The sequence below is a fragment of the Marmota flaviventris genome, chromosome 20, assembly GCF_047511675.1.
Source record: "Marmota flaviventris isolate mMarFla1 chromosome 20, mMarFla1.hap1, whole genome shotgun sequence".
Lineage (NCBI taxonomy): Eukaryota > Metazoa > Chordata > Mammalia > Rodentia > Sciuridae > Marmota > Marmota flaviventris.
In genome coordinates this window covers 3,391,047-3,532,913 of record NC_092517.1, presented here as the reverse complement: position 1 = coordinate 3,532,913, position 141,867 = coordinate 3,391,047, and the positions used below count along the sequence as shown (strand labels likewise).

Genomic DNA, 141,867 nt, shown 5'->3' with positions numbered 1-141,867 from the left:
AGAGGCATGAGATATAAGAATTGCAAGTAGAGCCAACATAGAACAAAGGGTGGTGGGCAGGATGTGCTGACCAGAAAGGGGCAGAGGCCGAGGACACAACTCAGGCCACACAAAGACCAGGATGATTAGGTTACCAGGGGAAAGCCGCAGTGAACGCACACTCTGGCTTTGGTATGGTAGGGAGGAGCACATCTGTCACCAGCATCGGAGCAGGAGCACACAGCTGGGTGGGGACTCTGGAGGTCCCCAGCATGACTGGCCCCGGGTGCCCAAGTCTGTCCCATCATTGGCTTCCTTCCCTTTCCACCTCCCTGCCTGTCCTGTTCCTGACGCCATCTCCCAGATCTGCCGCCGGACCTGACTTCTGGCCGCAGGGGTCTGCTGCTGCGAGAAAAGACCCTGAGACAGGAGAGGGTGGGGGTGGGACACGCGTACACTGTCACATCTCCAGCAGACCCCAAGCTTGGGCATCCTTCTGTGCCATGGTAGTTGAACTCCATGCTGGCTAACTCGCTTTAGAGGGGGAAAGGGGCTCCGATGTTGGGGGGCAGAGGAAGACAAGCCGAGTGGGCTGAGAGGATGTCCTCGTGGGACAGAGGGTCTGGCTGTGGAGCCTTCAGTACAGAGACCTCCCCAAAGGGCTGCTCAGACACGTGGAAGCATATTTCCACCTTTGAGAAAGTTGTGGAGGAACAGCTCACGTGACACTTGAAAACCATCTGGGTTTCTGTAATTCTGTGTCATTGTCCTGTGTAGTAATGGAGTGACTTCAGCAAGAGGTTGGGCAATGCGGCTCACCCAGCAGGTTCAAAGTCCCTGCCTGGCGTGCGTCTGAGGCTGCTTCTGGGTGCAGTGCCAGCACTTCTGGTGGACTTCACCAAGGCACTGAGGACAGGGTACTGCTCACCGGCCTCGAGCGGGTTGGGTGCCCAGACGTGCAGAACTGTTGGCACGACTTTAGCCCTACTGAACATTAAATGGGGTTGCATTATTGTTGTTATCTTCAGGATGAGGAAGTTGACACAGGAGCAAAGTGACCTGCCTGATTTCTGGTTGCGTCCACCTCTGATGGTAAATCCGAGGTGGACACCCAGGCTGCTGCTCCTCTGGCGTTTCCCTGGCGTGAATTGAATTAGAAATGAGCAGAATCCGTAGGTTTGTCCCCGGTTGGTGTTTCCTGGTTGACAAGGAAGTGCTACTGGAACAGAAGGATGTTTCTGGGAAGTTCTGCTCTATCCCGGGAGCCGTGGAACTCCACAGTTCCACGGGTTTATGACAGAGGTTTGTCATTTCTTGTGGTTCACAAGACTCAGAGGAGGGGAAGGGACAGAAGATGCAGGTCTCCCCCAACCCACAGGATCATGGGACACAACAAGGGACACCATTCTAAGGAAATCTGGTGTAGGCCAGGTGCAGGGGCGCACGCCTGTCATCCCAGCAGCTCGGGAGGCTGAGGCAGGAGGACCGCAAGTTCACAGGTTTTGTGGAATGTCATCAAGCAACTTAGACCCAGTCTCTCAATTAAAAACAAAAGGACTAGGGAGGTGGCTCAGTGGTTAAGTGCCCCTGGGTTCAATCCCCAGTACCAAAAAAAAAAAAAAGGGAAAGTCTGGGACAACAAAATCCATTCTTCTTTTCTTTTCTTTTTTTAATTTTTAAATTAATTAATGTATCACTAAGCCACATCCTCAGCCTCTTTTATTCTTTATTCTGAGACAGAATAAGTTTCTTAGGCTATTGCTAAGTTGCTGAGGTTGGCTTTGAACCTTTGATCCTCTTGCCTTAGCCTCTGGAGCTACTGGAATTATAGGTTTGTTTTGTTTTTTAATTTTTGAAGCAGGATTTCCCCAAGTTGCTCAGGCTGGCCTCAAACTCCTGGCCTCAAGCTGTCCTCCAGGTGATAGGTACCTGGAGGACAGCTCCATTTTTTGTATTTTTGAAGATCTTATCAGATCCAAATCATTAAATCTAAGAAATGAATGCTTTCCCTTTTTATTTCTCTTTTCATTTTAAGCAGATACTTTTCTCTCCCACTGACACATGCTCTTGAATGCTGATCTTCAGAGACTACACTGGTCTGACTGGCCATCAGAACAAAGCCCCAACTGGTTGGATTTAGCCACAGGTTGGCTTCTCACAGCGCCGGGGCTGAGCCCAGGGTCAAGCTGCTGTGGGTCTGGTGCTCCTGAGCCTCTCCCTGGGCTTGCAGGTGGCCGCCTGGCCCCGTGTCCTCCCACGGCCTTTCTGTGCTCAGCTGCCCTGCGGTCTGCGAGTCCAGATTTCCTGTTCTCATGAGCACACAGGTCACGTTGGAATCAGCCCCCTCCCCAGGGACCCTAATCCAATCCCAACCTAATCACCTAATCATTTTAACTTAATTACCTTTTTGAAAGCTCTCTCTGCAAACCCTTCTTAGTCTCCAGGGTCGGGGTCAGCGACGTGACCTCTCTTAACCTTCCTGACCAGTTTAAAGACCAGTCTGCCCCGTCCTGCAGGGAGGCGGACTTCAACCTGCGCTCCTCCAGGTGGCAAGGATTCGCCCTGAACAAGCTCTGGCCAGGAGACTTTGGGCTGTTTTTTTCTGAACTCATCCTAAACCTTGAGCTGAGTGTTCTTGCTTGCGGACTCCAGTTTCAGCAGGAATCCTGGCCAGTCAGTTGGAGGAGAGTTCCCCCTCAAATCCCCCACCTCCCACCCTTGGTGTCCGGTCACCCTGGCGCACCCTCAGCCAGAACCCTCTGGAGCGGGCCAAGCCAGAACCCCCCTCAGCCCTGAGGTTTCCTCCTGGTGATTCCCACCCTGCGCCCGCCCTGCCCGGCTGCTGTGTGTCCACGGGGGCTTGTCCGTGCTCCCTTCCCAGTCGGCCCGGCTCTATGCTGAGGTCTCTCCCCCGCTACCCTATCTGTGTTTTTGGAATAGCATTTATTTTCATCTCTTTGCTTCCGTGCAGGACATACTCAGCCCACAGCAGAGAAGAGGAAGAGGACACACCTGCAGACCCCTCTGAAGTCAGGAGAGGATCCTCTTGGTCCTCCAACCTTCTCAGGGCAGACCTTGACCTTTCCCATCAAGGTGAGTGACCACCTGCCCTTCACCTGCGGGGCAGCCGTCCAGACAGGCTCCTTAGCCCCCTGCTGGCCGAGTCCCTCCAGCCCAGCGTGGCTCGTGCAGTTGGGCAGAAGCAGAGGTACAACTTGGGCTCTTGAGTCATCAGACATGCATTGAATTCTGCCCTGCCGTCACATTGCAGGTAAGGGACTTCTGCTCTCTCAGACTCGGTTTCCCCACGTATAAAATGGGGATAGTTCATCATGAGGACAAAAGAGTAAGTGCAAGCCAAGTACCTGACACATAGCTGGCACTCGGGCACAGTTATCTGCTATCACTGCTGAAGATCATCAAGCTGGTACCTGAAACTGATAGGTGAGAAATCCACAGCTTGGTGTCCTGCTTGGACAGCTGGCCCTCTCTATAAATCCCTTCTTTGTTTCAGCAGCCTGTGAGTTGTGTGAAAAACTGCCTAAAGATTCACCTTCAGGTTATAATGTGTAGTTGAAGGGCTCTTCCACTTAAAATCTGTACTGGAATCAGGTTTGTGTTGCTATAACAAAATACCTGAGGCTGAGTACTTACAGAGAAAAGAGGTGTTTAGGTGTGTATGAGTGTGGGTGGGGGATTCTGGGGATTTAACCCAGGGACACTGTGCTGCTGAGCTGCATCCCCAGCTCTTTTCTCTTTCTGAGACAGGGCCTCCCTGATTTGTGAGGCTGGCCTGGAGCTTGCGATTCTCCTGCCTCGGTCTCCTGCCTCACTGGGGTTACAGGCGGGCCCCACCATGCCTGGTCTGAAAAGAGGTTTCAGAGGTGGAAGAGCAAGGTCTGGTGGCCCCATGAGTTTGGACTCTGTTGCCATCCTCATGCTCAATGGCATGGTGGTGGAGTCAGCGGGAGAGGCAGAGAGCCCCTGGTGAGAGAGGAGGCCAGACACCAGGGCGTGTCTTGCCCTTAGGACCACCCTCCTGCCAAGAGGAGTCCTTAATGCCGAGGGCAGCTCCCCCCAGGCCCCACCTCTTCAGCAGCCACCACCTCTCCACATGGCCACCGTGGGGGCCAGGTCTCCAGCACAGGAACTTTTAGGGGTCAGACCACCTCCAAACCCTAACCGGGTCTGCCTGACTTTGTCTCCGAGAAAGTTTGGGGCAGGGAAATTAAAAGGAAGACTGCTCCCAGTTCCCCTCCTTTACTGAAGATGTGATCAGGCGGACGCCAGCCCCACCCACACTGAGCGCGAGTGACAGTCACTTAAAACCAAATCAGAACTCACTGCCAGACGGGGGCCGTGGCTTGGGCTGGGTGCCCACCAACACAGGGCTGCTTTTCTCTTTCAAACTTGAAGCCGTTGCTTTGTTCCCCTGGGGGTTCATTTAGAAACGAGTGGCTCCTTAATTATCTTCTTGACTGCAGAAGAGATGACGTTTCGTTCCCTTTTCGCGATGGATGAGTCAACTAGAAGAGGCCTCATTGTTGAAAAGCAAGGGTCAGACTTTCTTCTTTGTTTCTCTGTTAGGAAAGCATACTAATTTCCCCAGTGCGTTAATCCTGTTTATTAATTCTCCTGGGCTTGGTGCTGTATTGTGAGAGGTTTGGAAGTCATTTCATGAGAAATGTCATCTCTGAGCCGGATGTAGTGGTGCATGCCTATAATCCAGCCACCTGGGAGGCTGAGGCAGGAGGACTGCAAGATGAAGGCCAGCCTGGGCAACTTTGCGAGACCCCATCTCAAATAACAAAGGCCTGGGGATGTGGCTCAGTGGTAAAGCACCCTTGGGTTCCACCCTCAATTCCAAATAACAAACACAGTAAACACGAAATGTTGTCCCTCCCCTGTGCCATAGCAGCATGCCTGCTCAATTGTACATCAGAATCCACCAAATAACCAGGTTTAGGGAAAGCACTGTATGCTAGACGTTTGCTGCTGTGACAAAATACCCAAGAGAACAGTTTGAAGGTGGGAAGATTTACTTTGGCCCTTGGTTCCAGGGGTTTCAGTCCCTGATTGGCTGGTCCACTGCTGTTGGGCCTGTGGCGAGGCAGAACATCATGGCGGAGAGGGTGTGGTAGAGAGAACGGGTCACCTCCTGACAACCAGAGAGGAGGGAGGAGGCGGCCAGCAGGGGACAGGATATAGCCCCGAGGCTCTATTACCACCAAGACTTGCTCCCTTCAGCTGGGTGCCACCTCCCACCGTTCTGCTCCTCCTTGAGTCCATTCAGCTGAGAACCCGGCTGAGGATTCATCCTCAGGACCAGTCACCTCCGGCCAGTGCTGCACTGGGGACCCAGCCTTCAGCACAAGAGCCTTTGGGGACCTCTGAGAACCAAACCCTAGCACCCTGATTCCTTTTCCCACCATGATATATTTGCAATTGGAAGCCCCTTGCCAAGTGACATCTGCCCTTACGTCTGGGTGTCGGAGCTGGTGGGTATTCTCTGGATGAACAGGGTGTCAGGCTCAGTCGCTTGAAGTGCAGATTCAACTGACCTCAGCTTCGTCCTGTTTCCTTCGCTTTCAGGCTTCCAGAAGCTGATTCATAGAGTTATTTTTAAGAGTCTCGCTAATTAGCAGGACGGCCTCTATGAATGCCACCCAACAAAGGGAGAGAGCCCAGCCGCTGGGCTCCTCCTTACAAAGCACGTCAGGGTTTTCTTTGACTTCTAGTACCTTCTTTTCAGTGAGGAGTGACGCATTCCGGGTCGGAGGCATGATGATTTACTGTTTGTTTCATTTCTCCCTAAAATGCCCTGCTCCCTTTTGTGCTCTCGGGGATCTCAAAGGTCTTTTCAGAACGTCGCTGGCACCACCTTTCTCCTCCTGTTAACAAAAGCCTCCTCCCCTGCTTGCTTTTGCTGCCCCCCCTTCAATAGAACCGGTCAAACGGAAGCCACCAAGAGGGAATAATTTATTTATAGGAGACACACCTCAGGATGGATTACCACCAAATCCCACGCACTCGTAAGACAGAAGCTCTGAAATGAACCTGATCCAATAAAACAAAGTGAACCCATCAAAAAGGGTGCTCACCTGTGGGAGCAGGCCGACCTTCTCAAGGAAGGACCAGGAAACCCATGTCTGAGTAGCCTGTGGCCTTGGACAGGGTCAAGTGAGGGGTCCAGGCAAGCATTTTGTTGCCATGGTAGATAATTTTTTCAATGGAGAATACGTTTGAGAATATTTTTTCTTTCTTTCTTTTTTTTTTTTTATTATAAGGGAGCATCTCTTAAATCGGTGTGAAATCCTCCACAGTAGGAACAGCTCTAGGGAAAACAGTCTGAGTGGATGTGACATCAAGGCAGTATTGTCACTGGTCACTGTAGGCTGGATAACCAGGGACAGGAGCAGAGGGCAAGGTGAAGCAGGTAATGGGTCCATCCAGGGGAGCCAAGCGTCCTTGCCCTGACATCCGGTTGTGTAGGGAAGGGACAGAAGGGGAGCAAGAAGAATGCGGAGTGACGTAGTCCTGGTCAAAGGGTGCTCGGTGGGTGACCGTGTCAGGAGCCCACGGAGCCCTGTGAGCCACACGAAAGTCGCTACTGCCGGGGGAGGTTTGCATTCCCTGACGGCGTTTCTGTCCATCAGGCCCAAGATCCTGGAGTCCGAGGTGCCTGCTGGAAGCCAGGCTCAGAGGAGCCAGTGTTCTTGATTGTTTCTTCTGTTGTGAAGAAGCTTTTGAGTTGGATGTCATTCGTTTATCGACTCTCGATTTTACTTCTTGTACTTTAAGACTCTGGTTGAGGAAGTCTGTTTCTGTGCCGATAGGATAAGGAGTTGGGCCTAGTGTTTCTTCTAGTGAGCAGGGCCTCTGGTCTAATGCCGAGGTCCTGGACCCACTCTGAGCTGAGTTCTGTGCAGTGTGAGATATTGGCATTCGATTTCAATCTATTACATATGGACTCTCAGTTTTCCCGACATTTGTTGAAGAGACTGTCTTTTCTTCAGTGTATGTTTATGGCACCTTTGTCCAATGTGAGATAACTGTATTTATGCAGGTGTGTCTCTGTGTCTTCTATTCTGTTCCATTGATCTTCAAGTGTATTTTGGTGCCAGTTTTTCTGTAGCATAATTTAAGGTCTGGCATTGTGACGCCTCCTGCGTTACTTGACGCCCGAACCAGGTAACTGAAGGTAAGCCCCCTCGGCATTTGCCCCCTTGTTTTCGGAGTGGATAGGCCATTACCCGTGGGTTTTGCGAGCCCCCTGTTGGCAGAACAGGTAAGAGTAGGTAATTAGGTAAAGGAAAAAATGGGAAATACAGAATCTAAGGAACGAGGATCATTCATTGATATTGTTAAACATATGCTTAGAAAAAAAGGAATTCAGGTTTCCACTTCACAATTACAGAGGTTTTTTTCATTTTATTCAGGAATGTTGTCCTTGGTTCCCAGAAGAGGGAACCTTAGATCTAAAAACATGGGTAAAAATAGGAGAAGCTTTAAGAGCATATTACTCTAATTATGGACCAGAAAATGTGCCTGTAGATGCTATAGCATTATGGAATCTTTTAAAAGATATGTTAGATCCAGCTCAAGAAGCTGAAATCTTAAATAGGATTAACTCAACTGCCCCTACTGAAGAAACTCCCCTAAGAAAGGACTCTAGGAGCGAAACTTATGTCCTAAAAAAAAGATGAGGAGAAGGATCCGTCTTGTTTAGAAAATGAAGATAATTTAGAAGAAGCAGCTACTGAATATCATAATGAAGAATTCTTTGCCCCTATAAGTACACATTCTTGTGGACCTCTTATAAAATCTTCTACCAAAAATAAATTAGGTTCCAAAATAAAAAATACCCTATCTCCTCCTTCACGGAATGTAGGATTCAAAGGAGCCATGAGAGAGGCTCTACAATCTAGAGATCTAGGTTTCACTCTCCCTATCACTTTTGATTCACATGATGAACACTATATGCCTCAATGGGAGCCCCTTCCTTTAAAACTTTTAAAAGAATTAAAACAGTCTGTTCGTGATTATGGGCCCACTTCTCCTTATACTTTACAGATGGTAGAAACTATTGCCACTAGATGGATGACTCCATATGATTGGTCTGCTACTGCAAAATCTCGTCTCCCTAGAGGGACATTCTTATTATGGAAAACAGATTATGAAGATAGAACTAAAGAATGCTCTCGATATAATAAATCTATAAATAGTGAAGTCACTTTTGATACGTTAATGGGAGAAAATGACTGGGCTCAGCCAAGTGATCAATGACATCTGCCTCAGCCTGCCTTGATCCAGTGCTCAGATACAGCACTTAATGCTTGGAGACAATTGGAAAATAAAGGAGTTAAAACTTCTGGCTTAAGTACTATAAAACAAAAACCTGAAGACCTTTTGAGGAATTTTTGTCTAGATTAAAAGAATCAGTGGAAAAAATTATAACTAATAATGAAGCTGCACAAATTATAATTAAACAATTAGCTTTTGAAAATGCAAATACTGCATGTCAGACACTCCTAAGACCTATTAGAAAGACAGGAAATTTATCTGATTTTGTTAAGGTTTGTGCTGATGTATCACCCTCATATTTGCAAGATGTAGCCATAGCTACAGCATTATGGGGACAAACAAATGCTCAGTTTCTTAAAAGGCTTCAAAACAGAGAACAAAATAAAGGAAATCAAAGCTGTTTTCTTGCGGACAGACAGGTCATTTTAGTAAAGTTTGTCCTAATAAAAACTTTCAAAATAAAGGAAACATAGTTCCTAATCAGATATCTAGACCCAAAAATTTTTGCCCACATTGCAATAAGGGATTTCACTGGGCAAAGGAGTGTCGCTCTGAATTTCATAAAGATGGGAGACTTTTAGAAGGTGGACCAATGCCTCAAAAATTTCCACAAATGACTGCCAATCCATTACCAGGAAACTATAAAGGGGCCCTCCTCGGGCCCCTTAAATAATGGAGGTCATCAACAATCTTTTTCAACAGGATATACTATAAGGGCTTTATTAACAGCCACACCAGATTCAGCAGGATTAGATTTGGCATCTTCAGAATCAGTAGTTATTCCCTCAGACTCTTCTGTTCTAGCTATACCTACTAAAATTTATGGACCTTTACCTAAAGGAACTTTTGGTCTTATTCTAGGAAGAAGCTCTGCTTCCCTACAGGGAATCAAAGTTATTCCTGAAGTTGTTGATTCTGATTTTACTGGAGAAATTAAGATTTTAATAGAACCCTCATCTCAAAAGACTTTGATTATTCATTAAGGGCAAAGAATTGCTCAAATCTTGCTACTCCCCTATTTATCTATCGGAAACCGAGCTATTTCAAATGAACAAAGACAAATTTGGTTCTAGTGATATGGCATTCTGGGTTCAAAAAATTCAAAATTCTCGTCCTATGAAAAAACTAGAGATTCAGGGAAAAATAATTGATGGATTATTAGATACAGGAGCAGATGTCACTTGTATAGCTGGAAAAGATTGGCCTTCAACCTGGCCTACAACAGTAACTCCCTCAACACTTATGGGACTTGGAACTGCCACTAGTCTAGCAAAAAGCACTCAAATACTTAAATGGGCTGATGACAAAAATTCAGGAACTTTTCAGCCATATGTTATTCCTTCTCTTCCTTTTACTTTATGGGGCCGAGATATAATGTTTAAAATGGGAGTTTCTCTCTGTACTGCTCTTGTAGAAGAGGCTCAACAGGAATTTTAATTGGGGCCATTGTTGAAACAGCAGATAAAATGACTTGGAAAAATGATGAGCCTGTGTGGGTAGAACAATGGCCCTTAACAACAGAAAAATCACAGGCTTCAGACTTGTTGGTTAAGGAACAACTTAATTTAAAACACATAGAACCTTCTAATAGTCCATGGAATACTCCTGTATTTGTTATTAAAAAGAAATCAGGTAAATGGAGATTAATACAAGATTTAAGAGCTATAAATGCTACCATGGAGGATATGGGTTCCTTACAACCAGGACTCCCCTCTACAGTAGCTGTCCCTAAAGGATTTCATGTTATGGTAATAGACTTACAAGATTGCTTTTTTACCATTCCATTACATCCTGATGATCGTAAAAGGTTTGCTTTTAGCCTTCCCTCTGTGAATTTAAAACGGCCATATCAACGTTTTCAATGGAAGGTGTTGCCTCAAGGTATGAAAAACAGTCCTACTCTCTCTCAAAAATATGTTGCATCAGAAATACAACCAATAAGAGATAAATATAAAGATGCCTATATTATTCATTATATGGATGACATATTAATTGCTCATAAAGATGTCCAGTTGCATCATCATATATTATTAATGTTGACACAGTCCTTACAAAATTTTGGTTTAATCATTGCCCCAGATAAAATTCAGCAATCACCTCCTTATAATTATTTGGGTAGAATTATAAATACTCAAACTGTTTCCCATCAAAATTTAAAATTACGGATTGATCATTTACAAACTTTAAATGATTTTCAAAAACTTTTAGGAGATATTAATTGGATTCGTCCTTTTTTGAAACTTACTACTGCAGATCTTAAACCCTTATTTGATATTTTGAAAGGAGACTCTAACCCACGCTCTTCTCGTATTTTGACAGAAGAAGCTAAATTGGCTTTAAATAAGGTAGAAGAAGCTATTAATAAACAACAATTGCAAAGAGTTGATTATACTCAAACTTGGGATCTTCTTATTTTACCTACTCCTCATACACCCACAGGAGTATTATGGCAGTCAGGTCCTTTAGAGTGGATACATATGCCGGTTACTTCTAAAAAGGTTATTTGCTCATACCCTACTGTGATCGCTTTATTAATAATAAAAGGAAGACATAGAAGTAGAGAGTTATTTGGGAAAGAAATGCATAATTTGGTGATTCCTTATTCTAGAGATCAATTAAATACACTTATGGAACATTCTGAAGATTGGCAAATAGCTTTACAGGGATATTGTGGTCATATTAAGTTTCATTTGCCATCTCACCCTTTGTTATATTCAGTTAAGAATCACCCTGTTACTTTTCCAAAATTGTTTTCTTCTGAACCTCTACCTCAACCAGCAGCTTTAGTTTTCACTGATGGCTCCTCAAATGGACGAGCATCTTTAGTTATTAATGATGAAACCTATGTTCAACAGACAGAGGAAACCTCTGCTCAGAGGGCAGAAATAATAGCTGTAATTATGGCTTTTACCCATTTAAAAGATCAAATGTTTAACTTATATACTGATTCTCAGTATATTGTGGAAATTTTTCCTCATATAGAGACAGCTTCTCTTCCTCAGCATAAGACTACAATTTTTCATCATTTAAATTCTTTACAGAAGTTTATTTCAGATAGACAACATCCTTATTTTATAGGGCATATTCGAGGACATTCTAACTTACCAGGAGAATTGTCACAAAGCAATGCATTGGCAGATTCATTAACCAGACCCCAAATTCTTACTGTTCAGGAAGCTACAGCTAGTCATGCTTTACATCATCAAAATGCTTCTGCCCTTCGACAGCAATTTGATATCCCTAGGGAATCAGCTAGAACTATTGTCAGAAATTGTCAAACGTGTCCATCATTACTGCCAACCTTACCCATGGGGGTTAATCCTCGTGGTTTAAGACCTGATGATCTATGGCAAATGGATGTTACTCATATTCCTTCATTTGGAAAATTAAGTTATGTTCATGTTGTTGTTGATACTTTTTCTCATGTGATTATTGCCTCAGCAAGAACCAGGGAAGCATATAAAGACGTAGTGCAACACTTGTTCATTTGTTTCTCATATTTGGCAATGCCTAAAGCATTAAAAACAGATAATGCACCAGCTTATACTTCAAATGCTTTTTAAAAATTTTGTGATACGTTTAAAATTTCTCATTCTACAGGAATCCCTTATAATCCTCAAGGACAAGCTAGAGTTGAAAGAGCTCATCAAACATTGAAAGCTCAAATTACTAAACTTCAAGAAGGAGAATATAAATATAGTTCTCCTCATCATGTTTTACAACATGCTTTGTTTGTGATCAGTCATCTTAATTGTGATTATAAAGGAGTAACTCCTATGTTAAGACATTGGGAAAATGAAAAAATATCAGCAAAACCCTTAGTAAAATGGAAAGATCTTTTGACAGGTAAATGGAAAGGACCTGATGTACTACTAACTTGTGGGCGAGGATATGCTTGTGTCTTCCCACAGGACGCAGATTCCCCCATTTGGATTCCTGACAGACTGATTCGACCCTATGTCCAGCCTCCGGACCAGAAAGCGGAACAGATCGTGCCCTCCGAGTCTCCGATACTCCTCACCATTGACCACGGTGCCTGAGGAAGATTTGATGACTACCTTGATTCCATCTTTCTCCCGAATGAACTTTGATGGTCCTCAGTCCTTATTCAGACGATCATCTTCTACAAGATCTGCAGAACTACCAACTTGGGGACAATTAGAACAATTGACTCATCAAGCTCGAGAACTTACTTCTACTCAGTCAAACCCCTGCACTCCTGAGAAAAGGTTTGTTGCTTGCTAGCTATTCTTGCCTGTCAGGTAACCAATGTGTCTTCTGAATATTATCGGGCATATTATCCTGATCCACCTTTATTTCATCTCACTACTGGGGGAAAAGGAGATATTAAGGTATTTGCCAATAATACTAATCTCCTGGGGGGTGAATCTAATTCTTTTATTACTCCTATATCAACTCATAATTTTAGTTTTAAGGGTCATAGTCATTTACCTCCTCTGTGTTTCAGTTATAATGTTATTCAAATTGTGGGCTACATACCACTTAATTATAGAACTTTTATAACAAATTCTCTAAATGAGGAAAGTGATATAAAGGATCTTTGGACACTTTCTATTTTAACTTTAAATTTTCCTGATTTTAAAGAAAATTTGCCTTCAGAAAAGCCCCCCTCCTATGTTTCAAGATTGTGAAAAAGCTGAGTCCCATCTTGATCATTCATGGGTAGGAATAGATAGACAATTTGGATTTCCAATCTGGCATACATGTATGTTTATTGAAAGAGGATTTAAAATCTTTCCAAAAAATTCTTCTTTTCCAATATATGATTTTTCTATTTCTAAACCTGATTATGATGCTCGTAAAATTTCATCATCACCTTTATGGAATACTCCTCGAAAACGAACTATTAGGAGCGTTCCCCTTAAACCCATGAATGAATGGTTCTCAGCTGGATGGGTTGACAACATTATCAGGTTTATACGGAACTTTATAGGTCATTGGCTTCTTTAGACATAAGACATATGATTGGGCCTTCTTCAGTACATGAAAGTCATTTTGTTATGGCTTGTGTAGGATCCCCTTATACAATATTACTTAAAAATCAAGGAACACTAAAGATTTCAAAATTAGAGGATGAAACTTATGATGATGTTTGTGAAGGTTGTACATTAACAAATTGTATTAGCACCCAATCATATTTTAATTGTACATCAACCTTCTTATATTATGTTGCCTGTTAAATTAAATTCTATTTGGTATGATGATCCTGGGTTACAAGCATTAGACTTAGTTAATCAAGCCTTAATTAGACCTAAACGTTTTGTAGCTACCTTAATTTTAGGAATTTCAGCATTAATTGGTATAATAAGGTCCATAGTTGCTTCCACTACTGCATTAGTTAAAGAAGTTCATACTGCTCACCCCGTAAATCAGTTGTCAAAAAATATTTCTACTGCACTTATGATTCAAGAACATATAGATAGGAATGTTAGAAGCTAGAGTTAATGCTTTAGAAGAGGCTGTCCTTTACATTGGTAATCAAATTCAAAACATAAAAACTCGAATGACAACTAGATGTCATTCTCAATTTAAATGGATTTGTGTTACTCCTCACACATATAACTATTCTGAAAAAACATGGTCCCAGATACAATGTCATTTACGAGGATTATGGAAAAACACTAATTTAACCCTAGATATAGAGGAATTACAGGAAAAAATTAAAGACATTAGCCAGGCACATATTTCAGAAACAACCATTCCAGAATTAGCTGACACTTTTGTTTCCCAATTAAATTCTTTAGTCTCCAGCAAAACCTTATTTTCTATTTTAATCAATAGTGGTGTAAGTATTTTAATTTTTCTTGTCCTTATTTTTGTCCTTCCAGTCCTGTTCAGATTGCTGAGTCGTGGAATTCGGTCAGCCCATCTGGAACTAAAGTTACTTCATTTAAAAAATAAAAAAGGGGGAATTGGTGAAGGCAATCCCCCATTCACTGTCTTGACAGGGTCACAGTGAGGATGAATGCTGGCAAAGCCACGCTGGTTGGTGGGAAACCGAAACCATGAGACCCTTTTTTATGTAATTGGGACTTTTCATTTTCATGCTTATGTTTCTGACAGGAGACATGAGTATGTTAAATGCCAAACAAATTAAATTTCAGATGGCTAGAACATAACAGGTAGTTCATGCCTTGAAGGCTGTTCTACTACCCCTCAGCATATCAAGGACAAAGTAGAAGGCTGTTCTTCTATCTCAGTACATTGTGGACAAACCTGATAATGGACAACAATCATCCTTTGAAAGGTCATGAGAATTTTAGGCACCACATTGATTATATCAACTAGAACCCAAACCCATATTTCCGGCCTCTTAGAAAACCTAATCATTATGCTTATTTTACAAAGCTCACCCCATGCAGTCTCATTTTTTATTAAGGAAAGTTATATTATACACTTAGGAAAGTTAAAACATATAAAGATATATTCTTCTCTTTTTATAAACCCTTTTTTACTTTACATAGGGATATATGATGAGCATAGTTAATATTGGTGGAAAGTGGATTGATGTTTAGAACTTACTTTCTATTGAGAAAGATTATAAAGATATGAGAACTAGTGCACCTTGACTGAGAAACAAAGAAACTCGTTGAGAAAGCAGCTCAACCAGTTTTATGAGAATAAATTTAGGAATTAATTAAAATAGCTTTATAAGACACAGTTTTAGAATAATGTTAGAAATATTATTTTATTTAGATTCTTAAGTTTAGAAATTCTTAAGTTTTTAGTTGTATAGGTTTCTGATATGTTTTGAGAATGATTTATAAACTTTAGGATGTTTTAAGCATAAGATTTAAGGGGACTTTTTTAGATGGGAATTTTAGATTAGAAATAAAGTACAAGTGTACTTTAGGTTAATGATTGGTTAGGAGACTTAGAGTCTGGTTACGTAGTTTGGCATTAGTTAATAAGAAAATAGCATATCTTAGGGGAAAATAGTAAATCTTGGGAAAATCTGAAAAATGTAAATTAGTGACGTATTTTATTAATGATTCTGTACTTTTAATAATTAAATAACTGAAGGTCATATCCTGGAAAAATGTAAATTAATGTTACATTTTTTTGTACCCCCCAATCATGGTTAAGGAAATGTCATGTCTTGGCAAAATTTTAAATTATATAATCAATGACATATTTTGAATCTATAATGATGAGAAAAATTGTAATAAAAGATGACCCAGAGAAAGCTGCATTAGCTCTCTCTCTCTCTGGAGATTGCTCCAACAGAACGACTCCTGTCTCATCTTTTCGCCAACGCCACTCATCCTTCAGGACTCCCTGGACCCCGCTAGGGCAGGACCCTTGCAGCTAAGGATTATTTTGGCTATTCTGGGCCTCTTATTTTTCCAAATGAATTTCATGATTGCTTTTTCTATTTCTATGAAGAACATAATTGGAATTTTAATGGGAATCATTAAATCTGTATAGCACTTTTAGTAGTATGGCCACGTTGACAATATTAATTCTGCCCATCTAGGAGCATGGGAGATCTTTCCATGTTCTAAGGTTTCCTTCAGTTTCTTTCTTCAGTGTTCTGTAGTTTTCATCGTAGAGGTCATTCACCTCTTTCAATACATTGGTTCCCAAGTATTTTGGTGTTTTTTTGAGGCTATTATGAATGGAATGGTTTTCCCGATTTCTCTTTCAGCTGATACATCATTGGTGTAGACATGCAGTTGAATTACTGGTGTTGACTTTTTATCCTGCTACTTTGCTCAATTTGTTTATGAGTTAAGAAACTTTTGGTGGAGTCTTTGAGGTGTTCTAAATATAGAATCATGTCATCAGAATATAGGGATAGTTTGAGCTCTTCTTTTCCTGTTCTTATCTCTTTAATTTTTTTCTCCTGTCTGATTGCTCTGGCTACAGTTTTAAGGACTATGTGGAATAGAAGTGGTGAAAGAGGGCATCCCTATCTTGTTCCAGGTTTTAGAGGGATGATTTCTGTTTTTCTCCATTTAACGTGATGCTGGCCTTGGGCTTAGCAGCTCTGACAATGTTGAGGTATGTTCCTACTATCCCTAGTTTTTCTAGTTGTTTTGAACATGAGTGGATGCTGAATTCTGTCAGATGCATTTGTGTATCTGTTGAGATAAGCATGTGGTTCTTGTCTGTAAGTCTGTGACGTGATGAATTACACTTATTGATTTCCATACATGAATCCACCTTCCCTCCCTGGAATGAACCCCACTTGATCAGGATGCACTGTTTTTAATATGTTTTGGTATGTGATTTGCCAGGATTTTATTGAGAATCTTTGCATCTATGTTCACAAGGGATGTTGGTCTGAAGTTTTCTTACCTTGATGTGTCTTTGTCTGGTTTTGGTGTCAGGGTGACACTAGCCTCATAGAATACGTTTGGAAGGGTTCCCTCCTTAATGACCATCTGGGACCAAGTTTTTGTTGTTGTTGTTGTTGTTATTTTAATTATAGAGGACCACAGTCCAATCTAGGTTGAATTTTTACATTGATACTAAAGGAAATTTCTCACTACTTGGAAGTTCTGTTTGCTGTTGTATTTAGTTGCAGGTTTTGCTTTAGGATGAATTTTTGGTTCCCCAACAACTGACAGAATAATACCATCACCTAAAACTAATCCCTCCTGGAAGAGTGCTCATGTTTAGCAAATAAAATACAAGATGCCCAATTCAACTTGAACATCAGTTCAACAGTGACTGGTATTTTAGCATAAGTATGTCTCCAAAACTTCATGGACATACTTATGCTGATGCTGTATCATAAGCTGAAAATATCACAAGTTAGAACAGCACTAAAGGCACCTAGCCCAGCCAAAGGCCTAGCTTAGCCTCTCCTGACTCGAATGTGTGAAGAACATTAGCTACAGTGGGGCCATGTTGTCTGGCATGAAGCCTGTTTTGTGGTAAAGGGTTCGATATCTCATGTGCACACACGGAGGGAATTCCACAGACACAATGGGTTAGAAAACACAAACACAACGCCCCAAACATGCTGCATCTCAGTGTCCCCTAGAGGATGTGACGTGTAGCAGCTACAGCTTGCTCTCACTGTCTGGCATCTCAAGAGTGGGGTACCTCTTGTCACTAGTCCCTGAAAAGATGCAAAATCAAAATTCCAAGTACAGGTTCCACTGAATGAGTATGACTTTCAAACCTTCATCAACTTAAAAAACTCCTAAGTTGAGAATCATTGTACGTTGGAGACTGTCCATACTTAAGTTTATCAATTCAAAATTCAGATTTCAGTGAGTGACCTGGATTTGGCCTGGCAGTCCCATCTCAGGCACTGGGCCAGGCTTAGATAGAGGACCTTTCTGCATCCTCTGAGAAGCTCCAGAGCTCCTTGCCCAGGAGAGGCCATAAGTAACCTCGGAACCTGACAGAACTGGGCTGTCTCAGGCATGAGCGGGCTGGTCAGGTGGGACCCTGGAGCGGCCCTCTTTGTAAGGCGCCATCAGAGCCTGCTTGCCCTTCATCAGTGTACAACACAGACTGGCCAGAGGAAGCCAGGAGCCAGCACCCATGTACCAACTTGCAGGCTTAGCCACGGGGTCGACAGCCAGTGGTCACCGGGGCCTCCTTCTTGGTGAGCTCAGCAAGATCATAACAATTCAAGTTCAGAACTCAACACTCACTAATCACATCTCAAAGTTCTTTGCAATCCATTGAAACATATGCTTAAGTCAGCCGAGCATGCTCTTTTACCTGTACTCTTCCCTGGGTTCCTGTCTACACCAGCCATTGATTTTGATTCTCTGTTGTCTTTTGGATGAGAACTGATCAGCGCGGTGTAGCTCACAAGCATACAGATTCTGTTCAGTGTTTTTTAGGTGAGTCTGTCTGAATCCTTGCTGTCAGAATAATACTTGTTACTTTCATCACGATTTGCTCCTAAGATCTTTGGATTTGGGTTCCATAAATATGAATATTCCGTTGGAAATTGTGTCTGTGATGTTGTTTTTTAAATGCCATTTCAGAGATGGATTATTAAATGCTATATGGGGAAATGTTTTGAGTGGATTATCAGTTTACTCCATTTGCCAAATATCAGTTCAGGGTCATAAAGATGATGAGGCAGAGAGACGGATTTCAGGAACCCTCGGTTATCTGACACATAGCAGAGCCACCACAGAGCAGAGCGCATGTGAGAAAATCACAGAGGTTATTGGTTATTAAGCAGGACTAATTTCATTGTCTTATAAAATGTGGGTAGGGCAAAACGGTGTCATTTTATTGTCACAGATGCTATGTAAAAGTTGTCGTGTAACATGCGAACATAACCAAGGGGTAACTTCACATTTATCTCCAGCTCTATTTAAATGTTTTAAATAAAATTGTAGATGTTTAATGTCATAGACATATTACATAGAAATGTGTGGTATTATAATAGTGAAAGGGCACCTTACATACATCCCTCCTGTAACTCTCAGCCGTCTTAGAAGGTAAGGTCCCTGCTTCATTTTATAGATGAGGAGAGACTCAGAGATACTGACCGGTGTGCCCAGGGGCTCGCTGATGGTTTAGGACAGAGTGCAGCTCCGGTCTGGCTGGTGGGGTTTCATATATTCTCCCACTCGTTATCTAAAGGAGCATCAGGGTGATGTGATGACATAATATGTATAAACTTCTTTTCAAAAAGGGATGAGAAGTAGCATCACCTAATATAAAACAAACCCAGGGAAAAACACAGAAGCCAAGAGAGCTTAGGAGTTGATATCACACGGCAGTGGGAAATTACTTTAGGTGAGTCCAGGTACAGCTCTGAGTTTCCTAGCAGCCAAATAAAAAGGGAACAGCCAATTGAATTCCATATTTCTTTTTGTCTTAAGAATGCAATGGTGTGCCAGGTACAGTGGCATAAGCCTGTGATTCCAGTGATTCGGAAGGCTGAGGCAGGAGGATTGCAAGTTTGAGGCCAATTTTAGCAACTTAGGGAGACCCTCTCACAACCGAAAAAATAAAAACAGGCTGGGGATGTGGCTCGGTGAAAGAGCACCTGCCTAGTGTACACAGGGCCTGGGTTCCATCTCAGTACCACCAAAAAGAAAAATGCAGTTGCAGGCAGGGTGGGGTGGCAAATAGACAAACTTAGCTGCAAAGGTGTCCTTTTCCTTCAAGAATCTGATGGAGGAATTTGTGGCCTAGTTTTTTTTGTTGTTGTTGTTGTTTTATTTACAGAGAAACGAGTTAGTCCAATAAATATTTCCGTACTTCACATTTGGTTTCCTAGATATACAATGAGTTTCATGGAGAGAAATTCTGACTGAGGCTGAGCTGCATTTGAGATAACAAATTATCATTTTTCAGCAATGTATTTTTGCGTATATAAGTGCAAAAATGGGTTTGCATGGACTTTGTAACATGAGCCATCTTTATATGCTGAGACATGAACACTAAATTGCAACTCGTTGAGGCCCTTTACGCAAAAGGCTGACAGTCTGGTCCAGGAAGCACCAGTCTCGGGCAGGAGTCGGCCAACGTGCTTCTGAAGAGCCAGGTAGAAAAGATTTGAATGTTCGTGAGCTGGAGGTCTGGCAGTGGTCGACCTCTGTCTGTAGCACGATAGGCCGTAGGGCATCCGTGGAGGAGTGTGGCTTGGTGCCAAAGAAAATTTGTTTACAAAGCAGGCCGGAGGCCAGATCTGGCTTGCTGGCCCTTGTCTGCTGAGCCCCCTCTAATGTAAGATGGAGCGTGGGGATTAGGGCCTCCAAGCTTCGTCTGGAGAACGCCGCGGGCAGGCGAGCCCTCCCAGACGCTGGGCAGCGCAGACACGGCCCTCCACGATTACTAAAGCTTCATTCTTTAACCAGACAGAAGGGAGTGTATGCTGCCAAGATGTGCCCACGGTGCAGAGAGACCCGCGCTGGGCCCTCGACAGGGCCTCCACCCGGGAGCTGGGGGCAGGAGAGCCGCAGCTGAGAAGCTCCGCGTCCCCCCAGAGGAAGCCGTGCCTTTCCCCACTCCTCCCATCAAAGGAGGCACCTTTTTCTAATTTGTCCTACAGGAGGGAGGTCTTTTTCTAATTCCTGTGAGGGTATGGTGTGGGCTTGTGGAGACCCAAGAACCTGACTCATATCCTTCCCATCTCTGCCGGCTGCGGCCCAAAGAGCAACATTTGCATGGCCCTTTTTTAAAAATTAATTGGAAGCCATTGGGTTTGGCGCCATGTTTGTGGGAGCAGACAGCTTCAGGCCTGAACTGGATTAAGGGTGGCTGCTAACGATTGACGGTGGCACCCAGAACACCAGAAGGTCACGCTTACCCCTCTGATTGATGATGGCTTTAATAAACCGCCGCAGGCATCTTTGAATCCCAGCCCTCCAAAATGCCCAGGGAAACTACATAATGTGGACAGTGGGTCATGATTCTCAAGGGGGCTTAGGGCTGCCCTTTGGATGTCCATACTTGTTTTCTGATAAGATTTGCCATTCAACTCTGATCAGTTGTGCAAAAGTAATGCCTATACCATGCTCAGTCTCCATACGGGATCCATGAAGGCTGTGTTGCAGTTGGTTAACAAGACCCCCACAGATTTGTTTTGTTTGCAGGGTTAGTTTTATTATTTCTATTATTTTTAAAATCTTCCTTGACATTGAAATAATCCTGAACCACACAGAGGAAAACCTGCCGCTCCTGTGTGTCCTGGCCTCCGTGCATACTGAGAAAGAACTGTCACCAGTCAGGGTTCTAAAAATACACCCTTCTGCATTTTATTCTAGTATTGTTTTGTTTTATTTTTATTTAACTCTTTAGTTTGCCCAGAATACAGTTTTGAATAGATTGTGAGGTAGGGGTTTGACTTCTCTATCAAAATGGTTGACCAGTTTTCTCTCATGTATGCCCTGTCCCATCGTATCTCAGAATGCAGGAGAGGCACTTCATGGGTCCTTGACAGTGTGGCATGCAGATGTGCTAAAAAGATGTTGATCCCAAGCAGTGTGGAGGTGCACACCTGAAATCACAGCTACTCGGGAGGCTGAGGCAGGAGGATGGCAAGATGGAGGCCAGCCTGAGCAATTTATCAAGACCCTGTCTCAAAATGTTAAAGATGCCTGGGGCTGTAGCCCAGTGAGCAGAGTGCCCACCTAGCAAGTGCAAGGCCCTGGGTTCCATGCCCAGTACTGAAAAAAAGAAGTGTTCATCTCAGATTTAATTTAATTTTCACTGTTTCAACAGATTCATTCAGAAGTGAAGCTGAGGTTTTCCACAGTGAAATGTCTGACGAGAGAGCAGCACCCTCCTCGATGACTTCATCGGTCCCGCAGACATGCCCACCACCGTCCTCACGTCGTCCACGTGAGCAGTGACGTGGTAAAGAAGGAGAAAAGGCAAGTCACCTTTTAGTATCGTTTTCAAGATGATTCTGACCTTGCAGACCTTAAGGTTCTCGGGGACAGTGAGAACACCAGGTTTCGTCACAGTAACATAACAGTGCCGTGCTTAGCATTGTGTCCCTGGTACCCAGCACAAAGTCAGACCTCAGCTCAGATTTATGGAGTGAGTATTTGTTCCTGGCTCAGGAAGACGCTCCCGTGGCAATGACGCTGCCCCAGGTGGCCGTGGGACCTCAGCAGAGCTGTAAGTTAGCATTTTCCACCCCCCCACATCTGCGAGTTCCCCGGGTCCTGCTGCTGGTGGAGGTGGGGGTTCTGGCTCCAGGTCTCTGTCAGCCGACCCAGTGTCTCTCCTTTGCCCTGGGCCAGTACACTAGCCAGTGTCGAGTGCAGGCCCTTCCATGGGCCCTCGGAGACGCTGGGACAGACTCTCTGCTACTTCCCTCCAGGTGTTTTTGCCAACACAAGTCAGATGGCCATGCCCCAGGTCAGGGGGCTGGGAGGCCCACATGGCCACTGTGAGGTCCCTGCAGAGATGTGGATGCAGGGATGTGGGGGTGCAGGGTTGAGGCCACATGCTCACAGGGGGACCAGAGTCTTCCTGCTGTGAGAACTGAAAGTCCCACATCCCCTCTGTCCCTGGCAAATTGGAATCATTGGTGCTGTAGCTTGGATCTTAAGTGACCCCAAAGGCCTATGTGGTAGAGGCTTGGCCTCCATTGTGGCATCAGAAAGTGGTGGGCCCTTTAAAAGGCGGGGCCTAGTGGGAGATCTTCAGGTTGTTGGGTGAGCCCTGGAAGAGAGCAGTGGGACCCCAGTCCCTTCCTCTTCTGTTTTCTCGTCTTGGCCATGAGATGAAGGCCTTTGCCCTGCCATATGAGCTTGCCATGATGTGCTGCCTCACCAAAGGCTCAAAGCAGCAGTCAGTAGGCCACAGACTGGAACCTCCAAAACTGTGAGCCGAGATGAACCTTTTATCATTGTAAATTGATTGTCTCAGGTGTTTTGTTGTAGTGACAAAAAACTGTTTAACACAAGTGATCACCTTAACCAGTCTGCAGTACACTTCAATTTGTAAGCAAGTAGAGAATGTTATAATATAAGAACTGGTCTCACTTTAACATTTTTCTTCTCTTTTGAGCACTTGGGACTTTAGATCAAAACATCGAGAGTTGTCTAGTCTGGGAGAGAGGTAGATATTAAGTATCCCAGGCCGCCTCAGATGAAAATATTCAATGCAAAACCTTTGCTTATAATGGATAGGATGTCTCAAAATACATCTTTCGTCATTATCTTGACTCTCCATTTACAAAACACATACTCCACATGTATAGAATCATCAGATCACATGTGAATATCATGCATTTTGCTCTAAGAGATTTTTAAACCGTGTATTAAGAAAATCCAATTTTAAATATATGCATACTGTATCATGTACATGTGATAAACTATGGTAGGAATCCCTTAGATTTTGCAACTATCTTTTACCATTTTCTTCAATTTGGCTCATTTGGACCCTTCATCATACAACTATAAAAACAAGATGATATTGTCACTGGCGCTATGTAACTGGCATCTCACTGGGCCAGGAAGAGCCATCTCAAGGTGTGGCATAAGCGAGGGATGTTTGTGGGGTACTAATGACCTTGGGCATTGAAGCTGAAAGACGGAACAAATTCATGGGGCTCCACTGTCTTTAGCAGTTACAACGCAAGGGGTAAATGATAAGTCAGCTGGAGCATGCTCCAAGAATTGAGCCCTGCATGGGGAGACAGCAGAACCACCCGGGAGTCTAGAGCCACCTGCCTGTTTCTAGGAGTGGGGATGAGAATGACCAACATGAACGGCCCTGCATTGTCCTTGAGATATGGGACCTGTTGTTCAGAGAGGCACTTCCCATTGGTGGTTTTCCCATCACACAGTACATCTCTCTGCATCCTTCTTCAGGGAAATTATTTGTAACGCATCAGACCTGTTCTATAATTCAGGTGGTAAATGACAGTGTTGCACGAGTTCAAGAGAGACTTCAAAAAAGCCACTGGTGCTTAAAAAGAGGCCCTATTAAAAAATGTAGAAGCCGGTGCATCTGCTCTCACCCTCCAACCAAGATGAAGATTTATTCCAAAGACAGAAACAGGCTTCAATGGAAATTTATCAAAAATGAAATAATTAGACATACACTGGGCTTTGAGCCTGTTGTCATTCACTGTCACTCTGGGCACGAGTGATTGACTATTCAGGCAGAAGAATAAAACCTCACCATCCCAACACCACCGAGATCTCTGTGTAACTGAGGTTGCCTGCCCCGGTCCCGATTATTTAGAGCAACCTGAAGAGGAGCTTGGAGCCGGCAAAGGCTTGTGGGTGGGTATATTTAAACATCATCTCAGCCCTGGAAGTTAGTGAAATGCTTGTTCTCATTTCACAGATGAGCAAGTGGCTCAGAGTGCCTAGGTGATTTGGCCAACGTAACATAGCATCCGTGTTGGGATCGATACCGTGACCTTGGATACAGGTCTCTGTCTGAGCTTTCAATAGGGTAGAAAGTCTGCCCCCGTCAGAGGCTTCCTCCGAGGTCCTTTGACAGCTCCTCCTGCAAACTTCCATCGTGTGATTCACATCTGTCTCTCTCACCCAGCTTCTAGATGGTACGTTCCATGACTGCTGGGCGTTGGCCATTTTGGGTCATTGTGTGAGATCCAGGGAGAACCTGGCCCACAGAAGGTGCCCTAGGAATGTTCACTGGATCCATGAAGAACAGGAGGAAGGGCCTTCAGAAGATGGACCTGGCTCCCATTAAATCACCTCGTAGTGGGCAGGGGGTCCCTCCCCTTCTCAGGCCCCTCTCCCCCATCTCACCCCGTCTCCTCCAGGCCCTGCCCCCTCCAGGTTCCTGCTCCCTCTTGCGTGCACAGGAGGAGGCCCCGCCACTCGGACCTCGGAGCAAGGCCCCCGGAGCACTCTGCTGCCTCCCTGGCACTGGACGCCTCTCCAGACTCAGCCTCCTCCGTGGCCATTGCCCGTCACCTCCTGTCTCTCTTCTGTTGTCTCCAAGACCACGTTCCATAAAGAAATGTTCCATAAAGCACAAGAGAAGAGAGCTCTAAGGGCCTCAGTTTTACACACACAGACGCAGCTACACCAGGCTGCAAGGCAGGGACGGAGGGTTTCAGGAGTGAAGTGTCCCCAGAAAAGGGACATTCAGTGTCTTTGATAGCTACCCATAGTAAGCAGACCACTTGCCATTGAGATCTGGCTCACCTCTCCTCTCTCTCTCTCACTGTCTCTGACACACACACACTGGTATTTCTGAAACAAACATTGATGAAACAATAGCGGTCGATATCTGCAGGGTTGCCTTCTGGCATTTTCTGTTCTATTCTATGTGAGTTTTTAAAATGTCAGTCAAGCCCAGTATAAGGGTGCACACCTGTATCCCAGCTACTGGGGAGGCTCAGTCAGGAGGATCCCAAGTTGAAGGCCAGCCTGGGCCAACAGTGAGACTCCACCTACCTACATAAAGGGATAGATAGGGTGGTATCTTCCTTGCGTACCTCCTCCTCCAGGACACAGCCCGCAGCGGAATCCCAGGCCTCACACAAGCCCCCAAGCTAGAGTATCACACATGCTTCCCCAGCCCACCGTCTGGGTGTGGAACACCACGTCGTCATAGGCTGGCACTTCCCTGCTTCGTGAACACAGGGCGGTTTACTAAACAGCAGTGTGTAGGGAGGATGGACTGTTTTGCCCTGCATGCTATTGATGTCTTCATTAGGAGAATTGAAACTCATGACTGTAGCAGGAAAAAGGTTGAACATAGTCCCTACTCTTTCTCCATCGAAGAACGAGGCCTGCACTCTGGTGAGCACGGAAACGACTTGTCTGCAAAGTGAGTTTACAGAGTGGCCCCCACACCTGTGGACCCCAGCCCTCAATCCAGGTTCCGCAAGATACAGCACTTTGGAACTAAATGCCAGTCCCTGAAAGGGGTATCCTCTGCCCAAACAGGGTTATGCCCACTGAAGGGGTGCCCCAGAGCAGGGCAGCCCATGACAGTGTGCAGGTTTTAGATCAGACTGCAAATAGCACAAGGGGCTCTCAACGGCTGGAGCTGAGCTTATACAGGATGTGGGGCGAGGGCCCTCCTGATTCCAGACCCACCACGTCATCGTCATGGGCTGGCTTGGCAGTCCTTACAGGCACAGGTGAAGGGAGTGCAACAGGTGTTGTGACTCTCAGGATGCAAATATGGAACCCGAGCTCAGAGGGCTGGTCCACCCAGACAAAGCAGCCCTGCTTCCCATGCCCACTTGCAAGAGGGGCTCCGGCCCCAGTGCTGTGGGTTCTGGGGCGTCGACTCCCCATAGTGTAGTGTGCATTACCAAAGGGCCGGAAGCAACGTGGCGTCCTTTGGAAGAGAAACGGTTGGACAGATCTCCTGTGTCCACCTGTGAAAGACCATGCAGTTATCTGAAATAAGAACTTAACATCTATAGATACTCAGAAAAGCAAGTTGGAGAAAAATTGTATCACATGATCCCATTTTTTTTTAATTTAAAATAAAGGAAGATGGTGCATTTGGGTAAAATTACTTGCAGGTGTCCACAGGAGGTTGGCAAAAGATAGAGATGATAGATACTAAATTATTAATATTGCTTATTTGATGACAGATGTGCTACAGTGACAGTCAAGAGAGATAGAAGGGTAGATAATTGGATTTTTTCATTATAGGATTTCATTTGTTTCCAAAAACAATATCTTGCCATTTAAAAGTTATGAAAATATTGAAACAACACTAGAAAATTATTTTTTTTCTTCTAGTTCTGTTTTAAGTGTAGTGATCCTCCCAAGGTCACCTCAGTCGGGAGACTGGTTCACATTTTGACCCCAGGGTATGTCATTGCAGAGACGCCACCAGTGTCTCTTCTGCGTCGAGCATGTGTATAATTTTGCATCCAGAAAACCAGTGTTGGGTGAACACACATAGCAAAGAACAGAATAATGACATGCAAAAATACACGGCCCAAAGTATTGTTGCTTCCTCAGTGTTTAATGCAAATTTAAGCATGCGAATCAAAGACTGCAATGTTGAGGAACACAGTGCCGGTGGTATTTGGCAATAAAATAATAATCACCGTGTGTATCTCTGATGAAATGAGATTTAATCCATTTGTGTTCCTAATTGTCTGCCACACTACATTAGAGATGGATACCTCTATTGTCTCCACCACTTGGAAATATGAAATTCAAAGCAATATGCCCAATGTCGCGAAATAAGCCAGCTTAATGAACCAGCAAATTAGACCTTTCTATCTCTTTATTTAACATCCAGTTCCATGAATGTATCTGAGTTCATTACAAAGGTACAAAATTTAAAGAAATGTGGCTAAATTCATTTGTGATTAGAACGAATGACTTTGAAAAGGATTTTTAGAGAGAGCCTATTATTTATTATTGAATTTATATGAAGTAGGGTGATAAACGTTTATCTTTTTTCAATTCTGTTTTATAGTTTGGCTTTCGTAATGCAGTCACCAAAAAAAAAAAAATCATTGCAAGTAAAGAAATCAACTCCCCCCCCCCCCCAACAATGACAGTCAGAAAAACATTGGCAAATATTCCTTTGTGACCTGCTGTCAATGGTTCTGAATGGGAGGCGGAGGACTTTGGTTAGCCCCAGAGGTCATTTGGCAAGGGCACACTCACTCCTGGGGCAGTGGGTACTGCTTATATCCTGTGGTGCAGACCAGGGATGCTGATAGACCCCCTGCAATGCCCAGCACAGCCCTGAAGCACAGGGTCATCCCGCCTGTAGGGTCCATGGGGCTGGACCCGGAAACCTGAGCTCAGGGAACGTGTCTCACTCAACGAATGTTCCGCCTCCTTCAGTGTCTTCTAAAATGAAATCGTTCCACAGGGATGAGAGGTGGGAGGGAAAGGGAGAGAGAAGGGAAAATGCATGGAAATGGAAGGAGACCCTCAGAGGTATACAAAAGTACATACAAGAGGAAGTGAGGGGAAGGGGAAAAATAATACAAGGGGGACAAACGAATGTCAGTAAAGGGGGCAGAGAGAGAAGAGGGGAGGGGAGGGGAGGGGAGGGGAGGGGGGATAGTAGAGGATAGGAAAGACAGCAGAATACAACAGACACTAGTATGGCAATATGTAAATCAATGGATGTGTAACTGACGTGATTCTGCAATCTGTATATGGGGTAAAAATGGGAGCTCATAACCCACTTGAATCAAATTGTGAAATATGATATATCAAGAAATATGTAATGTTTTGAACAGCCAACAATAAAAAATTAAAAAAAAAAAAATAAATAAATATTAAAAAAAAAATAAAAAAAAAAAAATAAAATGAAATCGTTTTCCACCTTGTCACAGAGGCTGAGAGCAAGGCCAACTAAAGCATGGATCTGGTTCAAATTACTTTTTTCCCCCCAATAATTACAGTCATGATGACTTTAGCATGTGCAGTAAAGATGATAGATCTCAGTGCCACAGTGCAGCCCTTGAATCTGAATTAGGGAAGTGACTTTAATTGGCCTGAACATTTGTATTATCTTCAAAGAGAGATCTTCCCCATTGTAAACCCAAAGCATCTGATGATCTAATGGGCTTCACAATATTAGCATATTGGTTCAAGGTGTTTCAAAGAAGTCTATTTGGTTTTCTGATGCAGATGACAGAAGTCAGTAATCAGAGGGTTTCTGAGTCTAAGGCTGAAGTAAAAATTCGTGGAATTGCTGGTTCACTTGAGCCTGCATCTGCTTGGGACTTATGGTCTTCGGTCACCTCAAGGTAGAAATTCCACACTTTCCACGGAGGTAAGTTTGATTTCAGTATTGCGGAATTTCCCTTTTAATATTGTGGACTTAGTTGAGCTCTTGTTTTACTCTCTCTCATAGGTCTCTGCGAGGAATCTAGTTAATCTGATAGAATTCAACCCATGGTGACAAATGATCACACTTTTTGTAGGCCTTATTTATTTAAGGAAAAGCTCATCAACATGACGTAGCATAAAGAAGAAGAAGAAAAGAATACGGAAATCATCCTCATCCAAAAGAAAATAACGTTAAGTATCACAAATAAGAAAATATGAGGATCTTAATCTGCTAAACTTCCTAGGAACTAGGTTGTTCTGAAGGAAACCTGGTTATGAATACTGACATGTGTTGGTGTGTTCTTCTGTCTCTTAGCTAGAACAAATATGATGGAAACATTCGTGACGTCAGGGCTGTGTAAGGCCGTATCTCCCATCACGGGAGGTAAGGCTTAATGGTTATATGCTTAATGTCATGTATTTTAGGAAAATAAATGTTAGTAGCATGTCAACAAATGGCTTCACCAGTATTACTACACTCAAAAGTGACAAAGTTGGGCTGGGGCTGGGGCTCAGCGGTAGAGTGCTTGCCTTGAACATGTGAGTACAGGGTTTGATCCTCAGCACCACATAAAAACAAATAGAAATGTTTTTTTTTAAAGTAATGAATTCAACCTTAATCTTAGACCCAATTCTGTCTAAAATATTAAGTGAATAGGACAAGTGGTGCTCAGATGTAGCAAAAACTGCAGCTGGCACCCAAATGAATGAGATCCTGAGGCCATCATTCTGAACGTTCTCCCTGCATAAAATCAGAGATGAGCAAATAAGGACCCAGGTGAGGGAACTCAGCACATGTCCTCACAGTAGATTTGACAATTACAGCAAGAATTTATTGGCCCCTTGTGATGAGCTCAACGACATCTATGGAGTGGGTGCTCCAGGGTATTGCAGGGATTTGGCTTGTCTGTAATTTCTTTAATCCATGCAACAGCCCCACTTAACACATCCCAAGCCAGTGCTTGGTGAAGTCACTTACGGGCTTTAGGGTTTCCTCTCAACATTACTCAGTCCTGCATCTCTTGTGATAAAAACAAGTGTCGCACCCTATAGCAGGCCATTTCATGTATTATCTCACTTAACTCTGCTATGCTCTAACCCTGACGTCAATGGGCAGACCAGGTCAGTTCTCTATAAGTTGTAAAGAAGGAAGAAATCCCAGTGAAGTTCATCCCAGTGACGTTGACTAGGCCATGGTCCCCAGATGTTTGCTCAAACACTGTTCTTTGATATTCCAGCATATATTTCTGTGGAGGTATTTTTTTTTAAGATGAATTTTACATTTAAGAAAGTAAATTTCGAGGAAAGCAGTTGCCCCTTCACAGAGTGGGTGGGCCTCGCCCAACTCATCAAAGATCTTGAGAGAGAAAAGACTGGCTTCCCTGGGAGGGGGAGCAGGGCCTCTGCTGCAGGTGCACCCGGCCTGGAACGGCAACCCCACTTCTCTTCTGGGGCCCAGCCTGCTGGCCCGCACTGCAGACTGGATGTGCCAGTTTCCTCCAGCACCCAGACCAACTCACGTCTCTGTTCTTCGTGTGGGTCAGAGCTGTTAGCTGATGTATGCAGAGCTGTTTCTCTCTCCCACATGTGTGCATGACACGTGGACATGCATGTGTCTGTGCGTGTATCTGTACACAGCTCCCCACTGCCTCTGTTTCTCAGAGACCCAGCCTTGTGCCCTGTAGGATGGCCGTGGCAGTGTCTGTTTTGCATAGTATTCAGCACTTCAAACAGGATCTCACCCACGCTTCAGAAGAGCTTCTTCCAGTGCTCACAGCTCACCTTTTTTACAAAGACAAAGCTGAGCCAAGGCCGGCCAGTTGTTTGCCCCTCCCCCACTCACACCCTCCCCCAGGGGATCCCCATCCTGGTCTGATTTAGTATAAAAATACTGGGACCGCTGACCCTATGCCAGGTAACATAGAAGGATTTATGTGACTGAGTTCTGTTTATTTTTAAAGAAGTTTTGATTGACAGATAATTGTCTACATTTACAATGTCATATGTTTTAAAAATTCACTTATTTTAATTGGCACATAAGGAGTGCATATCTTTATGGGGTGAAGTGCTGTCTTGATACATGTGTACATTGTGTAATGTTCAAATTCGGGGTGAACATATCTATTGCTTCAGACGTTTATCAGTTCTTTATAGTGAGAGCATTCAAAATCCTCTCTCTGGCTTTTCTGAAGTACACACAACACTGACATTCTCTTGCCACGTGGCTTTGCAGTAGCACCTGGAACTTCCTGTTGCGGTGTAGCTCTCTGAGCACCCACCGGCCAGCCTTCTCCATCTCTCCGGCCCCAGCCCCTCTGACCACCTGCCCTCAGCTTGTATGAGATCAACGCTCGGGTTCCACGTGTGCGCGGCACCACGTAGCATTTGTCTGTCTGCCCTGGGCTTACTTCACTTGACGTGATCTCCAGTTCTATATATGCCGTTCCAAATGACAGGACATCATAAAACGGCCAAGTCATTGTCCACTGTGGGCACGTGGCACATTTTCTCTCTGTCCATCCGGCGATGGGCTCTTCGACGATCCAGCCTGGCTTCTTCCAGTAAGTAACTGCTTAGTGAATGGAGCTCACCCGACAGTTCACCGGGGCAGTTAAACCAGTCCTGTGCCGTCAGGCCAGCACGATCCAGCCGCCATCCCCAGTGTCCTCTGTGCAGAGCGGCTTCTAAAATAACGTGGGTTCAAAGAGCTTCCAGGGAATATTTTTACAATCTGTTCCACTGGATGACAGAGGGAAAGGGGCCTCAGCTGGTGATGTCTGTCTCCTTAATCATCAGCAATAACACTTGAAATTGGTACGGTGCCTCCAACTTCGCAGAGCACGGCCGGCTCATTTCTCAGCTGATGTACTTGGTGTCTTGTGCTATGATTTCCAACGGACTGTCCAGAACAACGGGCAGGCGTGTTTTAAAGAAGGGAGTGCTGAGCGGTGCTAGGAAGGGCTCTGGGTGGTGATGATGAGATCCACGGAAAATTTTAGTATCCAAGATACTATTTAATCTGCCTGGTGGTAAATGAAGGAAGAACACGATGGATAACGTGAGTTTTTAAAAATTTGTGTCCAAGTGTAAAAATGAAGACTAAAGCCCAGTGGGAATGACCCGGGAACCTTGCTGTGTGTCTCCCTGTGAACCCGGGTAATTGAGAGCTCATTAAAACCCTTCCAGAAAACACGGAAAGGGGGTTGAGAACGAGCAGAGGGCTTTACTTGGCCTTTGAAAGTTCCACGCCGTGTCTGGCTAAAGAAGCATCTTTCTTTGGATTATAAAAAGAAAAAAAAAATTCTTCTACTCCTCCTCATAAGAAACCAATAGCTGTGTCGGCAAACCCTTCCACTATAAAACTTGCTAAATGGTGTTTAAAGCAGCAGGAGAGCATTTGTCTCCCCACTCTCTGTGGCTGTTTGGAATTGTGTGAGATAAGATCATATGGCACATTTTACCATTATGTGACAAAGGAAGGCCCAAACTCTTACAATATATGAGACTCTGAGCCTATATTTAGATATTTCACTATACAAAAAGGCAAGTTTGCAAGATGAAATTAATGGGGTGGGGGGATGTGCTTAGGCAATTCTGGAAGGTCAATCAGAGAAGTCGGGCCATTCCGTACGGCATTCCCAGCCAGGTCAGAGACGTGGAGGTGCCTTAGTCAGTGAAAGACCCACGTGGACGTAAAACATCCACTGAGTCCTATGCTCACGTTGGAAAAGAGAAGGACCGTGCTGGAACCGCGCGCTGCCCCGTCAGGGTGCTGTCCTGCAGCCCCGATTCTGATCAGTACAGAGGATCCTGTCTGGACTCAATCAAAGGTCACCATTTGTTTTTCTTGGTGGGTTGCATTTCCACGGTTCCAGCCACTCCTGGTTCAATCTGTTGTCGCACAGACCCGCACACCAGATCAGAAGTCTGTTCTTTTTCCATCTGCTCAGCAGAATTACTGTTGTCGCAGCCCAGTGCCCCGAGAATGACATGTCTGTGCCTCTCTCCTCCGTGTGTGTCTCCAGTCTGCCATAGCAGCGACACGGCACTGCCCAGCTCCAGAAGCCACACGCACACGGTAGTCTCAGCGACACGCTGTGAACCAGCCCTTGAGTGGTGTCTCGGGAGGGATAGGCATCCTCTGGAATTAGCTTGGGCGGTGGAGCTCAGTGCATGGAGCAGTGCCGCCCAGGAGTGTGCAAGTGTTTGTCCACGCTGGGCTCTCCCCCTCCACCTCTATGAGGCCACTTCTACCTCGACCCTGGCCCTGCAGGGCCTCCCCATCCAGGCATCCCATGGGATCCATCAGATTGGACATTCTGAATGGCCCAGCGTGGGTCCCCTGCCCGCTTCCTGGTCCAGCCGGCTGTGGCTACATAAGTGGTTTTGTGTAAGACACTCTGGGGAGCGTGCACCTGGGATCAGGTGGGGAGCTGGATCCCCCAGGGGCTCTGAGACTCCCAAACACCTGCTCTTCCTAACAGTGGCCCTGCCTTCATGCACGAGGTCTCATTATTCATTTTTAAATCTGTCAATTTTCCTCCCCGAGAACAAACTCCAGCTTCCTGATCCCTTAGAGTCAGGCGTGGCCCTGTGACTCCCCTCAGCCAGTGCAGAGCTGGGGACAGCTGTCACCTGTGAGCGGAAGTTGTGGGAGCTCTTGAGCTCTTGCCCTTTGCTCCTTTCTTCTGACAAAAGGAAGAGATGCTAATGCTCACTGCCATTGTCAATCTGGTGTCATCGAGGTTTGTCATTTCGTATGACACCTTCTCCTTCTCTGTGGTTATGCCGTGGCGACTCTTGATTCCGCGGTGTTCTTACAAAGAGTGTTGACGCTTCTGTCTTAGCGGGTGGTTCACTTGGGCCAGCAGCCCAGATCTCTCCCTTCTCCTGCTTTCCCTGCAAGCCGCCAGCTCTGCTCATGTGAGCGCCGTCCGGGAGTCTGATGGCCCTCTGATCTGGCTGCCTCCTCTCTGGGACTCTTGTCACTTTCTAGCAGCACTGGTTGTCTTGATGGGTTGGGTCCTTCAGGCCAGAAAGGTGGCCGCTGTTTCGTGGAATTTCAGTCCATCCATACTGTGACCTGGAGCTGTTCTCTGCAGAAGGGCAGTCTAGTAGGACCTACAGAGCCACAGTGGAGAGGGAGCAGGCTCTGTCCAGGCTGAGAGGGCCCACAAGGAGGGCTGGAAGTAGACTTCTGGGTAGAAAGCCATTGAGGCATGTTTGTCTCTTCACTATAACGTACCCTCATACTGACTGATCAGCCCACTAGAACAATCCAGAATATGACTGTTTAATCATTTCCCACTACGCTTATGAAACCTGCTCAAGGACTAACAAATTTCCACAAATCTTTTTGATTCCATGAGATTTGCTTTTCCTACTTTGCCTGTTCAGATCCTGCACATGGTATTCTTTCCTTCTCCATTTTCTCTGCAATCATAAAAAAAGTAATGTTTCTTAAATTTGAAACATATTCTTGATTGCACGGTGCATATTCCTGCAGAAGGACACAAATCAGAGGACAGACTCGGTGTGCATGTGCCTTGGCTAAGTCATTTCTTGCTGTCCACACAGTCCCCACATCTCTAAATGAAAAAATCTTATGCGACATAGCTCAGATGTTTCTTTCTCCTTTAAAATTAAAATTAGTCCATGATTCATCGAAAAATTTTTGTGTCACTCTGGAACCCTAAATGATGATTCAATTTACAAAAATGTGATCTATATGCAAATTTGAGGGAAATGGGTCCCTGGATAGGGTCATGGCGTGTTTTCCCTTCCAAAGATCCTGTTGAAGAATATAATTAAAGTAAAAAAAAAATTGATATAATCTCATGTATATTTTAAATTCTAAAAGTAATTGCACTATCATTGCTTCAAGGTCAGGTTATCTTCTAAAAGTGCTCATTATCAGGTTCTTAGCCTTCTTTCAAAACCAACACGGGCCCAGTCTAAGAACATGTCAAGAAAGGTCAGTAGATGCCGAGGTAAATCAATTTGCATAGGCGGCAAAAATGAGGGGAGTTGTTCCCACGGCTTCTAATAAAAGCATAGAGATATGTAAAAAATGAGAGCTCGTTGGCAGAGGCAAACACAACACAGTGATCTATAAATATTTCATAATCCCAGCCCCACGAGTGCTCATTGTTTGGTGGTTCTCTCTATTATGAGTAATCATGGGTTGCTTTCTGTTTGCTTCTGGCTTTTCCTGCTCATCATCTCTGGAACGGCACCCACTCAGTTCTTCCTTGTTCACCTCCTCCTGGTGCGTGGAGGGTCCACGCAGTCGTCAGATGCATGCAGAGCTGAACGTTGAACACCCAGGGTGCCTCTCTAGAGTCGAAGCACATGGTCCCTGAGACCTGGAAACCAGAGGTGAAGTCCTCAGTAAGGTCCCTGTGCAATAGCGTAGCTCCTGTCCAGGTGGTTGGGACGCCCCTCCGATGGGTAGTGCTACGGACTGGACCTGGTCTGTCCCCCTCCACCACTCCTGTTGAAGTGTCCTTCTGGACTGAGAGGTGGGCCAGAAGACGTGATCGGATCATTAAGAGGGTTGGGTGACTGGATTAGTTACTCAGAGCAGTTTGTGATAAACCAAGGCAAGTCCCCGGGTGTTGTCTCTTCCATGAATGCCCACTGGTCCTTCAACTTCCCTCCGTGATTCAAAGTAGCTTTAGGTTCCCACCAGAAGCCAAGCAGATGTTGGCACCGTGTTCTCAGACTTCCCAGCCTCCAGAATGGGAACGCTAAAACAAACCTCTTTTCTTGATAAATTACCCAGTCTCGTGGATTCTGTTATAGCAACAGAAGACAGACTAAGACAGTCTTGAGTGGTGGGAAAGCGTGAATGACTCACCAAGAATTGGTGGATATGTACAACGTGACCCTGCTTTGCTCAGAAGGGGGGCCCACAGCTGCTCTCTTTGTACAACATCCTCTCCTCTGTTCTTGTTAACAGCACATTCACTTTCCCTGGAAGAACCTTGCTCTCTATGCTAAATTCGGGGATCTGGGTGAAGCCACCCAGTTGTGGATCACCATTGCAACGCTCCAAGTTCCACCCTGTGGCCCTAAAGATAGACTCAGAGATTGAATCCTGGGGCAGCTACTGGAATCACTAGGTGGAAGGAGAGGATTTTGGAGTCCCCCTCTTCACCACACACACAGGAGGAATGACGGTGTGTCCCTTGAGTCCATATGGCTGCCTCACAAAGGGGACTGACAGAGAGGCCCAGCCCAACACGAGGCATAACTGAAGGCCAGCCTGCACTTTCCCAGGTCCTCAGTTTCTAGAATAATGACCCCTTGGTATCTGGGGGGACTAGTTCCAGGACCCCTGCAGACACCAAGTCCAGAGATGCTCCGCACCCTCTCCTGAGTGGAGTGACATTCACACATGGCATATGCTCTCTTCCTGTGGACTTAGGTCATCTCTAGACCTGTAAGACCCAGCAGGGTGTGAGTGCTGTGCAGCTAGCTGTGCTCTGTTGGTGACTGTGCCTGCTGTGCTCAGAACAGGGCACTTTTCTAAGACGCAGTGTTGAGCAGAGGTGGATGGGCTCTGTGGAGGCGGAGCCCGCAGGACCCCAGGGCCAGCCACACACCCTCTTCCCTTTGCTCTAGTTGGATGGAGTTGGGCTTCCTCTTCCTGGTCAATGAAAGAAAGTCCTGAGGAATCCAAAAAGGCAAAACCACATACTTCAGAATGCAGAGAAAAAGAAGGGCGCAGAGTCGTTGGTGGAATGGAGGGAAGGGAGAAAGAGCTGTGGTTTTGAGGGGGGGGTCTGAATGTCACTGGCAAAACAATGGAAGTCAAATTAGGAGATGGTTAATACAGAAAAAAAAAAACAGGAATGTGTTCTGATCTCAGGGGAAGGTGCAGTATGTTTTAGGGAGGGCGCGGATGGGCTTCGGCATCCTGGCGGTGTCTGATGCTAACGCTGGGCTTGGCCACGTGGTGCTGATGTTGTTCTGATCACTGTTATTTCTTTACATGTGCACATGTGTGTGAGAAATGGAAATTCCAGCGGCCCATTTCAGAGTACAGCGGTTAGCCTTATGTGTGAAACTGAGATGTCGGGGAGGCAGCTGGAGGGGAAATGGAGCAGAGTAGAAAGTGACAGGCAGTTGACCTGTACAACAGCACCACAGTCTACAGATGTGGCAGACCCAAAGTCCATGCACCTGACCAGCCCTCAACAAACAGGAGGTGGGGCAGGGGTCGACCTGACCGAGAGAGAGTCTCTGTGCTGAGAGACAGTAACTTAGGTAAAGAAGAACTGCACGTGTGTCAGAAGGCATTCACCCAGGAAGTCTGTCTTGCCACAAGGGAACAAAGGGAGGTGGGAACAACTAAAGGTATGCTTCCTTAAATAGCCCAACAGGAGACAGGACCACCTAGGCGACGTCCAGGAAGACTGTGCACCCCACAGCACTCAGCCAGCGAGGAGCCAGGTGACGAAACTTGCTGCTCATCACGCCCTGGGAGTCCCTGGCCACTAGTCACCTGGTCTCACAGATGTCATTAAAGCCTTGCTTTCCCTGTACCTTGGTCTCTCAGTCCATTCTTCGGGTTGGGACAGGTGAGCATGTTTCTCATATGTCTTATTCTTTTAGGCATAGATCATACATTTCAGTTTTCCTAATGCTAAGAAATTTGCACAGGGGATGGGAGGGGGAGGGCCAGGTGGGTTACAGGTACCACACTGAGCTATGCGGGAGGGACACGTCCCAGCCGTGGGCAGCTCGGCAGCCTGAGGCCTATTTCAAGGTAGGTAGTCGAGCCCATTTGGAATGTTTCCAACACAATGAGATGATCAAGTTGGAGAGATGGAGATGCTGATGACCCTGATTCGATCATGACACTTGTAAGTCTCTCTACCAAAAAAGTCACACCTGTAAGTGTGGCCATGTGTATGTGTCAATTAGAAATGCTTTTCAGACCTTGCTCAAAGTCCCAAAGCTGACAGATGGGCAGTATTATTACTGACGTCACAAGGTCTCGAGGACTCAGTGAAGCAGACCCCTAGGAGTCTCGCATCAGGCCTGGGACATGGCAGGAGCTCTACGCCTGTTCACTGTGGTCATGATCATGGCCCAGGGGGTGGGAGGATCATATGAGATGAAGCGTGTTCAACACTCTGCTCCAATCCTGGCAATCAGCAAGTGCTTATTTTGATGTTTCCTATCATCATTTTATCAGAACTGCTTAATATGCTTTGAGGCCAACACATCTCCTTGGGAGCAGGTCACCCTTTATTTGTGGGCTCAGCTCGCTGTCTCCTGCCCTTCAGGCTGTTCACCAGCCCCAAGTTTCGAGCCTCTCCATAGGAGTGTGCAAGAGTTTTAACTGTGAACGGTGCTGGTCGCTGTGCACACGCAACTAAAGTGCAATGTCGAATCCCACTCTTTGATGGCACTCCAGCCACACGCCCGGGCTCCTTGGTCTTCTGGAGCAAGTCACACTGGTGTGGGCTGCGTGGTGAGGACATGCCCATTCTCAGGCCGGGCCTCTAAAGGTGGCCTCCTCTTGATCCACTGATGGCTGTCCGAGGTCCCCCGCAGCTGGTACACTTACTCAGAGCCCCTGAGGGGAAGCGAAGAGCCTGTGACAAGTCTCACAGTTTGGGTCATGAAATCAGAGTGGCAGAGCGTTGGTCAGATGAACGTCCTCCCTGGGCTCCCCGGCCTCTGCTCCGGGGCCTCTTCCTCAGCAAGGCCCTTGGGGTACCTCATCACAGGGCTGCAGGAACCAGCAGCAGTGGCTGTGTGTTCTGAATGTCCCGCTCCCCAGGGTCAAGGGGGACCCGCTTGGAGGAACTTCCTCCCACCAGGACCCCTCAGGCTGGCCACCATTCTCCTGGGACTGCCCTCTGTGGTTCTTGTTCCTCCTCCTCCTCTTCCTCCTCCTCCTCCTCCTCCTCCTCTTCCTCCTCCTCCTTCTCTTTCTCTCTCCCTCCCTCCCTCTCTCTCCCTCTCTGTCTCTGTCTCTCCCTCTGTCTGTCTCTCCCTCTCTCTCCCTCTCTCCTCCCCTCCCTCTCCCTCTCTGTCTCTCCCTCTCTCTCCCCCTCTCTCCCTCCCTGTCTCTCCCTCTCCCTCTCTCTCCCTCTCTGTCTCTGTCTCTCCTTCTCTCTTCTCTCTCCTGCTCTCTCTCTCTCCCCCCTCCCTCCCTCTCTCTCTCTCTCCCTCTCTCTATATATCTCTGTCACACAATTCAGTACTCCTCTAAGAAGAAGCCCTTGTTTGCAGATGCTGTGCTGGAGTCCTCAGCCCAGGGTCCGCCTTCCTCTGCTGACCTGGAAACCTAGACAGGCCACTGACCTTGAGAGAGATGGAACCCAGGCCCCTCTAGAAGCCTGACAATGGCCACGCCCAGCAGGAGCTCTGCTGGCCCCACCCCCTCCCACCGAAGCAGCTCCACCAGCCTGTTTCTCAGGGGGTCTCTCTGGGGAATAAAGATCCCCAAACAAAAACTCTCCTTTATAGAAGTCTGCCATTTGTCCCTTGGCCTTGGCCTCCAGTTGTTGGGGGCGGGTTCAGTTTGAGGTGGGGGGAGACGCACACAACAGGCGTTGACTGGCTACCTTGAGGTTTCACAATCCGTTTGAGGATAGTTAACTATGGAGCAGGCTAGCCCAGTGGGGGCCAGCGCCACTTCTTAGTCCTCATTGTGATTCCGCATTAAACAGCCGATCTCTCCAAATCTCACGTTCCTCTGGGAAACAGGGATTAGGAGAGTGGCTACCCACGGGGTGCAGGGTGCATGGGGGTGAGCGAAGGCTCACACTGCGAAAGCGAAAAGGAGCTTGTATCCTTGTTTTGTACCCTAAGGTTTTTTATGCCCATCATTTCCTACACCCAGTTGTCTTCTTGTTCCTTCCAAGTGCTTCCCCTCTCTAAGACATCGGCGTCCTTCAAACCTAAGGGAGGAAACCAAATTGCTAAGTGGAGCTTAGTTGCGTGAGACAGCTGGTCCGCTTGGACCTGAAATAACAGAGGTCATTACCTGGCCCTGGTTCTTAAGAAAACTCTTTTCTATGAGACTTTCTCTTTCTGTCTGGAAAGTCCCCAAATATGCTACAGATTTGCATAACAATCTTCCTTTGAATAAACTACATGATGCATAAGCTTTGGCCTGAAGGCCCATCTTCAATGGTAAAAATGAATATTAAATACATTCAGCATCCTAATGAATAAAACCCAGAGCTCTTAGAACCAGATGCTCATCCTGACCCCTCATGCATCTTGTGCTAATTGTTTTATGAAAACGCTCTCTCCTGGATTAATATTTCAACTATTTAAAAATAGATAAACTTTACTGTACATTATCACTTGAATAGACCAAATAATTTTTAGTGCCTCCATAGACAATTGGCTTTCAAATTGAATCTTGGTGATTTATTTTTTTTAAATAAAGAGAGATCATCAGCATTGAACTCGGTTTTAAAATAGATGGCTTATTTAGAATTATAAAAGCAATTCATATGTCACATTTAAAGCACAGTTATTATTTGAAAAAGATAATTCAGACAGATTTTATGGGTTCGTTAACAAGAGAAGCCATGGTACCGTGATAAAGGATAAAAGGTGAAGAAACAAGGAGAAAAGCTCTTCTACTTTTTTTTGGAACCCATGTAAATGAAACATCATTTACACAAAGACCAACAGGATCCAGTTATGAAATCACCAGGCCCACCTATTATGCTGTAATTATCAGAAGTCGAACAAACAGCAACCACAAGAGAGACACGTACAAAGTAAGTCCTCAAGCAAGCTGAAGTCACTTTTTTAAAAATAGAGCTTCACCTAAAAGAATAATAAAAGTTCTCTTTACTGAGGCCATGGAGAAGTTTCCCACAAGTGTTTATTGAGCGTCTACTGCATGACTGGCGACTGAAGCAGGTGTGCACAGGATAAGGTGACTGCGACCCACTGACCAGCCACAACTTTGGGCGACTCCCCAGAACTCGAGAAGAAGGTGACTTCCCTGAGTAACAGAGAGAGCCCCAGCGTAGACCTCACAAGAGAACCAAGAGAAGGAGGGGTAAGACATTTGCCCTGAGGACAATTAGACAAAAAACGGGATTCAGCAAACTGTCTGTGAAGGGCCAAGCCGTAATCGTAATCGTTTTGCTTTCTCAGTCCCAGCAATGGCACTCACCAGTCCTCAACCAACGCAGTACTCAGTGCCACCGTTGTAGTGTCAAAGCTGCTGAGGACTCTACAGGGCAGATGTGACTGTCCAGGTGAAGCCTTATTTACGAAAATAGACTGAGGTCACATTTTTCCAGCCCCTGTTCTAGATTTTTACCATTGTGGCTATATTATGTGAAAAGAGTTAATTAAAACAAAACAGAAAATCTAAGGGGAACCTCTCGGCCTGAACCTTATCTTTAGCTCAGCCTTGTCTCTGCAGCCCAGGGCTGTGTGCCTGCCCTTCTCCAGGCCCAGGTTTAGCTCCAGCATTCCCCAGTGAGGTCTTCAAGGCCCGTGGACATTGCCTTGTTCACCCTTTATCTTCACCAACAGCAAACGCCACTCATTTTTATTCTTGGGTGAATCAGTTACATCTCTTCCTCTTGACTCCTGACTGGACGCGCAGGAGCCACCCATCAGCCCTGTTCCATATTTTTAGTCATTTGGTCAGTGAGCATTGATTGAATACCTCCCATCATGCTGTGCTCAATATCTGGCATATAATTATGTGCTTAGGAAATAAATCCTCCTTGAATGAATGAATGAATGAACAAATGGTGGTTTACTACCTGCCTAGATGAAAATATCCCCAGCTCATACATTCGTTCTTCTTTCAGAGTCTCTGTGTGATTCTGGTGTAAGGAGCACTGAACTAGGAAGAATGGGAAGGCGGCAGCAACAAGTTACCATTTGTAACAATATCTCCTAAGATCATTCCAGCTGGCTCAGGAGGACCCTCCTCCTCAGGGTGCAGTGCTGCTCAGAAGATTGTGGTTCTCTTCACAAACCTGAGAAACCTGCAGATCTGCCTGGCCTGTCTCCTTCAAGACAGGCTGTCACATGACCTGTGTCGGTCACTGATATGTGAGCAACAGTGACAGACATCAATTCCAGGCAGTGCCGCTGAAAGCAGAAGTGCCTTCCAGCTCTGCCTACCTGTGGGAGCTTCCTGGAGCTGCCGGAGAATTTACCAGAACTGGGTGCTCTCAGAAGTGTATTCTTTCATGATCCTAGGGGCTACAAGTCCAGCAACAGGGCCACATTCCTCACCAAGACACTGGGGACAAGTCCGTCCTTGCCTCTTCCAGGATCTGATAGTAGCTGGCAATGCCGGTGCTCCTGGCTTTGTAGATGTGTCCCTCTGATGTCTGCCTCCAATTTCAGGTGGCCTTCCCTTCTGTGGGTCTCCCCTGCAACTCCACCCAAACCTCCTTTTCCTCTAATGATGACACCCGAGTCACTGGACCACACACTGAAACCCAGTCCCACCCTCACCTTCATCTTTGATCACATCTACCTCCTTCCACATCAGGTTACATTCACAGGTGACAAGGGCTAGGAGTTGAAAATAGTTTCGTGGGGGACACAGCTTAACCTCCTATACCACCTACGTTGTCCATCATGTTAAAATGCAGTCTTCACCAACCAGGGCCGCTGAGTGGCTGGCTGAGACGGGTTTGTCTGCCGGCTCAGCTCGTTTCAGTCATACGTCCTCTGAACAGAGTGGCGGGCAGTTCACCTGCACCAGGTCCACGACATTTAGTGGATTTGTGTGAATTAAATATCTACACTGTGCATTGTCTGCTTGCAACCTGTCTCCAGACTTCCCTCTGCAGAATAATATATTCCTATGGACCACCAGTTATTTCCTGAGGGCTGGCTGTATGTGTATCTCTAAGCTGTGTGCAAGAGGCTTTCGCAGGAAATTAGACACGAGTCCTAATCAGGAGTGCGCATCTAATTGGGTGAGCAAACTAGAAAAGACCTATATCAGTGTTGGTTAAAATTTCCAGCAGAGACCTAGGTAGTAAAATTCACTAAGAGGTAACCCTAACAGGGCTCCCCGTCTAGTCCAGGTACTGTGCTTAGTATTTTACAGGTGTTGTTCCCTTAAACCCCCAATGAAGGTTGTTCCCTTAAACCCCCATGACTATAACCCATGAGACTAGTATTTTTGTCCTTTTACAGGGGAGAAAACAGAGGCTGAAAGAGGTCAAGGGGCTTGCCCAGTGGTCACAAAGGTTTCCTGTCCAGGTCCACCTGACTCATGAGCACATAACCCGGCTGGATCACGCCTTCAGTTCAGCAAAGCCTCGGCCGCCGTGGGGATGCAGGTCTATACTCCCAAACACACAGGTTTGGTTCTCCTGCAGGCTCTCCTGGGCTCCATGATCGGGGGGCAGTATCAACCATTCGAGGTAATAGAACAGAACAGAAAGCGACTCTTCAATTTTGATTTCATTGTTGGTAGGTCTGTCTTCCTAGGTTATTATATGGACTAATCCAAACTCGTTCTTTCATCTTTCCATTTGTAAGAATTGAAGTCAGACTCAATTTTCTGACTCGGCCACCAATTCAAAGCATTGTATCAAGAGCCTTCACTGCTTCTGTACAGCAATAAAACAATTAAAAGTCCCAGAGGGTGGCTGGGGATGTGGCGCAGTGTGAGGGCCCTGGCCTAGCATGTGCAGAGCCCTGGGTTTGATCCCCAGCACAGAAAGGGAAGAGGGCAGAGAAGAGTCCACAAAGAAGCAACATTAAAACAAACCAACCCTGTTTTTAAGTATTTCCAAACTTATTTCAAAAAAGCCTTATGAAGATGGTTTTCCCAACAGCCCTGTAAGAAACCAGCCACTTTGAAATCGGTTTTTTCCTATGTAGACAGAGCCTATTTTCTAGGCTTGGAGAAGCAGGGAATACCCAACCTGGCATTTAATTTAATAGTAGAAAATATGAAATAGACCATTATTTAAAAAAAAAAATGCAGGAATGTTGAAGTCTCCGTGGACTGGTTTTTGCATTTACCCGGCAGTGCTCCATGCTCCCGTTGGCATGGAGACAGGAAGGAAACTTTCCACCAGTCTGCCACTTGCTACTGTTTCCACTTATTTTACTGTGAATCCAATTTTAACAGTTTTTTAAAAGTTAAAAAAAAAGGGGGGGGGGGGGGAAGGTTGATTCCTTTTGTGTTTTCTGTTCCAGGATGTTTCTCAAACATGAAAACATGTGTTTAAAAAAAGGCTTTAGAAGTCCCTCAAAGATTTGGTTTTCTAAATATTCAGCTGCTTGACATTCGGATAATTGCCTCATCTTTTCTAATTTTTTTTCCCCTACAGTTTGTCTGAATGCTTTGGCATGAGGGAGCCCCACAGTCTGAAACTTTGTCCCAGCTCTCCTTACTGCATTTATTAAAGAGGCTGAAAGACACATCTGCTTTTCAACAACTTGTGGTCCTTAAGGGACAGGGGAAAGCAGAGATCCTGGCCATTGGGGAAAATCTGGGCATCCCAAAACCAGGGAGCCAGCAGGTCTGGTGTGGCAATGCCTACTTTGTCAAGGTGAACAGGGGGCTGGGGGACCCTAGGGTCGGAGATGGGGTGCACTTTGTGGCTGGTCCTCTCCGTGGAAGTCTAGAACCCAGTAGACAGTTCTTGTTGGCCTGAGTAAAAGTATCACAGTCATGCCATATGGCATCCTGAAAAACTGAAGAGTGATTTTCCTAGCCTGGAAAATTCAAGAGCAAGCGAGCTGCCTACCTGGGGCTAAGGGGGCCCCAGACTGGCACAGGAAGCCAGGCATTCTCATTTCCCCTTGGCATCGGTCTGCATTGTTCTGCCTGGGACTGGCGCGAAGCTGCAGAGAGAGAGAGAGTGCAGTGAGGAGATCAGGGAGGAGAGGGCTGGGTACAGATGTGAGCAGGAGGGAAGGCATTCCAAAGGAAAGACCTAAGGCTGCACAGCTGTTAAGGACCAACCCCTCGGCATGCCGGTCGTCGGGGTGTGAGATCAGGGGTGCTTTGCGCTCCCTTTGTTCTCCCCCAACCCACCCCCGCCCCGCCCTCCACGTTCCCAGGGCGTTTGTTGGTTGTCTGTCTTTCTGCTAAGTTGCTCTGCCGTGGGACAGAGCGGGTGCAGTACCTGGCAGGCAGTGGGCGCCTGGAGCACACTTGCTGAACGCGGGAACAGTTTTGGGGCCTCGGTGTGTCCCAGCCCGCGCGCCCTGTGTCCTGGGCGCCTGGCACATACTAGGCGCTCCCTAACATCTGCAGAGCAAATGATCTGCAAGTTGCGGGCGCTGGCACGTGGGGTTTGGGAAACAGGGCAGCCACCGAGCGTCTCCGAGACCCCAGGAGCGCAGCTCTGGGCGCGTGTGGGGGGCGCTGCCAGCGTGGCACCCGAGGGCGCGCGGGGCGCCGGCACGTGCGCGGCCGGGGCGCGGGCCGCGGGGTGGGCGCGGGGCGAGCGGGGCGTGTGGCGCGCCGTGCCCGCGTGCTGCCGGGCGGGCGTGAGTCACGGCGGGCTCGCCTTTATAACCGCCGGAGGCTCGCGGGAGCCGCCGCTGCTCCTCTCCTCGCCGCAACCGCCCCAACCGCCGCGCGGCCCGGGGCGCCATGAGGAGCCCGCGCTGCGTCCCGCTGCTGCTGCTGCTGCTGCTGCCGCCGCTGCTACTCACGCCCCCCGCCGGGGACGCCGCCGTCATCACCGGGGTAAGCCGCCCGCCGGCACCTGTCGCCTGGGCATGCCGGGGCTCGCCCAGGGAGGCGCGGGACGGGAGCCCAGGGCGCGCGGGCAGCGTGGCCCGAGCGGGACACCTGCCCGGGACACCTGCTCGGGACGGCCTTTGGCGCACGGGGGAAAGTGCCCTGCCCAGCCATGGGGGTCACCCGCCACCTCCGCCACCAGCTGCTCCCAGCGACCTCACCCCGCTCCCCCGCAAACCTGCTCTGTGCTCCTCTGTCAGGCGCGTCTGTCTGTCTGGCAGAAAGAAGTCTCTTTCTCAGCCTTCTCAGGTACTCTTCTCAGAGTTGCCTCTCGAACCTTGCATTTTAATGACCGCCCCTCCCTGAGTTGCAAAGCAGCAAGAGGGAAAGAGGAATACCCCAGGTCCCCGGGTCCTAGTCCAGCATGGAAGGACTTTGCTCCCCGGGTGTCCTCCACAAGAGCCCTTGGAAATCACTTGGGTCAGGGCTGTGTCTGTGCAATCGCAGGCTCTTCTCCTGGATTCTTGAGGTTCTCCCTGTAAAGTGTCCCGTTGATGATGGAGTCTGGGCCACTAGATGTGTCAACTTCCAGAGGGCGTCCCGAGTGGCTTTGGAAGCAGCCACTAGTTCAGTCCTCTCCTACTGGCAGCTGTGGTCCGTAGGCGAATCTGAAGAATGAGTTTACAGCACACAGTTTTTAAAAGCCTCTTGTAGTTCACCATCATCACTGCAAAACCGCTGCTGTTTGCTGGTTGTGCCTGTGTTCCACTCTTTTCCTAAGTGTTAAAGTATTTTGCTTCATTGCGTTAAATTCATTTATTTCGTTAAGTTACTTGAAACATCAAAGTGCATTTTGTGTGTTTAAATAACACATGTATTTGAAATGATGTATTGGGAAATGCAGTAAGGCTTAACTCTCTGTTCTAATTGGTCACAGTGCTGACAGCATTTGGTCAGACCCAAAAGATATTTAATTATAAACTTGTGGTTTTATTAGAGTATTTTTAAAACAAATTATCTGTATAGATTGTCAGTGGCCAGTCTGTGTGGCTGAACAAAAGGACTTAGGGGGTTTTTTGACACATGAGAATTGAAACATTGTGGAGTCTTTCTCCTCCCTCTTCCCTGCTGGCTCATTTTAAATGTCTACTAATCCTGTGTCCAAGGTTCCTTTGCTATATAAGTATCTTTTTGTTCTATTCACAGGACAGCACTATTTGAATGGGTCTGCATGGGTTAGGGATGAAGGGCATTAGGAAACAGATAATTAAAAATAGATAAACTTATCTACTTCTTCCTAAGTTTTGTCCAAGAGCTGAACCTTTTATTACAAAAGAACATTTTCTCACCTTGGTTGTCTGTTACAGAGATTTAGACTTGGCTTGATACATAGTCCTATGCTTGCTATTGTTATTGTTTTAATTCAGTGCTACAAAAAGTTAAAAAAAAAAAAAAAAAACACAACTTCTCTAAAGCCATGTGGCAATAAAGTGTCATTTTTGTCTCCCTGACAGGAACCACCTAGATTCAACTGAAAAACTTAGTGACTTCTCTAGATGTGTTACATATATAGAGAATGTTAAACACCAGAGTGATTGATTGAGGTTTAAAAGATTCTGGCTAGATTTTTTATTGTGCTCTAAAAAGAGTGGGTGGGGCTTCAGAATTCAGGCTATCACCCATCTGTTGAAATAAAATACTGGCTGAGATTTCTACCCGAAGTATTTATTTTAGCAATATATGTAGGTATTTTGAAATTGATTCATATGTCCATAAAGATTTCTTAAAACATATTGGAAAAGTTTGTTGACTGGACATCTCACTTACGGAATGTGAAAGTCATGTACACGGGATTTCTGACACACGTACAAATGTTTGGATATTGTCCCATGAAATCCAAACCATCCAGAGTGAAAACTGTAGTTTTCAATGTACATACTCGATTTAAATAGAGAGAAAATTCTAAAGGAGGAAGTAAATAAACTTTAAAGCAAGATATTTCACTTTTAATGAAAAATAATGCTAAGAACATGTCCGTATATTTGTTTTGAGAAGTCATGGTTGGCCTCAAAACTGAGATCTTAGAAGGACTGTTTTAGTTGTTTACAATAAATGCACATTTAACTTTGTGCCTAAATTATAGCCTTTGTAGGCTCTTACATGTATAGCATGAGATGCTTTTACCTTATCACAAGTAAAACCCATTATTGCACACCATTTAGACAAAGCATCCCACTTTTTATTGGTTTTAGGAAAAAATAATCACTCTTTGGATCCATTTTATTAAAGACTTCATTGTCTCTGTTCAGCAGAGGATGGAAATTCCTCCATAGCTGAGTCCTTGTATTTATCTTGGGTTTTTATATTGGGAGCATGTGCTTGGAGTTACTGCCATGGACACTGCATTTGTTACTTGCACCTCTTAATCCTTTGAAACTATAGGATGCGCTGACTGTGAGATACAGAGTCACACCCTAAGCCACTCATTTCCACTTGACAAGCTGCTCATCTGAAAGAGGAGGCGCACAAGGCAAGAGTCTTGACCTGTCCATTCTCGACCTATGAGATCTTTTCATTTAAGGAGGAGATGGTGGCGGTCACGACAGTGGTGTGAGAAACACCAAGCCTCATGAACCAAAATGCAAACATTTGAAAGGGAAAAACGAACACGTCTAAAATTTACATTGGTGCCTTTATGGGTCTGGAGTGCTTCGTGCCAGATTTAGAAACCATTTAAATCTCTTTTCAAAACTAGGCCCAATGTATTCTGTAGTTAATAGTCACAAAATCTTGCAATTCGATTTATGTAGTTCCTAATGGCCACGTACCGTCTAAGACTAATATAGACTCACTCTTCAAGTTTAAAGCCAATTCAGCCATCAAGCTCTGGAAGAAGAGAGCTGATTTTATTTTTTAAAAAATCTTCTATTTAAAGGGTTCATAATGTGTAGGCCATTATTTAGTCTACTCTTGAAAAATCTATGCTGATCAGATTTTATTGTGGATATGTGCTAGCAGATGAAGCTTTTTAAATATATATATGTATATGTGTGTGTGTGTGGTTATTTAAAATCATAACATTTGGATATTTAAGGAGCATTTCCCTTCTAATTTTAGATTCCCCCACCCTGAGTCTCTCCCGCCGTCTGTATTTATCTGTTTGTTCCTTGAATTTCAGGCCTGCGACAAGGACCCCCAGTGTGGTGGAGGCATGTGCTGCGCTGTGAGCATCTGGGTTAAGAGCATCCGGATCTGCACACCGATGGGCAAAGTGGGAGACAGCTGCCACCCGCTGACGCGGAAGGTCAGTTGGCCTCATAAGGGTTCTCTTATGTTGCCCAGCCACCCCGAGAAAGACCTGTATGACGGGAACTGGGGACAGTTTGCTTGAAATTGGACGTCTGGAGAGATGACAATGGGAAGACAACTCTCTTTTCTCTCCCCTTTCGTTTCAAAGAACCAGGCTTCTCCCATCCACATCCTAGAGTTAGAGGCACTTCATCAGAATAACTTCTCCCATGCAAATTCACTTAGAAATTATTTAGGACAAAATATATAGGATACTCTACTATGCATCTTTATAGAAACCATAGTATAGAAGTTCTTGAAAAGACTTGTAATATCCAATCTGCTGATAAGGCACAAGAGAATAACCTTTGTGGTGGAGGAGGGGTTGTTATTATTTCAGAAATCATGGGTAATACCATTATCCTTATATCTTAAAAGCTCTAAATTTTACCTCTGTATCTATGGGATGCATTGTCCATGATTTTAGAGATTATTGTTATGTACATTTCCAACTTCCTTGCTCATGTAGCATCTCGCTCATAGTAATCTAAATGATGCTTTGGGAAAGTTATTGACAATGTGTAGGGTAGCCATGGGATTGTAGGAGTGTTTGCACAAAGCTTTAGGGGTGGGGTCCCCAGGCTGCAGCCTTGCCCCTCTGGAGGGGCCAGCAGGTTTGCATCACATCAGGAAGCAGAAGGGAGCAGAGAAGCTCGTGGAGCTGGAGGGGCCTTGCCTTCAGACTGATGGGTCAGCAGTGCCCTCCAGGGATGCAGGCTGCAGTGACTTCCTCTGGTTCCCCTCCTGGTTCCGCCGGTCAGTGAAATGCAGTCCAGGGGAATTGAGATGAGCCCCCAGCCAGGTAGCCTGATGGAGACAGAACTCTGGACACTCTCATTTGAAAACAGGTTGAGTGTCTTCAAATCAGATAGAATTGCACATTCTCTCTTACTTTTTACCAGGCGAGTTAGGGTTTCAAACTGCAATAGAATGAGACCTCTTTCCTCTAATCCATCTTGGAGTGAACACCGTGAAATAACCTACAGCCTGTTGGCAGAAGGGTCAGCTCTGTGAGCTGTGAGATGGATTCCCATTGACAGGGCCTCTCTGAAGGCTGCATTAGCCACTGGCTTTCCGGTGGCTGCCTTGTGAAATGTTTCCTGTTACGTTGGGGCCATTCCTGCCTGTGGTTTCACCATGCAAGACAGTACTGTCATTTCAAGGCATGACATGCACCTTTTATTCTTAGTCATTTCAAGACAGAAAAGGTTGCAAACGATTAGCTGTCCATGTCAATGCCAGACTCCCCATGGGCAGCTGAAGCTGGCCCTGTGCCCTGGGCATCGATCCCCATTTTTTTTTATCACATGTACTGAATGTGAGTCGTCCTTGGTGCACTTAAGTCGTTGGCCATGAAACGGTTGCTCTCGCCCTGTGCCTTGAAGGATCCTTGTTTCATGCAGTGTTGGAATAACTCCACTTGCCCTAGACCCTAAAATCTCGTGTCCTTTCCGAAAAGGACACCGTGTGTGATCTGTGTGCTAGTACCACTGATGGTTGCCGCTTGTCGAGGGCTGTGACGTGCCAGGTACTCCACACTGAGTACTGTGTGTGTGTGTTTCTTCACACTCACTGACTCCTGAGAAGCAGGTTTACTTTGGTCACAATGGAGCCTCCACAGGGCTCAGGAGCTAGTTGAGACTGCAGTCTACACTCGGGGACACACGTTGACCTTGGCTTCCTCCCGACTGACCACATGCCCCTTGACTTCACCACAATCCATGTGCTTGGGGGGATGAGTTGACCCTCCACAGGTCAACTCTAGTGCCCGATGGTTTTGCTGAGCTTCCCAAATGGGAAAGAACCAGAGGCGGCTTCCCCGGTTCATAGATAACTCAAGTTCAGGTGTACTGTCACGTGGACCAGAGAGCAAACGGAATCCGCCTCTGGTCACCTACGTGGACCTCCAGCGTTTGGTTTTCATCACAGTCTGATAGTGAAATCTTCAACTAAGGGACTGTGGTTTTCATGGTGAAATGAAGTGACAGAATAACACAGATACTGAAAGACAAGGCTTGGGGTCAGACTTTGACTTTGCCCCCATTCAGTTGTCCACTTGAAATGTGTTTCTAGAACTCAATTTTAACTTTTTTTTTTTTCCTGTCTTGAAACTAACATTTTCAAAGTCACTTTGATGATGTAAGAGTAAGTCATAGACTTGTTACAGATGAAATTAGCCAATTTGGAAAAGAAAGAAAAAAAAATCTAGTTTCTTCCAGAGTATCTCTCTGTTATCTTCCCTTCAAAACAGGTGAAAAAGAAAGTTGTTCCTGTAGAAACCCCTGGTGAACCTCGGATATGCGTTCAGTGGTACCCTAAAATTTAGTGCCCCTTAGTGGATGGGGACAATGGAGACACTGTTTGGTGGCTGTGAGCCATCAAAATGTGCTAAACAAAACAAACATATTTGATGGATGCCGCAGGGCTGTGGGTAGCACTGGATGGCCATCGAGGGCAGGGGACGTCATTTCAAATGCACCAGCTGACCTGCAGAGTTCACGGTCACTGCTCAGCTGCTATTTTATAATTGCATAGTTTTTAACTTTACACTTGATAATTTAAAAATAGAATAAAATAAATCCATCAAGAAAGAACTTGCTTTCAAAACATACTTTTAAGCAAATAATAGCTTTTCAAACAGGTATTCATTTAAAATATATTTTTAACAGTAAATGACATTGAGTCATGTCTACAGGAAATATTTCCCCTTTAAAAAAATATTCAAATTTCTATTAATCGCTATACTTTTTTATTTTGGATTATGATTCTCATAATAAAATCCAGTCATAAAATAATGGAAATACTTGAAGAACAAGGTTTATGGCAGATTTTCTATCCTATTTGGATTAATGTGATTAATATTTATATTTTATTGCTTAATATTTCCAACTTAAAAATTTAAATAACTGTTTCCTCCAATCTTTTATTGTTTTTTTTTTTTTTTTTTTTGGTGGGGGGATGGTTAACCAGGGATTGAACTCAGGGGCACTCGACCACTGATCCACATCCCCAGCCCTATTTTGTATTTTATTTAGAGACAGCATCTCACTGAAGTGCTTAGCACCTCACTTTTGCTGAGGCTAGCTGTGAACTCACGATCCTCCTGCCTCAGCCTCTAGTCTTTTAATATTTTTTTGTTTTTTGTGCTGGTGCTGAGGATGAAACCCAGGGCCTTGCCCCCTACTATGTAAGCTTTTTTAAGGTCATTTTAAAATTGACCTATACATTTCACTTTTTTGAGGAAATTTTTAAAATACAAACCTGAGACTTTTTCATTTTTTGAAAACCATTTATTGTAGACTTAAAAAATTATGAGTGGTTTCACTTTTAAAGCCATTGCATGCCCAAACCTCAAACACAGTTTCAGAATATGAGCTAAAAGACTGAGTAAATAACTTTAAAAATCAGTGACAGGTAGAAGAAAACACAACGTGCCAATGTCCTCATTGTCCCTGTCAGGCATGTCTTGAACCACCGTCCACCCTGAACCATGGTCACAGGTTCAAATCAGCAGACACTCGCCGGCCAAACCTGCCCTCATCTGACACGGGTTTTCTCCACCTTGGCCTTATGCACCCTTGGCTCCGTTTCTCCTGACGGGAGCATCTTGCTGAACCACAGTCCAGTGTCACACACAGGATTTCAGTGTCGGTTCAGGCCCACTGTTACCCGAACCCCACACCTGGCCTTCACAGAGGTGCTCTTCTCTCTTTAGGAGCACCACAAACAGGGGAAATCATGCCTGACATTCTGCAGTGGTAACTTCTAGAATCTGTCTGGAATTGCAGGCTCTGAGACCCTGGATTGAGCGATCCATTAATTCCAGAGTAAACCATCAAGTTTGGGCTGAATGGTTCAAATATGCACCTTTGGCAAACACTTTCTAGAGCTTGTGTGAGAAGACACCTGTTAGCTCTGTCATGTGGCACGTGGATCTAGAAGCAAACGGGCCAGTCCAGCCATGGGCACGCACCTGCTGGGGGGGATATCAGAAGTCTTGCTCTGTCACGAGGAACTCAAGATGTAAGGGGAGGAGGGAAATTCTCTGGGCTGGTGCATGGTACAAGGCTGGGGCGAGGAGGGGGAGCCAGGCTGGGTCTTGGAACCCAGGCACCAGGGTTGGAATGAGAAGAGGACCTGCAGCTCGGTCTGATCTAATCACTGTGTTAAGGTCCCCAGCAGCAGATCCACATTGACGTTTGCAGTCTTGGTGTCCTTAATAAGAAAAAGAATGCAAAGGTATTTTTGAAAGTTTTGCAAAAAAACATGTGGCTGTGAAATGAGGGGCCTGAGCCTCGGTTTTGCAGTGCCTCTGCCCCTTGAGTTTGGCAGCGTCAGTCATGCTGGGCCTACTGGCACCAGGACCCTAAGATGGTCACCTGTTGGCCCTCAGGAAAGGGCTCGCAGTCTCCACAGGAGGCCTGGGGCAGAGCTGGTGAGCCTGTAACAAATATTTTCTTGAGTGTCACTTGTCTACCAGGCCAGGGGCTAAGAGCTCATAAAGACAGTAAGGTGGACACAGCCCTCCCCCGCCCCACTGGCACTCGCAGTCAGGGCGTGGTGACAAAGAGCCAGGGCCTGGGGAAGCCAACGCCCGAATTTGGGAATGAAGGGGACCCAGCGATGAGGTGCTCTTCCCCTTGGCATCTAGGTGACCACAGTCGGGGGCATCCAGAAGCAGCCCTTTGCTCAAAACAGTGAAAAGCTGGCCCTGGGTTGGGGACAGTTGTCCTTGCAGCCTCCTGAGGCCTGAGCCAGGCCCTGGATGGTGCTGTTTTTCCTCTTGCTGCTTCCCTTGTGATCAGCATGACGAGGCGCGAGGACCCGCTCAGGGAGCTCAGAGGTGCTGAGGTCCAGCCACGGTCTCCCCTGGCATCCGTCCTACGTGGAGGACGGGTCATTTCCCATTCAGCCCTTGCTGTGTCCCCGGCACCTGTCATCAGCCCTGACATGGGGCATTCCTGGGTGAAGGAAGGAGGAAGGACGCTGGAGGTGTTGCGCTCTCTGTGGGCTCCTTTTCCCTGGATGGGCTGTAGGTTCTACTCAACCCCAGCACCCTTGGCCCTTGGGACTAGACCATGCTTTGTTGTGAGGGGCTGTCGTGGCCATTCAGGATGCAGGCAGCTTGCTCTCCCTCTCTATAGGGGTAGGCATCCCCCCCCCCCCAGCTGGGGGCAAGCAGGTGTCTGGAGAGAGCCTGGAATCTCTCCGTCAGAACCGCCCCTGCTAGAGGGCCCTGGCTTGGGCAGGAGTTTAGGTGCCTTGTTGAAAGGAAGCTCCAAGTTCCAGGGTTGAATGGCCTCGGCCAGCACAGCTGTGCCCACCTCCTCCCATGCTTGGGGGCAGCAGATGTCCCTGCAGTGCACCCTTTGAGTCACACAGTGATGGAACCGTTCTGAGCACCAGCCCTGGGCTGAGCAACGGGCAGTGTGCCTGCAGGTAGATGGTGTGGCCAGAGCCCCAGCAGAGGTGACGTGTCCCCAGGCCAGAGGGCGCCGCGGCTCATGCCAGGCCCAGGTTGACCACGTACCTGCCCTCCCGTTGCCTCCCGTTCTTCCCTTTGTGTGTATTGATCTCAGTCGTCTCCCTGACCCTTCCAGAACCATTTTGGAAATGGGAGGCAGGAAAGAAGAGAGAGGAAGAGAAGAAGAAGGAAAAAGGAGGTAAGGAGGAGGTGAGCCTGGTGCCAGGAGAGACCCGCCCAGAGCTCAGCCTTGGGCTGCTGCACCCACAGGGTTGGTCCACCCATGAGTCTGACCCTGGAGCGGGGCTGGAGTGGCCTGCCCTGACAAGGACAGCCCTGGACAGAAAGGCAGAAACCTCTCTGTGAGGCAGAAACCTGCTCAGTGGATTCCTACTTGATGAGGCCTCCTGACAGGAGGAAGCCCTGGGCTCAAAGCAGGCGGGACACAGGTCTCCACCTGTTTGAGCTACAGGAGGATCCTCACCTCCTTCGTGTCACCCTGAATGAGCCACTTGCCATCCCGTCTCCCTGAGCCCCTCACATCTCCAGGCCTGGGGTTAGATTTTCTCCAGAGCACTTGCAAGACCTTGGGCAGGAGGTGAAGAAGGCCCTCTTCCAGGGGAGAGCTGGCTGGGGCCCTCCTTGCTCTAGGGATGACCTGTACTGAGCAGACCCACTGCCACGGGCACAGCGCCCCACCACTCACCGGCTTCTGGCTGAGCCTCCTCCCCAGCTCCACTGGTGACTTGAGCTAGGCCCCTAGGGTGACCCTGGGGACCAAGTACACCTTGTTCTGCTGGGCCAGCTGTAGCCAGGGCCAGTTGGTTCCATTTCTGCAAAGCGAACCTGATTCTTCCCATCATCGTGCTCCTTTCCTCTTTCACCTCGGTGTTTTGAGTCCTAGCGTCCGCGGCAGAGGTGTGAGTTGGCATGTGACTTGCTGGCTGTGCGTTGACGTCTGCTCACTGAATAGCTGTGAATAGCTGTGGCCAGGACCCGAGTACTGGGCTCCTCTTTAGGGGCTTCAGGAGTGGGACACTAAAAAGAAACAAAGGGAAAGGCGAAAGGTTGGTGTCTGGGGTCCAGCTGGAGGCCAAGCCCCAGGTCCACCGTGTGACCTCGACGGCTTGCCGAGCTCGCTCTGGGCCTCGGCGTCTCCCCTGTCACACAGGTGTCATTAAAGCCTTTTCCATCTTCACGAGTGTCTGCAAGGATGGAAAGCGCCACAGACAGGAGGCACCGAGTGTTCCGCGCACTGCACGGCGAGAGCACCCAGGAAGCTCCATTGCTCTCAGAGGGGCGGCTTCCAGGGCTCATGGGCTCTGAAGCTGGTCCCCTGACTCCGTGCCCCTTTTTCTTTCAGGTTCCATTTTTCGGACGGAGAATGCACCACACCTGCCCTTGCCTGCCGGGCTTGGCCTGTGTGCGGACTTCATTTAACCGCTTTACTTGTTTAGCCCACAAGTGATGGCTGCAGAGAAGGAACTTTCCACGTGCACAGGGTCCAGAGGCCTGCGGAGCCCGACTTGGGATCCTGCCCGACCAGCAGCGCCGGAGAGGAGCGCGCCTGGCTTCCAAGTAACATTTCATCTTTGATTTTTCAGTGACTTTTTTTTTTCCCCCGTTGAAAGGGAATTTTAATTTTGGACAGAAATGTGAAGAGCAGAGCATTACGGCACCGATTCTCATTTCCCTGTTGGGTTTTGGTTTGGTTTGGCTTTGTTAGTGCCAATAACTCACCCACTTGTACAAAAATGGGAATAAGAATTGGTATTTTGTTACAGGAACATTTTCTTTTTTATCCACCCCTCTGCTCCATTCTTGCCTCTGTGTCTGTGTGTGTGCGTGTGTGTGCACGCACGCACACACACAGTGTACACACACACACACACACACACACACTCTTTGGTCTTTGTCTCTTAAAGATATCTAAGGCCTTGTTTCTTCCCCATTTCCCTCTCTGCCCTATTGGCGTTTTTAAGAGAGAGTTCTGTGTCCTGTGTCCTGTTGGTGGACTCCCTGGTGAGAGCCTAGCTGTCCCCCGGATCCTTCAGTGAGAACAAAAGGGGACCCCAGAGCCAGGCACTCCACACTCTTCCTCGGCAGGGGGGACTGGGAGGGCCTCTGGAAGCCTCCTGACCCGGCCATCCTGGTGGGCCTCAGTTCTGCTATGAACTGGGGCGGCCAGAATCAGTGGGAAACCACGTGGATCCAGTCCCGATTCCTAGATTTGGGGTTTTTCTTGAGTTAAAGAAGTCATTTCCAATACAATAGCACATGTATTCTTCCTTTTTTTTTATGAAGTTTACATTTTAAAAAGTCCCCTCATTAGAGATGTTCTAAAAAATATGTCACTGGGGAAGAAGTACTCATTGTAATCCAGTGTAAAGCTCTCTAGCTACCATTTTTAAATCAATATTGTTACAATTTAAGCTTTGTTGCCATCAGAAGTTCTTTTGCAATGGATTGCCTGATATCCTGTCCTGTGTAACGTGTGTCAATATTGCTGTGTGAAAATTCTGTATCAGAATAATGGCAGTACTGTACGGCACTTGATTTACTTTAAGACTCTATTTTCACTTTTCTCCTGGTTGTCATTTTTCTTACAAGCACATTCCTGTACAGGCCACATGCTAAAATGGGCAAAGACACCTCCAAGGTTGGCAAAAAATTATCCTCCTGTGATGTGCGTTTTTATTTTACATCCAGGACCATGGTGTTTGCATGGATCGTAAGGTAGTACCGACAAATAAACTATGTGCACGTCAGTGAAGCTCTGGAGTATGAAGGGACATTGCCACGTCCCAGAGCAGCAGGCCTGGCACGGACCGAGGGTTAGCCCTGTGCTGGAGCTCTCGTGACGGAGCCTGTGTGGTGGGTGGGCAGGCAGGGCACTGGGTTCTGCTGCACAGTGGTGCCAAGGCCACGTGGCCTCGAGAACCCCACCAAGTGTTGCAAATTGACTTAACGTCACAAATAAACAACATATCAGATGTGTTCCACTGACTGGCCTTTCCCCGCGCCAACCCACCAACCATTAAAAGAATAAATAAATAAAAATGTGCATTTTGTAGTTACATACCTGGCCATGGCTCACAGCAGTACATGGTGTGTGTTTTTGCCCCTGGCGCCTCATGCCCCATCGATGTGTACGGTTTTGCTGTGCTAATTACCACGCTTGGTCAGAGAATGGTTGTTTTTGATTTAGTTAAGTCTGTGTTTAAGAAACATCCCTTAGCAAGTTTGTTGGGGGAAAAAAATGGGCAAGTGGAATTATGGGTAAAGAAACAGGCAGTTTTGCAATCTGGGTCAACTGGTTTTCATAGCGTGTTGAAGACACCCTGCTCTGTAAGGAGTGAAAACTTGACTGGGTCAAGGGTCCATTTTCACCAAAGTTAAGAAAAACATCAGTTGCTCTGATAACAATTTTGCTTTCACATACCCCAACCCAGTTTTGTAAAAAATTGCTTACCTGTAGGGGTGGACGGTGTGGCTAGTATAGCAGGTTAAGAAAGAACTGTCCACCAGACTCAGTAACACCCAGAGGAGCACAGTGTGGTCCATAAAGTGTGCGCTGGACACCGGAGACTAAAAGCGAGACAGTGGGAAGTCGGGGTGCGTGACAGCGGGCCTAGGTTCTGTGGAGTGAACACCTGGTGTGTCTTTAAGCCCCTGGGGGTTTCACACGCTGTCCATCGTGCCCAGAGGTGTGAGGCTGCACCATGGCCCGCCCCCCACGGGGCAGACAGGAGGGCCACCAGGCAGGTTCCGCCACACCAAGGTCTCACAGGTAATGCAGGTATGCATTCCCCCCAGGCCAGAGTGTCTATCCACACTTGTGTCTAGGGTGTCCAGCAGCATCCTGGCCACTGCCCCAGACACCAGCAACACCTCCTGGCTGGGATGACTGACAGCGTCTCCAGATGTTGTGAAGGAGATTGCAGGTGAGGACAGATGTCCCTCTCCACGAGAACCACTGGTTTCATCTAAAGTTGGTTTGTGTCTGCTCAATATTACTTAGTGATACATTTTTACCTCACTTTCAAAAGGTGAAATAATACATAAAATGTTACACCTTTGCAAAAAAAAAAAAAAAACATGGATGGGGATGTGGCTCAAGCGGTAATGCGCTTGCCTGGCATGCACGGGGCACTGGGTTCGATCCTCAGCACCACATAAAAATAAAGATGTTGTGTCCACCTAAAACTAAAAAATAAATATTATAAAATTCTCTCTCTCTCTCTTACAAAAAAAAAATCATTAAAAACAAAACATTTTGTGGCCAAAGTCGTGAAAAGCGAATGTTTGACACTGCTTGCAAAGCCAGTGAAGGAAAATGGATCAACTCTATCTATAGCTTACTATGTTTCCAGGAAGAAATTTTTCATAAGTTTCTCTTTAAAGTTCAAGGCAAAGGCACAGATATAAACTCGATCACATGTGAATGATTTCACATCTTTAGATTGTACTTCCAAGCAAATTTCCATGTTGTTTATGTCCAAATTTTCTTCATCTTGATTCAAATGTGGGTAATTCATGGGGGGAAAAAAGTTTTTGTTACAAAGACTCAAAAGCTTTACAAGCAAAATTAGGGGAAATTGTGTTTTATTAAGTTAGATTTGAGTAACTGTTGAGAAGTTTCCCAAATTGAGTTTCCTTATAGATGTGATTAAGCCTGGCATGTGTGCATTTGGCTCATTCTTAAAACAAGCAAATCAACAAAACTTTTATTATGGAAAATTGTAAACAGGCAAGTTTTAAAAAGGAAGTCTCATCTGTCTGTCATACAGATGTTATTTCTATCATTTCAATGACAAACTTGTTCCCTTTCTAACTGCTCAACACCCACCTCCATCCCTTCTGTGTTATTTTTAAGCAAATCAAGTCAGTACCTTCTTGACAGGGCCCACTAGTTGCTATCTGTATCAGTGTATTTTCCATTGCTATAACAAGATACCTGAGGCTGGGAACTTTATAAAGAAATTTTTAAAAAGCCTTACTTAGTTCATACTTTTGGAGACCAAAAAATCCAAGCAGTGTGGCACCAGCTCTGAAGAGGGGATCTTTCCTTGTATCCTGTCATGACAGATGACATCATGGTGAAGAGGGAGGTCATGTTGCCAGAGAGATGGGGGAGGAAGGAGCCAGACAGCCCTCTCCATAGAACTAACCGTAGACCTATGGGAATCATGTCCATTTGTCCCAAGAGCATCACCCTCAATGACCCAGTTCTTCCTACTACACTGTCCACCACCCCCCAGTACTGCCAGCCATGACCCGTGGGGACAGACCACATCTAAGCCATAGCACCCTCCCAGGTGGGCAGGACAGCCACGTTGCTGTGATATCAGTGATGTCAGCCCATCTTCTGGTAATGGTGACTCTCTGCAGACGTGCCCCAGGACCTTCGCTGAGCTGCCTGTATTCCTGAACATGTTTTCCTTTTTGTAGTACCAGGGATGGAGCCCAGGGGCTGAAGCCTGCTGGGCAAGCACTCTACCACCGAGCCGCAGCCCAGACCCAGAAGTCGGCTCTCATATATGTATTTTTGAAAATCCCAAATTGGAGTTTAAAATGTAGGAGCAAAATATTTCAGGACCCGAATGTGCATACGAATGAATAGTTGTATAAAATCCTGGAAGATGGCACCCTGCTTCCCAAGAGGCGGACAGCAGAAGGTCGCCCACCGTGGTGCTCTAGTTTGGTTATTATTAATATTCATCCTCTCTGTTCATGTTCTTGCCTTTGGTTGGAGAGGAGGAGGTCCTGACTGAGAAAGAGGTCTAGGAAGCTCTCTCCCGAACGCCACTGTCTTTCACAATTTGTTGTTGGGCCGCCCACTGGTCCCCAACGCCCACACGGCCCCATGTCTTCCCCCCTCTCCTGCTCACTAGATTGAGCTGGGCCTGTGGCTGCCCATATAGACACCCAGAGACAGCTGCCCAGGTGGGGCCATGGGGCTACAATTCTTGGGAATGCTCTGAGCAGCCATGGTCTTCCTTACCTACTTAAAAGAAGATGCACCCCGTTTCCCCCACCAATGTAGAAACGTAACCCTGCGCCCGTCTTTGGGCCCAGAAAGTGACAGCGTGGGGAAGGTGGCAGAACTGAGTCCCAGGTGATCCCCGGATGACCCACAGCCTCGCCCCTTCCCAGGAGGAACAGAGAAGCGGCTCTTGGGTAAAGCACTCCCACCCCAACCCTAGTCAACAAGGGAAGGATTCTTTCTAAATGTTAGCTAGTTTGTGACACCTTTTAATTGATTGTGTCATCTTTGGATAATTTGGTTTTCGTGTTCTTTTTTTTTTTTTTTTTTTTAGTGTCAGCCCCACAGAAGGGAGGAGCAACTCCACAGGCACCCAGAATCGGCTTAGATGTTGGAACTGACCAAAGTCTGGGGCAGGAAGTCAAGACTCACTGCCTCCTGGGGGCTTTCTGGTGAGAGACGGGCAGACACAGGTTGGTCCAGCTGAGGTGGGCTTTAGCTGTTATGGCCCCTAGGAGGCAAAACGGGAGTCTGTGCTGCGGTCAGCTAGCTCAGGTGTGAGGCCAAATGGGGGTGGGGGGGGGCCGTGTTGAGACCTGTGAGTGTCCCAATGCAGAAGAAAGTCATCCTCGGGGTTACGATCCTGTACGAACACAGTCATAAGAACTGCCAGCCAACCAAGCAGACTCTTCAGACCAGAAAGACCTAAACTTACCCGTGTATTTTGACCATGAGAGCACCCACGTTCCAAATACTACGAAAATACTACCTTCTTACCGCCAGTGTCTAACCCTGAAAGATGTCACCTGCCCACGCAGGAGGGAAAGTCACTGAGGCCCGTGACCACGGTACATTTTCTTAGGATGCTTAAATGAATTTTAGTCTTGTCAAGAGGTGTTGGGGGTAGGAGGAGGGATGAACCTTACACGACAAACTTCCAGGGAACACCCCTAGCTACAGTCAAACTGCGGCCACCCTCAGCAGAAGACTCACTGTGGCTGTGTCACTGTGTTGTGTTTGGTGTTAGATACAGATTGTTAAATACACACCTGAAGGCATTCAATCCCGATAGCTTCGCAAAACTTACAAAGCAACTTACAAAATTCTTAAACAATCCTCCATCAGACCCCATGTCACCATTACTCACAAAGCGCTAGAACAATTATGCAAATCATATCCTAGAAATAGCTCTGGGTATCCCATAATTCCTCAAGACAGATATGCAAATGAGGCTGATCGTGACTGTGGGTTCAGAGAATGACACTCCCCACGGCTCCGCTGTGCATGTCACTCTGTACCGTGAACACCTGTGCGGGTCCCTTCCTTTCTCCTCTGTCTGGCACACTGCCAGGCGTGTGGGTCAAACCCAGGAGGAAATGGGAAACAGAAGGGGGTGCAGGTCTTCAGTGAGAGGACCAGGGAGACCCTACAGTAGTCCTGCACATCGCACTTGACAGTTCCAATCCCGATTAGTTAATAAGAGAACATTAGGTTGGCATTAAAACAAATCATTTTCAAAGCCTTCGGAATCGTAGCCCGTGTGCCTCTTCAAGACAGTGAAGCCAGCTCTCGCTCTTTCCAGGTTCAGATAGCGCCTAGGAAGCCACGCAGACGCTCAGTGATGGGGGGGGTGCGCTCTGGGAGCCTGGGAAGTATCTGAATGCTGCTTTGCACCTGTCCACGTGCTCCCCACCTGTCGCAGGGTGGCCACTTACACCTTGATTTTGTAAATGACTAAATGATTCCTCCTAGAACTACCAAGTAGTAACAGCTTTAATTTACCTGTCTCCTTAATGTGACTGGGACATAAGATCATTGCATGTTTGCCTTGTCGTTACAAAGCACGCATTCTTTCAGGATTTCTCTGCGTAATTGTAAGTGACTGTAAGACTTCAGGCTTTCAGATGCCAATTTCAAGGTTTATTTAACCTGTATACAGAGTTGGTTGGATACCTAGTATCTACTTGGTGTCTGCTGTGGTACCTAGTACTTACTTAGTCTCCTCTAGGTACCTCCTACCTTCTTAGTCTCTCCCACGTACCTACTACCTACTTAGCTTCCCTCAGGTACCTAGTACCTACTTAGTCTCCCCAGGGTACCCAGTACCTGCTTAGCTTCCCTCAGATACTTGGTACCTACATAGCTTCCCCAGAGTGCCTAGTACCTACTTAGTCTCCCCAGGGTACCTAGTACCTGCTTAGTCTCTCCTAGGTACCTGGGTAACTAGTACCTACTTGGCCCCTCTCCTGCCACTTGCCCCCTTTTCTCGTAATCAAAAGTACACAATAACCCTCTTCTGTGCTGTAAGCTTGCTGTTGTTCCCCTCCTTGGGGAAGGGGCTAGGGTGGTCTTCTGAGGGTCACTGTTGATTTCTGTTCAGCTCTGACAGCCCCTTGGCTGCTTCTCCCCACAGCAAGATTGGATGTAACACACGTCCTCTATTAAAAGGACCACACTCCTTCCTGGCACTTGAACATTTGGGTAAAACTAGAACAGAAAACTTTGAGGAGAAAATGGTGTGCGTTTATTTCACTCAGAGAAATGTATTTTTAAATAGATTCCAGAGTGAGGAGAGAGCAGAGGGAGGCAGAAACATGTAAGAACCCAGGAGGAGGAGAAGATGGAACGGGGACCGTTTTTGTTCTGGTTTTCTGGTTTTCCCTTCTCCCTCAGTGGGTAAGTGGAGATGCACTGCCCAGCGCCCAGTACAGACAGCCTATCTCGTTATCCCGCCGCCCCGTCTTGGTCCGTCTCTCGGCGTCTGTCTTGCTCTGTGGTTCTGGGTGTCTTTGCCAAGTTCCTCCAATTAACTGGCTGCCTCATCAGCAAGAAAACTGCCCCCTCCGCTCCCCGGGTCCTTCCGCACGGCCTGACCTGGCTGCGGCCCTCCAGTCGGGGCGGCCATCTGTTGACAGGACAGGACAGCTGGATTCCTTCCGACACTTTTCCTGATTCCTGCAATAGATGGGTGATCTCAGAAAGTTTAAGCACATACCGATCAAAACTGTGAAGTGCAATTAAACAGGACTGTCCTCGTCATGATAATAAATCATGTCCAACCCTTCTTCCCAGAGCCAGGACAATTCACCCCGGGCAGCGCTACCTGGGAGCTGGAAACATGAGGGAAATGTCTAACTTTTTTAACGGTGTGAAGGCAGTTCCAGGACATTCCAGGGGTGGAGGGAGAGTCATGTCGGGTATTGTAGTTACTGGTCCCTCCGTAGGTTAGTCAGGCTCTCATTGCTGTGACTGAAAGACCTGATGAGAAGAAGTTAGAGGAAGAATTTAGATGTTCATTGGTGGCTCGTGGTTTCAGAGTCTCAATCCATAAATGGCCAGCTCCGTGCTCGGGGCCCCAGGTGAGGCCGGACATCATGGTGGCAGGGAGTCAAGGAGGAAAGCCGCTCAGGACATGGCCTCCAGGAAGCAGAGGGTGGGGGAAAGTTCTGCTCACCAGGGAGCAAATATGAACCCCACAGGCATGCCCCAGTGACCTGCCTCCTCCAGCCACACCCTGCCTGCCCACAGCCACCACCTGGCCACTCCCCATCGGGGGATTAATGCACTGATGAGTCTAAGACTCTCCCAACCCAATCATCTCACCTCTCAACCTTCCCGCACAGCTGCTGTGTCAGATAACAGCCGGCCTGAATACCAATGGCTGAAACAATAGTAGTTTTATCTCAAAGCCACTGGTCTAGAAGTATGAGGTTGGGTCTCTGGTTACAGAGCCAGAATCTTAAAATACGCGCCCACACCTCTCTTTCTGCCCTGTTAGGTTCAGTGTCTCTCTTCGTGGTTTCAGGGTGGCTGCTGAAAAATCACACCTTCACCCAAGAACATCCGAAAGGCAAAGAAAGAGGGAAAGAAGGTTCTTCAGGGGCTAGATTAGAACCCCACAGTCTTGTCCAAACTGGGGAAAAGCAGGTAGAGCCCCTTGGTCTGGGATCAAGTGTTTTCTTTTTTAACCTCCTCTGTACTCCTGTAGCAGGCAAGAAGCGGCACAAAGAGACTAGGGTGCGGGGGTGGGGGGGGTGGGGGGGGTGGCAATCACCTGCCAGGTGAATGGAGAACAGTGTTTAAGGCAGCTGCACTTTTTTTTTTTTTTAGTCCTGAACACCTTAAAATTCACACAAGTTGAAACGCTGGTCAGACAGTAGGTCTGCGGCTCTGTCTCTCATGGCACTCGGAGCTAACGACTGAGGTGGTGCCTTGGCCGTCCACTAGAGACTGGGATACTTTTGCTCTCTGTAGGGGCTGGGTGTGCACCCACTATGTGCAGCTCACCATCTGCAAGTTGAGCACACACGTGGGGAGCAGCAGCCACGGTGGACGTAAGGAACCATAAGGAAAGGCCATGGTGCAGCTCAGTCTGCTCACAGCACTGCCGGCAGCTTGGGGGCAGGGCCAGCTTGGGGGCAGGCCCTCCTGGGGAAGCCCCGGGAAGTGTGGGAGCCCGGAGGAGCCAGGTGGGGCCAGGAGGCTTGCCGAGGTCTTGGACCAGCATCCAGCCAGACCCAGTGTCCACCCCGGGGCTTGGTGATGTAGACTGGTCTGCCCTCACCGTTGCAGCCATTGCGTGTCGTGAAGGAGGGTGGTGGGGAACCCCCAGGCAGGGGGTGATCAGGCTCTCGGGCAAGCAGGGACAGCTTGCACAGAGAGAGAGGCACAGGGCCGGACCATGTGACCAGGCTTCCAGTTAACCCCACAGGCCGCGGGAAGGCAGTGGACCCATCCACCACCCTGATCACAGACCCACCTGCAGAGCTGCACCCCAAGGCAGCCACAGAAAGTGGAACCTATCACCTTGTAGGGGACAGGGATCAGACTGTTGGGGGCCAATGCCAAGACCAAAGGCTTGGCAGAAATAATTATTGTCTTAGAGAGAGAGAGAGAGAGAGAGAGAGAGAGAGAGAGAGCTTAATAAAAGGGCAGAAAGGGAGGGAGAGAAGGAAAGAAAAATAAGAGACAAATAGGACACAACTGACAAGATTTGACAAGGCTGAGTAGTAGATAACAGAGATCATGGATTGTTACATGGCTTCCTGGTTTTTCTTGAAATGTCTTATCTTTTAAAACCTGAACACAATATGAATTAAGTCAATGAGTAAATTCACACCCACACACACACACACACACACACACACACAAACCCTGAACATACCAGGTATACGCTTTAAGAGATCAAGTCTTTCTGCAACGCTATTTAATATAAGGTATTAAATGCCTAAAAGTACTCATTTTAAATCAAATAATTGTACACCAGGACATGCAGATGAAGATTTATTCATAGGCTTCTCTCTTTTTTTTTTTTCAAATGTAACGGGTCACTCATTTATCTCACTCTAGAGGAAAGGCATATGCTAAGTTAACTTCCCAAATAAACAAGCTATTTTGACAGCAGGCAGAGCCTTCCAGACACAACCGACGTTTCCTTGGTGACTCCTGAGTACTGTAATCAACAACCACAGTGCACACTGGTAGACTCACTGACCCCGACAGTGGCTGAGGTTGGGGGCACATTTCCTCCTGGCATGGCTTTTTCCTGGAGAGCTCATTTCCCTGTCTCTCAACTCTTTCTTCTTCCCTCACCTTTGGCCGCTATTTCTTGCTGCTCTCCACTGAATTCTCACTAAAAAGCTTGCCTTCTCCTATCTAATCAGATTTTTTTATATGTTAAAAACCCCAAGGTAACTGAGTTGGGACACAGGCTGTCTAAAGGAGATCCCATCTGCCCGAGGCCCAGAGATGGTCCCCGCCATCCGAGGAGCTGGCTCACAGTTGCTCCTCCTGGGTCCCCCCTCAGCACTCCCCAGCAAGAAGCCTGGATTGCTCATGTCCTGAAGCCATTTGGAAAAGCAAGGCCAGGGAGCATCGTCCTAGGACAGTCTGTGACAGCTGGTCCCTGTGCCGTACCAGGTACTGTCTTCATGGGGACTCGGTGGTGTTGATGAACTGGGGTCGCTGGGGTGGGTGGAGGTTTAGATGGGCAGAGATTTACTTCACAGGACACTCTGCCTCTGGGTTGGCCCTGATGTCTGAAGAATGGCCCGTGGATGATTGAGGGCCACCTGGACTTGTGACACAGGGGAAATTAGGGGTAATCATTATCACATTTTCCAAACACGACCGTCTTCACAGCCTGACTTAACTTTGGCAAACAAAATAAGACAGTGCTGCCCATTGTGAATACACTGGCCAATCCCCATATCACTTATTCCTTTTGGACTAAAGATTTAATCATTAGCACTACATTCAGAATAAATCCCAGTATATTTACCGTGCTCATTTTAAAAATCTTTATTATTTTTATCAAAATGATTGCTTTGCTCATACACATTTTCATTTATTATTTATCAGCATACTCTTAAAGTTTTTCCAGTGCGGGAGATGGAACAGAGGGCTGAGCAAAACCCCAGCCTGTGCTTTTCATTTGTGAAAGAGTTTTAAAGCATTATATATGTTTACTATTTCTTCCCTTTAAAGAGAAATGGTGCAGGACTTTACCTTGCACTTTGAAGTCAAAAGGTCTCCAGATGTGTTGGAAGGCTGATGCTCAAACTAGGAAAACTGGAACTAGCAACAGACAATACAAGACTCGCAGTAGTACCAATCCCAGCCTCAAAGAACACCACCACCACTCCAGAGTGAAAATACTGGTATATTCATGTAATGCAAAGAGAAATACAGATATAAACCCTCAAAACGGAAGATACGTTGATTAAAAACGTAGCAGTTTAAGCAAAAAATATTATACAGTACTTGCAGAATGTTTTCTTCCAGTTTTAAATTACATCTAACAGAGAAATAATATTTAAAATGACAATTCTGGTTATTAATTGAGAATAACCATCAGAATAACAGCACAGCTTAACCTAGCAAACACTAAGAAAATGCTCATCTCTAGAAGTAGTGGAGCATTATGTTTCATTCATTTATTTCATGAACAACAGAACAATCTTCAAAGTGGAAATTAGTTTCATAAGACAGAATAAAACCCGGCTTCTCAAAGCACAAGCTATTTCCATAAAAGTATCTCAACTTTTTGTTGGCAAAAAATACCCAAACGATTTACTTGGCTTCCAGAGCCCCACCATCCTTGAGCCACAATGGATACATACAAAAGCATGCAACACTGTATTTTCTCCACACCTTCACTAACCAAAACACTTTGTACTCTTTTGAAAGTTACAATGTCACTGAGACGTTTCCATTCAAGGTTGATATAATACAGAGAGCAGCTGCGGCTGCTGTGTATTTAGTATAAACTAGGAACCAAGTCCTTACTTAACTGCTTTAAAAAAAAAAAAAAAAAACACTGCCTACTGACTCCGATTTCTGTCAAGTTCAATGTCAACATTGAGCTAAATTCTTAAGCTTTGGAAGAACCCCACTGTGCAACTGACGCTGAGCTGGCAGTCCAGACAGCGCTTAGGTCAACTTTCCCCCTTCCTCCTGCTTCCAACTGAAGACACCCAAGGAAGCCGACTCCTGAAGCCCCTCACCTCTGTCTACCTCACTGCAATCTGCGATGCCACTTGAGGTTGTCAAAAATAGCTTCTGTAGAAAACTGGCCGTGGTCTTTAGGAAAATGCATGAAGAAAATTAGCCTTTATTGGAAAAAAAAAAAAAAATGCAGACGTGAAAGAAAAGTCAGAACCAGTACAAAAGGACTGCAGGGCTATCCCAGGAAGAAAGGATGTTGAGGAGGACGAGTGTGCGGAGTTGCCCCTCCCCCGCCCCCCCAACAGGAGTCTGTACAATCCAAGTGGGTGTCCACTTTGAGAGTCGTTTGGAAGGCAGCTCCAAAAATTAAAAAGGGGACCGGACAAGGAGAAGCGAGGTCACTGTCCAAGCCGAAGGGGATGCTGGGTTGGGTTAGGGTGCAGAAGAGTCCCTCACAAGCCGATGCCCTTCAAGTCGCAGGGGAGGGTGGCCTGCGTGGTCCGGGGGCTCTGACAGCAGGGGAACTGGGCCCTGAAGCAGTCTCTCAGCTCCCTGTTGAAGAGGAAGCACACCACCGGGTTGATGCCCGCCTGCGCGAAGGTGAGCCACACGGAGGCCGTCAGGTAGGCCTGGGGGACGGCGCCGGGCCGCACCAGCACCCGCAGGTAGCTGGCCACGACGTAGGGCCCCCAGAGCAGCAGGAAGAGTAGCGTGACAGCGTAGAACATCTTGCACAGCCTCTTCTCGGTCTTAAACTCCTCGAGCACGAGGAGGCGGCGCGCGCCGCGGCCGGGCCCCGCGGGCCGGATGCCCACCAGCGCGGGCGGCGTGGGCCCGCGGCCGAAGCCCGCGGTCCAGTTGGCGGCCGCCTGGCCGGTGGCGCCGGGGCCGTGGAAGGTCCAGTCGTGGCTGACGGCGGGCACGAGGCGCGCGGGCCGCATCTTGCGGCGGTCGTGGATGAAGAAGAGCAGGCGGAGGTAGACCAGGTGCGTGGCGCCCACCACCACGGCCAGCAGCAGCAGGAAGCCCAGCGCGCCGGGGGCGCCGTCGGGCCGCTGCTCCAGGGCGCACGGCGCGTCCTCGTCGTCGCCGCCGCCGCCGCCGCCGCCGTCCAGCACCGGCGGGAAGGCCGCGGCCAGCGCCAGCGCCCAGGCGGCGCACACCAGCATGGCGGCGCACGGCCAGCCGGCCAGGCGCTCGGCGTAGAAGCGGTGGTGCGCGATGGCCAGGTAGCGGGTGACGCCCACGCCGAGCAGCAGGAAGGCTGCGTGGAAGCAGAAGAGCGCGGCCAGGAAGGCGAGCAGCTTGCAGCCCAGCGCGCCCGGCGGCGCCCCCGTGGCGGCCGCCGCCCGCCGCGCCGCCAGCATGACGGCCGGGAGGCAGGCGAGCGCGCGCAGCCCGTCGGCCAGGCACAGGTCGAGCAGCAGGTAGTACGGGGCGCGGTGCAGGCTGCGCTCCCGCACGATGAGCAGCGCGAACAGCACGTTGCCCGCCAGGCTCACGCACAGCAGCAGGCTGAGCGTGGCCAGCTTGAGGCCCAGCGCTGCCGCCTCGCCGCCGCCGCCGCCGCCGCCCGGCTCGCTCGCGTTCGCCATCGCGGTCTCCGCGCCGGGGCCGCCCTGGCCTCGCCGCCCCGCAGGCCGCCCGCGCGCTCCGCCGCCGCCGCCGCCGCGCGGCCCTGGCGCCTCCCGGGCCCGGGGCTCAGCCCGCGCCCGGCCGGCCCCGCTCCTGCTGCCCGCGCCGCCGCGCCGCCGCCGCCATCTCAGCCATGGTGCGCGCAGGAGGCCCCGGCCACTCCCCGCGCCCCGGGCGCCGCGGCCGCCGCTGCGGACGGGCCCGCGCCGCCCCCCGCAGCCCCCCGCCTGCTCCTCACTCCTCCGCCGCCGCCGCTGCCGCCGCCGCGCCTCTGGCTCTGCCCCCTGCCGCCGCCGCCGCCGCCGCCGAGCCCCCTCCCCTGCGCCGGAGCGCGCCGCGCGGCCGCCGCCAGCCCCACCGAGGCATCCCGCGCCGCCCGGGCCCGGCCGGGCTGGGGGCGCCTCTGCGACAGCTGCGGGCCGGGAGGTGGCCGGGAGGGAGGCCGGGCCCAGGACGCAAGGTGGCGACAAGTCGCGGTTGGCCCCAGGTAACGGGGGTCTGGCGGCGGCGGCGGCGCGCCGGGGTCACCCGGGCGTGAGCGGGGGAGGCCGCCCGGCACCGTGGGGTCGGGGAGGCCTCGGGGGCGGGAGCACCGGGACAAGCTACCCTCCGAAAGCTGGTGGTCATCAACGGTGGTGACACTCATGGCAATCCCAAGCCCGCTGGGACTCCCGGGAGCCCTGCTGTGGGTGGCAGTGTGCTGGGAGCTTCACAAGCGTCCCCCCAACCATAACTACGGAGTTGGCTGCATTCTGAACCCCGCTGTATCCCTGACAAGGGACATCAGGGGCAAGGGGGGCGGGCAGAGCCGAGGAGCAGCAGTGCTGGGATGCCAGTCTCACTTGGTTGGATTTCCAGGGCTGGACTCCCAGCGACTCTGCAGCGTGCGCGCTCTGAGTTACATCAGTGAGCCAGCTGAAGACAGACAGACGTCCAGGAAAGAGACCCAGCCTGTTCTCTTAAGTGAACCCTGCTACTTTCCTCCCGGGATATCTATTTGCTGGGTAAGCCTGAGCCAGCAGCCCCTTGCTCTGCCCCTCAGCCACACCGAATTCGCCCTGCAGGGTGCTAGTCCCACTGGACCAGCTCCACACCCCATTCCCTAGCCTTAGGGCCATCTTTCTGACCAGCGAGGGTCACCCTGCAGCCCTGCACTCTGTTCATTTCCTTCCAGCTCTTAGAATTTGTCAGGTGTTTTTATTTCTTCTTACAAGTCTCTAAGCTTCCTGAAGGCAGGGGACCACGTCTGGCTGTTTTTGCGTGTGTGTTTGTGTGTGTTTGGGTTGCACTGTTTTGCCAGTGCTCAGCGTGGTAAAGCCAGAATCAAGGAACATCGTGTTTCTCAGGTACTCTTTTTTTTTTTTTTTTTTTTTTTTTTTAATATACAGAGAATCATTTCTTGCCTGCCCAATAAGATATGCATGACGGACACTTTGATGGCCATTTCTAGGACCATGCAAGATCACAAGGGGCCTTGGATGTCAGGCTACGTGGGAGCCCAAACTTTAGTCTGTAAATAAGAAGGGGCCTTGAAGGTTTGGGGGGAGAGTGATATCCTTAGAGCTGTGCTTCAGGCAGTGTGCTTCAAACTGTGTGTGCCCCCAAAGTCCCTGGGGATCCTGTTAAAATGTAAATGCTGATTCAGTAGGTCTAGCATAGGCCTGAATGCTCTCCATTTCTGACAAGCTCCTTGGTGACACTAAATGACTGCTAAGCCATTGTCTGCCCCTTAGGTATCTTGGCCTTTGAGAACTATTTGGAAATTGTTGTAAGAGTCTTAAGTGAGCACCTCTTTCAGAACCCCCAAGCAGATAGGGCAAGTGGCTGGCTGAGCAGACCCACAAATATATGTGGACAGAAACGAGAAGTACATTGTGGAGGGTGTTTTGGTTGGGAATTGCATTTTGATCATAGCAAAAAGGTGGAAACAGGTTTAGTTTCCTCATGAAACAAGAGAAGTGGAGGTCCATGGTTGCTGGCATTGATTGATTTAGCTGAAGGACTGAATCTCTGAAAGGCTTTTGGCCCTTCCCTCATGATCAAAATAGGGTGCAGACAATCTAGTTGTTCTGCATTCCACACAGAAAGGAGACGAGGGAAAGAATAAGTGTTTCTAAGTCAGCGCATCTCAGAAGAGCTTCCTAGAAGCCCTATGGGATAACAAGCACAGAGCGCTGGCTACCACTCTTAGCAAGGGAAGGTGGGAAATGGTTCTGGATGCCTTTCCTTACAGCCAGATGCAGTCCTAGAGGAGATCCTGCCATTTGGGCCTCAGCATTTGGGCTGCCTCTGTCTTCTTGTAACCCACATGGGCACATTCCTTGGGTGCTTTACGGTGATGGTAACAGCAGGCTCCAATTACCAAGCACATGCCACCATGCCCCAGGCCACTGGTATTTAAGCATCGTCTTGGCTGTGCATGGTAAATGCTCTTACAACCTCTGCTTTGCAGATGAGGCTTAGAAGGCTTCATGTTTTCTGGCTTTCTGCCACCCATAAGCATCAGAGCTGGGATCACCAGACAAAAAGCCTGAGTTCAGAGCCTACCCTTGCCACCACCACAAAGTCTGCCTCTTAATGAAAGAAAGCCCTTGAGTTTGTCAAGACGACCAGCAAGCAGACAGCAGATGCTCACGCGCACCCAGTCAGCCCCTCTGGAGAGGGAAGGATGTTTCAAAACGGTCGAATCCGACATTTAGACATTACAAAGAGAGACATTAATGGCCCTGGAGCTGGAACCTCACCTTCCTGGTCCCTGAATCAAAAAGTTCCCCGCCTAGTTGAACTTCTAAGATCACATGTTCTAACAAGTACCCGTCCTCAACAAGCCACCTCACCCCTCGGAATCTCAGATGTTCCCATTTGCAAAACGGGACATTGTCCTCCCGGTTATTTCTAGGGGTCTTGGGTTCTGCGGTTCACGAGGACACGGGAGGTAGATAGTCGTGTAACCCAGTGGGGCGAGGTTTAGTCTTCAGAAAAGGCACCCAAGAAGAGCCATTAGTTCCTTCTCATTTAAATTTCTGGGTTTTCCATTGTTACCTGGGGCCCAATGTGCTTCCATCTGGGGTTTGAGATTTGGTTTCATCATCTGCACAGAATCAAAAAACAGAAGCTGGCTGTCTTGCAGCCTTTATGAGTGTGCACGTCTCATTCTCAAGGTTTGTGCGGTCAATCAATACGTAAGACCAAGCCATTAGCATTTCATTGGCCAGCACCACTCCGTTTCCGTGTGTGGGTCCTAGAAAGTTTCCAGGAGACTTTTTCCTGCTTCCTTAGGACCCAGAGCACATCAGAGCAAAGCAGGTCTCGGAGGTTTTCCTCTATAAAATTTTTTTATGTTTTGTTAATAACCAACTTTTTCCTTTTGCAAGTAGATTTAAAGTTGGAATTTCCCCCAAAATCAGTTGTCACCTCTTTGATGCATGTGTAGAAGGTGTGGCTGCTAAGGGAGATCCTGACTGTTGAGGGGAGCTCGCCGGCTGTCCTGGATAGGTCCAGCCAAGGCCATGGTTCCCAGGATCACGGAGCCATGTTGGCCACTGTCTCCTGGCCAGCCTCAGTCATCTACCAATGACCACAGTGGACTCCAAGTTAGAGACGGTTGATGCACTAAACTGCATCCCCGGCTCTTAGAAAAGATGAGCCAATGTCTGAAGCCAGTGGATGCCAGATGACCAGAGCGGGGCACTCAGGCTGGCCCTTCCCCAAAAGGAACTCTAACTTCAAGAAGGGAAACAGGCTCCGGAGTCAGGTTGACCCTGCTTCATATCCAGGTCCCAAGGATGCACAGTTAGTGTGCATCCTTGGGAAAGTCCCTTGCCTACTCTGAATCTCTGAATCTCAAAGGCCTTGGCGAGGAAGATGCAGTGACCCCATTAAGTCCTGTGTGTTTCTTGCTGCAATATTGCAATGGAATCTACATAGATGCATTGAAATAAGGTTGGGAGTCATAATTTAGAGCCTACTTAAGATATCAGTTAATATTGTTATTTATAATTATGTTATTATACTCTTATAAATCTTTATAGTTTTTGGTCCCAGGGATTGAACCCAAAGGCACTTAACCACTGAGCCACATCCCCGGTCTTTTTATTATGTTTTATTAGAGACAGGGTCTCACTGAGTTGCTTAGGGCCTTTCTAAGTTCCTGAGGCTGGCTTTGAACTCAGGATCCTCCTGCCTCGGCCTCCCAAGTCACTGGGATTTACAGGCATGCCCCACCACGTCTGGCTATATGTAAGTTTTCTGCATGTTCCAGCTGGGATGATGGGGCTAAATGGTTAAATGAGATCTACTTACAAAGAGCATAGCACGAGGCACGTACTTGGTGGCGTGTTACAAATGGGAACTGTAGTTGCTCTTTGCAAGATTATAAATGCCTTGGTGGCTTGAAGGACCTGCATTCCCCCCGCCCCAGCTCAGCCTCATGGACGCCCTGTATGTGGTAGCTTCTCTGAGTTTCATGGCAAGGATGAATGCAAGTCCATAAATCAGGAATGTAAGAATACACCTGTGTCCTAGAAACCCAATCTGACAGTGACTTGCCATTTTATCTTGCTGCTAAGTTCCCTTGGTGCTGGTTCACTGAGGTCACCTGCTGCCTCTTCACATACCGAGGCCAGGCAGGTGCCCAGTGCCCCTGGGCATTCCAGACAGTGGGTGCCGGTGGGTGGGGATGGCTCACCTGGCGTTGGCTCCTGGTTCCACTTTGCTTCTGACCTCAGCCACTGAGGGTCTTGGCACTCGGGTGTGAGAGCCTGGGCTGAGGTTCCCTGACTGTGGACACACCCAGAGCCTCACCCTCAAGACTGTCCAGGAAGCCGGTGCAGGTCCCTGATCCTTGTGCCCCCTTCTCTCCTCCTTCCTCCTATATTTACCTCCAAGGACACTCTGGAAGAGGATGATGATCCAGTTCTATCTTGTTCTTTTAGACAATGTAATTAGCCAGTTCCTCTGTGAATTTGTGGATTAAGGTGTTTGGAAAACGTAAGCCAGGAAGCACCTTGCCATCAACGTCTCCTAGGCAAGGAAGCCAAGAGCCTACTTTCTGCTTGAATTTTTGGAAGGAAAGAGGAAAACGGAGGGAGAAAAATGATCAATATTTATCTCAAAGTTGTGTTTTTGCTGGCCGTAGTGGTTGAATGGCTGAAGGTACCTTTCTGTGTATATTTAGGGCATTTTGTCGTAGTTCATGTAAGCAAAATGTGGTTTAGTGAAAATTTTTAACACGTGGTTTTCTCCACGTGCGAAGAAATGCACTTGGACCCCCCTCACCTCACACTGTACATAAAAATTAATTTAAAATCAATGAGAAGCTAAAAGTTAAAAACTCTCAGTAGAAAACACGACAGTACATCTTTATGACTGCAGGTCAAGCAGTGGTTCTCAGATGTGACACAAAACGAGAGGAGACCAAAGAAAAAGATAAATGGGACTCATTAAAATTTTAAAAGTTTGTGCTTCAAGGGATGCCTTTGAGAAAGCCAATACACAACCTATAAGAGAAAAGAAAATGTGTCCAGATCATGTATCTGATGGACGATCTGTATCCAAAATGTATAAGAACTCTTAACTCAGTAATAAAAATACAAACAACCCAATTTGCAAAATTTCTGCAAAAGACCTGAGCAGACATTTCTCCAGAAAGATACACAAATGGCCAGTGGGTCCATGGGAGAGATGGTTGACATCACAGATCAATAGAAAAACTGCAGAACCGTCTGAAATCCCACCTCACAGTATGTGTCTGTTACAAAACAGAAACAAATGGTGGCCGTGATCTGGAGAAACTGGGGTGCTATAGTGAAGCAGCTGCTTTGGGGAAAGAGTTTGGCAGAGCCTCAGAAAGTGAGGCACAGAGTTGTCTCCTAGACCAGCGGTTCCATCTCTAGGGATCTACCCAGAAGAGCCCAGTCCTGAGGAACACCTGTACACACTTTGCACTGCAGCAAGATTTCTTGCAACCAGAAGAAGAGGTGCAAGAATCCATCAAGGGATGAATAGAGAAGAACAGCTCACAGTGGGCAAACCAGAACGGGGGGAGAAACGTCCATACGATGTTATTCATTCACTTCACAGAATGATGATAATAATCCATAGAAGGAGGTCCTGGCTTGGGATGCGCCAGCAGGATGCACCTTGAAAACATTACGCTAAAGGAAAAACCCTGAAACAGAAACCACATATTGTATGCATCCATTTATATGCAATGCCCAGCACAGAAAGCAGACTGGTGTTCTCCAGTGGCTGGGGACTGGACAGGGCCTGATATGGGTATGGTGCATGTTTGGGGGCGATGGATATATCCTAAGATTAGGTGGTGCTGTGGCCTCAGGGAGCATCCTTATTAGACGGTGGTTGGGGCCTGACAGGGACGTGGGTCCTCGTATCATCTTCTGAGTGAATGAGGCCCTTGGGTCAGATTTCTTCTGTCTTTCTCTGAGCTGTCTCCTGGAGTGTCACACCTGGCCACTCGGCCGTGAGAACCAGTTGGCCCTTTGGTGGGCTTCAGCATTGGCATATTCTTGGGCTTTGATGCTGCAGGGACCTTGGGAAGGAGGGAGTGTTGTGGTTTAGAAGTGAAGGGTCCCCCAAAAGCTCACGTGTGAGACGATGCAAGAAAGTTCAGAGGTGACATGATCGGGCTATGAGAGCCTTATCCTAATTAATCCCCTGATGGGGATTAGCGGGGCGGCGACTGCAGACAGGTGGGCTGTGGCTGGAGAGGGGTCCTTGGGAGCATGCCTTTGGGGTATGTATGGTTTATATTTTGTTCCTGGGGAGGAAGATTCTCTGCATCTTGGTTGTCCTGCCTGCTCTCCTCCTCCACACCCTTCCGCCATGACGTTCTACTTCACCTGGGCCCAGAGCAAAGGAGCCAGCCATCTAGGGACTGAGACCTCTGAAACCGCAAGTCCCCCAAAACCTTTTCCTCCTCTAAAATGGGTCTTGGCAGGTCTTTTGATCCCAGTGACACAAAAGGTGACTAAGGAATTCTTGTTCGGCAAATAGCTTTATATCTCAGTGCAAGAAAGAGCTGTCTATCTTTTTTTTTTTTTTTTTTTTAAAGATCCAGTAAAGCACTAAGGTATTTTACGTTCATTATCTAATTCATGCCTACAAAATGCTGTAGTCCCATTTTAGAGATGAGGAAGCCCAAGTCTTAGAGCAGTAGTGACCTAGTCCAGGTCAGGTAGTAGAGAGTGTCTGGGCATAAGGTAAAAAGTCCGGTATGTCTGGCCCAGAAGTGTGAATTATTAAACCGTACAGGAAGTGTGTTGAGTGATACAGGACTGAAGGAAAACCAACCCGGGGGACATGAATAGTAAGGCTCACAGAGAGCTGTTGCCCTAGCACTCCGGCCCAGAGCACCCCTCCCTTCCCTCCTTACGCCAGTGCTCCCCTTCTCTGCCCTGCCACCCACGTTTCATTTCCCCATGTTGTAAATACGCTAGCAGCTTCCTGAGAAAGGTAAACATCTTAGAATCTTACGCATCTGCAAATGCCTTATTTTACCTTCACCACGATTGATAGTTTAGCTGGGAATACAATTCTGCTGGACTGGACCGAAGGGCTAATGGTGCTGAGCATTTTTTTCCCCTAATGCTATTGACCTCTGTGTATCTGCTTTGCAGATTTATCTGTTCAATTTTTTTTTTCAAATCTGTTCATATTTTTTCAATAGGTCATTTATTTTCTTATTATTGAGTTTTGAGAGTTCTTTCTGTGTTATGAAAACAAGTTCTTTTTCAGAGACATCAGTTGTATATATTTGGTCCTGGTATGTGGCATTTTGCTCTTTTATAGTGTCTTTAGAAAAGCAAAAAGATTTTAATTTTGATGAGGTCCAGTTTATCCACTTGGATTATGATATGAATCATCCTTTTGTTGATTCTGACCTAAACCAGAGTCAAAGATTTTCTCCCTAGCAGTTTTATTACTTCGATTTAGATTTTACATTTTATATTTCATTATATTTCTATGGTTAGTTATTTCTTATATATGATAGGAGATATAGATTGAAGGCTGCCATTTTCCCACATGGATATTCAATTGTTCCAGTGCCCTTTATTTTAAAAAAGTATTGTTTACTCAGTTGCTTTTATTCCTTTGTCAAAAACGATTTCATATATGTGCTGATCTATTTCTGGACTCTATTCTATAAAGTTTTATCTATTTCCCTATCTTGATGCCACACTGTATTGATTATTGTCCTTTATAATGAAACTTAAAATCCAAAGGTTTTATTCCTCTAATTTTGATCTTTTCCCATTGTATTTGGCTCTTCTAAGTCATTAGCATTTGTGTGTGTGTGTGTGTGTGTGTGTGTGTGTGTGTGTGTGTTAGGATCCAGTTGTCAAATTCTGCAGGAAAAAAAAAGACTGTTGAGATTTTAACTGGGATCATACAAAGATCAATTTGAAAAGAAATGACATTCTAACAATACTGCATCCTTTTACACACAAACAAGGTGTATTTCTTCATTTATTTGGGTCTTCTTTAATATCTCTAAGTAGTTATCAGTGTTCAATTCTTGTTCATTGAGAAATTTATGAGCATTTCATGTTTTATACTATTATAGATGGTAATCTAAAAAATTTCACTTTCCAATTGTTTAATACTAGCATATAAAAATAGAGTTGATTTTTGAATATTGACTTTCTTTAAAATTTTATAAAGCACATCTGTCATAATAGCTTTTTTTTTTTCCTTTTGGGTAAATTCCACCAGATTTTCTATATAGATGATCATGTTTTCTGTGACTGAATACAGTTTTACTTCTTTTCCAGTTTGGATGCTTTTACATTTTTTTTTCTTGCCTTATTCTATTGGCTATCACCTCTGATACCATTCTAAATAGATGTGATGAGAGCAAACTGCATGGGTCTCTCCTTTTGTATCAAAAGTAAAGCATCCAGTTTTTCACCATTAAAGGTTATATTAACTGTAGGTTTTTATAGATGCCCATAGATAAAGATGTTCTCTTATATTCCTATTTTTCTATAGATATATAATCAGGAATGAATGTTGGATCTTGACAAATCTTCTCTGCATCAGTTGATCATATAGATTTATATTTTTGATTTGTTAAATTGTTAATTATATTGGTCGACATTCACAGATTAAGCCAATCTTGAATTTCTGAGATAAATCCCACTTAACCACAAAGATTATCACTTTTTTATGCATTCTTATATTGTACTTAATAAAATTTTGTTTAGAATTTTTGCATCTATATTTGTGAGGGATATTTATCTTTGATTTTAGTTTCTTGTGTTTGCTTTGTCTGGTTTTTGTTTCAGGGCAAAGACTGACCTAATAAGAAAGTATTCTATCCTTTTCAAAATTTTTGAGTCTGTGTACAATTGGTATTATTTTTTTTTTCTTAAATGTTTGGTAGAATTCACCAGAGATGCCATCTGAGCCTGGAGTTTTCTTTGTTTTTGAAACTATATCCCATTTCTTTTATAAATATATAGTTGTGATAACTGTTTCTTCTTGAGTAAACTTGGAATTTGTTCTTGTTATCCATTTTGCCAATTCATTGGATGAAGTTGTTGATAATAACCCTTTATAGTCTCCTACATATCTAAATACATAAATTGTATTTATGTCACCTATCTCAATTTTGATATTAGCCATTTTTGTCTTCTCCAGTTTTCTTTGTACTGTCTAGCTAGAACTTTTTTTTTTTAATTTCAAAGGACCATATTTGGGGTCATTGATTTTTCTGTATTGCTTTTCTGGCTGCTCTTGGCATTTTTTTTCCGTTCCATGTGTTCTATATTTCATCTTGATTTTCTTCCTTCTATTTGAGTCCAGTAGGCTTCTGGTATCTAGTTTCCTCATGTGTTAACTGAGTTCACTAATTTGGGGTCTTTCTCACAGCGTTGTCTTAAAGTTGTCTCTAAGAACTGTTCAAGCAGCATCCCTTGACTTGATACGTGTGTCTTCATATTCATCCATTTCCTCTTTGATTTGTCTTTTGGTCCATGGGTCACACAGAACATGGGTTGTTTAGTTTTTAAGTATTTGGGGATTCACAGAGATCGAGGTCTTCATGATTTCTGATTTGACCGCATTGTATCAGAGCATATACTTACTCCACTCCAATTCTGTTAAATTTTTTAAGACTTCTTTGATGGCCCAGAACATGATCTATCTTGGTGACAGCCCATGGGCACTTGAAAAGAATGTGAGCTGTGTGATGTTTGGTGGAAGGTTCTGTCAATGTCAATCATATAAAGTTGGTTGATCGCATTCAGATCTTTTGTGTTCTGACTGATTTTCTCCCTGGTTGGATCTGTCTTTCTCCTTGCACTTCTAACCATTTTTGCTTCATATATTTTGGGACTCTCTTTGGAGCAACATTGGAGCAATGATGTTTAGAATTATGATGCCTTCTTGGTGAGCCAACTCGTTACTCACTGGCCTTCTTTATTCCTGGTAATATTCTTTGCTCTGAAATTTACTTAATGTGATATTAATATAGCCTCTCCAGTTTTCTTTTGAGAGTGCTTTCTTTCTTCAGTTTTCTTCTTTCATTCCCTTTTTTAACAGGGCATACTATTTTATTGTAGGATCCGCTCATAAAACAAAGCTAAGGATCAAAATAACTTCTGATTTTGTTCACAACCTCAGTCTGGGATTTCAGAGTGTGTGCCTGTGTTTTTGTGAGTTCTAGACCTGTGGGTTTTAGTGAATTATCACAGATCTTTTGCTCCTTTAACAGTCTTTCTCATGTATTCCTGGCAAATAGTAAGTGCTCTGTAAATAGTTGAAAGTTTTTAATATAGCAGAAAAGAAAGTAAAACAGAAAGAAAATATTCGGTCCTTTACTTTTTACTATGTCTGTCTTTTAAGTTAAAGTGCATGCTTGTAGAAAGCATTCTGTTGGGTCTTGCTGTTTATCCATTCTAACAATCCCTAGCATCCCCCCAGGGTGTGTAGACTGTTTACGTTTAACATGGACATTGGGATGGTAAGATAAACTTAAGTTCATCATCTTGCTATTTGTTTACCACTCATCCTACCTGCTCTTTGTTCCTTTTTCCCCTTTTTTTATGCTTTCTGTTAGATCAATACAATATTAAGTCTGATTTCCTTTTAATTTCATTGCTGGAAGAGTAGCTGTGAATCTGCTGTGCATGTGTTTGATTTTGGTGTGGAGTGCACATCTTTAACTTACCACCGTCCACCTGCATGTGATCTTTTTTTTTTTAATATTTATGTTTTAGTTGTAATTGGACACAATACCTTTATTTCACTTATTTATTTTTATGTGGTGCTGAGGATCGAACCCAGGGTCCCGCACATGCGAGGCCAGCGCTCTACCGCTGAGCCACAACCCCAGCCCCCTGCATGTGATCTCGGCTGTCCACATGGTGTATGAGACCTGACCATGGCACCCTCTTGTTTCTTACTCCAGCCTTTGTACCGTCCTTGTCGGATACTTTTTTTGTCTGTTATGAGACCCACACTCCATGGGTTGCTATTTTTGTTTAAACCGTCCATTAACCTCCAGGGATTTTTAAATGATGAAGTTCTCTTTCATTTGCCCAGGTGACTACCATTCCCAGTGCTGTTCAGTCTTTTCTGTAGATCTCAGCCCTTCTGATTCCATGATGCTGCTCCTGCAAGAGAGTCCTGTGCTGTGGATCCTCTGGAGATGGACACTTGCAGCTTTTGCATGTCTGAAAGACTCTCTCTCTCTCTCTTTCTCTGTTTCATTAATTTTTCTCTATTAATTATCTGTTCTTGATTTCAAGGATTTTGCTCTTTATTTTCTCTTTCCTTCTGCTTGCTTTTGGGTTTGCTTCTCTCTCTCTCTCTCTCTCTCTCTCTCTCTCTCTCTCTCTCTCTCTCTCTCTTTTCCCGCCTAGGTTTTTTTTTTTTTTTTTAATGTAGGAATTTAGATCACTGATTTGAGATCTTTCCTCTATTCTGGTGTAAGCATTGGATGCTATCAATTTCCCTCTCACCAGTGCTTTAGCTGCATCTGACATATTTTAATATGTTGTCTTTTCATTCGTTTTCAGGTGGAACTATATTTAAATTTCCTCTGATCTTTCCTTTTTAATCCATATGAACATTGTGTAATTTTCAAGCATTTGGAAATTTCATCCCAGATTTTATGCCCCCGCCCCAAATTTTTTTTTTGGCAAAAAAAAGTGAGGTGACACCATTATGTGTATTTTTTTTTTTAATTGCACTGGTCTTATTTAAAATCATTTATTATTAAACTGTCTTCGGTGTAAAATCAGGATGTATGGAATACTCACAAATATTCCTTAAAAATGAATAGTTCAAATGCACATCATTTCTTCATGGAAGTTTGGCAAACATTTTCCCAGTCTGGAAAAAAAAATATTAGCTGTTATTGATTTGTGCATAACAGTCAAAATGTTACACTTGAGACTCCTTACCACTGTACTGAGAAGTGCGTACTTGGAAAGTTGAATGTTCTGTCAGAAGATTCTATGCTGTGGTTGTTGGTTTTGTTGTCTGATGTAGCGCCCTCTGTGCCCCTCATATGATGTGTTTATGGTTAGTACTGAGGGCTATAATCAAGCTATGCGAGCCAGCTTTTGGACATACAGTGACATGCACATGCATTGAGAATTCCAAGTTCACAGCTTGTGGTATGCAAGAAGATAAACATGCATCCATGGGCCACTGGTGAATACATTGCTGCTCAGTTTACTTTGAAGCAGCGTGGAAAACAGAATCACAGCTTGCAACAGTCATACAATGGAAGGTAAGAAATCAATATTTGGACTGAAAAAAATAACAAAACAGGGTACAACAATCATGCAGCAGTGAGGGTTATGCGGTGAAATGCGGTCACTTAGATTTGTTTTATTATCTAAGTATACAATCCATCTTTGTAAATGTTTCACATGCTCCTGAAAAAAAAAAAAAATGTGTGTTCTGTTCAAGTGCCATAGGTGGCTATCTGATCTGTTGGCTAGTTTTGTTACTCATTTCCTCTGTATCTTTGCTGATTTTGTCTGTCTCTGAGAGGACTTCTGTTGAAATCCTCAGCTATCACTGTAGATTGCCTGTTTCCCTTTCAGGTCTATCAAGTTTAGCTTTGTGTGTTTTCAAGCATTGTTGTTTGGTGCATATGTATTTAGAATTTCATGTCCTCCCGTTGGGTGGATCCTTTCACAATTACGCATCATTCTCCTCGGTCCCTATGAACTTTGCCCTGAAGTCTACCTTACCTGAAGTTGATGTTACTTTTGGGAGAGGAGTCACGTGATGTAAATTTTCCCATCCTTTTCCTTTCCGCCTACCCATGTGGTTCTTTTGGAGCATGTCTTCTGTAGATAGCATTTTGTTGGATCATGATTTTTATTGTCATTGGTTAATCCACTCTAGCCTGTTGGAAGTCAATGTCTGAGCCTCCTGCATGGCCTTGCTGGTTTGGGCTCTGTGGGATCACAGTTTTCCATTGTGTTTGGCTACCATGGTTCTCTCTAGGATCATTTTAATTGCTGGACTTTTCCTTTCCTGGCCCCTTGGCTAGAGGAAGCAGACTTTCCTTGTCTGTCCTCATGGGTGTTTCTGGGTTCCACTCTCCCCAGCTCCAAGTCTGGGAGACTGAGGCAAAAAGAAAACCCAGAGAACTTACCGTGGAATGTGCCTTGGACCCCAGGGTTCCTGGCTGGGTTTGATCTTTTAGTGTCATCTAATGTTTCCCTCTGTATAGTATTCAGGGCTTTGCTGTGCTCAACAAGAGACATCCAAAGCCTGTCCCTCCATGTCCACTACAGATTTCTTCTGCATTTTATTTATCTGTCTGTCTATCTAACTATCTATCTATTTTGGTACCAAGATTGAATCCAGAGGTACTTAACCACTGAGCCACATCCACAGCCCTTTTTATTTTTTTATTTTGGACATGGTTTTGCTAAGTTGCTCAGGGCCTCACTAAATTGCTGAGGCTGACCTTGAACTTGCCATCCTCCTGTCTCAGCCTCCTGAGCTGCTATCTGCACTGTTTTTGAAGAGCTGTGTCTCTGGCTACAGACTCTAGACTCTAGTGTTTTTTCTCTCAGTACTTTAAGGAGATTTGCCATTATCTTCTTGTCTATAGTATTTCCTATGAAAATTTCTCTAACCTTGCTTTTGTTCCTTGGTGTAGAATGTGTTGGGCTTTTTTCCTGATATTGAGCAATTTAACCATGCACTCCTTGGTATGACTGAGTTGCATGTATCTTGTGCTTGGGGTTCGTTGGGTTTTTTCCCAGTCCTGGGGGTAGAATGCAGGGCTTCGTGTGCTAGCCAAGCGTCCACCACGGAGCTGCACGCCAGCCCTTATGGACATTCTTGGGTTTGTGGCACCTACAGTCCTTCTCCAGACACAGATGACAAACCCTAGGTGGCTGTGTTAGCTTGTGTTTGCCCATCCCTCTGCTGTTCCTTGAACACATGTCCATGTGCTTGGCCACCAGCCATGGAAGCACCCAGCCCACAGGGCTCCAATTTGAACACTCTGGGGCATAATGCATATGCTTTCCCGAGCCCAGGGCCCACCCATTTCTCAGGTGCTGCCCGGGGTTACAGGGAAGGTGTCCTTGGGAGGAGTCTGCGGTGTTAGCAGCACAGGCGGGGAACCAGGCAGCCTCGGGCTGCTCCTCCAAGCCGCTGGCCACGGGAGGTGAATGCTATTTTCCACTCTGAGCCTCTGGTGTATAAATGGGGTGGTGAGCATGCCTGCCTGCTGTGGCTGAGGCGTGGATTAGGTAGGAAAGTGTCAGCATGTAGTTAAACACTAAAGGGACTGTATTATTTCTGTTGGTGTTTTTCTTTAGTAAACTATTTTGTAAATATTTTTGGATTTACAGCAAAATCGAGCCGATGGTCCAGGGGTGTCCCACAGGCCGCACCCCACATGCACACTCACTCTCCTTCCTTATCGACATCTCACACCAGAGTGGAGCGTTCTCTAGGGTTCCTGAGTCTATGTCAACGCGCTGTCACTCAAAGTGCAGAGTTTCCATCAGGGTTCACGCTTGGTTTTATACATTCTGTGGCTTTTGACAAGCAGATGATGACAGGTGTCCACCGGCATAGTACCGTGGAGAGTAGCTTAACTGCTGCAAATCCCTGTGCTCCTCATGGTCATCTCCCCCCTCCCCAACCCTGGCAACCACTGATTCTTTGACTGTCTCCACAGTTTTACCTTTTCTAGAACATCATATATTTGGAATCTTACAGTTTGTGACTTTTTTTGCAGACTGACTTCTTGATATGCATTTAGGTTTCCTCTGTGTCGTTTTTTTGGCTTGATAGCTCATGTTTTTTGAGCCGTGAATGATTTCTCATTGTCTCCATTCACCATGGTTTACTGACCGACCCACCTGCTAAAGGACATCTTGATTTCTTCAAAATGAGGGCAGTTACGGATCCAGCTGCCTTAAATATTTGTGTGTGGGCTTTTGTGGGGACATGAGTTTGCAGCTTCTTTGGGTAAGGTCTAGGGCGGATCTTATGGTAGAGTCTGTCTCATTTTGTAAAAAACTGCCGGGCTGGCTTATTTCACTTAGCATGACAGTGGTAAAGCACTTGCTTCGCATGTGTGAAGCCCTGGGTTTGATCCTCAGCACCACATAAAAAAAGTAAATAAAGATACTGTTCATCGACAACTAAAAAAAAAAAAAGATTGCCCACTCTCCTCCAGGGTGGCTGGAGCAGTCTGCATTCCCAGTAGCAGTGACTGTGTCCCTGCTGCCTCGGCCTCACCTGCTCTGGGTACCACCGTCAGTGGGCTGGGTTCTAGCCATCCTTAGGGGCCTGTGAAGGCGTCTCACTGTTGCTTCAATCTGCCATTCCCTGGTGACATGGCGCTGATGTTTAGACATGCTGTTTGCCATGAGTGTCTCTCCAGTGAGATTGAGATGTCTGGTCAAGGCTCCTGCCCACGTGAACACCAGGTTGCTCCTTATTGTTAAAGAGGTTCTTTACGTATGACAGGGTTGCGGGGATTTTTATTTGGATCATTGTTTTTCTGAAGAGCTTGGAGGGCTTCCTCGAGACCTCGGTGTTCTAGGCTGTAAAACAGACACACACACACACACACACACACACACACACACACACACCTTTCTTCTCTCTTTTGGAGGGAGGTGGAGAAATGATCTTTACCTGAAAACAAAGGAAACAGACCCTACGCTCCTGTAGGTTGCCTTGATCGGAAGGAACGTCAGGCTGCCTCGGGAGCAGAGCTTCGGCCTCCCTCAGACCCTGCCCACAAAGGGGCTGGTGCCCCCCATGGCTGGGATTGGCTCACGTGGGTGTGTATCAGGAGTCACGGGGCCTCTGGGTCTCAAGGGAATCTGGATAAGGAGGGCCTCACTGTCACCAGTAGTGGGGACCTCACACCCAGAGCACATCACCTCAGCTACCAGGGAACTGTGCTGGCTTGGACCACTGCCAGGTGCATGTGCCCCAGAGTGTGCCCCCCACCAAGCCAAAGGAGGTGCCCTCTGACCCTCACCAGGTTCCCATCGTGGGATTCATTTTCACTTTAAGTTTTTTTTTTAAACCTAAGCACAGATTCTTTTGCAAGTGATTTTAATTCTCTGTTTGATGAGCACGAAGCTCTGTGGCTGTGTGTTCCTTTCTAAGATAAAGGAAATGATTGTTTTTAATGCAGATTTGAAAGAGAGTGCATTCCCGCCAACACTTCCATTCCGAGGAGATGAGCACTCCACAGCCATCCCCGTGTGATGGAAATACATCCTGTTTCCATGACAACTGGCGCTCACCAGCTTGCCTGGTGAAACAAGTGTTGGGATTCTTTCTTTGATAGAGATTTGACCAAACCCTGGGGGTTTCTTAATTCCAATAATTCAGTTTCCGTTTGGGGCCATTCGTTTCCTTGGAACATGGGCTGGTTTGGAGAGAAACCTGAAGCCCATTTTAGAGGTCAATCCACCTTCCCAACCAAGGCAGAGGACTTGCCGGCCGAAGCCTTGCGAGCACAGGAAATGGAGGTGCTTTCGAAAGTCGTGAGCATTTCTAGTGTCTTCCAGCTGAATTAAATCAACAGAGATGATGCAGCAGCTTGTTAAGAGGCTGTGTGATTCTGCAAAGCGTGATTCAGTTGCTCATCTCCATCCGGATGGCACCAGCAGAAGGCTTGTTCCTTCACTGGTGATTTACTCCTTGCCTTTATGGGTGGTTCGCACTCTCCAACAGCTAAATTCCAAGTCTTGCAAGGAGTATGGTTTTATTAATGATTTTCTCTCAGAATGAAAAATAGAAAATTCCTTACATCGGTAACCGTGCTTTTGCAAAACGTGAAAAAATACGGTATTGCATTTTATTGACAAGATTATATTTGATCTAACAAAATATCTTAGTCCAATAAGATAAGAAAAGCATCCACCTTGGGCATTTGAGGGATGTATGGCAGTCAAGTCTTTGTGGCTGGGACTGGAATACCCAACAATTATAAGTTAGAGGAGGTGCAGTTGTCTTTGGCTTGTGGTTTTGGAGGCTCAGTCCATGGCTGGCTGGCTCCAAGGCTCTGGGCTCCAGGTAGACAGCACATCATGGTGGAAGGGCGTGGAGGAGGGCAGCTGCTCAGCTCATGGCAGCTGGGAAACAGGGAGGGAGGGACGGGGAGGGCCTGCAGGGAGGTCAGACACTTCCTTTCCAGGATGCATCCCGGTGACCACCTTCTGCAGCCACGCCCCACCTCCTACAGTCCCCACCCCATCAGACCCTTCCCACTAGAAGGACGGATTAGATCACAGCCCTCACCGTCCAGGTCCAGTCATTTCACCACGGAACATTTCTGCATTCACACAGGAGCTCTTAGGGGACACCTTATGTCCACACCATAACAGGATGATAGGAGGCTGGAGCCACGTTTAGGAGAATTCAGAGTGTGGATCTGAGGAACCTGGTAGATGTTGAAAGGACAAAGTGAGTCTGATCTACCTCCAAGGACACCGTCAGTGACAGTCAATATTGGTGGCACGGAAGTTCAAAGTCACCTGTGGGGCACCGTCCTCAGTTACAGCCTGTGTTCTAGAACAGCATTTCCATGTCAACGTGTGCATATGGTTAGCCTCAGGGAATACCATGCTGTGTCCCCATGAATGCTAAGACACTTTCAAAGAAATACCATAACGTGCAGCGGAACTTCAGGGCCCGTATGTAAGGATGGAACCAGACAAGACGAGAGGGAGGACCCACGGCACCTGTCTGTACTGGGAGGATCCCCTCGCTGCTGGTGGCGAAGGAGAGGGACTTTGGCTTCTGTTTTTATTTTTGTTTGTTTGTTTGGGGGAAGAGCCAGTTTATTGATAAACACAGTCTCTCCTTTAAGCTGACTCAGACACAGAGTGACCTGAAACAATGTATCGATATCAAGCAACAAGGTCTCCCTGCCCCGCCTCCTCCTGCCTCCTCTTTCCCATTGCATGGCTTGGAATGATTGAATTTGGTAGGTGAAATTAAAAGAAAATGTCAGGTCCCTCATGTCCATGACCAAATAAAGCAAGCACTGTTTTCTGTCACCTCTGGGACACCCTTGAGAAGCAACACAAATGGAGGTGTGAATGGTCCCTGAGTGGGGAAGCCAAACCCCATGAGGACAGGGATTTCCTCCTCCTCCTCCCCCTCCTCCTCCCCCTCCTCCCCCTCCTCCCCCTCCTCCCCCTCCTCATCCTCCCTGTCCTCCCCTTCCTCCTCCTCCTTCCTTCTTCCTCCTTTTTAGACACACATGACAGTACAGTGCATTTGGACATATTATACATGCATGGGGTATAACTTATTCTAATTGGAATCCGTTCCTGTGGCCTTACACTGGCCATAGGTCTGACTTATTGTTCTGTCTTTCCTATTCCTAGCCTCTCTCCCTTCCCTTCATTCCCTGGTCTCTAATCCAGTGAACTATTTTCCTCCCCCCCCCCCCCAGTGTGTGTTAGCATCTGCGTAACAGAGAGGACATGCAGCCCTTGGTATTAGGGGACTAGCTTATTTCCTTGGACATATTATTTCACTTAGCACGATAGTCTCCAGTTCCACCCATTGACCAGCCAATGCCATGATTTCATTCTTCTTTATGGCTGACTAACATTCCATTGTGTTTACATCCCACACCTTATCCACTCATGTGTTGGTTCCATACCTTAGCTACTGTGAATTGAGCTGCTATAAACACTGATGTGGCTGTGTCACCATAGTTCACTGATTTTAAGTCCTTTGGGTATAATAAACCAAGGAGAGGGATAGCTGGGTCAAATGGTGGTTCCATTCCAAGTTTTCTGAGGAATCTCCATCCTGCTTTCCAGAGTGGTTGCACCAATTTGCAGTCCCACCAGCAATGTACGAGTGTGCCTTTTCCCCACATCCTTGCCAACACTTATTGTTGTTTGTATGTTTGATAATAGGACAGGGATTTTGTAACTGCACGGGTTTCTTTGTCCTAAACACTTGTAAAGTGTCTTCCTGTTTCCTAATGTAGCACTTTGCACAGTGACAAGGGCTCTGAAAAAAATCATGCAGTTTGAAAACAAACAAACAAATAATGTGGCTTCGTTTTAAAAACTCTTTTCCTTTCTGATGGTGCTCATCAGTTGACAGTGGCTTTTCCCGTTGTGACCTACTCAGCTTAAAGAAACAGGCAACATGTAAGGAATTTCCATCTGGGCTTTCGTGAAGGTAATATTCTAGAAGGGCTCCCACTGCAGGAGCATTTCTTCATCAGCTTCTCCCAGGCCTGCAAAGGTCAGCTGCACCCCAGGGAACTCAGGCTGGGCACGCAGTAGGGACAGACGGTGCAGGTGGCCACGCCGTCACTTCCCGACATTTTTCTGAGTGAGTGGATGTTTTCTGCATGAATATTTCTTTCTTTTGTGAATTTCTTAAAATTTCCTCTTTTTATGATCACTTTTCCCTTTAAAAAAAGCAAGTGGGAAACGTATATTTGGGTGAGAGGTCTGGAGTTTTGTGTTGTTTGTTGTGCTGTCCCAAGGAAGGGCCATTAGCAGAGCCAAGGCTGCAGATGCCCTGGCCCCGGGAACATGACTTCTGTTTCTGTGAACTTCTGGGTGGGTTCTTTGAATTGGTTGGTTGGACCCTGGACCCGGACCTGTACTAAGGAGGGATGTTCTTGATGGTGCTTTGTTCCCCCAAATTGTCTTAGATATTAAATTTTAGTGCATAGAAGAGAGAAAGTCGAAAAATGAGTAGGAGCGCTTGCTGTAAAATGTCCAGGGACCCCCCCATGGCTCTGCTGTCTTACCTCAGCCTGGTCCCCCTGTGCCAGGACCTCAGGACATGAGGCCAGGCAGGCAGTGCTCTGCGGACCTGCTCCTAGCTGACCAGCCATTCCAGGTTGCCCAGGATCAGGGGTTTTCCTGGACTTGGCACTGGGACCTGGGCCTCCAGTGGTCAAAGCAGGACAGCGCCAGGCTAACTGGGATGGTTGCCTATGCTACGCACTCTACAAGGCTGGTCTCTAACTTCCACGGCAGAGAAGATGCAGGGTTGTCCCCACAGGAATCGCAGAAAGAAAGCTACAACCAACATCATGTGACATGGTGCGACTGTCATCAGGCCTCACCATGTGTCCGAGCCGGCACCCTGACACACCCACTGTGCAGCCAGGACAGGGGACCCAGAGGGTGGATTCCTCCAGACCATCACTGCCCAGCGTGGACTCAGGCATGCATTTTTAGACTTTCCTCAGATCCCAGTGTTTCCCTACTGACCATCTTTTCTTGCCTTTTAAAACTTACTGAAGGGCACGTTGAGACCTGCCAGCCCCGTCACCAGCCCCCATCACCTGCCCACTGTTTGCCACACCTCTGTTTGCTTGGCTGGTCCCCAGATATTATTGACCACCTCTGCATCAGAAGCCAGTGACCAGCAGAGGGTGTTGACGGAGGGTTGCGCATGATGGATACGGACCCTGGGGACAATCTAAGTGCCCAACAGGAGGCGGTCCTGAGGACCTCGCTCACTCAGAAGTCTGAGAATGGCCGCAGACCCAACGCAGACGCCACGGGGACCTTCCATAAGCAAAGAAGAACATGGTCACTCCCCAGGGTTCCCAGCCAGGGAGAGGGGCTCCTGGGGACAGGCGTGTGGGAACCTGCTCAGCCATGGCTCCAAGACTCTTTGTCTCTCCTGCCCCCTTTCTGGCCTGTCCTGCAGCGGATCTTTCCTTGGTCCTTGGAGAAGCACAGAGAAGAGAAGAAAGTTCTTGGGCAAGAACATGGAGGTGGGAGTGGAGTGTGTGACCACGTGGGGGCAGGACCCTGAGTGTCTCAGGGGCTTGGAGGGGTGCCGGTGGGGCCATGCCTGCCCAGGAGCTCCTGATGGGGCAAGGCTGAGGATGGACACTCCCAGGAGTGGGGCAGATCTGTTTGGAAATATCTTTATTTCCAAATTATGTCCATAGATATATTTTTCAAGTGCATGTATTTAACATATACATACCTATTTCCAAGTATACGTAAATATGTAGTATTTTTTACACACACACACACACACACACACCCCAAAATGTATTTGGAAACGTGCCTGCAGCTGCATTCTGGAAGGTGTGTTGCCGTGGGCAGGACGTTGCATGCTGGACTGGAGATTTCAGCCCTCAGGCTTTGAGGACAGATATATGTCAGGAGTTGACCAGACACACCGTCCCTGGCAAGGAGAAAGTGGCAGAAGAGAAACAGGAGAAACTGGAGGCAGTCACAGGCTCCTCCGGGCAGTCAAGTTCTGCTGCCTGCCCAGATCACTTGCTGATGGTGATGGTGGCACCGGCTGGGTGACCCGCCTGTACCAGGCGCAGGGGCTGCAGAGATGAGGAAGAGAGGCCGCGTGGGAGAGGGCACCGCCTGAATCGGGTGGAGGCTTGGGCTGGGGAAGGGCCACCCATGCACAGTGGAGGCAGCAGCAGGTGCAGGTGCCCACAGCCCCCCAGCGGCATGGAGTGGCTTGTCCAGGGGATAGAAAGGAGAAGCACAGGAGGAGCCGCACTCTGTGGGCACTTGAAGGACTTCAGCCAGGTCCCGGGAGCTGTCAGAAGCCAGTGTAGCACATTCTAGGGCCGGTCCATCTGGTGCCTGGGCACTACTGTGTCATGGCCGTCTGTCCAGGCTGGAACTCAGGTGAGGGGCCAGGGTTGGGGGCGCCATGGGAATGAAGAAGGAAGATGGGTGCGGGTCAAAGAGGACGAGGGCCCTGAGACTGTCAGGGGGATGCCCGTGAAGAGTGGGGCCACTGAGGCTCCCTGCCCCTTTGCCCAGGGACCGTGTAGAGCCAGCTTCCTCCCTGAGCACGCTTACCCCATATTACTTCCTGACTCTGGACTCCACCTTCATGGTCTTTGGGATCCAGCTAACAGGGGTGGAGCTCTGTCGGTGTGCAGCTTGCAGAAGGAGAGCCCTCGCTGCCATCTCTGTGTCCCAGATGGAGGGCCCCCTACTGAGTGTGGCTGATGACTCCCTGGGGTCGCAGAGCTAGCTCACAGCAGAAGCTTGTTTGACGCTGAGATCCGTCTCCCTCCAAGCAATGGTGCGGACCCACACTGCAGGCTGCCCTGACACCCCCAGTGTCCCCGGACCGGCCTCCCAGCCATCAGCCTGGGGCTGACCCGCTCTGGCTCTGCTGGAAGTCTGGGGCCTCTACCTTCTGGCACTGCTGTCTGTCAGGGACCTGGTGTCTGCCACCTAGCGGCCACTGCCTTCTTTTCTCTTGAGAGCTTTTAACAGAAAGGAAAACAGAGTTCCCACGGAGAAGCCAGGCCTGCGTATTTAGAGCATCACACCCTGTAAACAGGAAGCTTCCAGGCTTAGAGAAGGAGCCCCGGGACACACTGCCAGTGGGTTCCTGCAGCCGTGCAACAGACACCGAATCACCACACGCACCTGCAACATCAGGCCCCAGGCAGGGGGGTCTGTCCTCCGCCTTAGTCATGTTCACTAGTGGATCTCTCCAGAGCCCATGCTGGGGCATCTGCATAGCAGGCATGTGCAAGTGTGTACTGGACGTGGAATTACTGACCACCCAGCATTCACTCTGTCCTTACTGCACACCACACCTTTGAGGTGAATCTTTTCTCTCTTTTTCTGATACTAGGGATTGAACCAGGGGCACTTAACCACTGAGGCATATCCTCAGCCCTTTTTTATATTTTGTCTTGAGACAGGGTCTTGCCAAATTGATCAGGACCTCGTTGCTGAGGCTGGCCTTGAACATGACATCCTCCTGCCTCAGCCTCCTGAGTTGCTGGGATTACAGGCTCACACCACCGCGCCCAGCTACATTTCTCTTTAAATCTTAATGACAGCTTTGGAAATCTGGACTGTCAGCTGCCCGTTCCTCAGGTGTGGGGACTGAGGTGCAGAGAGCATAAGGATCTTGCTAGGCTTGGGAAGCAATGGCTTTTGGCTCGGGTTTTCCGTTGTGGAGACTGGGTGTGTAGGCACTGTTCTTGTGCACCTCGTTGTGTGCCACTTTGTGTATGTGGCCTTGCCACCTGGTAGACAAGAGTAGAGTCCCCTCTGGAGGACCTCCCGCATTTCCCATGCCTGTCTGACTATGGAGGGCAGGTTCCCTTCTTGCAGTGCTGCGGCAGGTCATCTCAGTGGAGGAAAGGTTACCAGCCAGCTCTGTGGCTATGGGGCTTTCGTGGTGTCCCTGAGTCTCAGCTTCCTGGTTGCTTGAAGGCGAAGACCAAGTTAGGATCCCTGCCTTCCCATCCAACTCCACCGTTCTGTGTTCCTATGACATCCCAGGGAGCAGGAGGAGAGTGGAAGAGAGAGGACCACTTGTAACTAGGCAACCAGCGCCCGCCTCACCCATGTTGCCATGGTGATGGTGAAAGTTGGGCTGATGGGATTACCAGCTCCTGCTAATTGCACATGAGCTCTCAAGGTCTCTGTCTCTGGCTTGCTTGCTCACTGGCTCTGACTTCCTCCTCTTCTAGGAACTAGGGGGAGACCTCCTCCTCTCCTCCCTGTGCAGCCTCCCCAAGGTGGCCCGGATGCACTGGAGAGGACCTGGAAATGGAGGCTGACTGTGCCTCGGAGTGACTGTGTGACCTTGAGCAGGTTACCCAGCTTCTCTGGGCCTCCATCTCCTCAGCTGGAGAAATAAAGGTGTTGGAATAGTGATGCCTGGGTCAGGTTCTTCCTGGATCTCCAATCCTTTGATGCCTAGGGAGCATGTCAGGGGAACAGACCACACGGTTACTAGGCAACCAGCAGGCACCCTGCCCAAGTTGCCTTGGTGACTGGATGCTGGAGGGGAGGGAGTCGCTGCTGCAGCTAATTGCTTAATTATTTATGAGTGCCTCAAGTCCTTCTTGTCGTTTCCCTTGCTAGGGGCTGTGGGGTCACCTTCTCCTCCTCTCTCCCGCCACCCCAAGTCGTCCGTGTGGCGTGTTATGCAGTGGGGGAGCGCCCCGGCCTGGACCTCAAGCCGCCCACCTTCTAGTCCCGCCTCCCTCCCTAGAGCTGTGGCCTCAGGTAAGTGGCCTCGCTGCTCTGGGCCTCAGTTTCCGCGTTTGTCAAGTCGTAGGTTTGCTCAGGGGAATCTCCAAAACCCCTTCCTACCTGGAAACTCGAATTCCTGCCGTCCACTTGCAAAGTGGGGAAGATGAGGGAATTTTCCAGATTTGTTTTCTTTTAATGATGCTGAAGAGCAATAAGAATAATTAAGTGTCTTACACATGCCGAGCAGGAAGGGGAGGAGAGTCCGCTCTGGCTCCCTCCTTGCCTTGGCCATGTAGCCCTGGGGTCTGCCCTCTTTTATTAGCTTTAGATCCTTTGTATTGGATTTGATGCTAGACCACCAACTTCCCAAGCAGCCCAGGAGAAGGTGCATAGATGCAGTTAGGTGACTCTGATAGAATTAGGAATAAATATCAAAATAATGGTGCTTCCTCCTTGGTTCATCCCGATGTTCTGCTTGAGTAGCAGATAGAATTTTGAGCCTCCTGGAGGCCAGAGCGAGAACAGAAGGAGACATGTAACTGCTTTTCCATAGAACTGTTCCTGTGTCTAAGCTCTGAAAAGAATTTACCCTGGGTCCCCACTTTCTTTTATAGAAACCACAGAGAAAAAGAAATTAAAAGGGTCCTTTCTTGCCGAGTGCATTGTTAAAGCACCTGCAGATGAATCAAAAAATTTGACAGTTTGACTAGGTTCTTCATCATCCGAAAGCAACACTTCCTTTACCCATGCCTTAGAAATTAGATAAACATCACTTAGTGAGTATAAGCTTTCACAGCTGACCATTATTTATAAATCAGCTGCACGTAAACCCCTGTACCCACTTTGCACAGCGGCGGGGCAGTATGCATCGAGTGTCTCGACGCAGCCAGCAACCCTGCTTCTCCAAACTCATCCTGAGACAAATTCATTCTGATCAAGAGAAACATAAATATAAAAATGCATTATTTACAAATGTCTCTAAACTGTATTCATGTTGAAGGCTACGGGATTAAATCATATTACTTCTTTACAATGAATTACTTTGCAGCCCTTAAGAGGAAGTGGATGTTTTGGTGTGAAAAATCTTCAAAGAATATTAAGTAAGAGAAGAAGGGGCACCCTAGGTATTAAGTGCTTTTATTTCTATTATTAAAAAGATAGAGATACAATTTATAAATCTAGATTTGTGCTTTTAGGTACCTACTTGCATTTTTTTTTTTTCTGGAAGGAACCTATTAATAGCAGTTTCCTCTGGGCAGGAAGATTGAGAGTCTTGAGAGGAAAGGAGACCGACTAGTCATGGCTCATTTTTATTATCTGGACATTAGCTTCCAGCAGTTGAAAGCCTGGACCCTAGAGTCTTTGAACACCTGTGTTCAAATCCCAGCTGTATCATTTACTAGCTGTGTGACCTTTAGGTTAACTTAGCCTTTCTGTTGCTCATATGTAAGAAAGGTGAGTAACACCTTCCTCGTTGGATTGTTGTTATTAGACAAATGAAGAGGGTAAAGTGCAGAACAGCCTACATGATGCCATATTTGTGTTTTAAAGGAGAGATTGTGTCTAACCAGCGGAGCCCATGATTTCTGCAGAAGGGCTTTAGAGAATATGTTTCTGCTTCTGGCGTCTTATGTTGCTATAAGATTATGCTGGAGGCAGGGACTACAAAGCACCCATCCTGTTTCCGTTGACATGTTATGCCACCTTGGCTATCTCTTGGGGAGGACACTACCCTGGATTGAGGATAGCCTGTCCTGCTAAGAAGTCCCTGAACCCATTTCATCTTCCAGTTTCTCTCCTACCCCCTCCCAGTGGACGTTCAAGTCAGGAGCAGAACATGCCCTAGGCCAGGTGGAAAATATGTGAGTGGAAAGGTCCACATTCTCAGCTCAAGGACAGAGAGGGACTGTCCAGAAGTTCAAGGTCAGAGAGCGTGTCCACAGCCATGTCGCGGGCAATGTGTGTGTTCATATGCCTGTGCTTTGCTTTTGAAAGAGAGAGTAACAGACCTGGGCAGGGCTAGAGTAGGAGGGTCCTCTTACCTGGAGCTCGGGCATCTCATGGCATAATGACACCCCAGGTGTGCAGAGGCCCGAGGAGCACAGAGCTCTGTTCAGAATGCCCTGCTTTCCTCCCCCTTTCTTGCCTATGCTTTGGGGAAGGGTTGGAGTACTCTGACTCTGAGACCCTTCTTGGAAGTTGGCCACACTTGGGTCAGGTTGGAGCCGCTCTCTGTGGCCACATAGTGACTCCAGAGAGGTGGGGAGGAGGCTCTGGTCCCTTCAGATCTGCTGAGTTAGGAGGCTCGCTGTCACCGTGTGCAATGTAGAGCTGGTCTGCTACACCTCATGCCTTGAGTCAGTGGTCCGTCTGGTCCACCCTCTGTCTGTCTGGCCCTTTGTCTCTGCCCTCTTGGGCACCGGAGTCTCTTTATCCATTTGGCCATTGGTCCCTGCTCTCCATCTATCTGTCACATCCAACTGTGCCTCCATCTGCCCTTGCGTGCCTCCACCCCTCCTTCCTTCCTCCAGCCATCTGCCAGCCTCCCTGTCCATCCTGTAGACTGCGGGTGTGTCTATCTGTCCCTGCTCCTCTGCACCCTGGGAGGCTGAGCCTCCATCCAAGGGTCCATCCTGGCCTCCATCTGTTGTAGCCTGCCTTTCCATCCTGCTGTCCTCCTGCCGGCTGCAGAGCCGTCCCCTGGCCTTTCCTGTGTCCCTCACTGCTACGGGTCGCTTGGCTTGCGGGGCACCTCAGCAGAATTGCCGGCACCCAGCATGGGCCTGCCTTTGGAGGGCGCCTGGCTGGCGGCTGGGGTGCAGCCTGGTCCGGCTGCCAGGGCGGGACTGGGCTGCAGCGGGTGGTGGCGGGGGCCCTGCCCTGGCCCTGATAGCGATGCCCTGGCCCGCGGGTGGCAGGCGGGACGGGGGCGGCCGGGGCGGGGCTCTGGGCGGGGCTCTGGGCGGGGCTCTGGGCGGGGCTCGGGGCGGGGCTCGGGGCGGGGCTCGGGGCGGGGCGGGGCTCGGGGCGGGGCGGGGCTCGGGGCGGGGCGGGGCTCGGGGCTCGGGGCGGGGCGGGGCTCGGGGCGGGGCGGGGCTCGGGGCGGGGCTCGGGGCGGGGCGGGGCTCGGGGCGGGGCGGGGCGGGCGTCCGGGTGACTCAGCGGCGCTCCCGGGTCCGCGCGCCCGCGGCCTGGCAGGCGGGGCCAAGAAGATGGCGCTGCCCCCGGCCGCCGCGCCCCCCGCCGGGGCCCAGGAGTCGCCGGAGCCGCCGGCCTCGGCCGCCGAGCCTCCGGGGCTGCCCCCGCCGTCGGCGCTGCGGCCCGAGCCGGGCGGGGTCCCGCTGCACTCGCCCTGGACCTTCTGGCTGGACAGGTGAGGGGCGCGGGCGCCGCCGCTTTGTCTCGGCCGGAGGTGGCCCGGCCGCCGCGCCTCAGCGCAGTCCACAAGTTTCGGCCGCACCCCCTCCGCGCCCCGGGCCAGCGCCCAGGGACCGGGCGGGCGAGCGGGCGGAGGGTCCCCGGCGGACCGCGCTGTCCTGCTGCCCCGGACGCCCCCGGAGCTGTGACAGCAGCGGGCAAAGTTGGCCAGCCCTGGCAGCGCGGCCGCGGTGACACCTTCTCCTTCCCCGTCCCCAGCCTCCTGCGGAGCCGCCGCGCGCTGGGATTCCACCCGGAGTCACTCTCCCCTTGCCCGCGAGGGACAGCCTAGCCCCCTCAGGGGCAGCCCGCCTGCCGCTCCTCAGAGAGGCCCAGAGTACCCGCTGGCGTCCGCCTGGCAGCCCCCTCCTCGGCGCCCACCTGTCCCGCCTAGTCTCCTTGGTGGCGCTCACGGGGACCTGGGCATCCGCGAACTTGTTTATCTCCAGTCCTCAAGGCCTCCCCGCAGCCGAGGGCACAGAGCAGGGCTTTTTTTGGACGCTTGAAAAAATCCCAGGACCTAGAACTGTGCCTAGGGACACGGGAAAATGTTGAGGAGGGAATAGACCTGGGAGTGCACAGCCCTTCCCTGGGTCCCACGGGCGGCCAGTGAGGACCCCCAAAGCCTGTGGAAACTCTGCTGGAACTCGGGGCTACCGCGGGCCGGGGTCACCGGGCGGGGGAGAATGTATGCGATAATGAGACAATTCCACGGAAGCACACCTGTGGTTTTAAAGAGCCTTATATGAACCAGCAGCAAGATTTTCAGAAAGTGGCATGTCACTTTCTAAAGACAAACAGGGTCCCTTCTTCCTAGTGGAACTAGCACCCATCTCTGAAGAGTTGACACTTGCAGCCAGTTTGTTTTCTGAGGACCCAAATTTGTTGCGGGGTGGGAGAAATGGAGTGAGTCTGGTTTTCGAAACATTTTCACTTTGGCTATGGGGTTATGGGATGGTGGGGCATTGGCTCACAACAGGAGTGGTGTGGGCACGCTGCAGCAGGTCCCACCAGGTGCCTTCACTTTCCAAGCTGTGCTGTATTCAGGCTGTTGGGTGGTACCTGCCTTCACTTCATCCAACCTCCACCCATGTCCTAAATTGTGGATGCAGAGGACCCAGGGAAAGAACACAAAGAAAGTTTCTTTTTAAGCAGGTCAAAATTCAGTCTACAAACAGAACAACACCTTGTAGGAATGGTCTAAGACTTTTAGTCTCCTATGACCACACACAGTTTTTAAGAATTTCTAGTATCTTTTAAGATAAGAATATGGAACTTTAGCAAGGACCCAAATGGTGTCTTTCCTACTGCTGATTTGCCCATTTTTTTTCTATGAAGTCAGTCATCAACTGAAGTATGTTATTGCCACACTGTCAAATCTTTAATAGAAACAGCCGTGTTCATTTAGAAGTCATAATTAGTTTCCTCGTTGTGCATATGAATTCATTTTGCCTAATCAATCATCTCATGATTTTTATTGGACTTTTTTGATTTTCCGGGGAACGCTCTGTATTTATGTGGACTGCTCCCCCTTCCCCTGAGGACTGTAAACACACCATGTTCTAGGAGTTCATTTGCAACTCTCCTAGTAGTAACATTTGCGGAGCCTGGAAGGTTCTCAGGAGAGCCTCTCTGGGCCGCTGCGCTGCCCAGCTAACCTCGGGGGACCTCGTTTGTGATTCTGTAGCACCCAGCTACCTAACATTCCCCCTGCGTCTGCCTTCCGGCCTGTCCTGCATTCCAGTCTGCTGTGTGGGGAGGATGAGCAAGTCTGGGCCTCCCCAGCCGTCTGTGCACTGAGTAGGCAGCTCAGAGTGTGCTTCTGAGGGTTCCCTGAGGACACTGACTGCAAAACCCCAACAGGCGCCCAGCCTGGAGGAAGTGCTCAACAACTCTTTGACTCTTAACTTCATGCTTGCCAGGATCCCAAGTTACCAGATCCTCCCACACCCCCGCCAAGGTCTCTGGAGCAACTTATGAGAATTCAGGAGGAAGGCAGCAGCCTAAGTTCCTAGATTCACTGCCCCCCTGGGTGAATTGGAGATGCTTCATCAAAGTTATTTGCATTTTCAAATAACTTTAAGTAACACTTGGGGTTTTTTTGTTTTGTTGTTGTTGGTTTTTTTTTTTTTTTAATATTTTTTAGTTATCTTTAGGCGGACACAATATCGTTATTTTTATATGGTGGTGAGGATGGAACCCAGTGCCTCACGCATGCCAGGCGAGCGCACTACCACTTGAGCCACATCCCCAGCCCTTGTAGTTGTTTTGGTTTGTTTTAAGGGAGGGGTATAGGATGAAGCATTTTGAATTGAGACAGAGGATGAGGGGGTTTCTCTCACATTGCTGATATTTCTAACCCAGCCCTTTCTGGATTCTTGGAGGCCACTCTGCTTCCTGTGGGTTTCCCTGGTACCCCTCTTTCTGAGTTGTCCCCATGGATTCCCCCGACTGGGGCCTCAACTCCACCTGAAGCGCCCCCCCCAACTGTCCTTGTGGACCCAGCTCCTGCTGCCTGTCCCCGTGAGGTCTAATGCTCTCCCACCTAACAGTGCAGAAGTGCCTCCTCCATTCCTGCTCCTCTGAGCTCAGGCAGGAGAGATGGCGGCAACTCCATCCCCCAGTGCTCCATCCCAGATCCTGGAGTCACCTATAACCGCTGCACCCAGAGCAGAAGCCAGAAGGGTCTCCCACAGCCACAAGACTGCGCTTCCTGCTCCATTCACACCCCCCTGCTCCCATTTCCCCTCTCCCCTACACTGACCCCTGGCTCTCCCTCCAGCATCCCCTAAGGCCTTTGCCAAGGTCCTCCTGCTGCCCAGAGGCTCCTCCCACTGCCCTTTGCTAGGTCACTTGCCCTGCAAGGCTCTGCCCTCGCGTGTGTGCTCCCCAGAACTTCCCTGATGTCGCGGCACACGCGTGCTGACATGCGTGCCCAGCCCCCCCCCCCCCTTCATTCTCTGTATGGTGTTGCCACCATTTGTGGTCTTCTGTCACTGGGATGTCGGCCTGAGGGCACCAGGGTCTCACTCCCTGATGCTCGCTCCTCAGCCTAGCCCTGCCTGGCACGGGTCAGTTTTCAAGGCGTTGAACGCTGCCCTCAGCACCACTGCCCTTCCCAGAAGTGACAGGGGTTCATTGCCCCCTGGCTACCACCTCTAGCCCCGCTCCCCAAGTTCTGGACACTTCTGAGAGCCAAGGAAGTCCGCAGATGCTTTAAATGTCTTCCTGGTTATCAGTGACCGAGCGGCTTTCTCTGCACCCTCTTCCTTTTCTGCCACCGTGTGGCTCAGGCCCACCACACCCTCTGCCTTCCATTTGGTCCTTGAATCTTCTGTCCCAGGTGTTCTGCTCTGACCTGTCCATGACCCTTTGAAACTTGCCCAAGTCGAAGCCATCCCCTCCTGTGTCTATCCCTCTGTTTCCAGGCTCTGGTCAGCACCAGCCTCGTTGCCCACAGCCTACTGGGCTATCTGCCTGCTTCCCAGCTCCTCCCTCCTCCAGGGCCCTGACCTGGCTGGCCTGGCTGGCCTTCCGGCAGGGTCCACCTGCTGTCGCCGTTCATAGCCACCTCTCTGCCATTCAGTGGAGTTTAACTGTCACTCCTGCAGATGTGTGGTCCAGGTGGTGGAGGAGGGAGGATTTTAGACCTGGACCTCTATCTGAGCAGCTCTGAGCAGTGATAGGACGTTGGTTTATTTATAGACACTGGCCATATTAATTGGAAGAAAAAAAATCACTTTTTTTTAAGGAAAATCACAGATTTACAGATTGTGGTGGAAATTCACAGATATCAGTGTTTTAAGCATGCAAGCCACATGCAGTGTTATCACCTAGCCCTCGCCAGCTCCCACACACCACTTGGTCTGTATTTCTGGGGAGGCGGAGCCCACAGCAGACCTCTGGCCCTTTTCTCAGCTGAACCGTGGACTTGGCAGCTAGTAAAGTTGGACTCATGAGGTTTCTGCTGCCTGGGGTGCCCTTCTCCCCCTTGTCTTCCTGGAAAATAATTTTAAAAACCTGTCCTGCCTCCTTTAAGCCCAGGGGTCCCTGACCCCTCTGTTCCCCTCTGGCCTTCCCACAGCATTTTTATAGGCTAAAAATGATGGACAAGTACCTGTATCCCTCACTCTTGGCTGCAAGACCCTGCGCTGGCTGTGTCTGCGATTCTAGGAGTGCACATTGCAGTGCCTGGCACACAGTAGGTGCTTAGTGAGGTTGTGCAGGCTTCCATTTTGGGTCACGGGGGTGAGCCGTCACATACCGTCACCAGTCCTGCCTTGTTGGGTTTGGCTGCACCAGGTCTGAGCATCTCAGTGTGAAAGTCCTTCCTGCACTTCCGTCAGGGCCACCAGACTGTGCTTGTTAGAATGCAAGACTCCAGACCCGCTCCATCAGCCCTCCGCGGAGGCAGCTGGATTTACAGCCAACGCCTCAGGCCTCCACACTGGGGAGTCCCTGCTCTAGGTACTGACCTTATGAACTGACCATACCAGTGACCGTTACTGTGGTGGGAGAGAAGATGGCTACAACAAGGTCCTTGTCCTCCTAGAGGGACGGCTCACATGCCATGTGCTTCAGTAGCATCGGCAGACGGTACAAAAAGACATGAGTAATAGGGACCCTCCTTACAGGGAGCGGGAGGTGCTTCCCAGGGCAGGCAGTGGTGTGGCCCATACGGCAGACCTGACATGGGGAGGTGAGGTGGGCTTCACAGGGACCCCAGACTCATCTTTGTTCACAGAGAAGCCTCCAGGGGTGAGGCCAGGGGAAGAGGCTGTGTGTGGGGCCACAGTGGGCAGCAGAGTGGCTCTGCTACCGCTTCTCCGGCTTCCTCCCCTTTTTGCCCTCTGAACTCTTAAAATGGCCAAGGATGTTATTCTGGGTTAAGGGACTCTGGATAGATCTCTCTGGCAGGAAGAAGCCGTCCCCTGGGGACTCAGCCTTTCCCGCTGTAGGTCAGCGGCTGCTTCTTACAGAATGGCCAGGGGCCTCCAGTGGCCTCACTCGGGAAGGTCACTAATCCCTAGTGGGTAATATTGCAGGTGGCATTTACTCTCTTGAACCCAAGGCCGTGGGTGAGATTAAGCTTTAGGACAGATGCTGCAAGGATCAGCCTTCTTGAGCTGATTTGTAAATCTCCATGTTTATTTGATTGTTTCCCCTCCGTCTCTCATGCTCCCCTCCACCCAGGCTGGGTACAGAGGGTGAACTGTTTATCAAGATGGAAAGAGCCTCAGCGGCTACCGCCAAGGAACTGTGTGATAGACCAGGAGTGGTAGGAGATGGAGGGATCAACACCGAATCAGCATGCAGAGCCAAACCCTTGGATGACACGGGTCGTCTCGACAGATGCATTATTAGCTGTCAATAACGGGCTCGGATGAACTTCTTATGTGACTCATCCTCCAACAGGAAGCTGATGTAGCCGCAAGCCACAGATCTATCTAAAAGTGATTATAGTGACAGCTTCTTTAATGGAGTGAATGATGGACGAGGGGCTTAGTCAGGCAGCTGGGCCTGTGCAGACCCTCCCCTAGCCAGCAGAGCTGGGGTGGATGGCAGTCCACAGGAGCCTGCCTTTAAAGTCTCCCCCGAAAGTTGATTCTCTTGGCTGAAAGGAAACCATCTCCCATCCGAGGTGGAATGTTTTTATCATTCATTTTTTTTTTCCACAAAATATTGTGTGCATGCACCCTGGGGGTTTGTGTCCGGAAAGGAGGCATACCATGCTGTGTGACGTCCTAAGTGTCTCTTTCCAGTGTGCACTGTTGGCAGGAAGTGTGCGTCACTCCTGCGTGTTCAGCATGGGGGGAAGCCCTGTGCAGAATCGGCCACAAAACCCTCGTTATACAAAGTAGGAGGACTCCACAACCCTCCCAGGAGGAAGAAGGGACACCACAGAAGTAACTTATCTGAGGTCACACAGCAATAAAAAGATCAGAAACAGGCTTTGCATTAAGGACTGCATGACCCCAAGCACCAGGGTCCCCGACCCCCTGAACACTGCTTCCCTGTGCCTATGAATGGTGCACGGAGCATAATTCTCCCACAGCCCCAAACGTGGGAACTGGGCCTGCCACTGAATTTCACAGATGGGGAGACCGAGGGCTAGTGACATGGGAGATCATTAAGCCAGGGACCCCCTGCTTCAGAATCTGCGTAGAAGAGAGCCTGCCCGAAAACACATGTTGGAGCCTGTTGCCACTCTCATTCAGGGTGATGGGGCTCCTGTCCTGAGGTCCTGGTTTTACCAGCTGAGCCCAGGAGGACAGTGAGGGCTGCGTCCTTCTTAGGGTGCTGTCACTCACAGGGCTTCCCCTCCCGGTTGTGCTCATTTCTTCCGGCGCCTTGCACTGGCCCACACCGGCCGGCGCATCTCAAATCGAGGGTCCAGAGGCTGCATCTCTAACGAGCTTCCAGCTCTGACGATGCTGCGTGGTGAGTGATCACACCCTCGGTGACAGTCAAGTAGGTGTGAGGAGGCTTGCTCGGTGCCCACTTTGTCAGAAGCCCCTCCAGGTTTTCAGATGGCTGGTGTGGGGTGCCACGGCCTCTGCAGCTGGCCAGGAGCTCACAAAGCCCCCTTGTTCTTGAAAGCTGGGGCTGACGGAGAAGGCAGGGTAGGAGGGTGCAGGGCAGCTAGGGCTGTGCTGGGTGCAGAATGTGTTGGTGGCCCTGGGGGACGTGTCCAGGGTGGCTCGTCCTGATTCAGGTCCTATCTCTGCAGCTGCGATTACACATCTGGGCAGGCTTCCATTCCACCCTCAGACTTGGTTTCCGTACCTGCAAAGTGGGGTTCCAGTGAGACAGTGTCTGCATGTGTGGCCGGATGAGTAGTCCTCTCATTTATTGGGCACTTGGCATTTCCTAAATAAGGAAGCAATGAAATGCTCTCAAGCATTCGGACTTAAATCAAGCTAAGAGTTTCATCCTGACCGTGCTCTGGGACCTGCTTTAATGAGGAGCGCTCGGGATTTGTAAACAGCTCGTTGCAGTCTTGTGTGTAAGTGGGGCTTAGGGGCCTGGAAACCACTGCAGGAACAGTTGGTCCAACATTATTGAATTTCCTGCCTTCTCCTGTCTCTCCAAATGAGAAGGAAGTCGCACCAATCTCACATAGAGCTTAAGATGCATTTCCTGTGACTCTGTCAAGTTCGAGAGATGGCAGTAATTTCAAGCTAGAGCTGGGAGCTTTGGTCTTAAGTAGCATAGGCAGTTCCCCGACGCTGTATGTCCATCATCTTCTGGGCCCACCAAGGTCCTCTCCTCCTCTGCACTAACCTGCAGAGCTTCTGAATCAGCCCAATCCACTGGCGATGGCCTGCGCTGTGGCTGAGTCCCTGGGCTCAGGGAGGCTGCTACCTGGCATGCTTGCTTTTCTGAAGCTGGATGTAGGAGGTCCCCAGCTATGTATGTGACTCTCTTAGTCTCCATCCTTCAGATTGGAACACGTGCTCAGCACCCCCAGGTCTAAAGGCCTTCTGCCCTGCACCTGTCTGCCCGTCTCAGAGGTGATGATGGCCGTGTCCCCAGGGCTGTGTGGGAGGTGTTCAGAAGCACATGTCAAGACCCGTGCAACGTTATCTCACGTGATCCAAGCAGTACGGTAGTGGGTGGAGGTTTCTGGAAAGAGGGCGAGGGTCAGGCTGGTCCCATGGCTGCTAAGTGGCAGAGCTGGGACTCAAACTCAGACCTGCTGATTCCTTTCGGTCCCCGAGTCTCCCTGCTTCCACCCATGGGTGGCCCTTGTTCGGTGCTTTATCTTCCTCTGTTGTCTGGCCCCCCAAACACAAGGTCGTGGAGTCGTGGTCCCCCCAGATTGTGCTGCTCATTTCCCATTGGGGTGCCCTTATCTCCAGGGATCCTGGCATCTCTGCCCCGCTCCTCCCAGCAGAGTAGCAGACACCTGGTGTTGGAGGGTGGGCCCTGGGAGGGAGGTGATCTCAAAGGGGGCAGAGAGGTGCTGGGAGGCCTGCTGTGGGGGAACACCCCGTTGACAGTGCTGGTTTGGTTTTTGTGTGAGACAGCCTCATCCGGGGGGCTGATCATAGCATCAGAGCCAGACAGCTGAAGAAGGACCCAGATCTGCTACTAAAAACAGGCTCACAAGCCTCGGCCTCCTAATCTGTGAATTTTGGGTAGTGAGACAGTCCAGCAGGATTTCTGCAAGCAGTGGAGATGACCCGTGGTCAGTGAGAGCAAGCCTTTGTGTAGCGCTCTCAAGCGGAGGGGAAGTGTTGGTGGGCGATTCAGATCTCTTACCCTGGGCTGTCCAGGGGACCTTTGTCTTTCTGAGGCCATGTTCTGGGCTCCACCTTTGTCTTTCTGAGGCCATGTTCTGGGCTCCAGCTGTGGGCTGTGTTGGGGTGACATAGAATTCAGAGCAGGTGCAACGTGCTGGTCCCCTGGTTCTCGGCTACCCCTGGCTGTGGCTCCGTCTTCTAGGAAGGGGCACAAGCAGTCTGTATTCCCCTCTTGATTTTCCTACCCGCCTTCACTCTTCCAGGCAGATAAAGAGGTCTGGGCCATTGCTTTTTCGCCTTTGAGGAGATCTGAGCAGGAGAGAGGGTTCTAGAAGTTCGAGAGGGTTCTAGGAGATACACCCCATGGCAAGAAGGGCTTTGTCTAGAATGGTCACTACGGGACCCCAGCAGCTAAAAGAGGTGTGCCTCACATCTTTGTCAAGTAAATTTTAAGCCTCTGAGACTGGCAGGCCTGTGGCAGCGGGGCTCAGCTTGGGCACTGAGGAGCTTTGGACCAGGTGGTCTCCATCGCCAGGGCTTTGTGTCCTGTGCTGTGGGTGGGGGTCAACAGCAGCCCTGGCACGCCCTCCACCGTGCAACCAAGCAGTCTGCAGAGATGGCCAAAGATCCCTGGGGCGCAGTGTCACCCCTGAGTGCCATCCCTGGGCAGCCAAGCCTGATCAGCAGAAAGAGGGTTTTGATTTGGGTTCTGTTGGAGTCTGGGATTTGTAACATGAATGATCTCTTAAAGATAAGAGAATATCCTGTGTGCGTGTGACACTAGTTAAGACGTCTCTTTCACTGACATCTGTCACAAACCCTGGCTTCTGGGGGTGACAGCTGACTGGTAGAGTGGCCCCAGAGAGAGTGTGGCTGCCTGCCTCAAAGCTGTGGCCCCACCCACAACCAGCACTGCTACCTTAGGAAGCAGACATGGGACCCAGCGCAGCTTCTGGCTCCACTCTGATTCAGCAAGCCCAGGACAGACCAGCCTGCTTACAAGGCGGACGGTTTAGAACTCTCAGATCGCCTGCCCTTTTAAATGGATCCGGTGGCTGTGGCCCAGTTTGGCTTGTGAAAGAAGTCTGAGGCTTGGGCCTGAGGTATGAGCATGTTGGTGGTTTCCAGTGACCATCCGAATCAGACGTGGTGACACAGGACACCAAGCCTCCCTCTGGCCAGCCGAGCCTTGCAGTTCTGACATCATTGTCCTGGTATTTTGCAACCTGGATATTTATAAAACTTCCCAGCATCTGGAAGGAACCTTTAAGATCATGAGTTCAGCCTCTTCCAGGAAGAAGTTAGGAAACTGAGTTTCTGCGGAACCTGACAGATCTTGTTCGCCCCAGGCTTCTGCACTGAGGATGTTCATCTGTCCACATGAGACAGGCCTTCAGTGTGATCCTGTTGCCTTATCTGAGGATTCTCCCAGCCCTTCTTTGTTGGGAAGACTCTGTTAGTATTGTTTCCTCCAAGAAAATCATATGGACACAATCTGGTATTTAAAAAGGGATTCAGAAAAACTAGAGGCCTTCCTGAGACCATGCCAAAAATCCACTGCAAAACACCTAGAAAGTGTAAGTGTTGGGCTGGGGCCAAGTTCAGTGTTGACACGTGGTCAGCACACGCAAGACCCTGCTTCTGTCCTCAGCACAAAACCCCAGTGTCTCTGCGACTGGATGGGCCAGCTTAGCAGCCTGGGATGGGAGCAGAAAATCCACAGGTGACCTGCATTCAGATCCAGCTGTGTGCCCTGGGGCGAGCTACGAAGTCCTCTAACCCCAGCTGGCTCATCCGCACAGAGGTCATAAGTAACACTGACCACTGCATGAGCAGAATCGCCCGGGGTTCAGCGCTGAGTCGAGGTCAGATGCTTAGCACAGTGTCAAGGACTTGGCACTACAGGGCTGGGGTGCACCTAGCACCATGGTAGTGTGCTGGCCTGGCACGCACACGCCCTGCGTTAGAGTCTCAGCCATATTTAAAAAAAAAAAAAAAGAAGAAGAAAAGAACTTAGCGCATACATATTAGCGGGTGACACTGTTCTGTTACTAAGCCTGGAAAGGGCTTTTATTCCACAGGTCTTTCCTGGGGTCTGGAAACTTCATATCTTCACAAACAGTACAACTGAGCAAACCTAATGCCCTGGAGTAATTTTCCCCTGCGCTGGACTAGGAGGAAAAGACCAGACTGGAGACAGAGCCACTTGGGAAGAGGTTCATTGATGATCTTTTAAGTTAAATGATAATATCCTCATATAGTATTTGCTGAAAGTGACACAATCCTGTATGAAGTATAACTTAAAAGTCGGTGAAAATTTGAACTACATCATGTCCAAAATGAAAAAAATGCAGAATATAATCCAGTCCTTGAGGTCTAACTCCTTCCCCCGTGTACAGCTAGGGAAAGAGTCCTGTGTGCATCCTGTTGTATGCTTTGGGGGACCCAGGAATATATGGGTTTTTTTTGGGGGGGTTCATATTTGCTGGAACAGTCCAGCCAGACTTTTAAAAGTAAGAAAACTAGTATTGAAATAAATACCAAGAGATTTCCTGTCATAGCAGTAGAGTTTTCATGGAGCACTCTATTCAGAAGGAATGAGTATGATTTTCATTTTCTTCCCCATAATCTTTCATAATATAAACCAAGAAAGCTAAAAATTCCCGTTGAATCGCCAAGTGTTATCTACCCAGCTCGGTGCCTCAGCAACCACAAGCCCATCGCATCCGCAGCTGCTGAATTTCATCTGGGGCCCGGATCAGTAGTGAGGGGGGCTGGCACCCGGCTCTTTGCCACCGTGGGATGGTTGTCTTAGACGTTAGCTCTGGGAAAAACACAATCGTGATGGTGATAGTGGAGTTGCTTTTTAAAAACGAAATCAGGCAAATATAATCACAACCAGAAGAGAGTATTGTAACCCAGTGCCCCAGCGCCTTAGGGATATGTCTCCAGACCCAAGCCCTGTGAGGTCCCTTGTGCCCCACTGGCCCATTAGGGTCCTTATTTCTGACCTCCAGACAGTAGTCCCCACTTCCAGGCATGAGTCTCTGTAGCCTGCCACGCCACCCCTCCCCGGGGTGCCCCTTGCCATCACCTCTGCCTCTGAGCAAACGTGTGTGCTGTGCGCATCTCCAGCGAGCAGTGGTCAACCAGTGTCCATAAGGCGCGGCCTGCGGGGGTTCTGGGAGATGTGTCCCTGGGCCGGTGCTGGTTCCTCGTGCAGAGGTGTAGCTCTGGAGGAGCATGGAGTGGGGGATGAATTCTGACCCCTGGATTGGCCCCTAGCTCTAGCATGAATGCTGGGAGCCACAGCGGGGCCAGGAATGGAGAGCCTGAGCATCTAAGGATCCCTGCGATCACCTGGCCACACCCCCAGTCCCGGGAAGTGGTGCCTGGTGGAGCCCTTCCCATCCCCTGGGTGTGCTGGTGACTAAATGTGTAGAATGTTGCCATCTGGTGGAGCACAGAGCACAGACCACGGCCCGGCACAGCCTGCTGCAGAACTAGCTGCGTCCCTCCTGAAGGCAGGCGTCGGAACCTGCCAACTCAGGTGACTCAGGAGAGTGGGCGTTTAGTGATAGGCCCTTAGAGCAGCGTGGCCCTTCGGTTTCCCAAGGGTGTATGGTGTGACCACAGGTCTGCAGACGCCCGCAGGGGACGGCCCTCCAGCTCCTGTGTCTCTGCTGTAGTGGGCAGTGTCTCCTCTAAAGCCCTGGGCAAAACGCTGGGTGTTGCTGGGTTGTTTTAGTGTATTTTACAAACACGGCTCTTCCCAGTGCCTTTCTTCTTCCTGTTCCTTGTTCTCCCTTTTCAATTTCCTCTGAATGAAAATGCTCATTTTTAGGAGAAGCAAACCCGGGTCTTCACAAACAAGAAATTCATGGTTTTCATTCTAATGAGCACCCCTTGAGTGTCTGAATCTGTGGTCTTAGACCCGACTTATATTAAGAGCTGCGGAGGTTGTTTTGGACTCTCGGGCGAACGCTGACTGGTCTCTTTGCCTCTCTGTTCCTCTGTTGGCGACTGCCTAGGTCTCTCCCTGGTGCCACGGCCGCCGAGTGCGCCTCAAATCTGAAGAAAATCTACACAGTGCCAACAGTGCAGGTAAGAGCCAGAGAGGGGTGTGCTGGGGACCGTGGACAAGTGCTGTGACACTGTAGTGCCAGCGGCAGCCCCCGCCCCAGGCTGTGTGAGGAGTGTGTGAGTCGAGCATCAGGGCCAGGTGTGGCTGCCGTAGGGCACCTGCCTACAGGCACGAGGCCTGGGTTCCAGCCCAGCTCCACAGGACGGGAAAGAAGATAGGGCTGGTGCCACTCTTGGCAGAACATCGAAGACACCGCAGGTGCCCGCAGCCGTGTGGTGCCATCAGTTCTCAGTCCAGTTCTGAAGGCCAGTGTTTTCTAAAGCCTAGTTATTTAGTGGGTCTCGTTTCTGGTTTCTTTACAAGCAGATCCTACCAGGTTCCCTCCTTCCCTGCTGTTGCTGCTCCTGCTGGGGCAGAATGAGTCTCTGCAGCCGGCTTCAGGCTGTGCTGACCAGTGTCCTGGGTGTGGCTTTAGGCTGTGCTGACCAGTGTCCTGGGTGTTCAGAAGGCCCGGCTTCAGGCTGTGCTGACCAGTGTCCTGGGTGTTCAGAAGGCCCGGGTGATAAAGAGCTTTCCTGCTGTGACCCTTCATCTCACCGTGTCTCAGAAACCCCAGCGGGTGGGTGTCTGGGTTGTTTCCCTCAGTCACTTTCCCGTGGCCACCGAGGGCTGGTGGAAGGACAGTCCCTGCCTCTGGCCATTTCTTCTCTAGTTAGGAAAGTGACATCAGCACATGGAAAGCAAAGGGAAGGGAGAGTGCCACTGTAAACAGTCGCCAGGTGCCAGGGACGGGCAGCATCATGGGCAGCACGGCCCCTCTAGAGAAAGGAACGCCCTCGTGGTCTGGGAGGACCCCCTCCCGCTGCCCCTTCTCTGGGTCTGCAGACATCGCCACCTCTCCCCAGCCACTCTGTGAGCCTCAGAGCACCCGCCTTTGAGGCCCGTCCTCCCCTGCAGCTCCTAGGTACTGTGGCTTTCCTCCCCGTCACGATGTCAGAGTGGTCAGGACTCCAGGGCAGTGTTGGTTCAGGCAGCAAGGAGTGGGATCACAGGGCGCTGTGCTGTGTCTGCCCTCACCCAGTAAACACCGAGGGATGGAAGGGGTGAACGAGAGCATTACAAATGAACCGCTTTCCGGGGCCACAACAGGTCGTCCCCATGAACATCTCTCCATCTGCCAGGCATGGTGGCACATGCCTGTAATCCCTGCAGTCTGGGAGGCTGAGGTAGGAGGATCACATGTTTGAGGCCAGCTTCAGCAATTTAGCAAGGCCCTAAGCAACTTAGCAAGACCCTGTTTCTAAATAAAAAATAAATTAAAAAGGGCCAGGGATGGATGTGGCTCAGTGGGTTAAACACTCCTTGATTCAATCTCCAATACCACAAAAAAACAACAACAACAACAACAAAAAACACACCGCTGTCTAGGGCCATACTCTCTCGATGGAGGCCAATATTGGTTCTTGGAAGTTTGGGGAACAAGCCTGACACTGTGGCATAAAACATGGACAGGCCTTGTGCGTTCTGTGGAGAGAGGTTCAGTCTTTCTGTGGCTTTGACACTCCGTCAGGATGGTAAGGAAAAGGGCTTCCTCAGGGCAGTGGGGGGGTCCACCGTGAAGGGAGAGGCTGGGCAGCACTGCGCTTCCTGTGCAGGGAGCTCCTTCCTGAGTCCGAGGTTGCTGTCTGCCTCAGTTTCCCCATCTGTACAGTGAGGTGTCATCAGGGCCTGTGCCTACACACCCAGGTTGGGGGAGGGCCAGATGGGACCAGGCGGGTACTTTGCAGGGCGTGGCCCTCAGGAAGGTCGTGGCCCTCAGGAAGGTCGTGTCTTGCCAGCTTTTACTCAAGGGCTCCTGACTCCGTCCTCTGCTTCAGTGGTTGACTGACTCATGGGGTGGGCTGGGCACAGGGTGGTCATGCTGCCCGGATTCCTGTGCCCCACCTGGCACCCTGCAGCTTGGATGAGGGACTTGGCCTCTCTGTAACCCTTTACTCATCTACAGAAGAGAAAAACCACGATAGTGACTCTGCCTGCTGTTGGCAGAGTTCCACGGGCTGTGGGTCAGGCACACGGGAAGTGTCCCAAGGACCATGGAAAGCCCCTCTGCCGTCATTTGTGTCCCCTATTGTGACAGAGTCCTTGCAGCAGCCTGACCCTGGGGACTTAGCAACCAGCTGCTGCCACCCACCCCCAGGAGAGTCCAGTTAGCAGAGAGGGTGGCCAAGCAGGAAGCACCCTATTTCAGTGTGGCCCTGCTAGGGCGACAGCTGGTCTAGCGCCCTCCTAAGGAACCTGTCGCCCCGTTCTGGCCACAGCTCCAGGACCATACAGGGAAGGACAGTCGTGGAGAGCCGAGAGGGCTGATGGGCAGCAGTGTGGCTCAGCCTGGCTTGGTTTGGCCAGCCTGTGTCCGGCTGGTGCCCAAGCAAGGGGTCAGTTTCTGCTCCCAGCATGGGATGCTGGCCTGCAGGAAGGCAGAAGGACAAACCAGAGCAAGAACAGGTCACAGTCACAGCGGAGGCAGTCTGCACCATGGCCAGGTCTTCCTTGTTATCCCCCGAGTGCTCCAGTCCCCGTCCCGTGCTGGGGCATCTTCTCCTTCCCCAACCATGCTTTACGTAGGAGAAGCCTGTGCCGCTGTGTCCGGTGGTCCCTTTCGGGCCACGGTGCCCTGGATTGCACATCTGACTTACCCATAGATCAGGGAGGTCACCCCGAGTGTCCTTAACCTCCCGGGAGTGGTTGCTGGTGCTTAGGAGCCAGGCTAGTGCTGACCTGAGAGTCACCTGCAGATCCACTTCTTGCCTTCTGTGACCATGTGTCAACGCTTTAATTCTGTGGGCACTGACCGTCTGCCTGCCTCATCAGGTCTGATCCCTGTATGTGTGCACCTCATTACGTTAAGAAGCACCTGTTAATGAGCGCTTCACATCAAGATGCGATCCATCCTTCTGTTCTCTGAGGCCCTTGTGCAAACCCAAGTTCAAGGGGTGAGGGAGGAATTCTCATGCCTATTTATCATGGCGGAGACCGAGGATGGGAAGTCAGTGGCCCAAATGTCCAAAGGGAGCAGCCGGTCACACTGTGCCCATGGGGCCAGACTCCTCCGCCCCAGCTCAGTTCTCTTTCACTCCCCTGACCGAGCGGTGACCTCAGAGGACCCCCTGACACCTCACTGCAGCCAGCAGCTTCCGTCCACCTGGAGTTGAATTTATTTCCCTTCTCCATCTTGGGAAAGCTCCATGTTCTGCGCAGGGTGTTTTCTGGTGCTGATTCCATCTCCAGCTTCTCCGGTGGCTTCTGTGTCCTTGGTGAGTGCAGCACGGAGCCAAATGTGACTTCCAAGCATGCCCAGGCTTCCGTGTGGCACAATGCAGAGTGTCCTGCTGGGTGAGACTGGCAGGGGAGGACTCCCTTGTCCCCAGGGTCTTTCAGCCTTGCCTGTCACAAGACTGAGAAGTCCACCCTGAAAGCACTGTGGCAACCTCAGCCGTTTGCTGGGTCACCTCCAAGACCAGCCACACCTGTCCCATGTGCCTATGTGCTACCCGGTATTCCTCCCAAATGGACTCTTAACTTAAATTGACATAGAATAGAAACTTCTATTTCTTACATTAATAGAATCTCAGCATCATTTATCATCACCAGAAAGTCTTCCTAATCAACCTGTGCAGCCTGTTAACACGGGGGGGCAAACTCGTCCTGTGCGCGGCCGGTGACATCCAGACTTCCTCTCCTCTGGGAGGTCCAGCCGCCTGACTGAGGAGTTGGTCTGTGGAAGGCCGTCGGGTTAGGGCCTCAGAGGCTCTCCCTGAGCTGCAGGCTGGTTGCTAACAGAGGGTTCTCAGGCAGCGGCTGCTTCCTGCCTCCTCATGTGGAGAAGGACGCACTCCCTGCCTTCAGAAGCCCACACCTGCCCTCACAGCAGTTCCTGTGTCCTAAGAATTGGGGGAGGGTGCAGATAGGTAGCCCATAGAGGGGACAGCATGCGCCAGTTCCTCTCCTTCACACCTCCAAGCCCAGGCACCATGGTCTCCTCCCCAAGACCCATTATAAGGAAACGTGATCCGATAGGAGGGTGCGTACCTTGGACTGCGTCAGGAGAGGTTCCTCTGTCAGGGCAGTGTCTGTGTGAGGGTCCACTGTCATGGCCATCTACGTTGACCTACTCCCCAGGCCTCCCATGGGAAGACCACCATCAAGGTCCCCTCCCCTCGGTGTGTCTTGCTCAGGTTGCGACAAAGTCATTTAGTTGACAACAGAATACCAGTGACCATAAAGCTGTAACTGATGTGGATCCTTCTGTGTGAAAAAAGTCATATTCCAATATATAATAAAACCCACGTGAATGTAGTCAAACACGCTCATGTGATTTTTCAAGTTGAGTCTTCAGAAGTATAAAAAGATCTAATTGCCGTAACAATGCAAGTTAACTGGACAAACTTAGTTAAACATTTATGCACTAGGGGGAAAACATTTTTTTCACAGTGTCAGTTGATAATTTCTTTTTCATAAAACATTTCTTTTGTGTGTGTTTCAGGTTTATGACTTTATGGAGTAGGACTCACAGAGGTAGTGCAGTGGTTACTGTCTACCGCACAGACGCATTTTTTTGTCCCAAGTGCAGACAGAATCCACTTACTGAGGGAAAACCCCAGGTACAGCCTGGTAGCTTCAGCCCTGTTGTGGTGTTGCCTTCCTAGATTCGTGTGTGGACAAGTTGCCTGGAATGCTCACTAATAACACGGCTTCCTGACAGACAGCCCGGGCCCCGCGTTGGCAAGGAACACGCTTTAAAGTCATATTACATTTTCTAGCAGCAATTCAGAAGGGATACCGAGCAAAATGTATTTCAAAAGGATAGGATTTAATGTGACTCGGCTTGGTAAATCGTTACTGGGTCTGTTAAACAAATCATCTTCTCTCTTAAAGATATTCTGGAGTGTGTACAATAACATACCCCCTGTGACCAGCCTGCCTTTGAGATGTAGTTACCACTTAATGAGAGGAGAGAGGCGACCGCTTTGGTAAGTGTCTAACTTGTGACTTGAGGTCACAGTGGGAGGGAGATGGCTGGGGACCTTGGGAGAGATCTTTTCACCTGAGTGTCTTTCATGTGGACCCCGAGCAAGCCTGTGATTCTGGCTGTGGCCCAGGGTCTTAATAGCTTAGTGCCTGGGCCAGAGGGTTGGACACTGAGTTTGCCCAGGTCAGAGTCTCAATTAGCAGCAAGTCCTGCCTCAGACCTTCATCCGGTCTGCTATGCTCTCACTATTCACAGGAAAATGATTCTTGGCTCACTTGGTAGCAAACACAGAAACCTAAATGGAGTCCCAAGTGGATTTTTCTGGAGCCCCTAATCCAGTCCGCTGGTCAGGGTCATCCCATGGGTTCAGATCCGGGTCTGCAGCTGTTACCAGCCCTCGATGCTCTCCCGGGAGCTTTCCTGGTTGGGTGGGTTTCAGGTGGCCTCCTATTTGTGGTGACAAATGGCCTTCGCAGGTACCCCACAAACACGACTTGGAGTGTAAGCTGGGGCTGTGTGTTCATCCTCCATCCCCCGAGGGTCCAGGCAGCCTCAGCACCACCTCCTTGAGATTAGGGACCCTGTTCTGACACGCTGCCTGCCCTGGCCTCTGCTTTCTGCCCTCTGTACCCCACCCCTTGCAGTTCAAGGACGGGGGAGCTTACCCAGGACGGCCGCGGGCTCTGCTTTTGAGGTCATCAGTTGTTCAGGCCTTGCAGGCAGCAGTGCCCATTCTCAGCCAGGCTGAACTGTGTGCCATTGGGTGTAACTGTGGATGTTGCTCTTTGATCCAGGGAAGAGGACAGTAATGCCAAGGGCGGCGTCTGGAAGATGAAAGTCCCCAAGGACAGCACGGTAGGTTGGTTCCGTCACTTCCCAGAGCGGGTGCACTTGGAGTTGCCGGGGCTGCGTGCTGGGGTGATTTGGGCTTTTCAGAAGCCGGCCCGTGGGTCTCCCAACAGGCTCAGGGTGAGAGATTCCTCTCTGACCCGGGCGATGTTCCTCTTTACACTGTCACCTTCAAGTGTATCGCTGTGCCCTGTGTGGACATGGTGTGGGGGCAGCGCCCACTCACATTGCAGACAGCCGACGGTCTCTGCTGCAGTCCTTCCTCGCCAGCCCAACTGACACGGAGAAGTTGGTTTTCCTCAGAGGGACGCAGGATCCCTCTCTCCAAGACTCCTCAACCCTGGACTGGCAAAGTGCCCCCAAGAGTGACCACGGGTGCAGGACAGGCTGTGCATCGTGACCTTCTCTGGGTCTGGGGAGGCTGTTCCTGGCCTCTCCCAGAGGCCTGGCAGGAGGCTGGTTTGCAGAAGCCACACCTTAGGAGCCTGGGTTTTCCAGGCGTGGGAGTAGGCTCCAGGTCCTCGATTGTCTGAAAATAAACATGGGCATTAAAAGTGTCTGTCTTCAGCCCCAGGAAAGCACAGAGCTTCACCAAAATGGACAAAGAGAAAGAGCTGCCCAGCCTCACCTTTAATGGAGAAGCTCCAAGATTGAAATGTCGCTGGGAATCCTATGTCTGAGCTGGAGCAAGTTCCCGTAAACACAGACTTAACAATAGGACCGGATTCACCTGTCGGGGTACCAACCATCACCCGGGTGTGCACCTCCAAGACGCGTTACTAGGCGTACTTGACAAAAATATCAGAGGGACAAAGGACACACTGGGCCAGGCCTACGAGCCCCCTACCACCTCACAGAGACCGCGGAAAATGAAAGGAAGGGCGGAATCGTAGGTTTTGTTCTTAGGTTTCACAGAGAATTCTGTTTGTCTTTCTGGGTTCTTGATGCACTAGACCTTGAATTCTGGAGGAAGCAGCCCTGCTGTCCGGGTCCACTGTCTTTGTTAGCCTCTGGGCCACACTTGGTCCCAGGGAAACTTTCCTATGCCTGGAGCCCAAACAACTGGACTTGCTGGGCCTTGCTGCCCAGTGGAAGTCTGGTGGACTCGGTCGCCCTCAAGCTGAATAGGAGTGGGAATTCCCCTGCCCTGGACATCTCCACCCACCCTGGACATCTCCACCCACCCCGGCCTCGTCCCCAACACAGCACAGGGCCAGAGTTGCACAGGTAAAAGGTGGAAGGGAGGACTTCCAGGCGGAAGACCAGTAGATGAGGAGGGACAGTCTAGGGGAGAGGGGAAACCTCCTTGAGGGTGGGGGGCCACCTTTCAGCTCCCGGGTGAAGGGCGGTTGCTTGGTTAAAGGGCGCGCTGCCGTCAGCTCCCAGGAAGCACCAAACACCCGCCTGCTGAGTTACTGTGTGTCCAGTGCCTGGCCCAGGGTGCACCTGCAGCTGTTGATGGGACCATCTTGAAGGTGGCGCTGTGTCCTTGCAATCGCGGTGCTCGGCCATTGGATATTTTCACTAATGGAGGCCACTCTCTCAATCCCAAGAGGTCAGCCCCATCGTTACTGGTCTGTTCAGCCATGGAGACGGATGCTCAGTCCCTTAACCTGCCCATCAGCCTCCGAGGATCCAGGAGGGGAGACTACAGAGTGCTAAGTTATGGCCAGACAAAGGGGACCAACTTCTCAAGTGGGGGAAGGAAGAGGGCTGGTGGTCCTCTAGGACGTTAGATTTAACGTGGACGTTACACGGTGTCAGTGGATGTGGGCTGGCCAAGCTCCAGCATTTCCCACGGCCAGGAGGCAGACAGGGCATGGACGAGTCCTTCCAGGGAAATCGCACAGTCACACGTAAACCTGCCACTCAGAGAATGGAACTGTGGGAGTCCCTAGGATCCAGCGAACTTGAACTCCCTTCAGCGTTCTTTCCTGGGGTGACCTTTGAAGTGCTTCATCAGATGCAAGGAAGAAAGGGAAGGATTTTACCAGTAGCTCTCAAATACAATCATCTCAAGTCAGGAAGAGGTAAAGAAACCAGAAAATGACCGTTGTTGGAGTGCCTCCTGCCCCTGCCCTTCTCCCAGCCTCACCAGGGACGCGCCAGCTGCTGGCTGGCCTGACTCTGATCACTCGTGTCTATCTGGGGAGCGCTGATTGTGAACCGGTATACCACGTGCCCACGGTAGGTGTTTACCCCGCCGTCTGCGGGCTGTAGGTGTGGCCACGTGCAGTGTGGGTGAGGAGGGACTGGGACTCGCTCACCTACTGAGCACAGTCGTCTGAAACTGTGTTTTGTCTTTTTATTATGCTCCCACTTCAGTCCACGGTTTGGAAAGAGCTCCTGTTGGCCACCATCGGGGAACAGTTCACCGGCTGTGCAGCGGCAGGTAAGGGAGTGGCCACTCTGTCCTCCTCGCCGCCAGGCTCTGTCCCGCTGGCCGTCTGCACAAGGCTGTCCGTATGGTACTATTGCTGCATGTTTGGAAGGGGACAACTGGGGAACCGTGAAGTTATTGGCATTTTTTTTCCATGTGACCACAGGGTTTGGTCTTAGGTATGGATGTCTGTGTGCATGGGCGTATTGCCATATGTAAACAGTCATCCAGGAGTTCTGACCCACAGATTCAATCAGTCACGGATCAGAAATATGGGAAAAGATAAACCGAGCCTGGATGGAACACACACTTTGTTTTTTCCTTGTACTCTTGAAACGGTACAGTGTAACTATTTGCATAGCATTGATGTTGGTGTATAACACAAACGTAAGTCGCTGTGTAGTATCAGGGCCCTCGAGAGGATTTAAGGTACAAGGGGCTTATATGCAAATGCTGTGCTATTTATATGAGGGAATTGAGCATCCATGGATTTTAGTATGGGGGTCCTAAAATCATTCCCTGCAGATACCAAGGAGTATATGTAGACACGCAGGTGTGTGTGCACGCACACAGCACAAGCCTATAAATATTTCCATACATAACTCAGCTTCACAGTATCCACCACCATCTGTCCAAAATAAATACGCAGAAAGAAAAGACCCCTTGTCATCCGAGGGCCCTGGATGAGTTGGTCTTTGTCTTCCCTGTCTCCTTGGTGTCTTCTGGAAGGGGAAGGTGCGTGGGTGTCCAGTAGGGTTTGTAGGGAGGCAGGGACCCTCCGTCCTGCTCAGTCCCTGCCCCTTCCTCTCATCCTTCCTGGCCTTTGCTCAGAGAGGACATTCACAGGGGCCGGGATGCGCCCACTGCCATACCCCAGGGGTCCACACGGGGGCCCCGTGAGCACCCTTCTCCTTTTTGTGCTGGGGATGGAACCCGGGGCCTCCTGCAGGCTGAGGTCGAGCTCCTCCCCTGACCGGGCGCCCGCCCCCCTCGGCCAGCACTTCAGTTTTGCTCTGCGTCCATGAGGAATCCCCACAGAGGACCCGTAGCTGCCTGGTAGAGTTCTGTTGGACCTTTTTCTGAAGGCTTGGGAGGTAGGCCTTAGCATAACAGCTTCTCTGATCCGCCTGAATTCACTTAGGCCTTCAGCTGACTCTTATTTACCATCGCTCTGACTATTCCTTGCTGAAAGGCTTCCACAGTGGCCCTCTGGGGAGCTTTCAGTGCACACCACGAGGGCCCCCCGCCCCGGCACATCTCCACCCCTCTCCCCGGCAATCTCAGATATTTCCACTTTGGTTTTGTTTACTTCTTCCACTACTTGTTATCCATGTGAGGCAAAGCTTAGGTGAAGGTAAAAGTGTCTTAAAAGTCGTGATTCCTTCTGGGTCTGCAGGAAGATTAGCTACTTTACCCTGGGCCTCCTGTGCATGGCCTTGAGCACGTGGAGCCCTGGGAGAGGGAGTTTGTGCAGGAATTGCTCCCATTTCCAGAACCAGGGAGAAGTGTAAGTAATACATGCCCAGCACTGAGTGAGGAGTCCTTCTGGGCCACGTCTGTCACCTTGGAGCGGTGGCTCCTCCTGGCTGTGCTGTCTTGTGCTGCTGGATGATTCCGTGTATGGACAGGGCTTCTTGGCTGGTGGGCCTGTGTGGGCTGGGCTGTTTGACCACGCTCTGGAATGGCCAGTGCTCTTAGCTACCAGGTTACTAGAGCCGAGCCCAGCCCAAACCCAGACAGTTCAGCCTGTTGGCACCCACCTGGTACCTCTCCTGCCGACCAGTGGTGTAGAAAAGGCCGTCCTGAAGCCGGGATGCACAGATTTCCCCAGAAGGCTGGTCTAGAGGCCTCTTGGCCTCTCCTGATGGTGGAAGGCCTCCCAGCCTCCCTCTTCCTTTGATAATTCTGTTTTTATGTGAAATGTATCATTGAGCTCTAGCAACTCTATATTTAAATGAGAACCATATCTGAGGTTGGCCTCCACAGGAGGCAGGGTGGGGTTTTGTGTGTGTTTTCACTTTTGTCTAAATGCGATGCACATACAAGGCCCACACTTCCTAGAGCCTGGTAGATGTTCACGGAGTACGTACGTCCCGGTCACTAGCACACAGGCCAAGGAGCAGGACATCACCAGCCCCCAGAGCCTCCCCCCACCCTCCCTCCCTTCAGAGGGGCCGCCAGTGCCCCTTCTTACCCTTGGTCCCATCCTGTCCATTCCTGGACATCTCTGTAGGCAGTCAGTGTTGTACACATCTACCAGGTTCCATTGCTTTTACAAAGGAGAGAAGGAAGAGAGGGAGAGGGAGAGAGGAATTGTTTGCTGAAGATGATTTGAGGAAGTTGGACGAGCCCTTATGGAACTCCTTCTCAGATTCCAAGGTGGCCTAGCCTGCACAAGACCACGGAGAGAGGGGGGCGTGAACACGTGGGTCTGCAGCCCATCGAGCCAGGCGCAGCGCGTTTCCAAAGCAGAGCTTCCTCTTGGTGGTGGGGCTCATCTCCCATACATCCCCCACCGATGGCCCTGCCGTGGACAGGAAGGCCAGCAGCGAGGCCTGTGCTGATATCAATTTCCCTGCCCAACAACCTCGGCAAAGCGGCCGTGAGAGCGTGTACCAGTGAATAAGCCTTGCTGTGTGGCCACCATTGGCTGTCCACGAGACAGCCCTGAATCTGGAATCAGATTCATTTAAAAAACAAAGCCAAAAATAAATAATATTTTTTTAAAAAAGCCTCTGCTAATGCGTGCAGGCAGCCTCCATGGCCATGCGCTGAAGGACGGTGCCAGCTGACCCTCAGGGAGTGTCCCTCTGCCTCCCGCACAGCGCTAACAGATGGTCCCTGGTTCTCAGTCCACCCTTCAGTGCAAGCCTAGAGAGCTGGAGGGAGGCACCAGAGGGCGGGAAGGGTTCCCAGGGAAGGAGCAGGCCAGCCTCAGAAAGCAGATGTGCAGCTGGGCACGCAGGGTCCAGGCCCAGTGAGCACTGGGCCAAGGGACCAGCCACCCCAGGCTCTGCGAGAGTGTGGCAAAGGGTCGGGACGTTCTTTCAACCAAGCAAGGCTTTAGGGAAGGGTTCACTCGAGTGCACTTGGCTTTCTGAGGGCAGGGGTTGCGCAACCTGTGCAGAGAAAGCCTCATCGCTGGGTAAGAAATGGAAAGAAAGCTTTGGTGACATGTTTAAAGGGCAAAATGACTTACCTGGAAAATGCGTTTGGCTGGAGCACTTTATGTGAGCCCCCCAGGGGGATGAGACCACTGTGCTGTGCACACCACTGCCTTCCCAGCTGTACCCCATTAAAACAACTCCCCACGAGACCTCCGAGACCCCGCTTTCCCGCCCCACCTGACTTGAAGTGCACAGGTGCTTAAAAGTAATCCCACAGACCTGAAGCCATCTCAGCCCTGTTTCCCCGTCTCCCACAGATGACGAAGTCATAGGAGTAAGTGTCAGCGTGCGGGACCGGGAAGATGTCGTCCAGGTCTGGAATGTAGACGCCTCCCTGGTGGGTGAAGCCACCGTCCTCGAGAAGATCCATGAGCTCCTGCCCCACATCTCCTTTAAGGCCGTATTTTATAAACGTAAGTGCTTCCTTTTTAGTTACTACTTTGCAGCTTATTCAATCAGACTTTCAAACATAGACCATGTGGTAGGCCAGGCACAGGCAGGGCCACTTGAAATCCTGCCACTCAGATGAGGTGACAAAACACACCAAAGGGTTTTTTTGTTTTGTTTTGGTTTGGTTTTTTTTTTTTGTTAAATCAACAAGTTGTCTCCAAAATTAAAATGAGGCTTTATCCTTGCCTAACTGCGGGCCTCCGAGAAGGAAGAATACATTGTGTCTGTGGTTTCAAACATTTAAATCTGAACTTGAATTTGTCCTTCTCAGGAACACACACACAAAAATTAGACTCCATTGGAAACAACAATAACAAAAAAACTGCTATTATATGAGCCAGCAGGTAGATGTTCGATCACCCTTCGTGAGCGGGAGTCTATAATGTATAACGTCTGTGTCTGGGGGGGCCGCTCATCCCGCGCAGGCATGGCTGAACCTACTTCGGGCCTCAGCCTGGCTCAGGACGCGGGCTGGGGTCCAGAGAGGAGCAGGACTCCGTGCACAGTGTGGAATGTTAGCAGTGTGAAGAGCTGTGTGACCCTTGTCTTCATCGTGACCCACGTGCATTGCTTTGTGTGTTCTTTTGAAACAGTCATCTTTTCTTCATAATGAAACCACCCTAAGGCTGCTAAGCCAGCGTTGGGTAGATCGAGCTTCAGGGTACACTTTGAACAGGGAGTCGAAAGAGTGGACAGCCCTACAGATGTGTGATAAATTTCCTACGTCCCAAACTGTCCCCAGAGTCACTAATCCATGTTTGTTTGTTTGTTTTAACTACTGTATTTCATCAAATCTAAGATGCTCTTGATGATAGGAGGTCCCATTTCTTATTATTACTAAGGGGGAAAAAGATTCTCCAATTACACTCTGAGCACAATCTCGATTCCATAGTTCCTCAGGTATGAGGGGGGGCGGGATGGGAGCATCTTAGAATTGCTGAAATACACGTACGTCATAATCATCTCACTTTCCCCAACTCCTTTCCAAAAAAGAATAAAATAGCAGATTTGTTTAGTGTTGGTCTATAGGTAGCTAATATGAAAACTAGGGCCCCGTGTAGGGAATCGTCCGGGCACCTGCAGACAGCTCAGGCTTGGCTTGGGGAGAATGATGGGGCGCTGCAGGTGCTCAGGAGACACCAATCCTTTGAATTTTAAAGGAAAGGTTAAATAAAAGAGACCAGCCACACACTGTGCAGGTGTCTGCTGGCCATGCAGCGTGGAGAGGCCACATTGGTCGGTGCCGTTTTTATTCTTCAGGGACACATTGATTGCATCTTTACCCCAGATATAAATTTAAAGGCCTCTAAGGCTCTTTTCTGCTCCACAAGACTGACAAGCAGAAACTCAGAAGGGCATGGCTTTGTTGCCACTCACGAAGGGGCCGAGACGTCCCTCAGCATTCTGAGCGGCCCGTGCTGACTCTGAGGACGCGAGCAGCCCAGAGCAGCCCTCCCACGGCACCTTCCCTTTCTTTCTCACCTGGGCATGGAGGAGGTTGGCGGCAGATGATCTGCAAGGTCCCTTCTTCTTCAGAATCCTAAGAACAGGTTTCCCGTAGCCGCAGGCTCAGCATTGGTGTGCGTGTTTCACTAGGCGATCAGGCTACGGGCGCTTAGGCTGGTGGTAGGGCATCGGCCATGACCAGGCAGCAGGAGCAGGGCAGAGGACTCTGCCTGGCACTGTGGTAGCAGGTGGTGGGAGAGAAAAGCCACATGGGAAGGCAGATCCACCTGCCAGCCGATCAAGGTGGGTAAAACCTGACGGTAGGGGCCAAGGTCAAGCCTGTGAGCAACGCAGGACTGGCTACAGTCTCAGCAGAACCCACACTGTAATGGCACATAAGAGCACGTAAACCTCGCAAGATTCTCAGAATTTGGAATGGGAAGACGGACAGTGCTACCTTGACTCAGCAGGGCCCTGCCAGGTTTCCCCAAAATCAGGACCCACAGCTCCCAACCTCGGGTAGAAATGGCCAACCGACCTTTATTCTGTGTTGGTCATGGTCTCCTCTGTCAGTGTCCACCAGTGTGTAGAAGCTGGGTAACAGTGGAGCTCACCAGCATGTTCCGTCACAGCCTCTAGGGGTTGGGTGAGGACTGGCCATTGCTGCGTGGTTTCCACACAGATTAATTATTTCAGCAAGAAATTCATGGTGCACAGCGGACACAGTGGTGCACACCTGTAATCTCAGCCATACGAGAGGCTGAGGCAGGAGGATCGCAAGTTCCAGGCCAGCCTCAGCAACTTAGCAAGGCCCTAAGCAACTTAGGGAAACCCTGTCTCAAAAAATAAAAATGGCTGGGGATGTGGCTCAGTGGTTAAGTGTCCCTGGGTTCAATCCTCAGTACCAAAAAAGAAAGAAATGCACAGTGTACAGGTAACACACACACACACACACACACTCACACACATATATACACACATCCCAGGTGTGACCGAGGGTCCTCCCTGAAGTGAACACTGTTGAAAACAGGGGCAGGCAAACCAGCAATCCGAGCCAGGTCTCTATTTCCCTCTCCTTCCCTCCTCACCTGCTTTTGTACACCTGTGCTCCAGAGGATGGTTTTTTAAATAGCTGGAAGAAAATCAAAAGAAGAACTATATTTTGTGAGACATGAAAATTATATATCAAATTTCAGAGTCTGTAGTCTCATTGGCTTGTGCAAGTGCCCGTTGGTATCCATATTTCCTGTAGCTGTTTTAATGCAACAGGAAGTGCTACTATCAGGAAAAGTTGGCCCCCCCCTGGCTTGGAGAGCAGTTATCCATTCCCCTCCCACCCCATTGCCCTGAGGTTCCCAGAGCACCCTCCGGGGCCCCTCTCCTAGTGCTGTGCAGTTTGGCTTCAGCGGTTATGTGTGCCTTGCCACATTGACGTGAAGGCTAGCCCAGACTGCTCTTCACACCTGGAAGTACTCAGAGTCTCTGGGCTGTCTGTGTCTTTGGCCTTATCATTTGTAGACCAGCCTTGCTCTTGTCTGTGGCTTCTTTGACTCTGCAGCACAGAATATTTCGTGGCAGGCCAAACCAGGCTTCCTTTCATGTCTGCCTTAAAATATCTTCCTTAGAAAGAAAAAAAGCAAGCACAGGGAAATACTTGCAAAGCGATAGCCATAAGAAGCACTAAATTAGGTCAGATTTCAGGCCACTCCCAGGATTTCGACCAACCCCAGGTAACCCTGGGGGCTGTCTGTTGTGTCTCCCTGGTGTTGGCCCAAAGAAGAGAACGTGACGTCTACTGCCCAACAATAGTCTGAAGATGAGTCTGTTTGAAAAACAGGGGGAGGGCTTCAGAAGTAGAGGGGCAGCCCACCTGAGTCTCCCTAGGACCCACTGCAGTGGAGCCAGGGTGGGGACCAAGCACACGGGATCCTGAATCTCCCTGGCTCCATCAGACCCAGCTCCACAGTGATAACTAACCAGGTCCAGAAGCTGGTCCCCAAACGTGGCCCTCGCCTCGGAGGACCTGTTACAATAGGTGTCTCCCTTTCAGTCTTCTGCTTTAAAAGTCTTTGGAAACATTTGTGGTAGCGTGTTTTTTTTTTTTTTATCCTGGAGTTGGCAATTATAATTCCTAATTTTGCTAGCCAGACAGCAGGGGGCTGAGGATCCCTTGGGAGGCTGGGGCAAGAGGGGACAAAAGAAAGACCCAGGAGTTTAGCAGGGAAGCAGAAGAGACTTGGCTGGCCTGGCCTGGTTCTTGTTTTCTTTAGCTTTGGTGTGTACTGCATCCTCGGCTGGGCTGGGCTGGTGCATGGTCGGGGACAGCTGGCCTGGCCCTGTGCGTCTTCTGGGTGCCTGCTCCCTGAGGTCTTCGCCTACAGCCCACCGTCTTCCCTCCATCAGCGCTGGGGATGCGTCACCCTTGCAGGCCCAGCAAGAAGAGACAGGCCGCATGCCCACTGCCTGTTGATCCCTTGTTTGAATTTCCATGATTGCGTTTCTCAGGAAGTGCACGCCTTAGCTAACAGTCACTGGCATAAAAGAGAAAAGAAAAAAAAAAGGTGTTTGAGCGCTTGCCAGAATTTGGGGAAGCGGAATGAGATGCCTGGAGGAGGGTTGGCCCATCCTTTGCTTAAAGTTTTCTTTCCTTTTTTTCTTTTTTTGTTTTTTTCTGTCCTTTAGCCCATGAAGAGCATCATGCTTTTGAAGGTGGACGTGGAAAACACTAATTGCACTCTAAAGAATTCTTTGTCCTTTGCTGAGTGGTTTTGGAAACGGTCTTATCAGGAGGGAGAGTGAAGAGAAGACCCTCTGAAGCCCGATGCTGGTCAATTTAGAGTGGGTTTAGGACTCACAGTGGCAACAGCGGCAGGTGGGGTGGGGGAGGTGGGGTGGGTTGCTACCGTCATGTTCCTTGCTTTTTTTTAAGATTTTTTTTTTTTTTTTTGATTTTTAAATTCTGTTTTTTTCACTCTGATTTTTTTTCTTTTTTTTTTTTTTTTGGCCCTTTAAAATTCCTTCTTGGGGCTAATTGTTGTTTTCTGCACTCCCTGTTCACTCTGAATGGCCCGGCTTCCCCTAGTTAATGAGTCTTTGAAGCCGCGCGCGTACCAGCTAGTCTGAGCACTCGCTGGGGGAGCCTGGCTCCGGGTTGGTTGTTGTGACACATCCCTGCAAACCATGAGCTGTGGCCATTGTTTCTTGTGTCCCAGGGAAAAGGAAAACCACACCTAGGCTGATTTTGCCCTGACATCACACACCTCTCTCTCATTTTCTGTTTTAAAACTTTTTTTTTTCCTTAAGCCGTAAAAGAGAAGCAGCAGTCAGAGTTGCCTCACATGAAAACTACAAGCACATTTTAGTATCAGAATAGAAATCAGGCTACAGGTCTCTGGGACCCTCCGTGGAAATACGTCCAACCAGAATTTCAGCTGGGCCTTTCCATGGACGGCTCGGAGCCGCGGCCTGGGATTTCTCCTGGTAGTAAACCTGCTGTTTCCAATTGAAAGAGGAATCGATCATTTTTTCAGTGTTTGAATTGAGCTTCTTCCACTGTTGAGGTGTTTTCCCCCACTGAGGACTTCCCAGATCCCCTCGATCACGTTTTGTTGAAAGAGCCCTGCTCCTCCGATCCGCCCTGATCCGTCAATCCGGATCCCCATGGCCTCTAGCCTGGCAGCTGTCCCCTGCATTGTCACCTAGGAGAAGGAGCTTAGATCTCCTTTCCGAGATACACGTGAGCATTCCCAGCACTGAGCTTTGAGCGCCTCCTGCCCATATTGATCATTGGTGTTGCTGACGTATAGTGTAATCACTGCCAAAGAATCACCAGTCTCAGGAGAGGGAAATGGCCGCGTGGGGAACAGGGGACCCACTCAAAACGTGCCGGTTCCCCTCTCTCAGCTTTGCCCCACTGGGTGCTTTTACCTGGGCGAGGGCAGGTGCAGGAGGCGCCCGCTCCTCCTGGCCGGCTGGAGTCGTGGGAATGGTACAGGCACACGTGTCCCAGACCTCGAGGTACCAGGACTTCCAGACCCTGTGGCAGGCAGCTCCGGTCCCTGAGTAAGACTCTCCATTCAGATAGTCGACCGTCCGCAGCGCCTGTGGGTGACAGGTCCCTCCCCTTCCCTCCCATCACTAACCACGTCAGCCATGATAATCACCAATCATCGTTTTTAAAAGTGCTTTTTTCTAAACTCGAGTTTTTTCAGCAGTTCCACTATGAGGTATAAGAATATTGAGTCCATTTAGTAAAAGTCTGGGACTTGTATCTCTCAACGACATACGTTTCTCTGAACATTCATCTTCTTTTAGAATTATTCCTCAAGGATTTAAAAAAAAACTATTCTGGACATGAAATTCTTTTTTATAATATACGTATTTTTCTGATTGATGAGAAAAAAAGGATAAAATCGACTTCAGTATAATTGTCATATATATTTCCATAAAGTAAATGGATTTTGAGGAATTTTTATTTTTGGAATTTTTATTTTTATTTAAAGCATTTGTGATGACATGTTTAACTTTTGCCTGTTTGTAGCCTTTGGAGTAAAAATAAAATAAAATAGGAATGTTAGGCTCATGTTAATGATTTCCAGTTTTTACTGTGTATGATCTTGGAACCTGACGAGTACACAGAGTAGATTTTCTTTTCTTTTTTTTTTTTTTTTTGGTCCCAGTGAACTTCTGCAACTATTTCTGACCCTCAGGAAAATACTAACCATGAGAAGGATTTAATTTGCCAAATGTTAAGAACCTATCATCTAAATTACTTTAAGAGTGGATTTTTGTCAGATTTTGCTTTGGAAATTGTTTTAATTGAATATTTAGTCATAATAGACTTTGTATGAACTAAGCTGATTTAATCAGTTTAAAAACCTCTCATTACCTTCTTAGATTAAAGAAGCTAATACTCCTCTGAGATAGAAGGAAATCTTTCGCAGGGCATGTGACTTCTTCCGTGTTAGGCAGTTCACCCTTCTTGGCCGGCGCTGGGGCGGATCTTGGGTCCATCAGCCAGGTCCTGGTTAGGGAAGGCCTTGCAGTCTGGGAAGAGAGCCACAGGGAGTTCAAGGGGCTCACTTTCCCTTCTTGCAAATTGTTAGGGTCTGCAACACAGAGCCAGGAAATTGGATTGGAGCTGATATGTTTTCTGCCCCCACCCCCACAACTGTGACTGCCACACCATAGGGCTTGTTTCCCTTAGGAGAGCTGGACCCCGTAGGTGAGGGCCAGCAGCCCCCGCAGAGACTGGCTTGTAGGCATTTGGGTTCTTTTGTGTAAGCACTTTCTGAAGTGCTAGATTGCTCAATGTTTAGGTTTTCTCTTCCACCCCAGCTTTCCCTCGTGTTTGAAATGATGATAGTTTACAGCAAACCTCTACATGGAATATAATGTCGTATAAATTCGTGGTACCCTTGATGGAGGGAAAGAACAGGAAAACGAAGTCAGGATCCTAGTAACTGTTAGGTGACGCCCACTCTCTGCCCTGGCCTCTCCTGGGCTAGCTCTGTTGACCCACACACAGTCACAGGACTGCCCGGTGGGAGGACCCTTAGATGGAGTGGGGAGTGGCAGATATAGTATTCAGCCTACCAACGGTGCCTCCCCCGGGCATGGGGCCAGCAGACCAGAGCTGAGTGCTCCAGTCTGAGCCCGCTGCCTCTGACTGGCCTCCTTGTGGAGGCCTAGCGTCCCCTGCAGGTCTCCCTGGTCAGCACTAAATGTCTGCACAGACGTGGCCGCCTATTGTAAATAGCTCCTCATCCTCTCTGGCCCACCCTGAGGGCTGGAGTCTGGAATTGACTGCTGTGACTTGGCCTTGGCCATGAGGCTCACTCTGCAGGCTCCCGACTTTGACCTAGAGCTGACAACATCTGCATTGGTCACTGGGTGGCGCTGCCTCCCAGCCAACAGGCCCCTGCCCGCCCCAGACTCTGCCCAGCCATGTTTGTGGGACTGTTTGAAGATCCTACTGCGTGTTGCTTTGAGACTTTTATACAAAGTAGATTAGAAGGTGTGAAAATCACTCTTAGTGGTCGACATTTAGTTCTTGCACACCTGATAAAAATGGGTTAAAGAGAGAACTCTCTAGACACGCTTAAAAAAAAATATCGACTCCTCAGTTCTCATCGGCCCTAGGGGCAGTCATGGAGAGTAAATAAACATACAAATAAGAGCTACAGTAAGTGTTTTATCAAATAGTATGCCTGAAGACAAAAAGATAGGATTTATTTTTCCTTTTTAATTTGCTGAACATAGCATGTAACCCCCCTCCCCCCGCCCCCCCCCACACACACACAGACACAGACACAGACACACACCTTTCCTGTATTTTGGGTTTCTGGAAGATTTCACTCATTCCAAAGAAAGTGGGCTGCCTGTGCACTGTGGGAGTTTCTTAATACACGGAGGCCAGTTAGAACGATTCTGGATTTGGTGGCTCAGGACTATAAAAAGCCTGGATAACTTTCTCTGTTGACACCGAGGAGACCAAGGGCAAAGAGGAAACAGGCGAGGTACAGAGAAGAGCCCCCCAAGCCGAGTTCCCGTGCAGCAGTTAGACAGGTTTCCCTCTATTCTCTCAAAAAGCAAAAGGCCCCCCCGGAGATTCCCTACCTGCCCAACTATACTGTTCCGGGCTCGTTTTCTGTTATCTTTTACATAATGCATCAAAATTCAAGACCTTATTTGTTAACACATTGAAGCCACAAGTCCCTGATTTCATGGTACTGACCTGGCCAGATATTTAGGAGAAAACTCAGGGGTTCTTAGAATTTGAGAACAGAAGGGACCTTTGAGATCATCTTCCAGGACTTCTTGCTTCTGAGCACACAAAAGAATCCCAGGTGTTCACTCACCTGGGGTTGTGTCCAGCTCCCCTGGAGGTCGGGGAGGGCTGGACATCTGCATTTTTACCTGGGCCCCCAGTGACCCTAATGCTGATGGTCCTCACTTGAGAATACCTGGTCTTACCCAACCTCTGCATATGACAGGTGAGAAACGCACCCCCCCCCCTGCCGCGCCCGCTCCAATACCCGAGAGTCCTGATTCAAATCTGAAACATCAACAATCTTGCAAAAGCTATCGAAAACCATTATGACCAAGATTGAGTAGATGATGCTCGTAAATAAGAACTTTATGGCCAAGACCACAGCTATCCTAAGCAGCCCATCTCTGGAAGTCCTTAATATAAAACCTCACATGCAGAGTGCTGGCTTTTCTCTTTTATAAATACCATTTCAGCCTGTTAAGAGAAAAGAAATTAACGTTCAGAAAAAGTAGCTACTCCATATGCGCAGTAACTACTTTTCTATAATGTCTTATAGCATCTGGGGTTCAGCATCATTGAACAAGATTAAATGAATGTTATAGAGCTATAAAATTGCATGTAAAATAACGCAAAACTGTGCAGATGACTATCAAAGTAGCCTGGGAATGAATTTCCACTAAAATTAATTGTCACTTTCTAAATGTAGCTTAGCAAAGCTGTTACTAAACTGAAGGGATTCTTTAATACATGGAAGTCTCAGAAAAATCCAGTGAGTGTCCCCAAACCCTGCACAGGAGAAGCAAGTCATTGTGAAGTCAATATTTTTTGTTCTCCATTGCTCCTAAAATTTAGAGTGCCATCTTATATGTGTGTGTTGAATGTGCTTTAGAATATCCAATAAGAGAGCCTTTGGATATTCTATTGTGTCCCTCGGAAATCGCAAGGTAGAAGGAATCTGTGTTAAGTGTTTCGTTTTGAGTTTTTTTGCCTGAGAAAGTTACAAACTCACAGAATTAGAAGATTTCTAATTTCAACGTGTGATATTGAAGTCAGGATTTTTTTTAACATTTATTTTGGAACAAGTGATTATTTGGGATTTATTAAACTAGCAACACTGCATTAGAGAAATGAGCATGAACTTAATATATGTGTTTCTGAGTTCTCTATAGAACATGAATGGCACCTATTTTCTTTTTACATACAAAGAAGCAGTTTTAAAGAAAAGCTTTTTAGTTTCAGCACTTTTCATTATATAATGAACAGGGCATATTAAAGGACTTTGAACATTTCAATGAATCTATAGGGTCTGTGTTTTCAAATGGAGTTGTTAATTTTGTGAGCACACAATAAATTCCTCCCAAATTTTGCAGAACTTAATCAGGTAACATGCCTTTCAACCTCTGGTATGATTTTTTTTTTTTTAACGCATGAATGCTATCTTCTTAATATTTATTTGTAACGAGTCATTCTAACTTTGCACAATTTAGTTTCATTTGAATTATTGCTCAGAAGAATTAGAAGTGTGAACTAATGAGCACACTTCGACTTGAGACCATGAGCATCCTTTGCTCCGAATTTAAAATCTTATCAGTTGTCTTGCTTGAAAGGCATTCATCGTCTGTGGCCTCCTACCTGCGTAAGCTGAACCAGGTTTGTTGGCCTCCTGTCTTGGATCCCCCAGTGCCCCCCGCCCCCATTTATACCATCTGTGCCCTGTGCCGTTGGGGACCCTTTCACATCTGGCTACAAGCTGGTGTAATGCCCTCCCTTTTGATCTGGCTTCATCTAGTGATTTGCTCAGTATTTTTAAGGTCAGACTGAAAACTTTTCTGTTCTAGTTATTTTTGATTTTTATACTGTGTGTGGTGTTTGATGTTCGGATCCATGTGAAAGTTGCTTCTAGGAGCCAGTAATTTTTATTCCAGCCTCTTGCAGCAATAAGGTAAGATTAGTCTGTCCTCTTCTTACTTGAAAATGCAGTGATTTATGTGTTTAGTGCAAATGTTTATTCATGCCAAAGTTCTTGCTGCGTTCTAATTTGGGACTCGATTGCTATGAATGGTGCTCCTTCCTCTTTCAAGTTAAATTTTTACAGAGTGTGCTTAAGTGTTATTAGTTTGCAGAACTTTATTTTGAGATCTTTCCTGATCTGTTGCCACTGATTTCCCACTCTGTCTTTGGGTTCTTATAGTGTAGAAATGTCTTTTTTAATCCTGCAGGTTTAAAACTCTATGCAATTTTATCAGCCACCCTGCAGAATCTTAATTAAGTTCCAAGTGTGTGTGGTGACTTCCATACCCCTGTTCATTCCACATGGGTCAGAACTTTCCACCCACTGTGTTTGGGGCTCCTAGCTGAGCGCCTGGCACTCTGGTGAGAAGCAGCCATTTCTATGGGCCCCGCCTCTGTGGAACACAGTCGGCCATGGGGCTCCTGGTTGTCTCTTTAAAAAACACATCTTGTTTGTTGAATTAATTTTCTTTATCCTTAAACTCAGAATGGTTTTGCTTTAGAACGAGTCAATTACTCTCTTCCTCTTTCGAACTGTAATTCGCCCACGTGATTCAGTGGTCCCCCGTTGGGCCAAGCAAAGTGAATGTGCTCTTCCTCTCCGGCTGTCCAATACCCCCCCTTTAAAAACAGCACAAACCCAGCAGACCCTAATTTCTTCCATCCACCTGCAGATGGTCCTATCTCACGCTGTAGAAGCAAGTGCCCCGAGATCACATGTGCGATGCCCAATTAATTTTAACACAACAAATTTAATGAACTCTCTGAGGGGCAGGGCACCAGGAATGGGAGGTTTTAAAATTTCATGATACCTCTTTGCCACGTTTGAGCCTGTTGCCGCCACCTCTCATTCTCCTTGCCCTTGGTCATCGGATGCACTGTTTGGATGGAGTTCCTGGTGACTTTCTTGGCAGAGACCCCACTTCCCCCGCCCGATACATGGTGTGTGGGAGGCCAAGACCCTTGCCTGTGTTTTCTTTCCACGGGATTCTTTAGGTGCCAATAATTGCTGTTGCAAGAAGTGCTCACCGCTTTTCTCTAGTGAATGTGTTAAAAATCTCTGGACTCTTCCAGGATGATAGGCCCTTTGTTATAGGAAGAAAAGACAGCAGTAGCCCCTACAAGGCTCAGCAAGTTCAAATATGTATCACTGAAATAGATTTCTCCTTCCAATCATCTGGCTGGGCTGCGGTGCTGACTAGCTTATTTCTTGCCAGAGAAAATAAGTTTAAATCATAAGCATGCTTAACGAGCAGGCATAAATCACCAGGCTTTGTGATCGTGAACTTGTTGGGCTCTGCATGGTTTGTACAGATGTGGGGCCCAGCCCAGCGAGGACATGGGCAAGCCCCGACTCCTCAGCTTCCTCTCCATCGTTTGGGCTTTGCACCTATAGGGTTCTACACAGGATGGGTCCAGAGGGGGGGTCTCAGGTCTGAGGACACGTTGAGGCCTTGGGGTGCTCTCCTTCTGGGGAAACGTGGAGATGAAGGCACAGTTTAGGGCTGTGTTCCGTTTTCAGGCAAAAGTAAGTGATGTTTCGTGAAGGTCATCAAGGGATGAGGGACAGGACTGTGGCTTTCTCAAGTGTCTTTAAAAAAAAAACAAAAAACAAACATCTTTGAATCCAATCAAACTTTGACAGAGGCTGGTCGGCTTCAAAGAGTGTTCCATAGGAGGCTGCTTCCACAGAGGTACGGCACATACTTCAAAGCTGTTCTTGCAAGACACATTTTTAAAGTATGTTTTAAAATAAATAATAATACACCCACACCAATGTGCATTGCACAGTGACATTTTAAAGTTTGGGGAGTCAGGAAGCATGAGTTAAGTATGCACCGATGTTATGGAGAGTCACTTTTTAAGACCCTTTTCCTATAAAAACAAAGGTACAGAAAACCCACACAAAACAAATGCGTAACTCAGTGAGTTGTTAAAGAAGACTCTTGTCCTTAATCTCAGCGGCTCAGGAGGCTGAGGCAGGAGGATCCCAAGTTCAAAGCCAACCTCAGCAACTTAGTGAGGCCTTAAGTAACTCAGTGAGACCCTGTCTGTAAATAAAATATAAAAAAGGGCTGGGGATGGGGCTCAGTGTTAAGTGCCCCTGGGGGTTCAATCCCTGGTACCAAACAAACAAACAAAAGACTCTTACAACAGCAGGTCAAGACACAGACCTGGTGGCCTGCTTCCACGCCCCTCCCTCTCACTGGAATACCCACTGTCCCCGCCGATGCTGGCACCTGCACTTCTCCCTGGCTTTGTCACAAGTGATAAACACCAGTTTTGTCGTTTTTCTTATGACTTTGCTTACAAAAGTCACCCATAAGAAGCCTTTTGAATGGGAAGTGCAACGCTCTGCACCTAGGGACGTGTCTCCCTGTCAATCAGTGACTGGACAGACCCACACGTTCCTGCAGCCTGGGCAGACTGGCAGCGTCCCTCAGGATGGCTCAGGTATCAAGTTCCAGGCCATCTAAGCATGTAGATTTCTTCTCCCCAGAGCCCTAAGGGAGCCGAGCTATGATTGTTCCATGTTCTGTACGTGGAAACTGAGGTCGAGTGTGACACAACTTGTCCAGGGGAACAGATGAGTCGTTCCCAGAGCCAAGGGACATCCACGGTACGGTGGCTCCGGCTTCCTCTCATGCATGCCAGCTTCCAGCGGACAAGAACTTTGTGATTCGTAACGAGTTCGTCTTTAAAGCAAAGTCTCGTTAGCTATGACAAAGGAGATGGGAAGGAAAAAAGAATCCCTGTCCAGCTTCTAATTTTTCACTTTACAAATGAAGAAAATGACCCAGGATTAAGAACGTTATTTAAGATCACACAAATGGTTGGTGGCAAAGGTGCAACCAAATCCGCCAGTCTCTTGGCTCTGAGCATCAGCGATTGTTCCTAATTCTGTCCCTCATGTGGGCCGAGTATGTGCTTGCTAACCTGCCTCCGTGTTTCAGGTCCACGTGAGCAGATTGGCCCTGAAACTGGCTTTCCAGCTAGGACACACCAGCTACTGGCTCCTTTTCTTCAAAGTTGAACTGGGAATTTTAAAAAAAAAATTATATTTGAAGCTTGCTTTTCTGTCTCACTTATTGAGTGCCCAATCTGTAGGCACACATGCCTAACACTCTTCTCTGAAAAATGTACAAGAATAACACATTTGACTGGGGTGGATGGCAGGTGAAAAAGAATTACTTGTGCAGTATGTAGGCCCATAAACACATTGACAGCCAATTCTGGATTATCCCAGCACAAATGGATCATGCAAAAATCCCTCCTCTACTTCTCCCCGGTGACCTTCAACTGTTGGTGTTTGGGAATGCTCCTACCGGAGATTGGAAAGGAGAAGCCCAGAGAAGATGGAATCTGGTTTCCAGACCAGAGCATTAAGTGTCCTGGCAAAGGGTCAGTAGCGTCACCATTTAAGGCTAGAGAGAGACTGCAGGATGCCCAGCCTGACCCTGAACATGAGGAGGGGGAGCAGACAGGCCCGGATGTGAGGAGCTGAGAGTGGGATTTGCTTTATTGGGTTGGAATCCTATTAGGTTGTGCCTTGAGCAAGTGACTCAACGTCTGAGTCACAGTGTCCTCAGCGGAAGAGGCTGAGCTGCTTCAAAGCAAGTAAGATAGCTCAGCCCTTGGCACACAGCAGAGTTAGAAAATGGTGCTCCCGTTTACGTCCGTTCATCCTTACGGCACGGAGAGTGCACGACCCAAGGAAACTCACTCCACCCTCAAGGGGAAGGTGTGGGTCCAGCCTGCCTGTCTGAGGCCCCACGAGTCTGTGGTGACAATCCTTGGGCCAAATCTCCTGTCTCCTGATTGCTGCTTTATTATTGCTCTTCCTGCCCGATGGCACCATATTGGGACAAACAGGTGGCCCTTTTTATTGAGTTCTGTATACCTGACTTCAGAGCTCACTTGAACCCTAGGTGAACTTCATGGGGCTGTGGCTCAGTGGTAGAGCGCTTGCCTAGCATGTGTGAGGCACTGAGTTCGATCCTCAGCACCTCATATAAATAAATGTATTGTGTCCATGTACAACTAAAAAAAAAAAAAACCAACCTAGGTGAACTTTCCAATCCATCCTTTTCCAAGGACATCATTACTATCCTTTTTCAAGTCTATAAGAAGGAAGTGCAGTGGGTAGAAATGTTTCCCAGCCTGAACAAATTCTGGTTGAAGCCATCGCCTCCTATTGTCCCCTGCTGATGGAAGATACTCACACTTGCCATCACAGGGTGATTATGGGACATTCCCAGGCGTCCCCTACAGGATGTGCATATTATTTTAATCGTGGACACCTTAAAGGACAGGCGACCGGCTTCAGTAGAGCTGAGATAAGGACCACATGTGACATTGACTCAACCGCCCAGCGAGTACTTATTAAAGTACTCTGATGTGCTACGTTTGCAGCTACAAAAATAAACAAGACGTCGGTCTACTTCACGGAGCCTGCCATTTACAGGTTGAGAAAGACCATTAAAACCCAACTCCCAGGCCACGGGAAGGACAGGAAGTGTGTACTCAACATCTCTGAGCCCCAGACCCAGGGCAGGCACCCCAGCCCACCTCACGGCGGATGAAGAGATGTTTGGATTTGTTGTGAGCAGCTTTGGTTTAGTTTGGGTTTTGAAGTCAAAATAGCCTTAGATTTCTAAAGCCGAGTGTTTTCACTAATCTCATTACTTTAAAATTCCCCAACAATCGCTTCGATACTGAATTCAGTAACCACAACGGCTGTTTATAATTGGTTGGAGATTTTTAAACCTTTTTCAAAGCTGAGCGAGTCCTGGACTTCTGCTTTTTGTGCCTACCTGAGGGGCCAGCATCCTAAAAAGCCCTGTGCACCGAACTGTCAGCCGTGGGGACTTTGTTACTCGGGGTGGGGGTGGGGGGATCAAGATTGCTTACTCTGTAATTTTTTTAAAGCCCTGTGACTCCTTATAAAGCACATAGACCATCTGAACAAGAAATATGACACTAAGTCTAGGATTAAATAATATCTCGGGGCCACCGCCTCATGCGATCTCAGCAGTTTGGGGACTCTTCTAAGTGCAGGTTAACAAGACCAGGGCACCGTAAATGAGCATCTGTCCCGTGACCCAGCTGGAGCCCCCTCCGGTTATTCATTCCAGAAGTGCACGCTGACACTGGGTTCAGTCCCGTGGCCTCGCCCGAGCGCAGTGGTCTTTCAAGATTGGCGGGAGGTCAAGTCCTCCAGCCCCAGGCTTGGTGGAGCCGCTAAGTGTTTTCGGGATCCGACTGGCTCTGCGGGTCCTGGTGACTCGCTTTTAACAATTAAAGAAAACAAAAGGCAGAGGTGGGGGGGGGGGCATCTCCGAGCCCTTCGTGGAGGAAAGGTTTAAAGAAGAAAAAATAAAGGGTTTTAAACCAGAAGAGGCAGCTCTGCAGAGAAGAGCCGGGTGGACTGGGCACCACGGCCACTCCGCCCGCTGACCTGGGCTTCGCAGTCCAAGTTCATCGTCCTCTCACTTCAAAGGGCTGGCTCCCCATCCTGCAGTTTTGCTTGATGACAAATTAATCAAACTCGATTTCTCGAATGAGATGGACACAAAAGAAGGACAAGTCCCCAAGGCCCGAAAGTCAATACAGCCCTTCTGGCTCTGATTAGGGTAACAAAAGGATCGCTGGAGCCCTCTTCCTGCAGCTCCCGGCCGTGGCTGCGGGTTGGAACTGCAAGCCGGCCCCGCTTGTAAAAGAGGAAGGTCTGATTAAAACAGGTTTCAGCTGCGGCCAAGTGCATGGGGAGCCCTCCTGACAGAGAAAAGGGCTTTTCTCCACGCCACCTCTTCTCAAGAGCAAAGCTTCCGCTCCGAAGAACCTAGAGGAAGTAGTATATTATGGATCTGAAATGTTTATAGATGGCCCCTTTCAAGTTTCCACTGTGAAGATGACTTGAAAGGAGAAGAGAAACCACCATCCTGTGCTCTCTGACAAATGGAAACCGAGGGCCCGGGTTTGGATCGGGAAATTTACTTCTGCAGGGCAGGGTTAAAAAAAAAAAAAAAAGAAAAGACATTCTCTGAGCCCGGGAAATGGATGTGCCTGCGAAGGCAAGGCCTAGGGCGGGGAGAAGCCACTGCCAGGGGTGTGCCCACCGGCGAGCACAGAGGCAGCCCCCTGCTAAAGCAGGGCACGCAGGGTTCTAGTGCAAAGCCTCCCGGCCGCTCCTCCTCGCCTGCTCCTCCCGGGAGCATCCAAGGACACCACCTGCCTCCTCCTCCTTGGGATGGCTCTGAGTTCTGGATTTAGAACAATTGCTGTTGCAAAAATATGGTCACTTGACTGCTCTGGGTGCTTCAGAGAAATGAAGGGTCCAGACCTCTGGAGCCAAGTTTCAGAAGGAAGGTCTTAGGATGTTCCCTGTGGAGGCAGAAGGCACCCATCTGCAAACCTGGGTTTGGAGGACCACTTCTGTGCACGCTGAGGCCACCCATCTGCAGAGGGTTCCCACAGGCCCATGTCTCCTTTCTGACTCTTGGTTTGAAGATTCTTCCTCCAAGTACCTTTCTGTCCCTGAAGGGCAGTTCTCAGGGTGTGTGTGGCGTCGTGCGAGGCTTCATAATTCAAGGCTGTAATTTAGATTCCGGTGATGTGCAAATAGAGAGTGAGCCCTACGCCCCCCGCCCCAGCTGCTCCCTGCTCTGCTCTCCATGCAGCTCAGCCCCAAGCTCCAAGCGAGCTCAGCTCGCTTGCTGGCCTCCTGGGGTGGCTGTAAGCCCAGGCCCCTGCTCTGGACGCCTGTTCGGAGCACAGTGGGGAGCACCCCTCCTTCCTTGCAGTTCAGGGAACACTGATGTTCTCCGTGGCCTCCCTGTGGCCCTCGACTCCTACATACAGCATGTGGCTGGTTGTAAGTGCAACATCATACTGAGAGTTCCTGGCCTCTCCCATGTCCACCCCACACGCAGCCCCTCGCAAGGGAAGGGCTGTTGGCTGAACTCAAAAGCAACCTTTGCACAAGCTCGAGGGAGATCCCACTTTAAAAAGCCCGATCCCTGTCCTGGGGAGGGGGCTGCTGGTATGCACAGAGCCCACGCCATGGCTGAGAACAGCTCCCCCAGCCCACAGCGTACCCCAGCTGGTGACCTGATGACCTGGTGCCCGCCTGGCTTTGCTGAGGTGCAGCTGGCCCATCTGGCTAGCAGGAGTAGCCAGTGTGCCCTGAGAAGAGCAGACTGGCCCCACCCCAGGTGGAGTGCTGCTCCTGGGGAGGCCGGGCGCTGACCCTTCCTGGGCCCAGGGCGCAGGTCAAGGTGGCCTGTTTTTAGCCATTTCTTTTAAAATCATTAAAAAAAAAAGGGTGTTTTTCTTTTTTCCCACAAACCTCTCACTCTTAGGACAAAAATAACACATGCTCAATTTAACCAATACAGCCATAACAATAGCGAACTCCCCCCACAATTAAAAAACCACTTTCCCCCCCCCCCAGGCCAAAGTGCTCTACCACTGAGCTACACCCCCAGCCTATTTTATTTTCTTTTGAGAAGGGGTCTTAATAAGTTGCTCAGGCTGACCTGGAACGTGCCAGCCTCCTGCCCCAGCCTCCCCCGGAGCTGCGATTATGGGTGCACACCATGTACTGCCATACCTGGCTAAGAGAAGACTTTTTAAAAGGATCCTAAAGACACTCGTAGGACATGACACTGGGGATACATAAAGACCCAGACGAAGATTGAGCTGTTTGCTGGGGGACGGAGGCCAGGAGCAAGGGCTGAGATAAGAGCAGATTGAGGAAGGACGGAGGAGGGACAGAGGGATTGGGGTGGGCTTCTGGAGAGACACCTGCCTCCTCTCAGGAGAGACTGTGAAAATGGCTTATTAGCAGCCCTGTCTCCTCCCTGTGGTCAGGACATGCTTGAAGGGAAATGAGCGTCCTGTTTCCTGTGGGGACACCAGGAGGGCCTCCTCCACTCTGCCTTGGCTGCAGGTAGGAGGGGGGTGTGAGGCTAGGAAGAACCTAGAGTCCTTCCAGAAACTTCTATAGACAGAAGACAAGTCAGCACGTCCGGAAGTCCCTACTCCTCAGGAGGCAGGAGCTCGAGGCCAGACTGGTAACCAGTAACACTCCATCTCCAAAGAAGGAAGAAAAAGGAAATTGGAAGCCCCTTGCCTGCAGAGAACCAGCCCAGCACTCACCTTGGCCCACAGGCGACCTGTCTTCACACCCAGAGGCCGAAATGGGCCTGAAGAAACCCAAGTGCCGACATGTGGCTCTCCGTCTTCAGCCAGCGTGGGGCGTGGGTGCAAGGAAGTCACGCCAGCGGTCACGCAACCAAGTGCTAGGCACAGGACCGGAGGGGTACCCGGTTCACGATCCCAGTGGGCAGCTTGAGAGAGTCAAAGTCTGTGCCAGATCCTGGGAAGGCAAAAACCGGGGTTCATGACTCGGGTGACCCCAATCTGCTACCTGGTCTATTGGGTCTCTGTCCACGCGGAGCCCTCAGAAGAGGCTCACGTGTCCTTCAGAACCAGAGAGTGGGGGTGGCAGAGGTGTCAGGAGGTCCCCAGACTCTGAGTGGGTGCTTCCCGAGGTTCCGCCCCCCAGGAAGGTGTCCGTGACACTGGTGCTGACGTGTCCTCATTCTCCCCCCCTTAGTGGCCACGGTGCACGTCATCTTTAAACCCAACTCAAAGTCGCATAGGTCGCAGACAAAAACAAAACCCACCAACCTAATCAGTTTAGAGATTGAAGGGTTGAAGGACAGAACATGCCCGTCAGTGACGGTACAGGTTTCTAAAGCAGATACTGTTAAGAGACAGACTTCACATGTTTGATTCTCAGAGTGGCTTTCTCTGTTGTAAGAAGCTCGCAGCAGGTGAGCAGGTCTGGTTTTCAAAGTTGTAGCCTGTCATCCCAGCAGCACCGGAGGCTGAGGCAGGAGGATCTGGAGTTCAAAGCCAGCCTCAGCAGAAGCGAGGCACTAAGCAACTCAGTGAGGCCCTGTCTCTAAATAAAATACAGAATAGGTCTGGGGATGGGGTTCAGTGGTTGAGTGCCCGTAGTTCAATCCCTGGTACCTGGTAAAAAAAAAAAAAAAAGTCATAGAAATCCCCAGCTTGGTCTGAAGCTGCGTAGGTAAATAATGTACTTCTAGAGTCTTCTAGAGCCGTGTGCACCTCAGTGTCAGCAGGAACCCAGCAGCGAGGTTGGCAGAGCCCCCAGGCTGCCCTCCAGGGGCCCGGCTGGAGTCATCAAGAGGAAGACAGGACCAGCTATGCCTTGGCAGGGTCCTGTACTTGTCTCGTGATGGGGATGGCAGCTTGCAGGGTCAGCAATGAAGGATTTATAGCATTTGTTCAGTCAAGTTCGCTTCGGGGGGGCTAATTAGTGCATCATGGTCATGCCTAATTTTGGGGTTCCTTTGACATAATCATGATCAGGCAGATGAAATATAACTCGCTCCCCTCCCCTCCCCCCTCTCAAGCTCACTGTTGAGTGTTCCTGGGCCACAACCTGAACTGCCCCCCGGCTGCAGAGCTGGGGACCCCGAGATTCACCCGCAGCTGACGTGTTCTGCGCCTGGGAGGTGACCAGGCTCTGCTCCTGGGCTCAGCCTGCCCGCACCCTCCTCCTCTTCTGTGCCCCCTCTCCTTCGGCGGGCTGCTGCCTCTCTTGTTGAAGTCTTGCCCGTGTTTGGTGAAGGGAACTCAGCAGCAGGACCTCTGCAGGGCCTCCGGGCTTAGAAGCAGCGGGGAAGCCCCGCAGAGGGGCACTCAGACCAACGGGCGGTGCTCTGGGTGGGTGGGTGTCCCCTTTTTGGTCTGGTTTTACAGCAGCTGGTGACAAAGCCCGAACCCCACATGCTGGCACCACCGGAAGTTAAAGTGCCCTCTTTTTCCCTCCTGCCTGGGACAAGAGCTTTCAGTTTATTTTTCCTTGTGATTCAAAGGAAGGAAAAACAGAAACACACACAAGGAACAGTCGAGTCCTCGCTTGTTCCAATGCCAACGCAGGTCCCTGTGGGCTTTTGAAGTGGCCTGTGTTGCTGGGCTCAGGATGCTCTCGGCACATGCAGCCCTCAGACCCCATGTGGTGCATGTGTGGGCAGGGGCTCGGGGGTCTTCCCGGCAGGTCAAAGCCATGAGCCGATGGCCACTGTACTGCAGGCTGGCTGTGAGGAGACCCTGCTTCCCGATCACCAGGAGGCCCTACGTGAGCTCCCCCACCCCCGCCGTGGTCCTTACCTTGTAGAGTAACCACCTTGCAATGGGGCGCACGTGGGGCCCATGGTTCCCCACGACGACATGGAAGACAGACATTAAGCAGTGGTTAAAATATAATTAATAGTCACAGTTAGCCGGCACGGGTTCCAGGCCAGTCCCTGTATGACTTACAGTGTTAACTCACTCGGTTCTTCTGGCCTGTTGAGCTCCCAGGACTTGCCCAGGGTGACTAGAGAGCGGAGGGTCAGGATTTGAGAACAGATGTGCTGGCTCCAGGCTCCTCCTTAGGAGCACTCTCTG

General features: G+C 48.7%; 3 protein-coding genes and 1 long non-coding RNA gene across 9 annotated transcripts; 2 read left to right on the top strand and 2 right to left on the bottom strand.

Moving 5' to 3' along the window:
• Positions 1–10,615: 10,615 nt before the first annotated feature.
• Prok2 (prokineticin 2) lies at positions 10,616–56,579 on the top strand. Of its 6 annotated transcripts, none has more exons than XM_071605890.1 (8): positions 32,600–34,895; positions 35,467–35,686; positions 36,885–37,090; positions 41,321–42,448; positions 42,672–42,839; positions 48,362–48,487; positions 54,132–54,194; positions 55,359–56,579. In XM_071605890.1, the coding sequence occupies exons 4-8, from the start codon at positions 42,368–42,370 to the stop codon at positions 55,461–55,463; spliced, it is 543 nt and encodes a 180-aa protein (XP_071461991.1). In that variant the 5' UTR covers positions 32,600–34,895; positions 35,467–35,686; positions 36,885–37,090; positions 41,321–42,367; the 3' UTR covers positions 55,464–56,579. The 6 variants fall into 6 exon arrangements, 5 of the variants coding, with proteins under 5 accessions (XP_071461991.1, XP_071461990.1, XP_027787623.2 ...); XM_071605889.1 differs by having other exon boundaries at positions 35,467–36,776; XM_027931822.3 differs by lacking the exon at positions 35,467–35,686.
• On the bottom strand, positions 43,570–46,021 carry LOC114089867 (uncharacterized). Its single transcript, XR_003582261.3, has 3 exons — positions 45,422–46,021; positions 44,621–44,745; positions 43,570–44,336 (listed from the first exon to the last, which is right to left on the bottom strand). It is a non-coding gene; the product is annotated as an uncharacterized lncRNA (long non-coding RNA).
• Positions 56,580–66,266: 9,687 nt separating the features above from the next.
• On the bottom strand, positions 66,267–69,022 carry Gpr27 (G protein-coupled receptor 27). Its single transcript, XM_027931768.3, has one exon. The coding sequence runs from the start codon at positions 69,020–69,022 to the stop codon at positions 67,880–67,882; it is 1,143 nt and encodes a 380-aa protein (XP_027787569.2). The 3' UTR covers positions 66,267–67,879.
• Positions 69,023–96,709: 27,687 nt separating this feature from the next.
• On the top strand, positions 96,710–127,185 carry Eif4e3 (eukaryotic translation initiation factor 4E family member 3). The gene is made up of 7 exons (XM_027931884.2): positions 96,710–96,902; positions 109,224–109,296; positions 114,212–114,306; positions 115,100–115,160; positions 117,480–117,546; positions 120,959–121,114; positions 125,280–127,185. The coding sequence occupies exons 1-7, from the start codon at positions 96,742–96,744 to the stop codon at positions 125,324–125,326; spliced, it is 660 nt and encodes a 219-aa protein (XP_027787685.2). The 5' UTR covers positions 96,710–96,741; the 3' UTR covers positions 125,327–127,185.
• Positions 127,186–141,867: the final 14,682 nt, after the last annotated feature.

Coding starts and splice junctions, on each gene's coding strand:
- Prok2 (XM_027931822.3), top strand. CDS start 42,368: ATGTGTATCTCTAAGCTGTGTGCAAGAGGCTTTCGCAGGAAATTAGAC. Junction 42,449..42,671: donor AGGAGTGCGCATCTAATTGG/GTGAGCAAACTA, acceptor GTCCTTTTACAG/GGGAGAAAACAGAGGCTGAA. Junction 54,195..55,358: donor GAAGAAGAAGGAAAAAGGAG/GTAAGGAGGAGG, acceptor TTTTTCTTTCAG/GTTCCATTTTTCGGACGGAG.
- Gpr27 (XM_027931768.3), bottom strand. CDS start 69,022: ATGGCGAACGCGAGCGAGCCGGGCGGCGGCGGCGGCGGCGGCGAGGCG.
- Eif4e3 (XM_027931884.2), top strand. CDS start 96,742: ATGGCGCTGCCCCCGGCCGCCGCGCCCCCCGCCGGGGCCCAGGAGTCG. Junction 109,297..114,211: donor ACACAGTGCCAACAGTGCAG/GTAAGAGCCAGA, acceptor TCTCTCTTAAAG/ATATTCTGGAGTGTGTACAA. Junction 117,547..120,958: donor CACCGGCTGTGCAGCGGCAG/GTAAGGGAGTGG, acceptor CGTCTCCCACAG/ATGACGAAGTCATAGGAGTA.